Source organism: Chelonia mydas, chromosome 1 (assembly GCF_015237465.2).
Source record: "Chelonia mydas isolate rCheMyd1 chromosome 1, rCheMyd1.pri.v2, whole genome shotgun sequence".
Classification (NCBI taxonomy): domain Eukaryota; kingdom Metazoa; phylum Chordata; order Testudines; family Cheloniidae; genus Chelonia; species Chelonia mydas.
In genome coordinates this window covers 171,615,427-171,759,605 of record NC_057849.1, presented here as the reverse complement: position 1 = coordinate 171,759,605, position 144,179 = coordinate 171,615,427, and the positions used below count along the sequence as shown (strand labels likewise).

The 144,179-nt window shown below is 42.3% G+C and overlaps 1 protein-coding gene across 3 annotated transcripts; it reads left to right on the top strand.

Moving 5' to 3' along the window:
- Window positions 1-39,194: 39,194 nt before the first annotated feature.
- CXADR (CXADR Ig-like cell adhesion molecule) lies at window positions 39,195-94,535 on the top strand. 3 transcript variants are annotated; one of them, XM_037905753.2, is made up of 8 exons: window positions 39,195-39,368; window positions 68,699-68,868; window positions 69,539-69,743; window positions 70,484-70,639; window positions 71,094-71,216; window positions 71,601-71,739; window positions 72,158-72,344; window positions 93,850-94,535. In XM_037905753.2, exons 1-8 carry the CDS (start codon window positions 39,314-39,316, stop codon window positions 93,889-93,891), a joined length of 1,077 nt encoding a protein of 358 aa, XP_037761681.1. In that variant the 5' UTR covers window positions 39,195-39,313; the 3' UTR covers window positions 93,892-94,535. The 3 variants fall into 3 exon arrangements, with proteins under 3 accessions (XP_037761681.1, XP_037761675.1, XP_037761687.1); XM_037905759.2 differs by lacking the exon at window positions 93,850-94,535 and adding an exon at window positions 66,334-66,480 and having other exon boundaries at window positions 39,224-39,368; window positions 72,158-73,741; XM_037905747.2 differs by lacking the exon at window positions 93,850-94,535 and having other exon boundaries at window positions 72,158-73,741.
- The last annotated feature ends 49,644 nt before the right edge of the window (window positions 94,536-144,179 follow it).

Below are 144,179 nucleotides of genomic sequence, written 5' to 3'. Positions count from 1 at the left end.
ACACCATTTTGGACTACCTAAGCATAGGCACCAACTTCCTCTCTACCTGCGGGGGGTGCTTGACCCCCCTTCCTATGCCTCAGGCCCTGCCCCCACTCCACCCCTTCCCCGAAGGCCACACCTCCACCCCACCTCTTCCCTGCCTCTTCCCCACCTCCCCAAGCTTGCCCCATCCCCTCTCCTCCCGCTCCCCCCAGCACCTCCTGCATGGCGCAGAACAGCTGATCTACCGTGGGCAGGAGGCTCTGGGAGGGAGGGGGAGAAGTTGATCAATGGGACTGCCAGCAGGTGGGGAAGTGCTGTGGGGAGGAAGGGAGCTGGCTGGCAGTGGGTACTAAGCACTCGCTAATTTTTTTAGCGCTCACGGAGTTGGTGCCTATGTAACTAAGGAATGCTGGTGTTTCACAGCACATCAGAATTTAAATCTGTCACTGGTCCCTCTGTCGAGCAATGCTTTTTCCGCCCCCCTTAAGTTCAATACAAAAAATGCCAAGTTCTGGACTTCACACAAGTTTAACTTCCTGTCCCTGAAAGAATTCACCAAATTCTTCATTTCCTGAACCACTAAATCACTTTTGTCTAATAATTCTTATTTTGCCCAATCACATTTAAATTAATTATCACAGGAAACTATTGAGGCTAATCAATGAAGAGAGAGATTAGACCCTTCTTGTAGGAATACAGGGCTCACATGTGACCTGTGGTTTTAAACTGAGTTTGGCTTTTAGCACAAGCGTTAGGCTCAAAACATGTGACAAAATAATGAACTCATGAGAAAGAAAAGTTTGTTTGTGTTAAATTTCCAGTGACCTGGAAATACTAGTGTTATCTTATTTAAGGTTCCACAAAGCAATAGAAATAAAGAAAACATGGTTAATTGGGCATCTGGTCAGTAACTAATTGCTTAAAAATACTTAGCCCCGGAACTGGGGGTGGGGAGAGGTAATATGACAAAGTCAGAAGGGGAATAACTTTGAAAAGAGTAGTGTGCAGCCCTCAGCTGCATCAGCTAAGGTCCGATAACCAGCAGTGACATCATTTGTTTGTTATAGAGTAGGGATTCTTCATCAGAGCTTTTCCTTACCCTTCTGGAGTCACACCATGATAGGAAAGTATGTCCCGGGCCTGATCCAGTTGTGACTATTTTGGCCAATGTTTAAAACAGCATTGTTGCTTGGGTATAGAATATAAGGGTGCATATGCTTATATTGATATTTTGGATGTAACCAACAGCAAGTGGTCTTTGGACTAATAAATATATGCTTTTGTGGAAATTGAGACATAGTAAACCTTAAACTCATTAGGAAAATTATTTTCAACACTCCTGCTTTACCCTATTAATATGGCAAAGAAGCTAAATCAAAATTTATAATTAGAGCCCTGCAAATCTGAGGATATCCACTTTATATCCATGGACCACATTTGCGGATCAGATGCAGATACAAAAGGCTCTACTTATAACAGCTTAAAATTCTACACCATAAAATCCCCTTCACTCATGGGAACTTCAATGACACATTACTCTTGAATGACAAATGTTGTAAATATTAAATGACACGGTGTCCGAGAAGACACTGGACACTTCTTAAGGTCATATAGGAAGTTCAGATATTCTTGCCACGGGAACTGATATCACATTTTCATCCCTCTGTCGTGTGGTAGCAGATGTCCAGAGTCTTGCGTATGAGCTTTGCATCAGAGGAGAAATCAGTGTCACAGAATGTGATTGTATATTGTACAACTTTTTATTTACACACACATGCCAATCCTGGAACAGAAGTGGTCGTTAACAACATGCAGGCAACTCACTCTTTTAGAAATCTCCAAACCACAAACCACTACCCAGTTCCTCAGGAGTAATTGCTTTAAACACTGATACTAATAAAAGAGATTAAGGGACAGAGCTACCTCCCTTGCTATTCACCACAGCTCCCCCAAATAAATGGTGTTAGAAAACAAATACACAGAATTTTCTTGCAAGACAAATCCCATGCTAAGAAAAACAATTTATAAGACTATTAGAGAGACAAAATGGGTGACATAATTGTGACACTGCATCCCACATTCTTCACAGAGATATTATGATATGATTATGGCATAATTCTAATGTATTTTATGCAAGATAGGTCACGTGAGATCATTTGAAAGGTTATGATTTACTGAATATTACAATCCTACTTGTGTGCATGTATCATTTTTGTATCTGAAGTTAGGAATATTGACTATGTATCTGTACTACAAATGTGTTTACACCTGGGGAATGCTCACCAAGCAAAAGACTCTCAGTCTAGATGGATGGCTGGGAAGGGCCCATTCAGGTTAATGAGCCATTAGGAGAAAACAATAGGCCTCAGAAGGCGCTTATCTCCCACCAGGAGATAATGTTCTGAGAATGCTACAGACAGCCTCCGAGTTATGGCTGCTGTGACACTACAGGGTCATGTAACCTAGTCACCTGGTGCTGGACTCCATCTTGGAATATAAGTATTTTTCCACTGGCTGGCATGAGAACCAAGCTTTGAAACGAAGGGTTCCCACATTTTGCAAAACCTATTTAAGGCAGGGAGTGATATCATCGAGGTTCTTCACTGACTCCCCACCAAAAGGGACTCCTGGAAACACCTGAGGAACAAAGACTGAACTGGAGGGAAGTCCTGGACCCAGGCTAAAGGGATTTTTATGAATGAAACACCTGGGGATTCCAAGCTGGAAGTTAGTGCAGCTTGCCCCTTAAGAATCTGCAGCCTGCTTGGATCCTCACTTAAGGTGAGGATCTGCTATTCATATCCAATCTCTTTAGTATATTAAGCTTAGTTTGCGTGTTTTGTTTATTTGATAGGTAATCTGCTCTGATCTGTTTGCTATCCCTTATAATCATTTAAAGTCTATCTGTTGTAGTTAATACATTTGGTTTTGCTTTATCTAAAACCAATGTGTGTGGGAGTTGTAATTTGGGCAGAAAGCTGTCATATATTCTTCTCCACATTGAGGGAGGGGGCAAATTTCATGATCTTAGGCTGTACAGTTTTCTGTGCAGCGCAAGATGGTATAATTTTGGATTTACACTCCAGGTGCGGGGGTGGGGGGTGTGCCTGAGTAGGTGGGAAGTTCCTTTGCTGGAGCCTTTCCATCCAAAGCTGATCACAATGTCTGCATGTACCTGCAGTGGGGTGTGTCCCTACCTGTATGTGTGCTGGAGAGGGCTTGACAGCTTGTCACAGGAGTACCGTGTAAAGGGAGCCCAGGCTGGTGGGTCAGGTGGGCTCAGTGGTACCCCAGTTCCAGGTTCCACCCTGGAGGCAAAGGTGAAAGTAGGCCGGTACGGTACTGCATACCAGCAAGAGCTAGTATGCCGTGCTGGACTGGACCGGCTTCCCAAAGCTGGCGATTTAAAGGGCCCAGGGCTCCCCGCAGTGGCTGGAGCCCCTTGTCCTTTAAATCACCATTGGAGCCCTGCTGCTGCTACCCCAGGGGCTCCAGCAGCAGGGCTCGGGGGAGCTTTAAAGGGCCTGGGGCTCCCTGCAGCGGCCGGAGCCCCGGTCCCTTTAAAGCACCGCCCGAGCCCCGCTGCTAGAGCCCCTGGGGTAGTGGCGACAGGGCTCCAGAGGTGATTTAAAGGGCCCAGAGCTCTGCTGCTGTAGTGGCGGCCAGAGCCCAGGGCCCTTTAAATCACCCCTGAGCCCCGGGGCTCCCAGCCCCCTCTGCAGCTGGTAGCTCCGGCGGTGATTTAAAGGTCCCGGAGCTCCCAGCAGCAGCCAGAGCCCTGGGGCCTTTAAATCTTGATTTAAAGGGCCCGGGTATTTAAAGGCCCCACCTCTTCCAGTTGAAGCCCCGCCTCTTCCAGTTGAGGCCACACCCCCTGCTCAGGACTCCGGAGTACTGGTAAATCCTTTACGTTACTTTCACCCCTGCCTGGAGAGAACCCGTTACAGTAATATATTGTAAATTGGTGTTCTATTATTGTTTAACTGTACAATTAAAACTGCATTAATTTTTTTAATTGAGTTAATTTGTTTTGAGTTAATCGTTCGAGTTAACTGCAATTAATTGACAGCCCTCTTATTTTATTGGGGTGAAAGAGACATACTTTTGAGCTACACAGAGCTCTTCAGCTCTGGGAAAGGTACTCAGAATGTCACCGCTAAATTGGTTAGTCTCTAAGGTGCCACAAGTACTCCTTTTCTTTTTGCAAATACAGACTAACACGGCTGCTACTCTGAAACAGCTAAATAGAAGATTGAACAGATACTTTAGCAGAGGTAGTTAGCACATATTCTAAGGGACTATTCAAGGTAATGTGGCCCACTAACGCCTCTGCACGCATAGGACAGATTGTGGTAATAAGAAGACTATGGCCTGGTCTACACTAGGGTTGTCATTATAACTCTGTCACTCAGGGGACACAGTTAAACTGAGCTAATCCCCAGTGTAGACAGCACTAGGTCCGTAGGACAATTCTCCCATTGACCGAGCTACTGCTCTTGGGGAGGTGGAGTACCTCTGCAGATGGGAGACATAGGCAATGTCTTCACTGATGTGCTACAACAGCCCTGGTGGAACGGTGCAGCTGTGCTGCTGCAGCATTTTAAGTGTAGACAAGCCCTCCGCCACCTTGTGACTTCTACCTTAATATGGGCATTTCACTTTTTTTCAGTGTACTGCACCCATGCATCTCTTTAGACCATAAGCCCTTCGGGGAAGCATCTTTCTGTGTTAAGTTACAGGGAGAGAGAGAATGCAGAATCATCATGTGCTGGGTTTCTAAATTAAGGAAATTTGAGACTATGGGAATTTCCACCCCAGCCTGGAACTAGCTAACTATTATACCTTTATGCTAAACATTTCATGGAAAATCAGTGCTATGCATGCACAGATGTGCTGTGGAGGGAGGGTTCAGAGAGCACTACAGTATAATTAACTATAATGTGACTCCTTGTGCTCCCTGAATGCTGGGAGTGGGGTGAGAGTAGATGAGCAGTAATACTGCCTAGCCCAAAGGGGATGTGTCTGGGAGGCCTATGGATCTGATCAGTGCCTTATCCCCACGTGCAGCAACTAGCACCAGGAAGGCAGCATGGGGGGTGAGCACCCGCTGCACCTTTTTTGCATCTCTTGACAATGTCCCTGCTGAGCATGCTCTCCTTAGGGGTCCTTGAGATGTTATGTCTGAAACAAACATTACATTTGCCTCCCACCAGTGCTTGAGAACAGCTATTTGTTTTCTCCCCAAGCCATAATTTAGCCCTTAATGTCTAGACAACAGAAATCATAAAATCTTTCCTCACCTAAAGACCTGTGCTCCCAGTTGTTATAAATAATACCTTACAAAGGGGTTATATATCCCTTGATTAATAGAATAAGCTCAACCAAGTTTGTTTGTTATGCCTTCTCTTTAAATGGTGAAACCTGATGTTGACAGCGGATGTATAAGATTATCCCCAAAATCTCCTAGCTTCTTCTTGATCTGCTATTTTTCTCATTTTTGTTTTGTGTTGTGATTATTATTTTGGAATGTTAGTCCTTACATGAATGATTTGGTAGCATTCTACCTGGTTTTCTTATCCCCGGTTCATAACGTCAGAGTGATTCTATCAGAGAGTTTGTAAACATTAGAAATCACCAGCAAATATAAGTTATGAATTTCACAAACAAACAAAGTTCCTATTGTGTTAAGAATAATACTACAGAGTCCAGAGGTATAGTTAGGAAGAAAATTAGTGAGTAAAAGAGATTAATTCAAATTGCACAAGCAACAGGGTAGGAAACTTTATTAAGCGGAATAACCAGTTCTCAGAAAACTCCACCCCTACAACCCTCAGCAGACACAGTATACAATAGAATATGTCATCATCAGTCAATATGCATGTCTTGGGTGTGGCTTAACATACCCAAGATGTGTAACATTAACTTATGCACACCCAAGCTTGAATTTATTACTGCACTTGTAAGATGGTATCTTAACAAAAACAAATATCGGTAAATGTAGTTACATTTCTATGAAGTACAAATCCACCAAACAAAACAGTGGTACTCCAGTGCTTGTATCTGATACAACTACAGACTTGTTCTAGCTTCAGATCTCCTAATGCAACAGATGACAAAACAGTGGGGGACAAAGGTGTCTGTAGCATCCTGTATGTTAAAGCTATAGAGTCTGTAGTTGTATCAGATAAAACTACAAGAACATGTATGAGATGGGACTTTTTAATTCCCTAAAAAGAAAAGGAGGACTTGTGGCACCTTAGAGACTAACCAATTTATTTGAGCATAAGCTTTCGTGAGCTACAGCTCACTTCACATCCGATGAAGTGAGCTGTAGCTCACGAAAGCTCATACTCAAATAAATTGGTTAGTCTCTAAGGTGCCACAAGTACTCCTTTTCTTTTTGCAGCTACAGACTAACACGGCTGTTACTCTGAAACCTGTGCTTAATTTGTAATGAAAGAGGTGCCAGGGCTCAAGCAATTTTTTTACATTCATAACTGGATGCAGTAAGCCCAGAGATGCCAGGGCTATGAACGACCAAGCCAAGAGGTACCCGGGCTCAGCCCTGGCACAAATGAAGCACTGAAAAAGGGGATTATCTCAGTGTTAACACCAGTATAGGTGTTGTTAATAACAGGTTGAAAAATTGCTAGATAGACACACCTTTAGTGATTGGCACTAAATATGGCTAGCATGGTTAATGCACATTTAGTAATGCATAGCAGCTACCCGTGTGCTGCCCTTGACAGCAGACAGAGGCTGTGTTTGTTAAACGTCAAGGCAGGCTGAAAAGCTTGGACATCTGAGGCAGGGACAGACAAGGGCACAGAGTAATCAGATGTTGGGGTTACTGCTGAAGTTATTGTGGGTCAGTGCTATTGTGGCTTTGTATGGGCAGTTCTGCATGCCTTTGTGATGTGTGTGCTCTTCATTTTAGCAATTGTACCTTTTTAATTGCTATGAAAGCACTTACAGCCAAGGATAAGCATCTGAACCTCAATGAAAATACACAGGTAAATGCATAATTTTGATGTGGGGTGTGCGTGCATGCATGCACCATTGCTTCATCCAAAGGGGGGAGGGGCGGAATCCCCAGAAAGCTGGTCCTAAAAAGTAGGGCATTTTATCCTGCTACAAAGAAAGCAGCATTGTTATTACATGAGTTGCACCTTTTCAATGCCTGTATTGCAAGCCTGAGGCTGTTTCTGGGTGTGGCAACAGGGTGGAGGGGATGTCAGACAACCTTTCTCCAGTTTCAGGGTGTCAGTTGTTTTACTAGATGATAGTCCTTTGGCAGGTTGTTGTGGGTTTTGTCCGGTCAGTTTTATCTCACTTTACCATATATGGAGCAACCTCTGCTTGCCTCTGGGGGAATCCTTCTGATACTGGGACATAAAGACTGCGAACAGCCTGAGCAATTATTGAAGAATAACACACGATGCTCTGTTCAAGAGAGATCTCTTGAATATTTTTTCCCCTTTAGCTCTTTTCCCCCATGTTCTGCACTGGTCCCTCGGTTTTTTTTGTTTTTGTCTGTTTTCCCCTTCTCAGTCCCTGTGATCTATCATCTGAGTAGTTTGTAATGAGATGTGTCTCAAAGTTAATTTTCATAAACATTCAACATTTGACCAACATACACTGGAGGGAGCTGCAAATAGCTTGGCAGTGTCTGTTTTCACTACCGAATTGCTACATTCCTGACTGGATTGTATTTTTCCTTGTGTTTGATTTTGCCAGGTGAAATAAATGGGTTGTTTAGAAAGGCTGACCTGACTCAGAGAAAAACAAAGGAAAAAAATACATAGTTCAGTGGTTTTTTCTCTACTCAGTTGTTTTTTTTTTTTCTGTTTACTTTCATTTTCATTCTTTGTTGATCTCTTCTTTTCACTTAACTTTAATAAATTAAAAGTTGATTCTACTTTTTCTCTTCTGTCTTTGACAGCTGGGAAACCCTCTGCACCAATTCCCAGAGTTTTTAATTAAACACAAAAGTTAGTCCAAAAGACATCCTTTAGCCCTCTCCTTTCCCCTATTCATATCAGCAAATGCTAGCATATACTTATAGCTTTGAGTACAGTAACTTCAGAGTCTTAAGAGCAAACTGCAAAGGTGTCTGTGAGGTTTTTTTAAGGGGGGGGGTGCTTTTGTTTTGTTTTGTATTTTTGCTCCTTTGTGATGTATAAATAAAGTCCGAATATCTTTATTGTTTGGCTTATTTTCTACCTTAAACCTGATCTACTACTGGGAAGTTGTACCAGTAAACGATGTTCATTCGGGTTATGAGGGTGTATGTTTGTTTTTTGTTTTGGGGTTTTTTTTACCATGGTAGTTATGCCAGTAGAAGTCGTGGTGTGGATGCAGTTATAACAGTATGAAGCAGCATGGTTAAAGCAATATAACTTTCTGGGGTAGATAAGTCCTTAGCAATATCAGGAATGTCAAAATTGGTATTCCTTAGTCCTTTTTGGAAGACTACTAGGGGTAAAAGGGATGTTTACTGTGAACTTACACCACCTTAAATGAAGCGTTGAGGATGCTGTATCTTTAACAAAGGAGCTTCATTTATTCAAAATATTCATCTGTCATTGAAGTTACATAGATATTAAGGCTACCTGGGGCCCGATCTTTAGGTAGTGTAAATCATCATAGGTCCATTTAAATCATAAGGACTGTGCTAACTTAAGCCAGCTAAAGGTCAGACCCAATACGTCTGACTAAAAATCCCTTTCCCTACTAATAATTTATCTTTTACTCCCCTGGCTCATAGACTGTTTGTTACATTAGAAATTCAGGTTCTGTCTAGGTCAGAAGACTCTCTGAGGATTGGAGAACCAGTGAAATATTGACAATCAGATTTAAAAAAATAGTCCCAGGCCACTGTAATCATAAAAGAAGCAAAGATAACACAAGAATGTTGTCTTTGCTTTGTAAGTCACTTATAAAACCTGAATATAGTCAAACTTGGGGCCTAACATTTCAAAGAATTGTGGTGTCGTGGTTTGCAGGAAGAAGATAGGCAGGAGGGATAATTTGTGTGAGCTGTCCTGCTTCTTGGCAGTTTTTTTTTCTTCCCCAGCTTTCAAAGGCTGGCGTCTCCTACATTTTTTTTCTCCTGTGTCTTACCTACTTCTTAAATAGCTGCACTTACATTACAGTGAGGAAGTTGCAGGTCTTCTGGGAAAGGGATTCCTTAAATGAACTAATCTGCTATCTTTAAAAAGAGATTTTTGGTTTCTCAGTATCCCTCCTGGTCATTAAAGACTGGAGCTGGCATCTGCGCTGGCTTGAATTTAAATAGTCCCTGCAGGCTCTTTGAGTTAAAGAGTTGTTTATTTTATTCATTTGGTTGCTTCCTAGTTATTTCCGTAGGGGTAACTCCAAACTGAGCTCTTATGTTTGTTTACTTGCCTCATAAACTATTATGTCTTCGTCAGTGCTTGTGCATTAGTTAGTGAAAATGTTGAACTCCATCCATTTTGCTTTTATTGCAGTATTTTACCTGGAGTTTTTTCCTGCCATGGTCTCTTTACATATTATTAACAAACTATCTGAATATAAAAATGTTCCCCATTAGCTCAGAATAGCATAAGGTTCAGAGTCAAACATGATCTTGTTTTATTCAATACTGTTACAGTGTTGCCAACTATCATGATTTTGTCATGAGTTTCATGATGATTGTTTTCCTTAAAGCCCCAGCTCCTGTAGTCAAGTGGATATGTGATGATTTCAGCCTTCATTCTTAAAGAAAAAGTAAGTTTCTAGCCATTGGGGCTGCAGAGGAAGCTTCAAAATGTGACCCCAGCGCACCGTAAAGGCTCAACAAGCAGAAGGCAAATAAAAAGAACCCCAAATCTGTTACTTTTACATAATCTCCTCATTTTAAAGCCAATCTCATGATTTTTGGTGAGCCTGACTCATGAGTTTTTGAATATTTGGGGTTGGCAGTACTATTAATATACCATCCACACTTATTGTCTCCAATAAACATTTACAAACTTGAGGGGCTAAAAGCAGACACGAAATTCCATAGTTAGGCCCCTTAAAAAAAGGTGACCTGCTTTTTAGAAAGGCTGAGCATCTGCAATTTACTTCTCTCTCTTATGCCTCTCTATTCCAGTGCCCTTCACCACTGTCTGCTGAGACAGCAATAGAGTAGGTTTCCATAAGCGCATTTTTTTCCCACAGGACCAGGTCATTAGCCCACACCCAGCCCCATACCAGGAGGGCCAGTTGGCTGCCTTTAGGCTGGTTTCTATCCTTCAGCCTGTCTGGCATGACCCTACCAGGAGTAGCTCCAGCATAGCTCTCAGGGTCAAAGGAGCGCAAGCAGGCTTTCCCATCACATAAAGATGCAGTCCCCAGGGAAGGATTTTACAATTTACTTCACTGGTGCCTAAATATGGTTGCAGGTGGCTAACTCTACACACTCAGATTTGAAAATGTTGGTCATGAACAATAGCACAAATTGTGGTGATTTGGGGCAATTTGTGTTTCCATGATTGTGTCTATCTTATGTGAACATGACCAAATTATGTTATAAAGACTTGCTACCACCCAAAGTTCCTTATTATGTCTATAATATGGTTTTATTTTAATCTAAAATTGGATTCTTGTACCATATCCTCACTATGGAATCTCAGTACTTTCCAAAGATAAAAACACAGTGAATAAACAGAGTGAACTCAGTGACAAGCATCTGTTGCATGTATTTTCCTCTCTGTTGTTATTCTTATTCATTATACATATTATCATAGTACCTAGGAGTTCCAGTCATGGACCAGGACCCCATTGTGCTAGGCACTGTACAAACACAGAACGAAAAATCTCCCAAGGAGCTTACAGTCTAGGTATAAGACAACAAATGAATAGAGATAGATGGGGTAGTATAAGGAAATAGTGAGACAACATTTTGCCAGCATGATAGGCAGTCGGCTCAGCACAGCAGGAGCCTAACTGTTGTCAAGTTTTTTGTAGGCATCATGGCAAAGGAGAATTTTGAAGAGGGATTTGAAGGTGGACAATGAAGTAGGAGAAATTGTATATGGGATTTGAACTTTTTAAAAATTTTATTTCTTTTTAGTTAAATGTGTATCTAAGTTGTGTTCCATACGTTGATGTTTGGGAAGGCAGGGTTGAAGAAATTTGCTTTGCATTTGGATCATAAGGAGGTGAGGTTTGAAGGAGTTCTTGATAGAATGAGTTCCACAGTGTTGGATTAGCTCCTGGGAAAGCTCTCTTCTGCACAAATGAGTTCCACCCTGACAATCAGCAATTCCAACTGTGCCAGAGAGGAGGAGCTGTCAAGGCCAACGGAGGGCCAAACACAGGGGAGGACAAACTACGGCCCGCGGGCTGGATCTGGCCCATCAGGGCTTTCAATCCGGCCTGTGGGATTGCCAGCCCCGTGGCACAGAGAGGCTAAGGCAGGCTCCCTGCCTGCCCTGGCCCCGTGCCGCTCCCGGAACCCCCCAACCCCCCACAGTTCCAATTGGCAGGGACTGGGGAACCGCGGCCAATGGGAGCTTCGGGGCTGATGCCTTACAGGCGAGGGTAGCCACTTTCCACTTTCAGATGCAGTTTCAGTTTCAGAGTTGGGTCAGGCCTTAAGTGCAGAAGCAGCCCAAGGATCAGGGGGATGGGAAACAAACAGTTCCTTTGCCCTTCCCCTATCACTTTCATTCAGCTGCATAAAAGAGGTTCTGGTCTTTATTCCAAGTCAGTTTCAGATGCATTTTTAAAACTGCTACTCCTGCTGGATGAAATTGGACAACATCACAGAATAGTAAAAACCTTTAAAAGCGTGATTCAATAAGATGTTTATGAAAGGTAGTTAGGATTGTGTAATCTGTTTGCAAAACAATGAACAGGTTGGACAAGTTTCAATATATTCTTGACACTATGCTAACTCTGGCAAATGTGCTGACAGTGTAAACAATACCTTATTCTCACAGATAAGAACTTTTTTTAAAAAAAGACTTGTATAATCATTTACAGTGAAACCTGTTTTAAATGGTCACCTAAAGAATGAGCCTTTAACTAACTAAAAATATAACAATACTTTAATGTGGGTATTTATTGGAGGTTGTGTTGTACCAATAAAATAAAAACCAGCAGGATCTTATTAAAGGGAAAAAGGCAAAATACCACATTTATTGTGAATACAGAAAGTATCATAGTAAGCAGTTAGTTACAGCTGTAACATTCCATTCAATCTCATCTTTATTCACACATTCATTCATACACACACACAGGTTCTGCAAGGTTGTTATCATAGTAGCTATAACATTCCATTCAATCTCATATTTATTCACACATTCACTCATACACACACACACACACACACAGGTTCTGCAAAGTTGTTATCATAGTTACCAGCCTTAGAGTTGCTCATGCCAAGCCACTGGCCAGGTGGCCTGGACATGAGGAGGGAGCAGGGCCTTGTCAGATGCTCATCTGATGCTCCTGGAAGTTGGTTTGCAGAATCAGACCCCAAAGTTCTCACTTTTTAGAGTCTATTTTTATAGGAATTTCTTCCTATGCCAGTCTATGGGAATTGCTGCATCATGCTGTTGCTGAATCAATCAGCAGATGGCACATTCCTGACGGCTCCAAGATGTTATCTTGTTCTTTGGTTCTCCCATTCTTGAGGCTGTTGGGTGGATTCCAGTCTGCCCTCCGGGGGTCCTCTGGTTATTTCCACTTGACGCCTTCTTCAGCCGATGGACACTGGATTCTTAGGCTGGCACCTCCCTGATCATTCAGTTATTATCCACACCAAGCATCCATCCACATACATCCTCTATCTCTATTTTAATCACAATTGTTAATACAACAAAAGGGCGGGGAGTCTCTGGGTGCTGTTTCTGTTGTTAGAGTATTGCTTTGAGTCTCTGTGAATTGCTTTGAGAACAGACTCTGTCTTAGAATGTACTAACACAACTAGCAGCTTGCAAGTTTCACACACAGAGGGAGAGAAACAGTACCAAAAACCAAGAGACCTCTTAATTAGTAATACCCTGGAATTTAAACTATGGGGAATCAAACTCATTTGTGATTTTAATACAGAACTTCTTTAATATGATCCAACAGTTGCTATTATTTCAGATTTCACTGTATTTAAGGATATTTTGGTGTTATGTATAGGCTACTTTTGCAAGCAGTCATTAATAAGGAAACCACTTTTGAAAGCCAAATTTTGCACACTGAGAATCTCTTTATGGAACCCTGGAAAGAATTCTCCCCCAGGCCAGATTGGCAAGGACTTGGGGTTTTTTCCACCTTCCTCTGCAGCATCGGAAATGGTTCACCTGCTGGGATCATCTAGTCATATCTCACCTAACCAATACCCTGCCATTACAGGTGCCTCAGGCATTGGTGATATCTTGGGCCAAGGGTACACTACACACTTACTTCAGCATAACTACATCACTCAGGGTTGTGGACCATAACCCTCTGTGTAAACAGTGAATCATAGAATATCAGGGTTGGAAGGGACCTCAGGAGGTCATCTAGTCCAACCCCCTGCACAATGCAGGACCAATCCCCAATTTTTGCCCTAAATCCTAAATGGCCCCCTCAAGGATTGAACTCACAACCCTGGGTTTAGCCGGCTAATGCTCAAACCACTGAGCTATCCCTCCCCCCGTGCTTCTTCTGCTGACATAGCTACCACCTCTTGTGAAGTGGGAGGTTTTTAAGATGATGGGAGAGCTCTCTCTCATCAGCTTAGAGCATCTTCACCAGAAGTGGTACAGTGGCGCAGCTGTATTGGTGCAGCTGTGCCGATGCAAGTTTCTAGTGTAGACCTGACCTAAGTCTCTCCTGTTCTCTTCCTGTGGTACATAGTTTAGTCTCCTGAGGACTGAAATGCTTTTGTGTAAAGCTATTGTGTTTAATATAGGGCTATCCAGGTGAAAATTAATGGCTTGTGATATATAGGAGGTCAGAGATGATCTAATGGTCCCTTCTGGCCTTATACTCTATGAAACTATGAAAAGCATTTCTTCATTTTTCGGCATGCCTGAATTCACTCTTCCTGTTAGGCAGGTTTAAGTGGTGAGTGTCATCTTGAGTTATCTTTTAATCTTTCATCAATGACTGAAATGCTGCAGGATGACGACCAAAACACATTCAAGAGTTCAAAATTGTATGGAGTGATGTGTAGTGATTATAACAGGAGGCCAGAAATTAGGACAACTGGATTCTATTCTTGGGTTTGCCATTTACTCATTGAGCTTCACTGGGTAAATCATTTCATCTATCTAGTCCTCAGTTTTCCCATCTTAATACTGTGTGTAATAATATTTACTTACCTTGAAAAAACAAGTAATATTTGGTAAAATGCTTTAATATCCTCATATAAAAATGCTAAATAAATGCAAGGCATTGTTATAGGTAATATATTGGATCCCCCCCACCAACCTTGCTTTGCATTGCAACAAACTGAAAGTTCAGAAATCTAGCTGTATTACAGAATAGCAGAGTCTGAATAATAATCCCACATAGCTCTTATATAGCGCTTTTCATCAGTAGATGAGAAAGTGCTTTACTAAGGAGGTCAGTATCATTTATCCCCATTTTACAGATCAGGAAATGGAGGCACAGAGAGGTCGATGATTTGCCTAAAGTCACTCAACAGGCCAGTGGTAGAGGTGGAAATAGAACCCAGAGTCCCAGTTGCTGCAAGTAGGTTAAAACAGAAAGAAAGCTGGACTGTCAATAAGACAAAAAATTCAGTTATTCTTTTAGGGCCAAATCCAGATCATATTGATATCAGTGACAAAACTCCACTGAATTCAACTGGGACAAGGAAGAAGAGAAAAATGAGAAATCTTGACAGGGCTAAAGTTCACAGTGTTCACACCCGTACACCTTCCTGAAGGTGGTGAAGGAGAAGGCAAAGGAGATTTTGCATTGAAATCATTTAAAGAGCTCTTAGACTTGGGGTACATCTACACTTAAAATGCTTCAGTTCTAGGCACTGACTCTGTGGGTGCTCCGGCTCTGGAGCACCCAAGGGGAAAAAATGGTGAGTGCTGAGCACCCACCAGCAGCCCCCCAACCAGCTCCTCTCCCTTCCCCAGCACTTCCCGGCGGGCCCCACCAATCAGCACCTCCCGCTCCCTCCCCCATGCCTCCTGCCTGCCGCAGTCAGCTTTTTTGTGGCATGCAGGAGGCTGGGGGGGAGGGAGGAGCAAGGACAAGGTGCGCTTGGGGAAGAGGGCAGAATGGGGCAGGGGTGGGGCGGGAAGAGGCAGGGTGGGGGTTGGGACTTGGGAGTAGGTGTGGAGCGGGGGCAGGGCCTGGGGTCAGGTACCTCCCGGCACATTGCAAAGTCAGCGCTTGTGGCTACGATGGTGCAGCTGCACTGCTAGGGCTTCAGTGTAGACACTACCTACACAGAGGGGAAGGCTTCTTCCCTTGGCTTCTCGAGAGGTGGTAGCTAGGTCGACTTAGCACTGTCAACATTGAGAGTTAGTGCCTAATCTACAATAGAAAATTAAGCCAGTTTAGCTACATTGCTCTCGGGTATGGAAATTCCACACTCCTGAGCAGAGTAGTTAAGCCAACCTAACCCCCTTTGTAGATAGTGCCAAGTTAACAGAAGACTTAGACTTCCATTGACTTAGCTACCCTCTTTTGGAGAGGTGAATTAACTACACCAATGTGAGAATCCCTTCCATCAGCGTAGGTAGTGTCTGCACTGATGTGCTACTCTGGTGCAGCTGTAGCATTTTAAGTGTTGACATACCTGAAGTTGGGCATACCTATGTCACTCAGGAGTGGGTATTTTTCACATTCCTGATGGACATAGCGATATGGAGGTAAATTTCTCGTGTGCACAAGATCTTTGACTCTGACTCCATGTAGCTTTCCAGAGGCACACACAAAATAAATCAAAGGAGACTTTGCTTTTAAAGGCAATATCCAGGTTAGTGATTGATCAATCAAGAAGGCTTAATGAATAACTGAGTGAAATAGTTTCCTAATTGCCTAAGATAGAACAGAATCGATTCTGCATGTTTTATCATTAGCAGGAAAAGAAAAGATTATATCTACGATAAAGAGAAAGTGAGTATGCTGGGTCAAAATTTATGGAACTCTTAAATGTTATAGACCAATGAGTTGAATGTTGGGCCTGAATAAAGACCGCAGGTAAAAGCCTGGCCCCACTGAAGTTAATGGCCAAGCTCCCACTGAATTCACTGGGGTCAATATTTCACACTGCAAGTGTTAGCTCAATAAAAGTCATGTATATTATAAGAGAGACAAAGTGGGTGAGGAAATATCTTTTATTGGACCAACTTCTTTTGGTGAAAGACAAGCTTTCAAGCTACACAGAGCTCTTCTTCGAGGTCCTTCCCCAGATCTGAAGAAAAGCTCTGTATAGCTCGAAAGCTTGTGCCTTCCACCAACAGAAGTTGGTCCAGTAAAAGATTTAACCTCACCTACCTTGTCTCTCTCTCCTGTCCTGGGACTGACAACACCGCACAATATTATTCATTATTTGTACTACAGTAGTGTTTAAAGGCCCCAGTCAGGGATCAGGGCACTATTATGCTAAGCACTGTACATATGCATAAGGAAAAACTGCCTCTTCCCCAAAGGTTTCCATACTGTATTGCTTAGACTCAGAGTTAGAATGCCATTACCTTGAGGTACTTACCACATTTTAAAGGCTTGTGTGGACACTCTCCACACATTTGTACCAGGTTGTAAATGTTTGTTCTCTCAACTAGAATGATTCCTACAGTTTTTTAAGAACAACTGTCTGTTCCTAAATGCACAGTTAACTTGGGAGACTGGCACCCAGGTCTGAGCACCAGGATTAGCCTACCCTGGGTCTGAGCACCCCAACTGCAAAGCCTAACCACATTACTGCATCCCTTACTGGTTTTGCACCTGCTATATGTGTCTGGGAGCATGTCCCATGGTTCTTTATGCTGAGGTGCTTTAGCATTTTTTCCCAGTCAACTGTGTCAATAGGAGGAGAATGTGTGTGTCCTGTGGAAGGAACTGGGGGAAACAACACTGTAGGACTATCAGCATTCAAGTGATTGAGGGTATGTCTACACTGAAAATGCTACAGCATTGCAGTTGCACTGCTCCAGTGGCACCGCCATACCACTTCAGCTGTACCACTATAATCCATGTCCCTGAGAGACCGTAGCTAGGTCAACAGAAGAATTCTGTCAACCTAACGCTGTCTATGCCAGGGGTTACTTGGGTATAGCTATGTGTCTTGCGGGGTGGGGATTTTTCACACCCCGGAGAGACACAGCTATACCAATGTAAAATCTTAGTGTAGATCAGGCCTTAGTCTGTGTCCTCACTGCAAAGTGGGTGGGTTCCAGCCCAAGTGAAAGTGGAACCTAGGTACTAACCCACCACTTCAGCCAGATAAGCTAGCCTGAGTTTAACACCACTCTAAACCTAGGTCAGAGATTTTCCTGTGTGGATAACAGGGGGGAAGGGTTAAGACTAAAACCTGGGTAAGAGCTTGGGTTAACTGTGCAGTGTACACATACCCTGTAGCCCTGATCAAGCATATGGAGAGTGACCACACCAGCCTCCATTGATGTTTTAAGTACGACTTAATTGCTAATAGAGATAGAACAAAATACAGTGTAGATCTATAGTCTAATAAAAAGTCTAGTGAAGAAAAGCCCAAACAGCTTAAAGGCTCAGTATAAAATGGATAACAAGTGGATACAACAAACAGATGGGGGAGCATACAAGATAACAGTGAGATTATTATAGTAAGTGTAATAAGCTGTAGTAACAGCACACTGATTGCCTTGCCATTGTTGAGTTTTTTGAAGGCATCGTAGCAGAGATGAGTTTTAAGGGTAGATCCGAAGGAGGATAATGTAGTGGCATTGCAGATTTGTATGGGGAGCTCCTCTCATGCATAAGGTGTGGCAAAGGAGAAAGCACAGAGATGCTACTGGGAAAATATGACTAATGGGCATAAAGGGTGGCATTGCTGGCAAAGTGGAGGTGGGGGGAATAATGCATGGACAGCAGGACAAGAGATGATATCTAGGGAGGGGCTAGATCATGAAGGGTCTTAGAAGTGAAGATAAGTATTTTCTGTTTCAAGTAGTGGAAAAGAGGAGCTAATGGAGATAAGATGGTCAAACCAACAAGTTAGGAAGATGACCTTTGCAGCAGCATTTATAATGGATTTTAGGGGGCACGACTGCATTTGTCAAGGCCATAAAGGAGGTCACTGCAGTTGCTTATCTAGATTAATCCTGGATAATACAAGAAAGAAAAAACTGTCCAATTTGAGAACACCTTTCTGTGAAATTGCCCTAATATTAACTTATTACCCAGCTACATTTTGCTACTAATTCTAAGCTGACACTGATTTCAGCTTGGCAGAACTCAGGAAGATGGAGGAGAAAGGTGGCAGTAGAAATCTTGTGTTCTTCTGGATTTTGGAGGTGGCCAATGATCTCTCTGATCAGCAGCATGAATTACAGCAGCCTGGGGGTTCTGATGGTTTTGCTGTCCCTTTATGCCCGTGTAAAGTGCAAACAACGCACCTAAAATCACGCTCAAGCAATTCAATCTGCCTGTCACATACTTATGATAAGGTAGCCTTTGCAATTTTCAAGTACTGTATTTCCTTTTTCACCACACCTGTATTTGCCGAAAGAAGCTCAGGTATGAACTGGAGATGGGCTATTATGAATACAATACAATGTAACGTTACAATGCATTGTTTGGACAGCTATCTCACAGTGCTCAGCTGTTACAGCAATGAAAGTGTTATAAAAAGCTGCAGGTGAAATCATGAGGTAGACCAGGTGTTGAGCTGGAAGTAGCAAGCACCTGTGTTTAGAACTGGTTGATACCAGAGGGCCTGACTATACTCATTCCCTGTTTGGGGACAGCATGTTATGTCATGGTACATGTATTGTCTTGCCAGTGCAGACCTCCTTACTTGTTAGGCCAGGGGTGGGCAAACTTTATGGCCTGAGGGCCACATCTGAGTGGGGAAATTGTATGCAGGGCCATGAATGTAGGGCTGGGGCAGGGGGTTGGGGTGTGGGAGGGAGTGCGGAGTGCAGGAAGGGGCTCAGGGCAGGGGGTTGGGGTGCAAGAGGGGGCTACAGGCAGGAGGTTGGGGTGCAGCAGGGGGCTCAGGGCAGGGGGTTGGGGTGTAGGAGGGGGTGCGGAGTGTGGCAGGGGGCTCAAGGCAGGGGGTTGGGGTGTAGGAGGGGGCTACAGGCAGGAGGTTGGGGTGCAGCAGGGGGCTCAGGGCTGGGGGTTGGGATGGAGGAGGGGGTGCAGAATGTGGCAGGGGGCTCAGGGCAGGGGGTTAGAGGGCTCAGGGCATGGGGTTGGGGTGCGGGATGAAGGAGGGGTTCAGGGTATGGGCTCCAGCCTGGTGCCGCTTACCTCAAGCAACTCCAGGCTGGCAGCAGCATGCAGCATGTCCGGCAGTGGCTCCTGGGGGTGGGGAAACTGCATCTGAAACTGACTTGGAATAAAGACCAGAACCTCTTTTATGCAGCTGAATGAAAATGACAGGGGAAGGGCAAAGGAACTGTTTGTTTCCCATCCCCCTGATCCTTGGTCTGCTTCTGTACTTAAGGCCTGACACAACTCTCATTAAAATCTTCCACTGATTTGAATGGGAATTGGATCAGATCCCTACCTGATCTCCAGCACAGTTTAGAGTAGAGAACTGCTAGAAAAGGGCCTCATCCTCCCTGATTGACCTAACCTCGTTATCCCTAGCCTGATTCTTGCTTGCATATTTATACCTGCCTCTGGAAATTTCCACTACATGCATCTGAGGAAGTGGGTATTCACCCATGAAAGCTTATGCTCCAAAACGTCTGTTAGTCTATAAGGTGCCACGGGACTCTTTGCCGCTTATATAAACAACGTTACCTGACAATTACCACTTTCAGGGCCGTTTTTGCCATAGGGGATTGCTGTAGCACACGAATGGTCTGGCCATGCAGTCTTTTCTTCCAGAACATCTCCTCTACTCAGTGTCCAGTAGTTTAGAGACAACTAGAAAAAAGGTGTCTTAACAATTAACAAGGTGATAAAAATGCAGGAAGCCACAAAACCTTATCTACCTGTTTCTTTGGCAGGGTAATGTGATATATCTCAACTTTGCAAGGCTTCTTATACTGTGTCACATGACCTTCTCATAATCAAACTTGGGAAATATAGCCTAGACAAATCTACCATAAGGTGGGTGCACAACTGGTTGGAAAACCATACTCAGAGACTAGTTTTCAGTGGTTCACAGTTAAGCTGCAAGGGTATATTGAGTGGGTTCCCACAGGGATTTGTCCTAGGTCCAGTTCCATTCAATACCTTCATAAATAATTTGGATAATGGCATAGACCAGGGATCGGCAACCTTTGGCACGTGGCCCGCCAGGGTAAGCCCCCTGGCTAGCCGGGACAGTTTGTTTACTTGCCGTGTCTGCAGGTTTGGCCGATCGCGGCCCCCACTGGCTGTGGTTCGCCGCTCCAGGCCAATGGGGGCTGCGGAAAGCGGTGCGGGCTGAGGGATATGCTGGCCACCATTTACTGCAGCCTCCATTGGCCTGGAATGGCAAACTGCAGCCAGTGGGAGCTGCGATCAGCCGAACCTGCAGACACGGCAGGTAAACAAACCGGCCCGGCCCGCCAGGGGGCTTACCCTGGCGGGCCGCATGCCAAAGGTTGCTAATCCCTGGAATAGGCAGTACACTTATAAAATCTGTGGCCAATACCAAGCTGGGAGGGGTTGCAAGTACTTTGGAGGATGTGATTAGAATTCAGAATGATCTTGACAAACTGGAGAAATGGTATGAAACAAATAGGATGAAATTCAACTGGAGTACTGGGTCCAGTTCTAGGCACCACACTTTGGGAAGGATGTGGACAAATTGGAGAAAGTCCAGAGGAGACTAACAAAAATGTTTTAAGGTATAGAAAACATGACTTAAGAGGAAAGATTGAAAAAATTGGGTTTGTTTAATCTGGAGAAGAGAAGCCTGAGCGGTGACATAACAGTCTTCAAATATATGAATGTTTGTTATAAAGAGGAGGGTGATAGATAAATTGTTTTCCTTATGCATGGAGGACAGGACAAGAAGCAATGGGCTTAAATTGGAGCAAGGAAGATTTAGGTTAGACATTAAGAAAAACTCCCTAACTGTAAGGGTAGTTAAGCACTGGAACAAATTACCTAGGGAGGTTGTGGAGTCTCCCTCATTAGAGGTTTTTAAGAATAAGTAAGGTGAACATCTGTCAGGAACGGTCTCTACATAATAGTTAGTCCTGCCTCAGTGCAGGGAACTGGACAAGATGGCCTATCGAGGTCCCTTCCAGTCCTACATTTCTATGATGCTATGATTCAACATTAGCAAGCCCATCAGTGCAAGCCAGTTGTGGTTAGATTTGTTTGGTTTTTTTAAAGGCTAATATATTAATGCTGCACCAATTCATTTTCAGTGCACCTAACATCTTGCAGGACCATGGAGGATAATATTAACGTGAAAAGATCAGCCTGATGTTACTCAAGCAGAGAAATCACCATATAGTATTGCCAACCCAAAGGGTTATAAAAACATGTCAGGCCCCCATAAATCATGAGATTAGCTTAATTTTTTTTAAAATAAAAAGAACCCTAGGTTTATTATTTGCCTTCTACTTTTTGAGACTTTTCCAGGTTTTTTCCCCAACCATGGGGACTAGAATTTTTTTTAAATGAAAGCTGAGATTTTGCGTGACTCCAGGAGCTAGATGTTTAAGAAAAATGCCAAATATCACATGACTTAAGATAACATTGCAAGAGTTGGCAATCTATGATTATACTGAATATATGGATTTTTTAGTATTTTAGAGTTTGATCCTGGAAAGTCTTATTGCCAGATATAGGACCCAAGAGTGTAACTGAATTCATTCATGTGCAGGGATCAATTTCTTATTATTGGGCATTGACATATTTGCTTCAGTGGGACTACATACAATGGTAAGTGTTTGCTGGATCAGATTCTTAGAACTAACCTACATTACCACCACCAGTAAATTGTCACTGGTAGAAGTATATTGGTGATAAAAATGCCTAATTGTTGGCTGCAGTACAACAGCCACTGTTGCTACCACTGGTGATTTCACCTACACTGGCGGTTAGTGAAGATACATAAAAATACTTACCATGAATAAGGATGCTGTCATAAATATAAAGAGAAGGGTAAACACCTTTAAAATCCCTCCTGGCCAGAGGAAAAACCTTTTCATCTGTAAAGGGTTAAGAAGCTAGGATAACCTCGCTGGCACCTGACCAAAATGACCAATGAGGAGACAAGATACTTTCAAAGATTGCGGGGGGGGGGGGGGGGGACGACGACAAAGGTTCTCTCTGTCTTTGTGAGGTTTTTGCCAGGAACAGAAAAGGAATGGAGTCTTAGAACTTAGTAAGTAATTTAGCTAGATATGCGTTAGATTCTGTTTTGTTTACATGGCTGATAAAATAAGCTGTGCTGAATGGAATGTATATTCCTGTTTTTGTGTCTTTTTGTAACTTAAGGTTTTGCCAAGAGGGATTCTCTATGTTTTGAATCTGATTACCCTGTAAGGTATTTACCATCCTGATTTTACAGAGGTGATTCTTTTACTTTTTCTTCAATTAAAATTCTTCTTTTAAGAACCTGATTGGCTTTTCATTCTTCTTAAGATCCAAGGGTTTGGGTCTGTGTTCACCTGTGCAAATTGGTGAGGACTTTTATCAAGCCTTCCCCAGGAAAGGGGGTGTAGCGTTTGGGGAGGATTTTGTGGGGAAAGACGTTTCCAAGCGGGCTTTTTCCCTGTTATATATTTGTTAGATGCTTGGTGGTGGCAGCAATAAAGTCCAAGGGCAAAAGGTAAAATAGTTTGTACCTTGGGGAAGTTTTAACCTAAGCTGGTAAAAATAAGCTTAGGGGATTTTCATGCAGGTCCCCACATCTGTACCCTAGAGTTCAGAGTGTGGAAGGAACCTTGACAGATGCTTTCCCACATCAGGGTCTTAATGAGATGAAAATTCTTGGAGTTTGTTAAAATACAATACTATTATTAATTTTATAAATGTTATTCATGCATATTGCATGTTAATGTACCCCGTCATTGTTTACCCTGCAAATATGCAGAGAAATGTCTAACATGAATTACATTTGAAAAATACAAACCAATAAACAAAGTGAAAAAATATATAGTGCTAATATTTTTATAAGGAAGAACTACATTTTTCCCCCCTTTTCTAGATAAGCTTTCAAGTATTTTTTATAAAACCTTTTCTTTTCCTCTTTAGGGAATTTTCTTAATTTTGGGTCACATTTTAATAAACACCAGCAGAGTGTATAGGCCTTGATGTTACTTGCTTTTACCAGTTTCAGTGGTTTTAATGTTCTGTTTTTCTGAGCCACTGATTTTAAATAAACATTACATACAAAATTATTTTACTATTGCAAAGGCATCAGAGTGTAAAATGTTATCCTGTTAAAGCATTTTGCTGAAAACTGTCTCCAGACAAAGAACAGTGGTAGCAAAGTATGAACTATGACTCCCTAACAATTATCACCAGAGTGAGCTGTTAATTTTGAAAGCTATTCATACTATTTATATACTAACTTCAATCAATGGCAATATAAGAAAAACACTCAGCTGGAATTACTACACTTTTAAAAAAACAGTTGATTTTGGCCAATTTATCCTTTAAATTATTCCTTTTTAACTTCCATTCCCCTCAATAAGGCATTGATTTAAATAGAACAATGTAAATGATGCCATTATAGAAGAACAGCCAACAAAACACCATTTAAAAAAAGAAGTTCGGACCTATGCATTTTTTGGGTGGGGGTGGGGAGGGTAAAAGGATTGGGAGAGAACAGACCCTTTAGCCTTGTCTAATCTGTTCTGTTCTACGCATGTTCTTGTACTACCCTCAGTGCATAAAACTACTTGTCTAACATCTGTCACATATAGTTATGTTTTTTCTCTCATTCTCTCCCTAGGGGAAGAATTGTGTATGCAATGTAGACTTTTGCTTTTGGGGATTTTTTCTTTTCTTTTCCTTTTTTTACTAGTAAATATTTACCAAAGAATCCCAATGTTGCTAACACTCATCCAAACAAATGGGTGGTAGAAAAGTTGGGAAGCTCAGGCCCAGTCTATACTAAAAAGTTAGGACAACCCAGCTACATCATTCGGGGTGTGAAAAATCCAATTCCTGAGCAATATAGTTAAGTGACCTAGCCCCCTGTGTAGACAGTGCTAAGTCAATGGAAGAATTCATCTGTTGATATGACTACCGCCTTTCGGGAAGTTGGATTACCTCAGGAGAATCCCTCCCATCAGCATAGATAATGTTTATGCTGATGTGCTACATTGGTGCTACTGCAGTGTTTCATGGGTAGACAGGCTCTTGGTGGAGACAGTCCTCTGGTTCCAGCAGCCATTTTCAACAATGTGCCAGCTAGATTTGCTCTGAGTAGGTTTAATTGACATAATGCTAGAAATGGCTGCCAGAACCAGAGAGCCATTTACACTAGAGCTCCCAGTGTTACTAACACTAGTACAGTTGAACCACAATTAGTAATGGTGAGAATATTTTGCAAGAATTCTGTCATGTAGAACGATGGCTCCCAACCTTTCCAGAATACTAAACTCCTTTCCCTTTCAGGAGTCTGACTTGTCTTGCATACCCCCAAGTTTCACCCCACTTAAAAACGACTTGCTTATAAAATCAGACATAAAAGTACAAAACTGTCACAGCACACTATTACTGAAAAATTGCTTACTTTCTCATGTATACCATATAATTATAAAATAAATGAACTGGAATATAAATATTCTACTTACATTTCAGTGTATAGTATATAGAGGAGTATAAACAAGTCATTGCATAACATTTTAGTTTGTACTGACTTCACTAGTGCTTTTTATGTAGCCTATTGTAGAACTAGACAAATATCTAAATGAATTGATGTACCCTATGGAAGATATCTGCATACCCCCTGGGGTATGCGTACCACTGGTTGAGAGTCACTGGTGTAGACAAGGTTTTTTCCAGTTGCTCCTCTGAGAAGAGCTTTCCTATCATGCTACTACTATGGAATGAGACTGGAGTTTTCTTTATCCTATCATTATTTGTATCACTAATCTATTAAATACAGACAAGGTGTTTAATAAATAAAGTAAAATTCCATATTATAAAACAGGGATCAGCAACCTTTGGCCCCCGGCCCGCCAGGGTAAGCCCCATGGCAGGCCGGGCCGGTTTGTTTACTTGCCGTGGTCCACGGGTTTGGCCGATCGCAGCTCCCACTGGCCGCTATTCACCGCTCCAGGCCAATGGGGGCTGCGGGGAGCGGCCCGGGCTGAGGGATGTGCTGGCCACGGCTTCCCGTAGCGGCGAACCACGGCCCGTGGGAGCTGCAATTTGCCGAACCTGTGGATGCGGCAGGTAAATAAACCGGCCTGGCCCGCCAGGGGGCTTACCCTGGAGGGCCAGGGGCCAAAGGTTGCTGATCCCTGTTATAGAATATAAAGAAAGATGGTTCTGTAGGAAAGCATAGGACTAGGAGTCAGAGCTGCATTCTATTCCAGGCTCTGCCGCAGCCTTTCCTGTGTGATCTAGGGAAAGTCGCTTTGGTCCGAATTCACAAAAGGACTTCGACATTGCAATGCCTTTGAGCACACCTATCAGATCAGGTCCCATTCGAGCTCCATCACACCATTGTGGCTCTCCCTGTGTGGTGTGGGGGCAGGGTGAGAACAGCTTGGGGGTTGGGTTAGAAGCTGGTGGGGAGGTGCTGCAGTTTAGAACTACACAAATCCGCAAAGGTGATGCTTTCCTATTCCTTTGCACAAACCATTTGAACTATGCTTTCTTCCTATCCCACTTCTTCAGGTACTGCAGATGATTTGATAGGACAGAGCACAAATCAATCTCAAAGCGTGCAAATGGCCCAGTTCTGGTTGCCAGGTCTCCTGCATATGTCAGCCTGGTCTCTCATTTCAGAGTAACAGCCGTGTTAGTCTGTATTCGCAAAAAGAAAAGGAGTACTTGTGGCACCTTAGAGACTAGCCAATTTATTTGAGCATAAGCTTTCGTGAGCTACAGCTCACTTCAAAAAAAAAAAGCGGGGGGGGGGTGGGGGGAGAAACCCTGGATTTGTGCTGGAAATGGCCCAACTTGATTATCATACACATTGTAAGGAGAGTGATCACTTTAGATAAGCTATTACCAGCAGGAGAGTGGAGTGGGGGGAGAGAAAACCTTTTGTAGTGGTAAACACCCATTTTTTCATGGTTTGTGTGTATAAAAAGATCTTCTGTACTTTCCACAGTATGCATCCGATGAAGTGAGCTGTAGCTCACGAAAGCTTATGCTCAAATAAATTGGTTAGTCTCTAAGGTGCCACAAGCACTCCTTTTCTTTTTGCGAATACAGACTAACACGGCTGTTACTCTGAAACCTGTCATTATGCAAGGCACTGCATTTAGCCCTATGGAGTGGAAATCTATCAACTGCATGAAAAAACTTGTACAGATACAGACAGACATCATCTTCCTCTCCAAATGCAAACAGATGGACATCGTACCAAAAGGACTGAAGGTAAAAAATCCATTACAATCTACATACCACACAGACTATGCTGACAGCTTGTGCCACACGCTCTCAAAGAAACTGCGGAACCACCTGATCAACATCCTCTAGAGCAAACAGGGAAAGATAAAGAATGAGCTCTCAAAAATGGATACTCTCATAAAAAAACAACCTTCCACACAAACTTCCTCGTGGCTGGACTTTACTAAAACTAGACAAGCCATTTAGAACACACACTTTGCTTCTCTACAAAAGAAAAAGGACACTAAACTTTCTAAACTACTACATGCCACAAGGGGCCACAGCAATGGTTCCCTCAACCCACCCAGCAATATTGTTAACCTATCCAGCTATACTCTTAGCCCAGCAGAAGCAGCTGTCCTATCTCGGGGCCTCTCCTTCTGCCCCTCCACCCCCACAAACATGATACAGTTCTGTGGTGACCTAGAATCTTATTATTTAGGCAAAAATCTCTTACTCTTACCGTGATGGTAACAACGGTAACTACTGTATATAGAATCCTATTTTCGACGTCTCCGACTCAAGGAATATTTCCAACACACCTCTGAACAACATACTAGCCCACAGAGACCTTCCTACCAACACTACAAAAGGCAGGATTCTAGGTGGACTCCTCCTGAAGGTCGAGACAGCAGACTGGACTTTTACATAGAGTGCTTCCGCCGACGTGCACGGGCTGAAATTGTGGAAAAGCAGCATCACTTGCCCCACAACCTCAGCTGTGCAGAACACAATGCCATCCACAGCCTCAGAAACAACTCTGACATCATAATCAAAAAGGCTGACAAAGGAGGTGCTGTCGTCATCATGAATAGATTGGAATATGAACAAGAGGCTGCTTGGCAGCTCTCCAACACCACTTTCTACAAGCCATTACCCTCTGATCCCACTGAGAGTTACCAAAAGAAACTACAGCATTTGCTCAAGAAATTCCTGAAAAAGCACAAGATCAAATCCGCAAGGACACACCCCTGGAACTCCAACCTGGGATATTCTATCTACTACCCAAGATACATAAACCTGGAAATCCTGGACGCCCCATCATTTCAGGCATTGGCACCCTGACAGCAGGATTGTCTGGCTATGTAGACTCCCTCCTCAGGCCCTACGCTACCAGCACTCCCAGCTACCTTCGAGACACCACTGACTTCCTGGGGAAACTACAATCCATCGGTGATCTTCCTGATAACACCATCCTGGCCACTATGGATGTAGAAGCCCTCTACACCAACATTCCACACAAAGATGGACTACAAGCCGTCAAGAACACTATCCCCGATAATGTCACGGATAACCTGGTGGCTGAACTTTGTGACTTTGTCCTTACCCATAACTATTTCACATTTGGGGACAATGTATACCTTCAAATCCCGCATGGCCCCACAGTATGCCCCAGTACCCGCATGGCCCCACAGTATGCCAACATTTTTATGGCTGACTTAGAACAACGCTTCCTCAGCTCTCGTCCCCTAACGCCCCTACTCTACTTGCGCTATATTGATGACATCTTCATCATCTGGACCCATGGAAAAGAAGCACTTGAGGAATTCCACCATGATTTCAACAATTTCCATCCCACCATCAACCTCAGCCTGGTCCAGTCCACACAAGAGATCCACTTCCTGGACATTACAGTGCTAATAAACGATGGTCACATAAACACCAGCCTATACCGGAAACCTACTGACCGCTATTCCTACCTAAATGCCTCCAGCTTTCACCCTGACCACACCACACGATCCATTGTCTACAGCCAAGATCTGCGATACAACCGCATTTGCTCCAACCCCTCAGACAGAGGCAAACACCTACAAGATCTCTATCAAGCATTCTTACAACTACAATACCCACCTGCGGAAGTGAAGAAACAGATTGATAGAGCCAGAAGACTTCCCAGAAGTCACCTACTTCAGGACAGGCCTAACAAAGAAAATAACAGAACGCCACTAGCCGTCACCTTCAGCCCCCAACTAAAACCCCTCCAACGCATCATCAAGGATCTACAACCTATCCTGAAGGACAACCCATCACTCTCACAGATCTTGACAGACAGCCCCCCAACCTGAAGCAAATACTCACCAGCAACCACATACCACACAACAGAACCTATCCTTGCAACAAAACCCGTTGCCAACTGTGATGTTATTCATATCTATTCGGGGACACCATCACAGGGCCTAATAACATCAGCCACATTATCAGAGGCTCGTTCACCTGCACATCCACCAATGTGATATATGCCATCATGTGCCAGCAATGCCCCTCTGCCATGTACATGGTCAAACTGGACAGTCTCTACGTAAAAGAATAAATGGACACAAATCAGATGTCAAGAATTATAACATTCATAAACCAGTTGGAGAACACTTCAATCTCTCTGGTCACGCGATTACAGACATGAAAGTTGCGATATTACAACAGAAAAACTTCAAAACCAGACTCCAGCGAGAGACTGTTGAATTGGAATTCATTTGCAAATTGGATACTATTAACTTAGGCTTGAGTAGAGACTGGGAGTGGCTAAGTCATTATGCAAGGTAACCTATTTCCCCTTGTTTTTTCCTAACTCCCCCCCCCCCCCAAGACATTCTTGTTAAACCCTGGATTTGTGCTGGAAATGGCCCAACTTGATTATCATGCACATTGTAAGGAGAGTGATCACTTTAGATAAGCTATTACCAACAGGAGAGTGGGGTGGGGGGAGAGAAAACCTTTTGTAGTTGTAAACACCCATTTTTTCATGGTTTGTGTGTATAAAAAGATCTTCTGTACTTTCCACAGTATGCATCCGATGAAGTGAGCTGTAGCTCACAAAAGCTTATGCTCAAATAAATTGGTTAGTCTCTAAGGTGCCACAAGTACTCCTTTTCTTCTTGGTCTCTCATTAGCACTCATTCCGTCCCAGCTTACTGACTCCAGAGAATGGCAAGTTCTGTGGGACACTGCCCCCACATACTCTTCATAGAGATATTATTGATATGATTATGGCATAATTCTGATGTATTTTATGCAAGGTAGGTCATGTGAGATATCATTGAAAAGGTTATGATTTACTGAATATGATTATCCTATTTGTATGCATTTATCATTTTTTTTTATCTGAAGTTAGGAATATGACTATGTATCTGTGTTACAAATGTGATTACACATAGGGAATGCCCACTAGACAAAAGACTCTCAGTCTAGATGGCTGGCTGGGAAGGGCCATTCAAGTTAATGAACTAGTAGGAGAAAACAATAGGCCTCAGAAGGCGCTTATCTCCCACCAGGAGATAATGTTCTGAGAACGCTACAGACAGCCTCCGAGTTATGGCTGCTGTGATACTACAGGGACATGTGACCTAGTCACCTGGTGTTGGACTCCATTTTGGGATACCAGTGTTTTTCCACTGACTGGTGTGGGAACCAAACTTTGAAAGAAAGAGTTCCCACCATATGCAAAAGCTATATAAAGCAGGGGAGTGACATAATCGTGGTTCTTCACTGACTCCCCACCCAAGAAGACTCCTGGAAACACCTGAAAAAGAAAGACTGAACTGGAGGGAAGTCCTGGACCCAGGCTAAAGGGATTTTTAGCCTGTGAATGAAACACCTGGGGATTCCAAGCTGGAAGTTTGTGCAGCTTGCCCCTTAAAAATCTGCAGCCTGCTTGGATCATCACTTAAGGTGAGGATCTGCTATTCATATCCAATCTCTTTAGTATATTAAGCTTAGTTTGCGTGTTTTTGTTATTTGATAGGTAATCTGTTCTGATCTGTTTGCTATCCCTTATAATCATTTAAAGTCTATCTGTTCTAGTTAATAAATTTATTTTTGCTTTGTCTAAAACCAGTGTGTGGGGGAGTGATAACTCGGGGCAAAAAGCTGTTGTATATTTCCTCTCCAGATTAAGGGAGGGGGTGAATTTCATGAGCTTACACTGTACAGTTCTCTGTGCAGCACAGGATGGTATAATTTTGGTTTTAAACCCCAGGGGCGGGTGTGGTACCTGAGTAGCTGGGACATTCCTTAGCTGAAGCATCCCCATTCAGAGCTGATCACAGCATGCGTACGTAACTGCAGCTGGGTGTGTCCCTACCTGTATATGTGCCGGTAAAAGTGCAGGCTGGAGCCTGGAAGAGGTGTTGGCACATTGGTCACAGCAGTATAGTGTACAGGGAGCCCAGGATGATCGGTCAGGGGTGCTCAGTGGTACTCCAGTTCCAAGTGGCACCCCAGGGGGATGCCGTCACAGTCTGATATCCCAGCCCCAAAGTTCTTCACCTTACAGCTGGGTATTTGGATGGGTGTTGAACCTAGAACACTCCTGTTCCAAAACTCTACAAGCTGTTCTTACTAACAGCAGGAAGGACTCCAGCAGTGATATGTGGAAGCATTTCTCTACCTGGGCCCAGCAGTACCATATGTCTCCTGAGACAATAGATATTCCCGATAATTTGGATTACCACCTCCTCCTCAGAGTGATGGATCTTTCCTTTAGCTTGACCTGGGTTCACCTGGAGGCAATCAGCTCTTCAGCGGACAGTCTTTACTCACCCAATCACCTCCAGAATTCTTAAAGTCTTAATTAGAACATTTCCACCAGTTAGAAAACCAACCTCTCAATGGGACCTTAATTTTGTACTTTCAACACTTACCAAGCCTACTTTTTAACACCTGGCCACTTGTTTGATGTCTTACATGTCTATGAAGGCTGTCTTCCTTCTTGCCGTCATACCTTGGCCAGACACGTAGGTGAAGTGGGAGCCCCAATGGCAGACACCCATTACACAATATTTCATAAAGATAAGGTCTCACTAATTAACCACTAGTTTCAGAATTCCATATAAACAAGATTATTCACTTTCCTGTGTTCTTCCTGAAGCACCAGGTCTCCAGCATAGAAAAGAAACTTCATTCCCTTGACATGAGATGAACTTTGCCATTTTACCTACAGAGAACAAAACAGATCAGAAAGTTACCGATGCGCTGGTTGATGCCACAGCAGAACAAGCCCTAGGTCAAGCTGTTTCCTCCCAAAGGACCTCCAAGTTTATCTCTGTCTGTATCCTACTTTGTTATCAGCTGGCACACCTTCCTCTCCCACATGGGATATGGGCTCATTCTATGAGAGCCAGGCAGCCTCAGTAGCATCACTTCAAGAAGTATCTTGATATTTTTAAGGCAGCAACGTGGAGTTCCATTCACACATTCATAAGACATTATGCCTCGGTCCAAGCCTCTACTGATGCATCCTTTGGAAAAGTGCTTCTGTGAGCAGCAATACACTTACATCCTTTCACCTTCCTCCTCTCTGAGTTCTTGCTTGTCAAGTTGTCAGTCACTCACAGTGGAATATCCATAGTGATCAGCACTAGAAGTAAAAAAGGAAGTTACTTACCTTTTGTAACTGGAGTTCTTCCAGATGTGTGCTCTCTCTTTGTATTCCACTACCCACCCTCTTTCCCCATCTGCTTCAGATCCTCTCTGATTTCTGGTAGGAGGGAAAACTGGAGAGACATCAGCCTGCACCGCCCCTTAAACCTTCTGCACAGAGTATGAGGAGAGCAATCGTGCAGGCATGGACCAACTGACTCTACTTGCTAGAATTCTCTGGTCTCAGGCGCATGGAGCACATATGTACCCGCAGTTGAATACAGATAGGGACCACAGTTCTTGAACTCCAGTTATGAAGGGTAACTTCCCTTTCATACCTTACAGTGTTTTGTTTCAAGCTGTTTGTAAACTCAGGGAGACAGCACTGCACTGGTTCAAATTTTAAAGATTATCTTTGTAATCATGTGGGCTCGATACTTAATTATTTTTTAATAGAAGTTTAGGTGCTGGAGCACAAGCTGGCAGCCACAACAAAAAACAAACAAACAAAAACCTCATCTTGCTAAACTATTGTGAGCTGGTGAAATGCAACTCCTAGATTACAGTTCCTTGCTCCAATGTCTGCCTCTTCCCCACTAGTGACTTTTCTTCCCATCCTGGATGCTCTCCTTTGATTCAAAGATCAAAGCATTGACTTCAGAAGGAGTGTTTCTGTTCACTTCAGAGAGCTTTGAATAAGACCCTTTGTTCCTTCTTTGTCAGTAAAGTGCTTTTGGCCTCCTGTTTCAGCAGATCTTATCTCACTTTCAGCAGTATAGCCACCTACACCTTCTGCTTCCCCAGTTTGGTGAATCTCAGAATTTACAAGGTGTCACACCTGGGAATACATCTGGTAGATTTTTGTAAGTAATCACAGTTATGAGCTGTGACTTTTCTACATGGATTTTAGTGATTTATTGAGATCTATTCAATCAAGAATATTTCTTGAAAAATGTAGATTTCTGACACATCATCTCTTACACTTAAAAACTTTCTGGTTTAAGACCTAATTTTTAGGATTGTTGATATTAATTTAAATGGGAGTAGGATTGGCCCTATGGAGACTAGACAGAGTGTGGACTTCAGGTTTCCTAAATGCTATACAGTATTTCACTTAATTACTAGCTAGTGTTTATTCCACATAAGGGTGAGGCTCTCCAATCTAACAATCATTTTCTCTTTCGGTAATACTTCATCATACTTTTCATGGTATATAATGTCTGTGTTGACACAAGAGGTGTTTCAACAAAGACTTCACTCACCCAGCCTATGATACTAAAGTCCAGTTAACCTTTAAAGTACTAATCTGCAGTGCATACAAAACCAAACAACAAATCTGAGGGAAACAAAACAAACATATTTCAAGGCACTGTAAACACGCTTTATATGAAATCCACTGTATGCAAAGTTTTTCAGTTTGTCTCTAGTGTTTTAGATTAGTAAATATTTTATTGCCACTCCCTGAGAAACTACTTAACATATTCTTTTCCAATTTGCTTTGCCTTGGAGATCTCACTGAAGGTTTTATCTATACCTAACAGTTACACCAGTTTAAGTAAATAGATATAAAAATCAATTTAACCCCTACTGTACCCACACTTAAACCACTTTAACCATTGCTAAAGTTACAGATGCAAAATAAAGCAATTTAAGCAAGGGTTAAATTGGCTAAATATATCGACATTACATGTTTACGCTGATTTACCTCGACACATTTTAAATAATCTTGAATTCAACAGGTACAACTTTTTTGTATAGACAATACCTGAGACTGAAAAATTAAACCAAGTTTGAAAACTGTTAATTTCTGAAAAATATTAGAAATTCTGATTTCTATTGCATGAACTATTTTATTGACAGATAATTTAGTATGTTACAAAGAGAAACCATTATTTTAAGGTATAAACAAAAGGAACAAAATTGAGGGTTGAGCTTTCAACTTTAACTCTGAATTTTCTCGCTTTTAAGCTCTTAATTTCTTGATTTCTCTGCTTTAATATTGCATTAATGCTAGACATTTTTCTTCGTGGAATAGATAATAGTTTTGATCTGTATAATTAAATAAATTGCAGAAAAAAATCCTGATTTAAAAGGCAATGCTAATTATGCAAGATCATCTTGAAGGGGAATGTAAACAAATATTAGACCATGTGAATTGTCCTGTATTTATAGTGTAAATGTTAACCGTACTCTGTTGTACTCTTAGAGAAAATGACTTGCATCCACTTAACCCTCTCTAACCTTATAAAGAACACAGAGGCTCACCGTTGGCAGGTAGAAGCTGTAGCTTTATTTACAGTAACCAACCATTTCAAAATATGTCAGTGCACATTTATACAATAATTATCCCAGCAGAAATGGAGACTTCATGGATCACATCAGTGATCAAAGCTGCGGTCTACACTACAAATTTATGATGGCATAACTACACCGCTTAGGATTTTTCACACCCCTGAGGAACATAGTTATACACCAACCTAGCCATTGGTATAGACAGCACTGTGTTGATGGGAGTGTGACTGCTTCTTGCAGAGGTGGAGTACCTATGCCAATGGGTCCAATAAAAGATATTACCACGCCTGTCTTCACTAAGAACTACAGTGGCACAACTGCACTGGTGACTGAATAACATGCCCTGTTAGATAACAGGTAAGAGAAGACCCTTTGAATAGTGGCCCCTAAGATCTATTAATATATACACAGGGCAGAAGTGACCTTGGTTTTTAAGGTCTTATCTGAAAGATTCCCACGCAACAAATTGTATAATAATATGTTGAAGTATTTTATAAAGGTGAATAAATATCTTTAGCTGAACTCCTGCCAAAATTCAAACCTGTGGTTCCTGGATGTCTAAGGCCTAGTCTACACACAGATTTTATGCTAGCATAACTATTTCATTGAGGTGAGTGGGCTTTTTTCTCTCAGAAATAGTTATACTGCTACAGCCTCGAATGTGGATGAAGTTATACTAGTATAAAGGTGCTTCTACTGGTATAGTTTATTCTCCTTCCTGTTGGCTGTATGTGAATAAAGTACACCGGTAGAAGCATCTTTATACCAGAATAACTCTGTCCACACTAGGTATTTATGTTGCTTTAACTAAACTGATATAGTTAAATCAACAATAAATATTGATATGTATTAAAGCACAGTTATATATTAGATGCTTAGACCACTGGACTATGTGTGGGCCATACACTGCACCCCACTCTGTTTTGTACTATATATAGCTATGTAACGGCTATGGTCTTGTTGCCTGTGGAATAAAAATCTTATTTTCTAGGAGTCACTGTCCACTGATTGCAGCTGCCATTTTGTGTTCCGCACAGATTAAGTGTATTACGGAGGAAACACGCATTGTACTCTTTCACAGAAACTTTACTTTTGTTTGTTCCTATTTTCTAGTTTCCTTTAATAAAAAGTAAATCGTTCAGAGTGAAAATATAAGGTTGTCCTATATATGGAAAATACATACAATATATCTTTATGGGACTGGTGACGTCTGAAACTTAATGGGGAAATGCTGACTGTAAAGGTATATTTGTTGGTTAGTAATGGGTAACTTTACAGTACTGTATAATGATTGTCCTACATGACATCATCTATACTGGCAAAAATGGGACCCGCAATTCATTACCAGCGGTAAAAAGAGTTATATGACATGGATAAGTTTACCTGTGAGTGGTCTGCATGACAGCTTCCCCAGTTGCAACCAGAGGTGTTGATTACGGCTTCTGTTTTTATGGATGTAGACACAGTTTACCAGATCTCCCCTCAGCCAAGGCATTTAGGCAAAAACCTCTTACTCTTACCGTGATGGTAACAACGGTAACTACTGTATATAGAATCCTATTTTCGACGTCTCCGACTCAAGGAATATTTCCAACACACCTCTGAACAACATACTAGCCCACAGAGACCTTCCTACCAAGACTACAAAAAGAAGGATTCTGGGTGGACTCCTCCTGAAGGTTGAAACAACAGACTGGACTTCTACGTAGAGTGCTTCCACCGACGGGCACGGGCTGAATTGTGGAAAAGCAGCATCACTTGCCCCATAACCTCAGCCATGCAGAACACAATGCCATCCACAGCCTAAGAAACAACTCTGACATCATAATCAAAAAGGCTGACAAAGGAGGTGCTGTCGTCATCATGAATAGGTTGGAATATGAACAAGAGGCTGCTAGGCAGCTCTCCAACACCACTTTCTACAAGCTATTACCCTCTGATCCCACTGAGGGTTACCAAAAATACCTACACCATTTGCTCAAGAAACTCCCTGAAAAAAGCACAAGAACAAATCCGCACAGACACACCCCTGGAATCCCGACCTGGGGTATTCTATCTGCTATCCAAGATCCATAAATCTGGAAATCCTGGATGCCCCATCATCTCAGGTATTGGCACCCTTACAGCAGGATTGTCTGGCTATGTAGACTCCCTCCTCAGGCCCTCCGCTACCAGCACTCCCAGCTATGTTTAAGACACCACTGACTTCCTGAGGAAACTACAATCCATCAGTGATCTTCCTGAAAACACCATCCTGGCCACTATGGATGGAGAAGCCCTCTACACCAACATTCCACATAAAGATGGACTACAAGCCGTCAGGAACAGTATCCCCAATAATGTCATGGCAAACCAGGTGGCTGGACTTTGTCCTCACCCATAACAATTTCACATTTAGGGACAATGTATACCCTCAAATCAGCAGCACTGCTGCTATGGGTACCCGCATGGCCCCACAGTATGCCAACATTTTTATGGCTGACTTAGAAAAACGCTTCCTCAGCTCTCGTCCCCTAATGCCCCTACTCTACTTGCGCTACATTGATGACATCTCCATCATCTGGACCCATGGAAAAGAAGCCCTTGAGGAATTCCACCATGATTTCAACAATTTCCATCCCACCATCAACCTCAGCCTGGACCAGTCCACACAAGAGATCCACTTCCTGGACACTACGGTGCTAATAAGCGATGGTCACATAAACACCACCCTATACCGGAAACCTACTGACCGCTATTCCTACCTACATGCCTCCAGCTTTCATCCAGACCACACGATCCATTGTCTACAGCTAAGCTCTACGATACAACCGCATTTGCTCCAACCCCTCAGACAGAGGCAAACACCTACAAGATCTCTATCAAGCATTCTTACAACTACAGTACCCACCTGCTGAAGTGAAGAAACAGATTGACAGAGCCAGAAGAGTACCCAAAAGTAACCTACTACAGGACAGGTCCAACAAAGAAAATAACAGAACGCCACTAGCCATCACCTTCAGCCCCCAACTAAAACCTCTCCAACGCATCATCAAGGATCTACAACCTATCCTGAAGGACAACCCATCACTCTCACAGATCTTGGGAGACAGGCCAGTCCTTGCTTCCAGACAGCCCCCCAACCTGAAACAAATACTCACCAGCAACCACACACCACACAACAGAACCACTAACACAGGAACCTATCCTTGCAACAAAGCCCATTGCCAACTGTGTTCACATATCTATTCAGGGGACACCATCATAGGGCCTAATCACATCAGCCACACTATCAGAGGCTCATTCACCTGCACATCTACCAATGTGATATATTGCATCATGTGCCAGCAATGGCCCTCTGCCATGTACATTGGGCAAACTGGACAGTCTCTACGTAAAAGAATAAATGGACACAAATCAGATGTCAAGAATTATAACATTCAAAAACCAGTCGGAGAACACTTTAATCCCTCAGGTCACTCGATTAGAGACCTAAAAGTGACAATTCTTCAACAAAAAAATGTCAAAACCAGACTCCAACGAGAGACTGCTGAATTGGAATTAATTTGCAAACTGGATACAATTAACTTAGGCTTGAATAAAGACTGGGAGTGGATGGGTCATTACACAAAGTAAAACTATTTCCCCACGTTTATTCCCCCACCCTCACTCCCCACTGTTTCTCAGATGTTCTTGTCAACTGCTGGAAATGGCCCACCTTGATTATCACGACAAAAGGTCCCCTGCCCCCGCTGGTAATAGCTCACCTTAAGTGATCGCTCTCTTGTTACAGTGGGTATGGTAACACCCATTGTTTCATGTTCTCTGTGTATATAAATCTCCCCACTGTATTTTCCACTGAATGCACCTCATGAAGTGAGCTGTAGCTCACGAAAGCTTATGCTCAAATAAATTTGTTAGTCTTTAAGGTGCCACAAGTACTCCTTTTCTTTTTGCGAATACGACTAACACGGCTGCTACTCCGAATACTGTATATAGGGCTCCGTGTTTTAAGCACTGACCCTGTCACCTAACCCTGCTCAAACTCAAAGGACATTTTTAGATGTCACCGGGTGACCACAGCACTGCACTAGTGCTCCCATCGTGGAGCTGAACGGATGCCGCAAAATAATGGTGGAAACACTTAACAGGGAGGGAGGAGAAACGCTGGTGTTGACACAGCCCGAGAGTAATTTCAGTTGGAGTCACCCTTGTGCTGCAGCCAGGGCCAGAGGGATGAGTGGGTAGGTGACTGTGCAGGGGCTAGGTGAGGAAGTTAGCTTGACCCAGTCGTAGGGCGTAAACTAGAGCAGGAGCTGCGGGGATTAGCTGTAGGTGCCAGGCTGCACGGGAGGGGAAGCCTCTGTGCGCGGCTGTAGCTGTGCTGGGAGGAGGCGGGTGCCCCTCTCGGGGAGGGGGGCAGAAGAGGGTGTAGCTGCCGGGGCTGTTGCTGGGTGTCTCTGGGAAGCGTGCGAGGCCAGCAGCTGTGTGCAGGGGGCGGGATGGGTGTGTGGCTTGGCCTGGGGCTGTCCTGTAGCTACGGGTAATGGGTGTGTCCGGGTCAGCGACTCTTTGTCTCTAGTTTCAGAGGGGTAGCGGTGTTAGCCTGTATCAGCAAAAACAAGTGAGGAGTGCTTGGGGCACCTTCGAGACTAACACATTTAAATTAGGCATCCGCTTTCGTGGGCACCTGATGAAGTGGGTTCTAGCCCAGGAAAGCTCATGCCCAAATAAGTCGCTTAGTCTCTAAGGTGCCACCAGGACTCCTCCTTGTCTTTGTCGCTCGTCTCTGCTCAGGCGGTGGGGAGTGCCCGGGGGCAGCAGCAGCCGCCGCCGCCGCCTCTGTGTGTGTGGGTGTGTGTCCCGGGAGGGGGAGGGAAGAGGCGCCCGGGGCGGAGCGGGCAGTGCCTGGGCGGTGTGTGCGCGCGCGGCGGGGGGCGCCTTGGGCCGGGGGGGGGGGAGTTCTGTGGCCGGCCGGAAGTGACGGGCCGTCGTTCACCTGCTGGGAGTGTCCGTTGGGAGCCGCCGTGTTGTGAGGAGGACGGTGAGGCGCGACCGCCGCTGACCCGCCATGGAGCTGCCGCCGCGGGCCGCGCTGCTCGGGAGCCTCCTGCTGTGCTGCGCAGGTGAGAGCCCGGCCCGGTGCCGTCCCCCCGCCCCCCGTGTGCCCGGCGGGCGCAGCGCGCCCCTCACCCCCGCTCCCAGCCCCTGCCCCGCCGGTCGGGGCTGCCTAGGCGGCGCGGGGGGGGGCGGTGTCCCCGGCACCTCCCCGCTGTCGGGGTCTTCCCGAGCCCCCCACGGGGTGTGGTGTGTAGCACGGTGCTGCCCCCGTCCCCCGCCAGCGGCGGGCTCGCCGGGTCCGGTGTGTGCTGCGGGCGGGGCAGGGCGGGGGGCTGCTGCGGATGGTGGATTCTCGGTGCCCCTGCCCGGGGCGCTGTCCCCTCCGTGCGCCGCGTTCCCAGCCGGCCAAAGTGCCCCGCGATCCCGCAGCCGGGAAGTGGCTTTGCCAGCGGGGCAGGGTGCGAGCGGCGGGCGCCCGGTGCGGGAGCCCAGACCCACCGCGGCGCTCTCCCAGCCCTGACCCGCCTGAAAAAGAGATCGCGTGGCGCCTTGCCGCGCGTTTCGGGGCTTTGGTCTTTCTGTGGCTTTCAGCGTGATCCGTGTAAACATGTGGCTCCGTAACCTGCAATGTAGGAAACGTGGATTAAATGAAAAGCTCAGGGCAGAGCTAACTTTCACAACGAGTAGTACACGTTATGAATACATTCCTGGGGTAGAAGTCCAAGCAAAGACTATAAATTACTGTAGTTGGAAATACTTTGGTCTGTTCGCAGCGTCTGGAGCAAAAGCAAGATTTAATTAAGCAGAAGGAGGAGGCATGTTGCACTAAGTGTTCCTAAAACAGCTCCTTGTTTTGACACCCTTTTGGCTGATAAAAGGTGGATAAGCATAGTTTAATTCTTTTAATTTATTTGCAGTTATTTTACAAATTATAGAAATGTTAGGGAATGGCACTATTTAAACAACTGGTTCATTGTTTCCTCAGAAAAATGTGTTCACTATAGTTTGCCTCAAACACTTATTTGTTAATTCAACCTAATTTTAGGAAACTGCTACAGTTATCTGTTGAAACGCTTTCTGTTTTCAAAGCTTTCAGATATTTCTTACAATTTTGCATCAATTTTGATGTAATACAAAAGACCTATGAAACACCTGGGGAGGTTAAAAGTTAGAAAAAATGCTTTTCAGCAGTGTTAGGATGACTCTCTCTGTTTCCTGTTGAAATGTTAATGCTATTGTTGATGTCACAGCTGTGTTGGGGAATTACTCATGGGACCAACATTTGTTATAGTAGAATCTCCAAATCTAATCTCTTGTGTGACAGTGCATGAGCTGGAAACTTTCTTGTCAACTTCAAATAAAAATATATGGCTGGTTTGCTTTTTGCTATCTGCTTTACTGAATATATTACATTTGTTCAGGGATTAATTGAGATTCATTTTAAAATATTTTCCATGTACTTCGAATAGGCACTGTGTATAATCTGGATTGACTGGTGTTAATTTGTGCATTTAGAAACTTCTTTGCTTTCTTTGAGACTCTTGGACAGTTCTGCCCAGAGTGAAGTTTGAGCACAAAACACTTGATTCAAGTGAAAACTGTTCATAGGAAAAAATACTTACATTACTTTCTCTTTGTAAATCATTAAACTGTACCAGTGTATATAATTACTATCATTTGAAAACTGTTAGCACATTACGTTGATACCTTATCATAAAATGGAAGTAAATGACACAATGTGGTGTTGTTTAATTTGAAAGCGAGTAGCAGAAAATACAATTTATAGTTCCGATCTGTCTTTTTATTTAAAGGCGATTTGAACAGTTGCTTTCAAATTGAATTTGGAAAGAGCAGTAATCGATGTTCAGTACGCAGTCTCTATTTAGATAATTTCATAAAGAGGGTAAATTTTAGCTTTTTGTTTTGTATTTGCCTTCTTCCAATTAAGAATATTGTTTTAATAAAAATAATTTATGTTCCTTTGAATGAACAGTATATTTAAATGATTATTTTCAGTGTTTTGACCTACAGGTTTTCTCAGATAATCTTTTTCCAGTTGTGACAATGATTTAGTCTTCAAGTATTCAGGTATCAAGTTGAGGAGATGCTGTGGTTATGGATATAGTATTGGAAAATAGTTTTCAGATTCTGATCATCTTTAAGTGTGACTTGCAAATGTGTCTGTTACTTCAACCTTGAACTAAAATATAAGTATTATGTTAAAAATATTAAAGAATGTTAAGGTTGCAAAGTCAACGACTCAAAAAGTTAGGAGATGACAGAATTAGTGCTGCATAGTCCAACTTTAATTCAGCCCATTTGTTGTATGTGTTGCATGTGGTCATGTAATTAAAGACTGTCTTTTCAAAGGTCCCCTGCCTCATCCTGTGCACATAATGGGTTCTGTTAACTCCATGAGTAGCAGCTATTCAACGTTTTGATTTGTCTTCCCATGTCTAACTTATTGTACACCCTTCTTGCTCTGATTTGAATACAGAATTAATTTCCTCATGGGCTTTTCTTACTGAGCTCATCATTGTAATATCAATCTGCTTCATAAACTTTAATTAATTAATTTTCATAACACTTCAGTGAGGTAATGTGGTATTCTGTGGTCACTTTACAGATGAGGAACTGATGCACAAAGAGATTAAGGTAGAGAGAGCCTGCTAATTTTGGGATCCCAGTTTGAAGCACCCAGGGGACTGATTTTTTTCAGGGTATTTAACACATTATATGCCCAGACTGTAATGACTTCCACTGTAGTTGTGAATGGTCAGCTCTTCTGCAAATCAGGCCCCGAATATGTCAGATTGGGCACTTGAAAAATTAGGATTCGAAACAAATGGTTAGTGGCTGCCTGTGAATAAATTGATTTAAGTCAGGGTAGTCAATTATTTTTTGTCAAGGTCCAGACTTCAGAGAAACATTTTTCACACTGCAATAACGATAATGATAAGTAAGTAAAAAGACTTCATGGTCCATTCAAAAGTGTCTGGCAGTCTGGATTTGGCCCGCAGTCTGCATATTGACTACCCGTGGTTTAAGTGATTTGTCCAGCATCATCTAGAAACCCTGTGGGAGATGGGGAGATAGAAGTCAGTTCTCCAGGGTGGCATTCAACTGCTTTTTCCATGAGACTATCCTTTCTTTCTGTAGTCCCCTGCTTTATTCACTCATTCCAACTTCTCTGAAACAAATGATGCAGAAGTACTACACACAATAGCCTTGTTTTCTATGCAACTGTGGTTTGTTTCTAGGACACCGCCTATCCTGTGCACTGAATTAAGCAGAGATCATGTGGAGAAAAAAGTGTGTGATCATGTAATTAAAGACTATATCATAAGGCATACTCACCAGGGGTCTGAATTAAGGCTGCATGGGCAACTTTAATTCTGGCATTTCCCAGCTTTTGAGTACTTGACTTTGGAACCTTACATTCTCGTAAAGTAGCTTTTTTGGAAGTAATTTCCTAATTTTTTTTAAAGCAAACTGGGGGAAAAAACCCCAAATATCACAGATATGTAGGGCTGGAAGGGATCTTGAGAAGTCTGACCTTTTCTCCCCGTCCTCCCAATTCATTAGGGAAAATCCCATAGGTTTCATGCTGGTGGTACCATTTCCTAGTTCTTTCCATAAAATGGAGCCAAAGTTGAAGAGTTTGTTCTCCTTGTTTAACAAGAAGAGGTTTCTGCTGGAACTTCTGTGAAACTATTGAGGCTTCTGTGAGGTGGTGGAAGGAGGATGTTTTAGCACTGCCTGTAGACACCTGGGCTGAGGCAGGACCAAGTCAACCTCCAGTGATAGAGATTCCACAACCTCTCGTAGAATCCTATTCCAGAGCTTGACTACCTTTTAGAGTTAAAGTTTTCCCTAATATCTGACCAGAATCTCCCTTGTTGCAGATTAAGCCCATTACTACTTGTCATACCTTCAGTGGACATGGAGAACAATTGATTGCAGTTCCCTTAATAACAGTCCTTAATATCTTATCAGGTTCCCTTTGTCGTCTTTTCTCAAGACTAAACATACTCTGTTTTTAACCTTTCCTCATAGGTCACGTTTTCTAAACCTTTTATCGTTTTTGTTGCTATCCTCTGGACTCTCTCCAGTTTGTCCACATCTTTCCTGTGTTTAGGCATGGCTGGATTTGGTTTAAATCAACAAATGTTGGTAAACGTTGATTTTAGCTGATGCATTGAAATAAAAGAAAAAAATCCATCTGTAACAGTCAGCACAAATGCAGCTCCACGTCCCCCCCCCCCCCCCCCCCCCGCGCACACATTTTGCCTGCAGGGATTGGGTGATGACACCCAAACTGGTCATTATTAGGGTTGGAATCTTTGGAGTTTGGCTCTAAAGCACAGACTTCTGCCACTTGAGCTAAGGGACTAGTTGATAGCAATAGTCGGTTGTAATCCTCTATGGACCAGACTGGAAGGAGGTGACCCACACACTTTGCCAATGGGTTTCACATGTATTTGCTGATTGGCAGAAGATTGTTGAGACAGTGCAATCCTGGGTTCAATTCTGGATTGTGCTTTAATAGTCACAGACCCTTACATCCTGACCCCTTAATCATTTTCTTCTTTCACAGATCCTATCTCAATCTCTCTTCACCTTCCCTCTAGCTCATCATCCTTTTGCATTCCAATCAGGTTAGCTCCTTCTCCATGCAGCCTGAGCACCAGCAGCGGAGGATTCAGAGCTCCCTGTTCATAGTTCTGGTGCCTGGCACCATAGACTCCCAGCCACCGAGAGGAACAATTTCAGGGAGAGTTCTGCTTACTCTTGCAGCCTTGGAATAGATCATGCTTATTTATTCTGTGGGGATAGCACATGTGCAGTCTGGTTGATATATAGGAGCTGTGTGATGAGCTCGTCCCAGCCCTGCAGCGCAAGGACACGAGAATGAGAGCTGCCTTGCTGTTGGAGAAGTGTGTGGCGATTGCACTGTGGAAGCTGGCTACCCCAGACTGACCAGTTCGGAGTGGGAAAGGTGATATTAGACTCATGTTGACGGAAGTGTGCAGGGCCATTAATCGCATCCTGCTCCGAAAGACTATGACTCTGGGCAACATGCATGACATTGTGGATGGCTTTGTACAAATGGGCTTCCCTAACTGCAGTGGTGCGATAGATGGCATGTATATTCCAATTCTGGCACCAGAAGCCTGGCCACCAAATACATTAATCGGAAGGTGTGTTTCTCAATAGTTCTCCAGGCGCTTGTGGATCACCGTGGGTGTCTCACAGACATTAACACAAGCTGGTCCGGAAAAGTGCGTGATGCACGTATCTTTCGGAACACTGGCCTGTTTAGGAAGCTTCAAGCAGGGACTTTCTTCCCGGACCAGAAGATCACCATTGGGGAAGTCGAAATGCCCATTGTGATCCTGGGAGACCCTGCCTACCCCTTAATGCTGTGGCTTATGAAGCCATACACTGGGCACCTTGACAGCAGCAAGGAGCGGTTCAACCAACAGGCTGCACAAGTGCAGAATGACTGCTGAGTGTGGTTTTGGCCATTTAAAGGCCCGCTGGCACTGCTGATATAGGAGGCTGGACCCGGCCAATGACAATAATCCTATGTTTATAGCCGCATGCTGTACACTACATAATATTTGTGAAGGGAAGGGTGAAAGCTTCATTCAGGGCTGGGCCGCTGAGGCTAAGCGCCTGGAGGCTGAATTTGAACAGCCAGAGACCAGGGCTATTAAAGGGGAGCAGCACAGGGCCATAAGGATCAGGGATTCCTTGAGACAGCAATTTGAAGCTGAAAGCCACTAATATTTGTGGCTATGCTCAGGAGTGCAGTGCATGTAATGCTAGGAGATGATTGTGATTGGTGCAGATGATTCACTGTGAAGGTTTAAGAAAATTGCCTGTTGCTTTGCAGGGCTCTGTTTGTTTTCAGTTCATGGAATAAAGATTGCTTTCAACCAAAACAATTCTTTTATTAAAAAACAACAACTGGAGGAGAGAGACAAACAAACAAAAAAAAAACACATCAGCACTGAGGGGGATGGGAGAAGGAAGAGTTTCAGGAGGACGTGGGGTCCCGGGATGGTTAAAGATTTGTGTATGTCCAGGTATCATCCAACCTTCTCCCTGGGAGTACAGTGTAGCAGGTACTGTACTTCTGCGGGGCTAAATTGCAGAAGGATGGGTGTTGAGTGCAGTGGGTACTGGGAGTGCTCAGTGCTAGACTGTGGTGAGGGAAAAGTGGAACACAGCGGGTGCAGACTGGAGCCAGGAAGTTGATGGCAGTGTCTGGGAGGCTCATGGGAAAGAGTTTTGCAACAGCTGCTGTAGGGGAGGGTGGGCGTGGAGCTGCTCAGTTTGCAGTGCTAGTAGCACCTGGAGCGTGTCCATAACATTTAAGAGCTGCTCCGTGGCTTCGTTCTGGCGTGCCACATTCTCCTTTCGGTCCCTCTTCTTGCTGTCCCGCCACTCCTTCAATTCTTGTTTTTCAGCTGCAGAGTGCATCATGACATCACGCAGGAAGTCCTCTTTAGTTCTTTGTAGCCACTTTCTAATTCTGCACAGCTGTTCAGCTGGCGGTAACAAAGAGGGAGGCTGGGCTCCCAAGGTCATATATGTGAAGCCAAAATGCAACATTTTACAGAAACAGTATTGATTGCAACAAACAGACCACTGATTCAGTGATTTAAAACAACCACTATTCACATACCTGTCACTAACTGGCTGGCCCCAGGCAAGTACACATGAGCCACAAGACCCCCAAAATGGTGAGTAACCGCTGGGGCAGGGGAAATCAGTGTTCCAGGTCTGTACTGTACACTGGGCACATGGCTCTTGGGGAGAGCCAGCACTGTAGCGGGGGCCTTGTAATCATTACTGCCCCCATATTTTCCCCAGGCTGTGTTGATTATGGAAGATATTTCGTTGCTGAAGGTGAGCAGGGAATCAAGGAAGGGTCTTTTCCAAGACTGCGACTTCTGCCTTGGCCCTTATGCCGCTCCACTGTGTGCAGCAATGGTGTCTGTTCCCCATCTCCCTCTCCCCTCCCCCCCGTGATTGACAGAGTGCTGCGGGAAAGTTACCCTTAATGGGGCAAGAAACAAAGCAGCTCTGCCAAAGAACCTGCGGCAGCGGTTTGCCCAGTGTCTCCATGAGAGTTTCGTAGAGATCTCTGAGGCAGATTCCCGTGAAGTGAGGGAGTCAGTCAATACCCTGTTCTGCCACTCAGACTAGGCATGTGGTGGTAGGTGTATCATACAGACACAAGTCTGCTTTCTGCAACCCTCTTGCCCCCAACAGCTCGCTTCAGCGATTCCCAAAATCAAAGCCACTTACCAGGGGCCTCCTCTCCTGTTTGCACTTTGCCAAGCTCCGACAGGTGTGACTGGTTATCCTCCTCTGAGGTAGAGAAGAGCTTCTGGCTGCATGCATCTCTGACCTCCAAGTCGTCCTCTGCCTTTGGGTCCCCATTCCTCTCCACATCCTTGTCCGAGATTTCCTCCTCCTTGCTCCGTCCACTCTCGACTGGCACGTGAGCCAACGAAGTATCCACAGTGGCCTTCTCAGTGGAGGTTGGGTCGCCACCGAATATTGCATCCAGCTGCTTGTAGAATCGGCAGCTCGTGGGCACAGCACTGGAGCAGCAGTTTGCCTCCCGTGACTTGTGGTAGGCGTTCCGCAACTCCTTCACTTTTGACCCTGCACTGCAGTGTGTCCCGGTCATGGCCCCTTTCTGTCATGCATCATGACATCTTCCATAGGTATCATAATTCCTATGGCTGGAGTGCAGCTGGGACTGGACAGCCTCCTCTCCCCAAATACTGATGAGGTCCAGCAGCTTGGCATTGCTCCAAAGCGGGGATCGCCTGGTGCGTGGAGCAGGCATGGCCACCTGGAAAGATGCACTGAGACCGTTCCGTGTGTCACTGAGCAAACAGGAAGGGGACTTTTAAAATTCCCAAGGAATTTAAGGGGTGGGGCTCACGGTTGGCCACCTGAGAGCAGGGCAGTAAAGGTCAAACCGATGACCAGAGAGGTGAGAACAGGCATTGTGGGACACCTTCTGGAGGCCAATCGCAGTGCTGTAGTCAACCAGGGGTCTACACTGGTACCAAGGTGCTGTATCCCGTCGCAGAAAGCTGTATGCCTCTCATCGGGGTGTTGTTTTTTTTTTATAGCGCTGCAACTGTTTGGCAGTGTGTACGCCTCAGGAGTTATACCGCAGAAAGCTGCGTTACTGCACATCAACTTGTCAGTGTAGACAAGGCCTTAGTGACTGCTTTTGTTGCTTCACTTTCCCAAGCAGCTGCTAAGTGGTTCATATGGGATTTGGGTTACCTTCAGCTTTCTGTAAAGCAGCAGTGAAACTGACTAAGCTAGTAAATTTCACTTGCTGCTGCTTTCTGGATTCAAAGACAGGTAGTGCATTTGTTCACATATGGAAGCATATCTTTGCAGTCATAAAAGCTAGATATGTTAAAATGAAAGCCTACATTCTGCAGAAATTGGTGGCTTAGCTCCTTCTCCATGCAACCTACCTGGGAAAGCTTCCTACCTGCTACTGGTGAACGGGTGAATGCTTTTTTTTCAGTCACTGCATTATCTCTGGTTTATTCTCTGGTAGAGGATTTTGTCTTTTCCAACCCTTGCTTTTAGCTGATTTTTCAGGATTGTTTGCTGAGAGTGGGCTCTTCTCTCAATTGGGTGATTTTTTCCCCCTTAAAAACAAACTTCGCTGGCATGCGTATAATCATCTTAAGTAACTTAACAGGTTGAATTATTGTTTTTGAGAGAGATAAGAAATAATCTTATGAGTACCTATTTGGAACAAATCCATCAGATTCACTTTTCTTGTTTATGAAGGAAAAATATATCCCACTTCAGCAAAAATTTGGAGTTCCTGCTTCAAATCTTCAGTTATAATACATACAGTAATATCTTGGCTTAGTATTTACAGATAAATCTTCCCTTGACTTGGGGGAAATATAGAGAATTTTAGCTTCAGATGGTAAGGTTAAAACTGTTTAGTTTGTATCTATACTGACCTTTCTCTGACTACTTTTCTGCTTTTTCTCATTCCCTCCCCCACCTACCATCACTACAGGCAGTACCCTTGGACTCACTTTATCTCTCAGCAGTTCTAGAATAACCAAACCTTTTAACACCTCTATGTTGTCATTCCTTTCTAACCAGGTCTGCTTGAGGTCAGAATACCACATTTTACAGAGTCTATACTTGGTTATTTTTGTACACTAGCACATTCTAAGGTTAAAACGATCAAAAGTAGGTTTCTTAAAACAGTTCAGTCAGTTCACTTTTGCTAAATAAAATCAGTTTGTAAATTAGAGAGGGTAGTTGCTTCTGAAATTGTGAATCTTAAAGGCAATTTAGTCTGATTTGCTTTTGTTTGTTTGCCTATTGCTTTTTCTTCCTCTACTCTCTAGGGCAGTAGGCACCCATGTTAAAACCCTTAGTGTAGATGCAGTTATACTGGCAAAACTGCACTTTGCTGGTATAGTTTTATTTTGCTTGGAGTTGAGGGCTGAGAGAGTGCAGCTGGAATAAGCTATAGTGGCAAAAGCATGCTTTTGACAGTATAAACTGTGTGCATGCTAGGAGTGTGATGTTGGTATAGTATACTGGTATAGCTATAGTGGCAACATGTTCCTAGTATAGACCTGACCTAAAACCTATTTTGAGAAGAAGATACAGGCATAAGATGGTAAAGTGTGATGATAAGCCATATGTACTACTAGCTAATGGCTGACCCATAGAATCTATTGTGTCCATTAACACCCATTTGAAATGCTATTAATTCTAAAAAGAATTCACTGTATTCATTAGTTAGACATTCTGTAATATGAATAACTACAAAAACTAGCAACATTTACACTGTAAAAAGGAGACTAAAGTGTCTTTGTTCCTTGCTCTTGAAGACTAAGTTTAAGATTCAGTGTAAATGAGTTGAAAATTGGGTTGGTTTGCAGATGTCCAGGTGACTGGGGTACATGGGAGTAAATCAGAAGTGCTGCCATATCACTAAGATGAGAAACATTTCTAGATAAAGAACAGTGGTTTGAGGATTCTGTGTGGTGATCCTCTTGATGCTGTTACCATTATTGCCGTCTTGTAAAATCCCACTTGAGTGGCACTAGTAATATAAGTATTTTGTATATTCAACAAGGTAAAGGTGGGGAATGGATTTTAGGCAGGCAGAGTTAACTGTCTTGTACACCTGAATTATTGGGTTATTGGAGAGAATTTTGTTCTGATTTTTTGAGAGGGAATAGTGTGGGATAATCCATGACAAATGCAACATGTTATACCAGGTATAATAGAATTTAGATATGTCTGTGTGACATACAAATCAACCCAGAAATACATTTCCAGTATCTCTTGACTATGCAATTTGAAGCTACACTCATCGTATGTGTGGTTAAATTAAATTAAATGCCCTTGCCTACAATAGACAATGTAACCCTTTGTAATTGAACTGGTGGGATAGCACCAGTATAAATATTAGCAGTACAATGTCTACCCTAGCTATGGTTTTTCAGGTGCAGGTCAGCTGCAGTTCTGCCCTAAACTCTCATTAGTGCTGTACCATCTGATGACAATTTATCTGCCCTTGGAATACCTATCCCACAGATCCTGGCACAGCTGTCTGAAGCTGTGGGTTTCTGAGAGTTTCCAAAAGGCCATCTTGGAGCCAAGGGGAATGTTGAAGTCTGACCTCTTCTTCCTCGCTCCCCAATTTACTGGGGAGAATCCCATAGGTTCCCTACTTCTGGTACCATTTCCTAGTCCTTTCTATAAAATGGAGCCACAGGTGAAGACTTGGTTCTCCTTGTTTAACAAGAAGAGGTTTCTGCTGGAACTTCTGTGAAACTATTGAGGCTTCTATGAGGTGGTGGAGGGAGGATGTTTTAACACTTCCCGTAGACAGCTTGAGAAGGAAGATGAGTTCTTGGAATTTGTAATTCACCAGTCATGCATTCATCATGCTTGGAGTAGACAACATTGCACTGAACTTGCAGACAGTGGTGTCAGTCGGTAGAGCATCACTTTTGTGTTTGGATCATAACTACAGACGGAGTTCTTGAAGCCTATGATGAGCAGCAGTGTCTGCATAACTTCAGGATGTAATGGATTTTACAGTATCTCTTTGGGGAATTCCATACCTTATGGATAAGAGCTCCCCTTTGTGTGGAAAAGAGGGGCAGTTGCCCTGTGGAAGCTGGCTACCGTGGATGGTTGCTACTTATATGGCACCATTTTGGCAGTGGGAAGCCTATGATGAGTGAAGTTTGGACATTTGTAGGGCATATAATGTGTTGAAGAGGTGCACGGTTAAGGATTTAAATAGCTGGGACACCCAAACCGTATGAGCCATTGAATTTATGTACACATTTTATGGCAGCCTCAAACAAATCTAAATGCCTAATAATGGAAAGAGGTTCCAACTGTTCAGTGGTGATGCAAGCCTTAGTGGCTCACCATGGCAGGTTCATGGATGTGTACATTGGGTGACCACAGCAAGCATGGAGCCTGCTCAGATCACCGCAGCAGTTATGAGCATTGTAAACACCTTGCGCATCATCATGCAGAACCAGAACCGGCAAAAGCAGGCGAGGAGGCGATGGCAGCGTGGTGACAAGAGTGATGAGGACATGGACACAGACTTCTCTCAAAGCAAGGGCCCCGGCAATTTGGCCATTCTGGTGGCAATGGGGCAGGCTCATGCCATGGAACGCAGATTCTGGGCCCGTGAAACAAGCACAGACTGGTGGGACCGCATAGTGTTGCAGGTCTGGGATGATTCTCAGTGGCTGCGAAACTTTCGCATGCGTGAGGGCACTTTCATGGAACTTTGACTTGGTTTTCCCTGCCCGGAAGCTCAAGAATACCAAGATGAGAGCAGCCCTCACAGTTCACAAGCGAGTGGCGATAGCCCTGTGGAAGCTTGCAATGCCAGACGGCTACCGGTCAGTCAGGAATCAATTTGGAGTGGGCAAATCTACTGTGGGGGCTGCCGTGATCCAAGTAGCCAATGCTATCACTGAGCTGCTGCTATCAAGGGTAGTGACTCTGGGAAATGTGCAGGTTATAGTGGATGGCTTTGCTGCAATGGGATTCCCTAACTGTGTTGGGGAGATAGATGGAACGCAGATCCCTATCTTGGGACCACCAAGGCAGCCAGTACATAAACCGAAAGGGGTGCTTTTCAATGGTGCTGCAAGCATGGTGGATCACAAGGGAGGTTTCTCCGATATCAACATGGCCGGGAAAGGTATATGACGCTCGCATCTTCAGGAACTCTGGTCTGTATGAACAGCTGCAGCAAGAGACTTACTTCCCATACCAGAAAATAACTGTTGGGGATGTTGAAATGCCTATAGTTATCCTTGGGGACCCAGCCTACCCTTTAATGCCATGGCTCATGAAGCCGTACACAGGCAGCCTGGACAGTAGTCAGGAGCTGTTCAACTATAGGATGAGCAAGTGCAGAATGGTGGTAGAATGTGCATTTGGACGTTTAAAAGCACGCTGGCGCAGTTTACTGACTCGGTTAGACCTCGGCAAAACCAATATTCCCATTGTTATTACTGCTTGCTGTATGCTCCACAATATCTGTGAGATTAAGGAGGAGACATTTATGGCAGGGTGGGAAGTTGAGGCAAATCGCCTGGCTGCTGATTACGCACAGCCAGACACCAGGGCAGTTAGAACAGCACAGGAGGGCGCGGTACGCATCAGAGAAGCTTTGAAAACCAGTTTCATGGCTGACCAGGCTACGGTGTGACAGTTCTGTTTGTTTCTCCTTGATGAAAACCCGCCCCCTTGGTTCACTGTACTTCCCTGTAAGCCAACCGCCCTGCCCTCCCCCTTCGATCACCGCTTTCAGAGGCAATAAAGTCATTGTTGTTTGAAATTTATGCATTCTTTATTAATTCATCACACAAATGGGGGGATAAATTGCCAAGGTAGCCCGGGAGGGGTGGGGAAGGAGGGAAGCACTGGGTGGGGTGGGGGAGGAGGGAAGGACAAGGCCACACAGCAATTCAAAACTTATTGAATGTCAGCCTTGTGTTGCTTGGGCAGTCCTCTGGAACTTGGGGAGGAGGGCGGTTGATTACACAGGGGCTGCAGTGGCGGTCGGTGCCTTTCCTGCACCTCAACCATACGCCGGAGCATATCAGTTTGATCCTCCAGTAGTCTCATAATTGTATCCTCTCATCATGGTGCTGCCACTTTTCCTCTTGATCCTGCCACCTCTCCTGTTGCTCCCGCCACCTGTCCTCTCGCGCGTCCCTCCTGTCCTCGTGTTCATTTTGTGCTTTCCTGGACTCTGCCATTGTTTGCCTCCACGCATTCTGCTGGGCTTTTTCAGTTTGGGTGGACTGCGTGAGCTCAGAGAACATTTCATCGTGAGTGCATTTTTTTTCTACCTTCTTATCTGTGCTAGCCTCTGGGACGGAGATGCTAGTCGCAGGGTTGAAACATTTGCAGCTGTGGGAGGGAAAAAAAAGGGAGATTTAAATGGCCAATGTGTCTTTCAATTTTAAAGGAGGGGCTGATGTTTTCAGGTTAACGTACAGCACAAACCCAACTAACCCTCCCCCCACCACATGGCTAACAGCGGGGATGATTTCTTTTCAGCCACAGGCAAAACAGCCCAGCAGGAACGGCCAGCTCTGAATGTCCCCTGAATAAAATTCCCCTTTTTCAACCAGGTGACCATGAATGATATCACTCTCCTGAGGATAACAGAGAGAGAAAGAACGGATGTTGCTTGAATGCCAGCAAACACCGGGACCATACGTTGCCATGCTTTGTTATGCAATGATTCCAGACTATGTGCTACTTGCCTGCCGTGGTAAAGTGTCCTACCATGGAGGATGCAATACGGCTGCCCTCCCCAGAAACCTTTTGCAAAGGCATTGGGAGTACCTCCAGGACAGCTTCATTGATATGTCCCTGGAGGATTTCCGCCCTATCCCCAGATACCTTAACAGGCTTTTCCAGTAGCTGTTCTGTCCGCGAATGCATCCCAAGTCTTCATGGCAAAGTAATCATTAAACACACTTGCTTTTAAACCGTGTATTGTATTTACAAAGGTACACTCACCAGAGGTGCCTTCTCCGCCTTCAAGGTCTGGGAGCCCGGTTTGGGAGGGTATTGGATCCAGGGTGATAAACATTTCCTGGCTGTCAGGGAGAACGGTTTCTCCGCTTGCCTGGTGTGCGCTGTCTTCAACCTCCCCCTTCTCATCATCTTCCTCATCCCCAAATCCTCATCCCCGTTGTGTGAGACTTGCCCCCTTGCAGGAGTTCACATACAGAGGTGGGGCAGTGGTAGGGGCACCCCCTAGAATTGTATGCAGCTTATCATAGAAGCGACATGTCTGGAGCTCTGACCCCGAGCGGCTGTTTGCCTCTCTGGTTCTTTGGTAGGCTTGCCTAAGCTCCTTAAGTTTCATGTGGCACTGCTGCGGGTCCCTGTGATAGCCTCTGTCCTTCATGCCCTTGGAGATTTTTTCAAATATTTTGGCATTTAGTCTTTTGAAACGGAGCTCTGATAGTATGGATTCGTCTCCCCATACAGTGATCAGATCCAGTACCTCCTGTTCAGTCCATTCTGGAGCTCTTTTGCGATTCTGGGACTCCATGGTCTCCTCTGCTGATGAGATCTGCACGGTCACCTTGCCACACTGGCCAAACAGGAAATGAAATTCAAAAGTTCGCGAGGCTTTTCCTGTCTACCTGGCCAGTGCATCCGAGTTCAGAGTGCTGTCCAGAGCGTTCACAGTGGAGCACTGTGGGATAGCTCCCGGAGGCCAATACCGTCAAATTACGTCCACACTAACCCAAATTCGATCTGGCAAATGTTGATTTCAGCGCTAATCCCCCTGTCTGGTAGGAGTACAGAAATCGATTTTAAGAGCCCATTAAGTTGACAAAAATGGCTTCGTTATCTGGACGGGTGCAGGGTTAAATCGATCTAACACTGCTTAATTCGACCTAAACTCGTAGTGTAGAGCAGGGCTAAAGAAGTTTAGTATGTAAACCATTTTGTTACTTAACTGTGAGGCAGGCTCTAACAGACATCCTTTATAATGTAATGTTATACCTAAGACTGAAGGTTAGTCATTTGACCCTCTTGCTAATCTCTCATTTATGTATCTGAGAAACAATAATTATCAGTTGTAAATGCTGCTGCAAAGATCATTCTCTCAGCCTGTTGATTTTGATCCCTTGTCACAGATCAAGTCACGTGCTTGCTCTTTGCCACTCACTGGACTGCTGTAAGGGAATCCTGCTGCTGAATCCCAGGGTGTTTGAAGCCCCCAGAATGTGAATAGTCGAGGCACTGCTGTTTCCAGGCACACTCTTGAGATGCAGATTTTCTGTCTGCCAGACTTCATTGCCCACTTGTTAAATTTTCAAATGAGCCCCTTTATGTTTTCTCCCAGGCCTTCCCCTCATGCTTTTGAGGAGTTCCCCACAAACATCTGAAAAACTGCCTCATTATCCTTTTTCCAGTCTCTCCTGAGATGCTTACAAAAATTGACAATTGTTAGGCTGCTTGTGTGCTGATACACTGTCTCTCATGCTGACCAGTATTGTCTCATTGTTTCCCTTTACTCCCCAAACTGTCTGTATTCATCTGTTGTCTCTTTTCTTGTATGTAGATTGTACGCTCTTGGGGGGGGGGGTGCATGTTTGCGCATGTGGTGCATGTTTTTGTTCTGTGTGTTCAGCTCCTAGCACAGTGGGGTCCAAGACCAGGGCTACTAAGCGTTATGGTAATAGAAATAATAATTAATCAGGGAGGAAAGAAGCCTAATATAATTGCTCTCAAAACTCATAATTGTGACATCAGAACTATATTTATACTGAAATTCCAGTACTTATCCTACCGTTAGCTATCATCAGTGCAGCCCCATGGATGGTAACACTAGTGGAAATACTGGTATGGATTAGGACAGGTTTTGATCTTTATCTCAGCTAAACAGTGATGGTAACTTTACACTGCTTTTGGAAATTTTCCCATTCTCTCTCTCTCAGGGAATATCCCTTCTCCTTTCCACTTGCTTGAGCGTTTTTAATGGGTGAGGTACAGGAGCCATTCTCTTCCTGGTGCAGTGGAGCTCGATGGCAGAGTGAGAGCAGGGGGTTGCAGGCTTTCCTGGGTGTAGCCACAGCTGACCCTTGCTACCAGTGCTGCCACCAGCATAGTGACTCCTGAAAAAGCTCCTGCGTGGGATGGGGAGGGGCTTGGGTGCCTGTGCCCAGTCAGGTGCGTGAGCTCCCTCTTCAGCTCCTCCTGCTCCTATTCATTTGAACTGTGTAGGGTGGGGTGGGATGAGCTTCTGAGCTAGAGGGAAGGATCTTGAGGGCTGCTAGTTTGTCAGCCCTACTGTAAAACCTGTTGCAAGAGGACCTCTTCCCATCTAAAGAGTCAGTCCTCTGTTAGGAGAATTTAGAGGATATTCTTTCTTCAAAACTCTAAAATGTATAATTTCTGCAGAGTGAACCTATGTAGATAACATTCTCTGACAGGCTACTGAGGAAATTTTATCACTTCCTCTTATATTTTGTTCTTTTAATTAAAAGGTGGGTGTGATCACCAGTCAAACTGTTACTCTAGAATTTAATGAAATAAGTGGGAAAAAGACCTGTCATAAATATAAAGGGAAGGATAAAAACCTTTAAAAACCCTCCTGGCCAGAGGAACACACCTTTCACCTGTAAAGGGTTAAGAAGCTAGGATAACCTCGTTGGCACCTGACCAAAATGACCAATGAGGAGACAGGATACTTTCAAAGATGGGAGGGGGGGAGAAACAAAGGTTCTCTCTGTCTTTGTGAGGTTTTTGCCAGGAACAGAAAAGGAATGGAGTCTTAGAACTTAATGAGTAATCTAGCTAGATATGCTTTAGATTCTGTTTTGTTTAAATGGCTGATAAAATAAGCTGTGCTGAATGGAATGTATATTCCTGTTTTTGTGTCTTTTTGTAACTTAAGGTTTTACCAAGAGGGATTCTCTATGTTTTGAATCTGATTACCGTGTAAGGTATTTACCATCCTGATTTTACAGAGGTGATTCTTTTAGTTTTTCTTCAATTAAAATTCTTCTTTTAAGAACCTGATTGGTTTTTCATTGTCCTTAAGATCCAAGGGTTTGGGTCTGTGTTCACCTGTGCAAATTGGTGAGGATTTTTATCAAGCCTTCCCCAGGAAAGGGGGTGTAGCATTTGGGGAGGATTTTGTGGGGAAAGACGTTTCCAAGCTGGCTCTTTCCCTGTTATATATTTGATGGACGCTTGGTGGTGGCAGCAATAAAGTTCAAGGGCAAAAGGTAAAATAGTTTGTACCTTGGGGAAGTTTAACCTAAGCTGGTAAAAATAAGCTTAGGGGGGTTTCATGCAGGTCTCCACATCTGTACCCTAGGGTTCAGAGTGGGGAAGGAACCTTGACAAGACCCTTTAAAAATACAGGCATTTCCCTTTATGGCTGTATATGCAGCTTAATCCTCCATTCTTTCTGTTCACCTTGATGAATCATAAAGAATCACTTTTTTCTTTTTGCATGTCACCTCTAAAAATAGGTTGTATTACTGAATAAGTTTGCTTACAGTATTGACATATAGCTCACCACATGCTAAGAAAAATTCTATTGTCCAGTAGCTCTGGACTGCCAAAAACCTACTGTCCTCTGGATAAACTGCTACCTTACATTCAAAATCCTAGATGCTTTGATTGACAGATGTGTCTGACATGCCCAAAATGAAAACCGACTTGCTCACTTTCCTTGTAAATGTCAGCACTGACTTGCAAAATCCTATATATATATATATATATATATATATATATATTTAACATGACTCAATCTTAGTGGCACTAGAAACATGGAGATGAGAGGAGGATGAATCTGGTTGAATGAGAGCAAAAAGAAAAGCCCCCTAGAATGAACTAGAGGTAGAGACATATGCGGGGTGATGGGCATTATTTTGGTATAGTGTATAGCTGGTGCCACTATTCAGTACTTTTTGTTGACACTGATTTTCCAGCTAGGGGAAAGGGAGTTGGTGTTCTTCTGTTGATCAGATCCTGGTTTTGTTACTCTGCTTCACACTGTCTGCCTCCATTAAATTTTGTGTTGATTGCTCTACTGGAATTCCAGGTTTACTTACTTGCAGACTGACCCACACGACGTTGGATCATTTAAATGTGTCCAAATCAAACCAAGCTAAACTTATCAAATGTGCATCTTGAGTAGTTCTCCAGAATCTGAAGATTCTGGATATTGGAATAGATAAAGCTCTGTGCTTAAACTTGTTTTGTTGATAAAGCTTTTTATAACTCTGTTGGATAGTGGTTGTACAAAAGGAATTGTAATCTTTGCTTTCCTACAGTAATGAAAAGAATACAAGTGTTCTGTGCTTCTGAACTTGATAACTATGTCCCTGTGGAGCAAGGTCATCACCTACTGATGTTGCTAGGAAACCAGCTCAGAAACAAGAGCTTCAAAAATGTTCAGAACAGTTTGTGAATACAGGGACAGATACAAAAAGAATGGACTACTGGGTAAAGATTAAACTCATTTATTGTCCTTTCACTTTCAAATTTATTTTAATGATAGTCAAGCAAAGTATTTAGAAAAGTCCCTTTTTCACTTTGGAGTTACTTCCTAAGGCCCAGATTCTGCAAACGCCCATGTTAACTTTACTCACCTGAGCAGTGGAGACTGCTAACATGAGTAAAGCTAAGCACATGTTAGCTGTTTGCGGGGTTTGAGCCTAAGTTATCTATAAATCTGTTTTAACAGTTATTAATCTTTGCTTCACTCTGAGAAGAAATAACTTTTCTGACAATTGCTAAATGCAGACACACAAATTGTACTTGCTTAGCAAGTCTTTGCCACTGGAGTGTGCAACTTTTTAAATGGATTCCTGTCAGTAATCACGCTATTGACTGAAACTATTGCACCTTCTATTTATTATAGGTAGCACTCAAGATATAACGTTAGAGGAGAACATAGATCTTTTTTTTTTCCAGTTTCTTTAGTTTGTGCATAGACACACTTTGCCCCTTTCACTGTTTCTCCTGTATGCATCCATTTCTCCTGTTTGTTTGATCCTTTAATACAGCAACAAGGGAAAATATTTCTTTAAAATAGGAAAACATGATTACATTTACTTTGGATTTGTATACAAAAATAAAAAGGGCCCTAGGCCCCCCTGTCATAAATTGCAAAAAGACAAGTAAAACTAACAGCCAGCAGAACTCTCCATCCACACAGACTGAACTTCATGCTCTGTGGCAGCCCTTGCAAATAGATTTACCTTCCAGTGTGTCCTCAAAGTCAATGGACCTGGCCTATATTGGGGAGAGGGGAAGCTTGTTCCAGAACCGAGTCCACTCTCACATAGAACACTCTAGCTCCCTCTGTTAAATTAAAAGGGATTCAGCTTCAGCATCTCCACTGTTCACAAGTGTGACCGTAGAGTACAAGGAGAGAGGTAGCCTCTAAGGGCTGGTCTACACTACAGCTGTAAGTTGACATAATTTTGGTCCTGCGCTGTGTTAATGGGAGACGCTGTACCGCTGACTTACCTTACTCTTCTCAGGGAACTGGAGTACCAAAGTCAACAGGAGAGCACTGTGCCATTGATTTAGCAGGTCTTCACCAGACCCGCTAAATTAATACTGCTGCATCGATCGCAGCAGTGCTGATCTAATCGTAACTATAGACATGGCCTAAGTAAGGCCACAAACTCTATAGAGCTTTATAGGTCAAAACCACTTCAGTTCAGTCCAGAAAACCAATAGGCAGCCAACGTAGATCACAGAAGAAAAGTGTTATGTGCAGCCATTGAGAATCACCACTTATTATAAACAGGCCATTGTATTCTGCACCGATTTAAAATTCCAGGTTGAGGATATTGCAATAATCCAATATGTAACAAAACCCACAAAAATTGATAGAGGGACCTTGTGACAAACGAAGTAAAAAACTTTTTACCTCAACGTTTTACAAAATAATGAGATTGCAAATTGATGGTGCCTCCTTTTATGTGTATTGGAAAGCCTTGCTCATAGCTGAGTTTATACAGCGTTAGATGTTCTTTAGAAATAATTTGTGCTCGTAATTTTATTATGATGATCTCTGTGCAGTGATACTTTGCCATTTAGAGCTGCTACTTTTCTTTAGTTTGCAGGGTTGTTGTAGCAGTGTTGGATATTAGAGAGACAGGAAGGTGGGTGAAGTAATATTTTTTTTATTGGGCCAACCTCTGTTCATGAAAGAGAGACAGAATGATCTTACACAGAGTGCTGTTTACACTTACCAGCATACTCAATTATTGGATTACTGTGCAACCTCAAAATACTCTCTCACAAACAACATACATTTCCTGTGCATAGTGCTTTTTAGAAGTTGCCATAAGCCATATCTAATGTGTACTAGGCTCGTGGTGGTTCTGTTTTGTTTCATGCTGAGCAGGAATTCAGGAGTGCCACTGACTGGGAGAGGTTTTATAGTGTGATACTGACTTGCATTGTAATCCCTCGCAATCAGCAAAAAGAAAGTTTGTGGAAGTTGTTAACTTGTAAAGCTCAGTTTTTAGCATTCACGCTGACCTTTAAGACTTTCAAATAGATATAGATAATCTTCTTTGCACAACTCGGTAAAACATAGTAGGCAAAAAGGGTTTTTCAATATAAGATCTAAATTAAGGGATTGGTTTATATCCTACGTAGTTCTTAAAAAATGTATATATTTTCTGCTACTGTGGAATTCAGTGTTCAAAAATATCTGCCTTATTACCCACAGTAGCTGCATACCCGAAGTAAGCAGCAATATTATCCCATCTCTTCCTTTTTTGCCCAAGCACTCCAAACTTACCATATTTAAGACTTCTTGAACATTTTCCAAGGAAATGAAATTAAATATAGCTATATAAATAAAATGCTTAAATGCAGCCATAGCTGTGTTTCTTTTCCACTTGTTTTATTTTCACATTCTTTCCCTCAGTTTACTTTTCTCTTTTTCTTTTTGTGGATTCATCTTCCTTGCCCTCAAATTCTCACTATTATTAAGTTTGGGTTTCTTTAGTTCTAGCCAAAGCAGCCTTTTCCTATTTGTTTCTTCCCTACTGCATCTTTGCCAACTGTTTTCACTAATTCCCTAGTTGCTGCTTATTTGTTACTACTGCTTCTTTCTCCCTGGTGTATATTCTTTTTGCTTTCTTTGACCCTTCTAGAATAAATTAGGTTGTCTCGCTGGTAAGGTACTTTTCAATAATAGATGTCCTAAAAATTTACTAGGCTTTATGCACTTAACTAACATAAATTTCAAACCTTGTCCTTCAGCACTTGATATTTAGAGTATCTAAAGTAAAACAGAGATGATGATGAATTGGTCCATTGGAACTGAGTTTCTCTTTTAAAAACAAAACAAATAATTTGAATTAAAGGTTACCTACAGAAGGAGAAAAATAGCTTGTGTTCTTTATCCTGTTTCTTTAAAATGCATAAAGAAAGCTGGAACGGATTTATTTGAATTTTTTTATTCAGAATATCCGGTCCTAATTTCCCTGGTTTTGGAGGAAGACTACGCAAATAGTGGGATTACAATGTTACAAGAGTAGCTGATTACCAGTGTAGGTGAAAGAAGGAACTTTTGTAATTGTTCTGCTTAAATTTATTATTTTAATTAATTAATGCAAAGTCCTGTCAAACTCTTGGGAGGAGAAAAGATTCAACATCCAGTCAGCTATATATGATGTATTTGCTTGCACCAGTTTATTTTTAGGTGTGAATTTAAATAATTTTGTTAAGCACTTGGTTTAAAAAGCTGTGTGGATACTTATTTAGGTTTAAACTGCATTTATTTCTGTGGAGTTTAAGTTGATTGGGAACAGGTTTAAACTAAACAGAAATAAGATCAGTTTAACTAAATTGGTACAAGTTTGTGCTTAGGCAAGGCTTTAGTACTTTAAGGAGTCCTCCAGCAACAATAGGAAGGTAGGGCGGGAGAAGGAGGGAAGGTTTGGTAATCCTAATTGATTGAAGATCTAAAAGAAAGAAACAAACAAAAAACAGGAAATAAAATTTTAGTCTTCCATAAAGAAATGAAAAAATCATTTTTTCCCTTTTGAAGGTCACTTTTAAGCATATTGTCTTTTACAGATCATTGACATTTAGAGTATCTAATAATGCACCATCCTGCTCTGCTTGGAAAAGAACTCTTCATACATCCTACCCATGATCAAATACTCTAGTTATTAGTGAATTTTCTAAGTGAGATACTCCTCAACATACTCAGTGGCTACCCTCTGATGACAAAGGCTAGATTTGCAGTAAAAACTTTTGCCAGTATAGTAATGTTAGGGGTGTGAATTATTAGTATTATTTATGATTGGAACAACACTTCTATATGGGGGCTGGATGTGGGGGAGCCCTAGCGCAGATGCAGTTGCTCCAGCAAAATGGTACGTTATAGGTTATTTTGTTCAGTGAACTGGTATAAGCAATACCATTAAAAGCACTCGTGCCAGGATAAGCTGCATTATACTAGGAGGGTTTGCTACTATAGCTATGCCATCAAGCCTTTTCTTGCTTAGCTTAGGTCTAAGAGAGAATCCTTTTGCTTAGACCTCTAAGTTGGTATTAGTTCTATGACTACTTAAATGGGAATTTTATGGCTTCTCTCCTCCCTTCCCTCTCCCATCAAGATTTAAATCATAACTATATGTAAGTATCTGTTTTACTCACTTTAAAAAAAAAAAAAGCCAGTTTAAGGCATTGTGATTTTTCCAGAAAAAATATTTTTATGGATATATTTGAACTGATTGCATAAATTTGAGCAGAAATTACTGCATTAAAATTTTCGTAAGTCTTATTGTTTGCATCCTAAGTTCTAAACTGTCCCCTATACTAGAGAGTTTACAGTGGCACTGCACCACAGTAAGCTCTCTAGTGTTGCCCTTTAAGCCTATGGGCAGAGAACTCTCCTGTCAGCTTAATTACTCCAGAGCGACATAATTTATGTCGACATAAGCTGTCTTGTAGCCATAGACTAAGGGCTGGTCTACACTACGGCAGGGATCGATGCTCTGAGATTGATCCACCGGCAGTCGATTTAGCAGGTCTAGTAAAGACCCGCCTAATTGACTGCAGATTGCTCTCCAGTTGACCCCTATACTCTACCCCCAATGAGAAGAGTAAGGTAAGTCACGTCGACCCCCTGCAGTGTAGACTCTGTGGTAACTCGACCTAAGTTACGTTGACTCCAGCTACGTAACATAGGTCGACTTACTGCGGTAGTGTAGACATAGCCTAAGAAATGAAACTCTGAAAGGACGACCAGGAAATGAGTAATTTATATTAATAATGTGAACAGGACATGAATTTTAACGACAGTCCCTTTGAAGTAGCCTTGCCTCTTCCTGCCCTTCCTTCCCCATCATCAGCCTGTAGTGTTTCTTGAAAAATTATATTTGGTGTTATATTACTGGTTATTTTTACTTTAAAATGAAAACCAAAGACTCTGTATGCACTAACTTAAAAACACATTTTTAAAATCAAACCCCTGAAAACTATTTTTGCTTTATTTACCTGTCAGCACAAAGTTCTGTTTTTCTGTTACAGTTGATGTCAACAGCTTAGGCAGTGCAAGAAATGTAAGTCTGGTACATGTTAGGTCTGGTACACTTGCTGAGAACATGACTGCATGGAAATACCACCAGTGCTATGATTACTTCAGCTGCACTGGTGGTAGCTTGGGTGGGACAAGCGTAGGGAAGAGTGTAGCAGCTTCTAACATTTTTACCACTATCAACTTCCTACTCAGGCTTTCACTGATGCAACTGAATCCGTGGTAGCACCAATGGGAGATTCCTTAAAATTAGGTCTTGTGTATACAAGGGTAATTACGTTAAAGTGCTGAACACTTAATTCTAGTCTTGGTGGTTAAAAGCTTTTTGGTTTGTAAAAGGAAAATCTTCTTGAGTAAGACATTTTCAGTTAATTTTCTGTTTTCTCCCTTTACCTGTGTTGTTTTACTGTTCATATGGAGAGGCTAGGCATATTGCATCAGGAGAACATCTTCACATTCAGTTACTAGGAAGTGGGCCATTAACTCGCTGTATCAGTTGAATTCATTTTAGCATGAAGTCCGTATTAGAGCAATAACTCTGCTGTAGTTAAGGTTAAGAACATCTTTCTGTTTAAAACCCAAGTCCTCTAAGTGCTCTAAAATCTATACTGGTTACTTGGATTGCCTCATGGGAGTGTGGGGTTCAGTAAGGTGCTGTGCTCTTGTGTCCCCTACATTACTGATCTCTAGACTGTCTCTTTGCCCCTCTTATATTACCCAAAGTTTATTGTCTCTGTTTCAAGACCCAGGAACCTTCCTGGGGTGCAGACTCTCTCCCCTGGCATGATTGTTTAAGGGTCTTCTCCCCTGCTTGTCTAATGTAATGGCTTTATTTACTGTATATGCAAATGTATTTCTGTTGTTCTCTGCCTGTAATCAGGTCAGAAGGTAAATACACATTCCTTTGCCTAGGGCAGGCTGGGTTCTTGCTCTGCCTCCCAAACACATTTTAAGAACACATGAGTACACATCTATAACTTTTTATGTACAGTCTGTACATACATAACACTGATTTTTCAGGACCAGCATATCCCCAGTTTACATATGATACCTTACATGACACCTTTATAATGTATGTTGGGGCACTGTGTGTGACAGGCCTACTGTGAGTTACAGTATGGGGGCCCTCTGTCAGCTGGCATTGAGGGACTCTAGGGTCACAGACCCCCTAGGAGTCATATCTAAAAAATTAGTCATTGTGGAAGGATTGTTGTATGTTCAACAAAGTGCACAATGACTTTAAGTGCTATTCAAGCTGCAATTGAAATAATCCGATCTTTTGAATCTTGTATTGCTACGTAGAATAATTGTATTTGTAATAAGTCCTTTACTGCTATGTGATCTCTAATGGATGGGTTTGTGCTTATTTTCTCTTGGCTGTATTTATTGGCTGAGACTGGAGAAAATGTGGTAACAAGCAGCCAGAAACTGTATGGGGCTATAGAAATTCAGTCTGCATTTCTGTTATACTATCAGCTACTATCGAGTAGTTTTAAAATGCACTTAAAAAAACAGTATGGGAACTCTGATTCCTATATGCCTCTTCTTCATGCTTCCCATGGATGGTCATTCTAGGCTGTGTTGGTTGGAGTTGGATTTAGCTGGAAGGCAGACTTGAAGATGTCTCATTACCCTCTCTCACTGAGGTGATGGTAGGAGAAAGGGGGACGGGTGAAGGGAGAACGGGGACAGTTTTACTAGACTGATACTGAGTTGAAGGTCTTTGTTAATCTGCCTCACTGTGATGCCCTTAATACGAATTCACATAGCAACAGTAATCTATAACAGCTAGTGACTCTGCTAAATTCATTTTTAAAGTGTTGTCTCTGCATAGACTGTTTCTTTCCTTTGTATTTTTAAACAAATGTAAGGTTTATTAGGTAGCAATAAAATTCCCTCTAAAAGTCTCTTAACGCCAAATGTGCTTGTTACAATGGCTTTGGGTCTGTAGGGATCTTTTGTGACAGGTAGTATTCCACTCTTGATTGAATTGAGAGTTTTGGCTCAATCCACAGCGGAAAGCTATCGTAGTTCGGAAATAATGATTATATTTGCTTAAACATGATTCCAGAAAACCAGTTTCTAATACATTCTGCTAGTATAGATAGATTCAAACTGTGTTAAACCCGTATTTTTACAGAGATGCTCTGGACTTGGTAATGATATATACACACTGGCTGGTAATAATGTGTTGGTAATATTTTTCTAGAAACTTGTTTCAACTGATTCTGTGTATTCTATAACCTCATACTGAACTGTTTGGGGGGTTGTCTCACTTGTCACATAGGAAGGCAGACAGACCAAGAGTGATTTAAGAATCTGGTTACCCTCTGACCATATGACACTTTGACCAAGTTCCCACATCTCTTCTCTGCTACTCCAATAAATAGGATGAAATTCAGTAAGGACAAATGGAAAGTACTCCACTTAGGAAGGAACAATCAGTTGCACACATACAAAATTGGAAATGACTGCCTAGGAAGGAATACTGCGGAAAGTGGTCTGGGGGTCACAGTGGACCACAGGCTAAATATGAGTCAACTGTGCAAAACTATTGCAAAAAAAGCAAACATCATTCTGGGATGTATTAGCAGGAGTATTCTAAGCAAGGCATGAGAAGTAATTCTTCTGCTCTACTCCACGCTGATTAGGCCTCAACTGGAGTATTGTGCCCCATTCTGGGCACCATATTTCAGGAAGGTTATGGACAAATTGGAGAGAATCCAGAGAAGAGCGACAAAAATTATTAAAAGTCTAGAAAACATGACCTATGAGGGAAGACTGAAAAAATTGGGTTTGTTTAGTCTGGAAAAGAGAAGACTGAGGGGGTACTTAACAGTTTTCAAGTACGTAAAAGGTGGTTACAAGGAGGAGGGAGAAAAATTGTTTTTCTTAACCTCTGTGGATGGGACAAGAAGCAATTGGCTTAAATTGCAGCAAGGGATGTTTAGGCTGGACATTAGGGAAAAACTTTGTAACTCTCAGGGTGGTTAAGCAAAAACTTTGTAACTCTCAGGGTGGTTAAGCTCTGGAATAAATTGCCTAGAAAGGTTGTGGAATCGCCATCATTGGAGATTTTTAGGAGCAGGTTAGACAAACACTTGTCAGGAAAAGCCTAGATAATACTTAGTTCTGCCATGAATGCAGGGGACTGGACTAGATGACCTCTCAAGGTCCCTTGCAGTCTTATGATTCTATGAAATTGAAATGTCGTCCGTCCCCCGTCCCCCCCCCGAATTTATCACCTAATAATTGAATGTAGATGTTTAAGCAAAGTAGCATTATAAATAGAAGTGGGAAGGAGGACCAGATGCTTCTTGTAGTTCTGCATCTATGTAATCAAAACAGTGCTGAGGAATTTCTAACAGTCAGATTCTCCTCAGCAACCTGGGACTTGGTAGAATCTGATTATGAGAACTCCTCATCTGAGAAGACGTTCCTCTGGCTGTCATTTGAAGGTAGCTTTTGACTTCAGTTTTGCAGCAAGGCTGACAACTCATCTTGAAACAAATTTTACCTAAGACAGAATGGTGAGTCTCAGAGTTGTCCCTGTTAAGTTTTAGTACAGTAACTCCTCGCTTAACATTTGTAGTTATGTTCCTGAAAAATGCTACTTTAAGCGAAACGATGTTAAGCGAATCCAATTTCCTCATAAGAAATAATGTAAATGGGGGGGGGGGGGAGGTTCCAGGGAAATGTTTTTTGCCAGACAAAAGACTATTTTTATATATATAATATACACACACACACACACACACTATAAGTTGTAAAGAAACAATTTAATACTGTATACAGCAATGATGATTGTGAAGCTTGGTTGAGGTGGTGGAGTCAGAGGGTGCGATATTTCCCAGGGAATGCCTTACTGCTAAATGATGAACTAGCCCTTGGCTGAACCGTCAAGGGTTAACATATTGTTGTTAATATAGCCTCACACTCTACAAGGCAGCACAAATGGAGGGAGGAGACACAGCATGGCAGAGAGAGACAGGTAGGGGTGTGTGTGTGTGAGAGAGAGTGCTTGTCTACACTGGCACTTTACAGTTTTCTTGCTCAGGAGTGTGAAAAAACACACCCCTGAGCGCTGTAACGTGCCAGTATAGACAGTGTACCAGCACTGGGAGCTACGTCCCTCATAGAGGTGGGTTTTTTTAGAGCGCTGGGAGAGCTCTCTCCCCGCGCTTGCCACAACTACACAAGCCACGTTAAAGTGCTGTCATGGCAGCACTTTAACGTTGCCAGTGTAGACTAGCCCAGAGACACACATTGCCCCTTTAAGTACACTGACCCCAATCTAAGTAAACTGCCTTTTTAAGTAGATCAGCAAGTTGAGACATCAGCTGCTGCCAGCAAGCTCCCTCCGTTTTGAGCCCTGTCGTGTCCCTCTGCTCCTGCTCTGTGGAGATGCTTTATATTGGAGCATTGCACAACTTTAAATGAGCATGTTCTCTAATAGATCAGCAACAAAACAATATTAACCGGGACAACGTTAAGTGAGAAGTTACTGCACAGAATTTTAGTTTTACTACTTCAGATAAGAAATTACCATTTTAAACCACTTAACCTTCTAGTCTGTCACAAATGTTAACTTTCAGCAAGATGTTCACACCCAACAATAGATTCAAAACATCAAGTACTTTTCTGGTTCATCTCATAATTTACATAGTGAAATATTCCTCTTGGAACATTTCCTGATTGCTAAACAAATACTGTGTGATTCTGCTATAAAACACATGACAGATGAACACATGTAGATTTAAGATAGCTTCTGGCTGCTTATTTAAGTCTTTTTTTATGTAAATCCTGTTTCATCATTGTATAGTTTATCTTTCTTCTTTTGAAGCATTGGATTGAGCGGAATCTGTCGCTTGGAAACATATTGTTCTTTGAGCATACCATGCAAATGAGGATTATGCTGAGTTTTCCAGGGGATCAGGCAGAAAAGGCTAAGGCAAAAATTAAATCTAAAAAACTCAGTAGGATTTTTGGAAAAGATTAATCCACCCATTCCTTTAAAGCAAAATGATCCTTATGTTTCAAGAACAAGTAATTTAAGTTCAAGATTTCACAACTGTCCTGTCAGACTTAACTGACCTTAGCAGTATGCTATATGTCCTCATCTTGCCAGAGAGGTAGCGTTAGGATTGTGGTATGCTTTTACTGTTGACATGAAAAGGTCACTGTCAAAGGGTTTTAGTTATGACATGTATGCTTTCAATCGGACTTCTGTTGCATAAAACTAGAGTGTGTTTGTGTAGGAGATAGAAAATGAGGAAGGGTGTAGCTTTTCCTGATTCAAGTGACTATTTATAGGACTCCCAGGTTGACTGATTAACATTATATCCAGTTTGCTTCATTGTTCAGTAACACAGTATGGCACAGGATTTGTTGGGTAAGCTCTGCTAAAAATATGTCTGACTAGACCATTCTAGGTCTGTACACTGAACCATGTATTATGGCTAAGATTTTCAAAAGTGAGTGCCTGAAGTTAGGCATCTGTATAAGCAGGCTGACTTTCAAAGATGCTGAGCTCCAAGCAGTTTCTATTACAGTGAAGGGAGCTGTTGGGTGCTCAGAACTTTGGATAATTGGGCAACTTCCTTGGTATCCACTTTTGAAAATCTTGGCCTGTGCCTAATGGGAAGTTTATCATAAAAGCTGAATGTTTATCCATAAATTTGAGTTATTGTTTGTTGAATTAGTAGAGGTTTAACACTTGTTTATACCATCACTTTTTTCCCCCCCCAGGTCTAACAAAAGGCCTAAAGATAACTTCAACTGAGCAGCCTATGGTTGAAAAAGCTCAAGGGGAGAAAGTTACATTGCCATGTACATTCACTGTCTCACCAGAAGATCAAGGCCCACTAGATGTTGAATGGGTCTTAATACCAATAGATAATCAAAAGAAGGAACAAACAGTGAGTAGAGACAGCTTTTTAGAGATCGTTTAATTCCTAGCTGTTGTAAGAGCTCTGAAGGTTAAAGCTTTCTGCCCATAAACACCTTTTGTTCTCTGAATTTTGTCCCTTTCAGGTAAGGGCACTTGTGATCTTGCATGTCTGTGAAGCACCATGCACAGGAATAGTAAACAATGAATTCCAGTTATATAAACATAATTAAGATCTAGAAGGACAAGTGATTGCTCCTTATAAGTTAGTGAACTGTAAAGAGAAAATAACTCCAGGATAATTTTATTTTTCATTTTTTCAGTTACTGATAAAGACAATGCTGTGTTGAACCAAACAAGTCATCTTTTACGAAGAAAATACTTGAAAGAAATTCTTAGATCTTAAAATATATTAGTCCCATTCCATTCTTTAGAAGCAATACTAGTAAATTTAGATGAGCCCCTTCGTGCAGAGGTTTACAGTATTAGCATGTAGCAATTTTAAACAGCTATTAATAGAGTTTATTCATTTCCCATCAGATAAATTGCATTGTGTGGGTTTTCTATTATTCCAGTTAGAATTATTTTTACACATGAAGAGATGACTTTCAAAGAAATAGAACTGTGGTTCATTTGAAATATTCAAATTGCTATGCAGATTTTGTTTCAAGAAAGTACCTGTTTTTTTTCCTTTCCTTTAGATCATTATGTACTCTGTAGACAGGATTTATAATAATTACTATGAAGCTATGAATGGACGGGTACAGTTTACTAATCCTGATCCTAAATCTGGTGACGGCTCCATAGATATCCTGAATCTAAAGTCAACAGACACGGGCACATACCAGTGCAGAGTGAAGAAGGCTCCTGGAGTTGAAAGCCAAAAAATACAGTTGACTGTGCTTGGTAAGATAACTTGTACAGACGCTATATGCTGTATATGTTTTTGAGGGCAAATTGTTACATGCCATATTACATTTGACACTTAAAATGAGAGAGGTGCTTGTGTAAAATAAATTCATAATCTAATACTGAATTGTAAGTGGATAAATTGTTATTTAGTAGGGCTGTCAAGCGATTTAAAAACATTAATCGCGAGATTAAAAACATTAATCACAGTTGTAATTGCACTGTTAATAATAGAATACCATTTATTTAAATTTTTGTGGGTTTTCTATATTTTCAAATAGAGGGTCGGGTGGGGGCTCCGGGCTTCAGCCTTGCTCAGGGCTCCAGCCCCTCTTGGTGCATGGGGTTCCAGCCCCTACCTGCCGCTGATGCCTTCCACCCTCACACACGTATGTGATTAATGTGTTAAAACAAATTAATACGTTAAGTTTGCTTTCAGTGAATAGCCGGTGTTAACTGCGATTAATTGACAGCCCTATTATTTAGTGTTCAAAAATTAGAGGATTGATACCTCACCTCCCCAGTGGAATAGGGAGAAGGAGGACAAAAATGTAGAAATAATGAACATTTCTTGAAAATGGCTCTAAAATTGGTTTGCCCTTGTAGGAAACATAAGCGTTAAAAAACATAGGCTGATTTCAAGTTTTGTGCAGTGAAAAATGATTTACTTGCTAAGGCTTAATTAATGGACACCGTAAGTGACTTTTAATTAATTTAAATAATACTTGATTTATTAGTAAAGCCAGCAAGGACTAAATGCTACATTGAAGGATCACAGGAAACTGGAAGAGACCTTACCCTGAAATGTGTATCAGAAGAAGGCTCCCCACTCTTGTCCTACAACTGGAGAAAATTAACTGGCACAGAGGAACTTCCGGCAACATCATTATTGAGTAATGTTTATCCTTTATTATTTTAATATATTTAAGATGGATAATAGGCCTTGTCTTCATGTTTTTATTTCACGTTGAAATGCTAAGCTTTTTTTATGCCTGGGCTTAATGTCTTAAGACCTGGTACCTCGCAGATTACCTGTGTTAAACACTTCCCTTAAACTCTTGGCAAGGAAATATTCTCAGCAGATGAGTGGTATGGAGTACCAAGACTTAATACTGAAATTAAATACTATGGAATCAACTTCCAGTTATTCATAAAAGAATGATAGTATTATATATGACAGCTCTTTGCAGCTTGACAGATGTCTCATTTTTTTTTTCAAACTAATGTCAACATAACTAAGAAACTGACTTTTTAAATAAATTTGTTGTAATGGATTAACACCTTTGGAAATATTGAATAATAACCATTAATGGAAAATTTTAACCAAAGTTTCTTCAATATTTGTAGATAAAGATACAGGTGAATTGTCTCTGAAAAATGCCTCTGAGGAGTACTCTGGTACATACAATTGTGTGGCTGCAAACAGAGTTGGCACTGATGACTGTTTTGTTGTGCTAAATGTCACTCCTCGTAAGTACTTGCTGTATAGTAGTTGCCGCAGAATCAGAAATGTTGATGAATGAGTTAAAGAAATAGTCGTTTAATCCTTTTGTAATCTATAAAAGAAATATACTGTAGAACAGGTAGCTGACAGCATTTTTAATTTTGTCATATTTTTGAGTATTGAGCATTCTTTCAGCTCCTATAAATGTCAGCCTTTTGACTTGTCTTTCCATGTGAATTAAGATTTTTTTTGTTTATTTAAGCATGTGTATAAGTAGTGATGTATCAGTTCAGTAATATTTCTCAGTATAGGGAACATTTGTTTTTATTTTAAGGTGTAAGGAGAATTCTCTAGTTATGCAAATTAAGTTAAAGGCCAGTATTGTAGTAATTTGTGTTAATCTATTTTAGCTATAAATACAGCTGGCACAATTGCCGGAGCAGTTATTGGAACTCTTCTGGGTCTCTTTTTATTGGCCTTTCTCGTCTTCTGTTGCTGTAAGAAACGTAAAGAGAAAAAATATGAAAAAGAAGTGCATCATGATATTAGGTAATGACCTTTTGTCTTTACCCTTTGAACAGTAATATCTGAAACTAGAACATAACTTCCTCTTAATGTTTTTTTCGTAGGTAATATATTCATTATGGCTGATTAGAATTCTGCATTGACCTAAGCTAGTACATTAAGCCAGTGTGACAGCTAAGCCTATATAACCTTATACTTTTAATGTAGTATACATTAATATGCCTGTATCCTATTTTCTGATATGTTTCAATGTTTTGTTCAGTTAAAAAGGATTCTGAAAGTGGTAAATATTTGAAACACATTTTGTTTAAAGTAATGAACAGTATTAATGTTTTTGCTACTTTTATTTTTGGAATAGAAAAAAAGAGTAGACATTTTACAAATCCCTCAAAACACCAGTACATTCTTGGTTTAAACCATTTTTATTTTTAACTATTTTCAGAGAGGATGTTCCTCCTCCAAAGAGTCGTAGTTCAACAGCACACAGCTATATAGGCAGCAATCGTTCTTCCCTGGGTTCAATGTCTCCCTCCAATATGGAAGGCTATGCCAAGACACCATATAATCAAGTACCAAGTGAAGACTTTGAACGTCGTTCTGGTCAAAACCCAAACTTTCCACCATCAAAGGTAGCTGCACCTAATCTAAGTAGAATGGGAGCTGTCCCTGTGATGATTCCAGCACAAAGCAAGGATGGGTCCATAGTATAGAATGGTGCTAATTTATGCTTTTTTTTTAAATTATTCTTTACAAATATTAAAAACAAAACAAAAAAACCTTGTTCCAGCCTACATTTAAAAAGTGCACAAAATTGTCCTTGAAGAAAACGAACAGTTAGTTTGAACAGCCATCATTTTTGCTTATTAATTTTGAACTGTTATTAAAATATATTAATTAAAAGCTTCAGCAAAAGCATTTAAGTTCCTAATGAGATATGAAACAATGAAGGTATTTGAATTTTAGATGAAGAAACACCATATCAGCTAGATGTGGAATTCTGAATATGAAACACAACATTGTGTATTTTTGACAGTGAAAAGACATTGCAACTGTACTCCATGAAATTAGATTTCCAGAGACTTCACCCTCAAAATTTGGAATGACTTAAATACTTTGACTCCTTGGCCATTCTGTGATAATGGCCACAGTGGCTGAAGTACTTGAATGATCTAAATATTTTACTGAAAGTCTGTGGAAATCTTTACCTTTCGTAATGTGCTTTTTGGGGCATCTTCTGAATTGCTGAGAACTCGTATATCATGGGCTACCAGTTGCAGTTACTTGAACCCGATCAACTAATAAACTTGATTTTGGGATTAAATGCAACAAATGGAAATGCTACAGGAGACCTTGCAAGCTTTATGAAACCCCAATTTTAAGAGAAGCGCATTTTATTATAGTCATGCCAAGCAACCCAAAACTGTTCACTGGCATTAAAGGGGCATGATCAAGTTTATACCAACTTGTTACTCATGGAACCTAGTCTTCCAAAACTTCAGATCAACTGTTGTTTTCCCATGAAAAATGGATATGTGTTTGTGGACAAATAGTTAAATTATGCAGGATAGATATTTATCTGTCTTAAGATTTTCAGAACCTTGCTTTAGTTTTCTAAATCTCACTTTAGGTTTTTAAATCCATATTTTGATTCCAAAGAGGTAAGCGCACACAAACTCCATCTGGATTTAATGGGAAAAGATGAGTGCTCATCAGTTCGTAAAATCTGCCCACTTATTTTGGAAACTTATTTTTGACCCTAGTGTATATACACAGTACAACATTAGTCTGCTATTTTAGGACATTGTGTAAACAGTTTTTGTACAAAGAATTTGTAAAAGGGGTAAAAGAGCTTGGTCCTCGGTGTCCCCATTAAAAACAAACCAACCTCTAAATATTGGTACCAAACCCTTTAATTACATTTACTTTCTCATAACAAAAATAGAATTTCAAATAATTTCTCCTCTTCATGCACTGTGGTTATCCAAAATTGTAGATATAGAACTAAAATTCATTATTTTGTTTTGTTTTTTGTTTTTTAAAAAAAAAACCTTTCACAATTTACAAACTTTAAAAAAAAGGTTTCGAGTGTGGTTTCTGTACTAGTTTCAGACTTATTAAAGTACTGTTGATATCTTGTGATAGCTATTGGGTTGTTGTGGATAGTGTACTTGAATTTTGCATCATTCTGAGTCTTTGAAAGTAATGTTTTTCAGAACAAAGAATTTTGTAAATTTAAAATGTCAATAGTGGATACTAAACTGCCAAATATTTTTCAAACTGAAAAGGAAGATAGAGTGCAACACTGATCTTATTTAAGGTAAATGTCCAAACTGCCTGTGTGAAAGATACTAGATATATCTGTATTACAATGATGTGAGACACAAGGTTTTCTCAAGAGTTTAGGGAAGCTTTAGGTTACAGTGTCTGTTTTTTCTATAGCTGACTAGGTCTGTGAAATTATTCAGCTTGCTCTTAGATGTTTGTCCTAGTTATAGGTAGATACATAATTTTTTATCTGGATTATTATATAGAGTATATAAACCCTTTTCATTATGAATTTAGAGAATGAAGTAGATATTAAGTATTTTAGATATGTATAAAACTTTCCACATTTTGGGACATCTTTTTTTAGATTGTAATCAGATACTGTTAGAACTAAGATACTTTTATCTTTCATATGTGCCTTTCCAATAAACTTTTATGCCTGATTGTAACTTATGTTTTTTAAAGAAGTTTCTGGTGCCTAAATTGCTTTTTCTTGAAAGGTGCTTCTTAAACATGAAGGTACAGACTTCACAACACTGTGACCTGATTTCTTCTTACATACTTTTTATATTTGTACCTCTTTCTGCCAATATTTTGGATGTGGCTTAAGTAACTCTGCATAATGTTCTGTATTTCAAAGCGCTTCAGTTTTGCTTGAACTTCTCTTTACAAGCTAGTAAATGTTATGTTCCTGAAAACTGTTCACTTTCACTGTAGTACCAGATTGGATGATTAGAATTCTCACATGTGATACGTGCTACTTTGTAGTTATTTTCCAGACACATGAATACAAAAGTTTAATAATAATAAAAAAAGCTTAATTTTAAGGAATGTTTGAAAGTATAGGACAGCAGTTCTTAAACTGTGGGTGGGGACCCCAAAGTGGGTCGTGACCCCAGTGGGGTTCCCAGGGCTGTCTTAGACTTGCTGGGGGCCCTGGCCGAAGCCTGAGCCCCACCACCCGGGCCAAAGTCTAAGCCCAAGCCTCACCACCCAGGCCAAATCCGAAGCCAGAGGGCTTCAACCCTGGGCAGCGGGGCTCAGGTTACAGGCACCCTGCCTGGGGCTGCAGCTTTTGGGCTTTGGCTTGCTGCTGCCCCCACCTACCCCCCGCCAGCGGGGCTTGGGCAGACTCAGGCTTCGGTCTACCACTCCTGGGGTGGTGGTGTAACTTTTGTGGTCAGAAGGGTGTTGCAGTGGAATGAAGTTTGAGAATCCCTGGTGTGGGGAATGAAGACAGTCTCTTCCCGTATCCAGTTATAAACACTGAAGAGAGATTGTCACAGTTGAATGATATATTGATACACCAAATATTTTACCTACCCCGAAAGTAAGGTGTTTATTATTTTTAAAATGCTGTTATGTCAATCTTGAAAACTGATCTGCTGTGCAAAACAGGAGGTAAAGCAGAGATTAAAAGCCAGCAGTAGGGCTAGGCAACAAGCTAACCGTCTAAAGTGCTTGATTAATCCATCTGTGGACATGTTTGTGAGATGGGCTCTCATTGCATTGTCCAATACTCCATACTCCTGTCAAGTAAACAGGAAAGATACTGAAGAACATAAATGTATTACACTAAAGCAGGTGTAGCTGCATTTGTGCGTATTTAATCCCTGTCAGCTCACAAGAAAGGAATAAGTGATAAAGTGGAAGGACAGCATGATATGCCCTCAGAATGTAGCTTTTAGGCCTTGCAGCCTTGACAATGTCTGTTTATGAAATTGCATGGAAGATAAAGTAACAGAAACTGACACTGTCCTCTGAAATACATAGGACTACCTACTTGGGATAGACTTTGCCTCAAGTACCTAACATCCAGGCCTATTGAATGGACAAATCATTATCATGAAGGCCACATTATTACTACTATAAATTTGATTAATATCACAAAATAACTATTTTAGTAAATTGTTTTTTTTCTTTAAATTCACACATCTAATTTATTTAAAGCAGATACCAGATTAACAATGTATTGTCTATTTAGAAGGGGAATGGATGGGACCAAATAGCTTGTCCCAGTACTCCCCCCACCTCCCAATTAGAATGTTGTTAAAATAAGACTTCTAAGGAAAACTCTGATAGGTAGCAAGGACAGCTAGTTCATTGATTAGAACACACCATCCTCAATACCTCATTCATGCAGTTTTATAGTTGAAGATAAACTTTCTTTTGTAAATATTAAATCTAAATGAACTGAAGAAGTAATAACTAGTTAATTGGATGACTGAAAATTTACTTTTCCATTGTCAATGGGGCCTACTCTGATTTTAGTTTGGGATGAATAAAGTGTGATAGCCTTATGTAATTTGAAAAAACACTACATTAGATCAGATATCATAAACTTCCTTTTAATATACTTTCTGAAACAGATATTTAAAGGTATTTTTGTGAGGCATTATTTTACACTGACATTTCATGAGTAAATTTTTTAGCGTTTAGTGTGTTAAAAATGCCTTGTTCCAGTTGAGCAAAATAAACACCCATCATATTTTTGTAAATGCCATTAATTGTGGTATTTTGCGTATTCAGAAATGTACAAAAGTACACATTTAATCTAATGTTGTGTAGTTGTATTGTTACTAAACAAGAGGTATGAGGACATTTAATCTGACATGTAACAATATACTAAGTGTTAAAGATGTGTTTCAATCTGTCTTTAAATCAGGGCTTTTCTGCAATAAAGGAAGCCAACAGTATAGAAAATAGTTTTCATGGCAGACTTTTGTTCTTTGTACTCTTGCCATGTAGGAGGAAAGACCACATTAGGTTCATTGTATCGCTTAACCCTACTGAAACACTGCATTAAGCGTTTGTTTATAGGGCCTTTGGGCTTTTCAGTGATGAGTACATTTCAACTTAATTATAGAATCATAGAATATCAGGGTTGGAAGGGACCTCAGGAGGTCATCTAGTCCAGCCCCTGCTCAAAGCAGGACCAATCCCCAACTAAATCATGCCAGCCAGGGCTTTGTCAAGCCTGACCTTAGAAACTTCTAAGGAAGGGGATTCCACCACCTCCCTAGGTAACACAGTCCAGTGTTTCACCACCCTCCTAGTGAAAGTTTTTCCTAATATCCAACCTAAACCTCCCCCACTGCAACTTGAGACCATTACTCCTTGTTCTGTCATCTGCTACCACTGAGAACAGTCTAGATCCATCCTCTTTGGAACCCCCTTTCAGGTAGTTGAAAGCAGCTATCAAATCCCCCCTCATTCGTCTCGTCTGCAGACTAAACAATCCCAGTACCCTCAGCCTCTCCTCATAAGTCGTGTTCCAGGCCCCTAATCATTTTTGTTGCCCTCCGCTGGACACATCCACATCCTTCTTGTAGTGTGGGGCCCAAAACTGGACACAGTACTCCAGATGAGGCCTCACCAATGTTGAATAGAGGGGAATGATCACGTCCCTTGATCTGCTGGCAATGCCCCTACTTATACATCCCAAAATGCCATTGGCCTTCTTGTCAACAAGGGCACACTCTTTACTCATATCCAGCTTCTTGTCCACTGTAACCCCTAGGTCCTTTTCTGCAGAACTGCTGCCTAGCCATTTGGTCCCTAGTCTGTAGGAGTGCATGGGATTCTTCCGTCCTAAGTACCGGACTCTGCACTTGTCCTTGTTGAATCTCATCAGATTTCTTTTGGCCCAATCCTCTAATTTGTCTAGGTCTCTCTGTATCCTATCCCTACCCTCCAGCGTATCTACCTCTCCTCCCAGTTTAGTGTCATCTGCAAACTTGCTGAGGGTGCAATCCACGCCATTCCCCCGATCATTTATGAAGATATTGAACAAAACCGGCCCGAGGATAGACCCTTGGGGCACTCCACTTGATACTGGCTGCCAACTAGACATGGAGCCATCGATCACTACCCGTTGAGCCCGACAATCTAACCAACTTTCTATCCACCTTATAGTCCATTCATCCAGCCCATATACTAAAGCAGTACTGCATAATGGAGTAAATGTCTGCAACTGGAAAAAGGTATTCAAGACTTCACGTGCACAAAGCATAGTATTTGATATTGGTATGAATTTCGGCATGAGGTTCTATATTTAATTTTTATGAATTTAAAGTAGAAGCATTGAAATTTGTAGGAAGTCCATTTGTTAAAAAAAAAAATACAAGAATGCTGTAGTTTCATGGCAGACGTGTACTTTTTGAAATAAATCTGTTAGAGAAAACAGTAGTCTGTCTTTATTCTAAAGCAGAGCTTGTTTGTGTCTTTAGTTTTCTCTTCCTCTTGTACTCTTTTAAGCTTACTAATAAACGTGACTTTCCCTACCACACTTGTGCTCATCTTGTTCTTTCTTATTCCTCCTTTTGTTACCGCTTTCAAATTGAATGAAAAATAGCAGTTAAAACTGACTGGATATTTTAAACTTTTCTGTGGCTATAGGCATGCACCTTCAGATTCTGTAACTTGATTACTCATTACAATATAGATTATAGCTTAGATTGATTTTTAAATTGGGTTGATTATCCATTTTCCATTGCAGGAATAAAATATTTGAATATAAAGTTGTTCCCCCAGGAACTTAACCATTATTATTGTAGATGTCCAAGTGAATGCTGTTCCTAACATTTTCCCTTTAACCAGTCAAACACATTCTGTTACAATAAGATATCTTATGAGTCGAAGTAACCCCCTCAAGTTGCTCATTTTAAGTGTTGTTTAAAGTATTTTACTAATATGTTAAATTTGGTCTGAAGCCTGTAAATGTGGCAAATTCTTAGTGTATGTGTATAGATTTCTAGTGGTGTTCAGTTCCTCAAATTTTGAATTTAAAATTTTGTTGATTTCTATACATTTATATTTAAGTTAAATTTGTGTAATTAAAAATTGTTCTATGCATATGAGCACTGGATCTGTATTTATAATAGGCGTGAATACCACTAAGGGCTTAAGGAAGTAACGTACATGACTTTTTTACAATCTGAAAATACTCTGAAAAAGATACATGTCTACATATGTTAATGCATGCTTAATTAAATCTGTACAGTGCCAAGCACATTTTGAACTTGGCTTCAATATATATAATTAATGATTGATCAATGGAGCTTAAGAAGTGAGCACACTAATGAAAAACCTGTAATGACAATGACTGTTTTCCCCATATATAGCTGTTCTTTTCTGTCCTTCGAGTACAGAGGAGTTTTGTTTTAATATAGCCCAGAAATTAAAATAAGCAGAAAACTTAAGGCAGAATGCAAGGAAACTAAGAGATCAATGTTCTAAATCTAACAAGTTTCAATTGAGGAAAAACTGATCTGATTTTAAAATGTTCATAAACAGGCTACACAGTATGTCCCTTACCAAGTGTCATGAGCCATCTCCAAAGCGACACAGTTTCTTCAGTTGGGGATGAGGAATACCTCTGGTAAAAGTAATGCCTGAAAGGAGGACCAATCAGAAAAAAGGTCAAGTGAGATTAACAATTATAGAATACATATCCTGCAATAGAAATGAAAGACTGCTGACACTCATTTAACAATCTGGATCAAATGGTTTCCCTCAATGGCTGAACGTAGAAGGAAGAGGGAGCAATCACCGCTTACTAGATTTTTTTTTTTCCTGACCAGCTGCACTTCCTTCACTCTGGATGCTGTGTTATTGTCAGTTAATCTTCTGCCTAAGCTCCGGGCAAACACCTTCTAGTTCTTTATAAAGCAAGCAGTGACGTGGACAGGCAGAAGATGCACAGGTACAGCAGTGCCCAAATTTCTTCAGTGGCAATTGTGATATCCATTTTTGCTCTTCCTTGAGACAGAGTACAGCAGGCCCAAACTTAGTCTGCTTCCCCTCTGAACATAAAGACCTTTTCCATGTCAGTGGAAGCAGCCTTGAAATTTCTGGGTATCCTTGCTTCTCTGTTTTGGTGACTAATGCATTCCCCTCCGCCTGAGTCCTCACTGGGCAGCCAATGTTAGAAGCTGAAACTTGCATTCCTATTCCCCTTTCAGGGCAGGCAGTCTTTCATAAGATCACCTGAGCTATGCTATGTTTTACTTTCCCCCTGGGCGGCATCCCACCTCACCCTCCCCCTGGTCCAGTTTTCATCACTCCCTTCCCAGTGACATAGCCACGTGGAGAAACCAGGGGGAGTGGAGATTTAAAAAAAAAAAAAAAAAAAAGTGCCACCCGCTAATACTCACCCGGTGACGCTCCAGGTCTTCAGCAGCACTTCGGCGTCGGGTCCGTCAGTCGCACTGCCCGCTGCCCTGCTCCCCCTTAACTATGCTACTGCCCTTCCCCACTTCAGGACTTCAAGGAGAGAGGGTGGAGTCCAGACCCACTACAGCTAGATGGCTAAAAGTCCTGTGTTGCCACATAAACTGCGTAGTCTTCTTCCCCTGAGCCATTTATAGCCCACTGTACTAGAACTATGACCTATCCCGTGAGCTGAAAGGAAAAGGGCTTCAGCAAGGGACTTGTGTAAAGCTGCCAAATGATGATCCTTAGGTACCTATATGCCACTATAGATTTGTTGTGTCAGCTTTGGCAGATACTGTCCTTAGAAGGAGCATCTTGACCAGCTATTTTTCCACCAGAACTAGGGAGTCAGTGTGCACTCTTTATATCTGATTGATCCAGATTGTCAAATAAGTAGGAACAGAAAGAAATTCTGTACTGGTAAATTGGGTTTTTGTGAAGAAGCATTTGACTGTTTGGGATTCTTCCAGACCTTAATTACATTAGTGCTGATAATTAATTAGTTGTTAGACTTGCTATTTTAGAAAACATTTTAGTCACTTTAGGTTTGCCCGTATCTAATTGTTTCCATAAGCATCTTTAAAGGCTAGGGAATAATCCACCTAAAGAAAGTGTACAAAAGCAGCCTGTAGATAGTGTCGCTGAGTAAGGAGGATAAGCTGTTGGAAGTTGATTGATCACTAGCAAGTTCAAAGAGGAAAGCCCAATGGTCTAGAGACTGCCAGCTACCTTGTGGCAGAAACTTGAATTACAGGAAGGGAAAATCCTCACTTTCTAGGAAAAGCAGGAGTTCAATAAAGGAAAAAATAGAAATTTATACATGCCAGAAGCTCTGATTTTTCCAAAATTTTATTTATTTTTAATTTATATAACATACTTAGAACTCTAAGTTAAATCAAAATTGGCACAGGCTCTGCTAAAACAAACTGCAAACTTACTAGCAAAGAATACCACCACCACACTCCCATTCTTATAAACTAATTCTTTGTGCAAAAGTCTGTCTAAATAGACAAGGTTTTCTGGATACCTCAATTAGGATCCATCAACCAGTGAGTGAAATAAATTCCGTGACAAAATCCCTGCTTCCAGCTTTGTATGCACAAATCTAGTAAGTGCCACCTCTACTTATATCAGTTGTGTTGGGATGGAAGACTAGGAGAAATATATTCAGGGCTAAAATGTATAATATTTTATGAATCTCCAGCCAACAATATTAAAGCACAACATTACTGGAGTTCAGTGACAGCAACCACTAGCTGGACCTGAGTGTTGTGTGGAACAGATTAATAAACTAAATCTCAAGGTTGGATACATTCGAACAAAGTAAGAACCTTTTATGCAAACTGTCTTAAGAAATTGGTGGAACAGTTTCAGAACATTAGTGTATCTACTAAATTTGAATGATGTCAAGACCACTAAGGCCATGTCTACACTACCCGCCGGATAGGCAGGTAGTGATCAATGTATCAGGGATCGATTTATCGTGTCTACTGTAGACACGATAAATCGATCCCTGATTGCTCTGCTGTCGACTCCAGAACTCCACCAGGGCGAGAGGCGGAAGCGGAGTCGACAGGGGAGCGGCAGCCGTAGATCCCGCGCCACGAGGACGCGAAGTAAGTGATTCTAAGTCGATCTAAGATACGTCGACTTCAGCTACGCTATTCTCGTAGCTGAAGTTGCGTATCTTAGATCGATCCCCCCCTAGTGTAGACCAGGCCTAAGATGATGTTTCTATCAGCATAGTAACATCACCTTCCCAAATGACATTGTCTATGGCAACAGAAGCACTGTTCTTTGAGCATAGCTATGTCTACAGTGGGGATTTTGCTGGGATAGGTTTGTCAGTCAGAAGTGTGGTTTGTTTTTTTCACACCCAGGACCAATATCGCTATGCTGACAAAACATTGTAGAGTAGAACTGGCCTGACGCTTATCCCAGATCTTCATCTCCACTATACAAACTGCTAGTGCCTTAGAAAACAGAACTGGGCCAGTGTCACTAGTTTCATAGTCAAACCTGATGGTAGATAAATACCAGGACCCATTCCAAAGTGTGCACTTGTCAAGATATAATTTTATTTATCTGCTCTCTAATTACTATGGTTTCAATTTACCACCAGTCTAGCTCAGGTGGGAATTGAGAGACTTAACGCAGAAATTGTACGAGATGCGGCTAATAACTAAACTGAATTTTGACTTAAACAAGATGACATCTTTGGGACACAGCTGGTGGTTTGCGGAGCGCTGTCAAGAGCTTATGTTGTGGCTGCCAGCACTATACATTTTATGTGAGTAAATAGGATGCCCTTTCCCATCACTTGTAATCCCATAACTGCTGAAAGCAGAAATATTTCTTCCAGAATATAAAATAACCTAGTAATATGATGCAAAAGCTTGGTTTTAAAATATATTGATGTGTATGCCCTTTATCGATGCACTATGGTTTTCCTTCAATAAAAATAGAAAGGCGGCAGTCTGAGATGAACCACTGTGAATGTAAAACAGCAAGGATGAAATCACCCATTTTAAATTAAAAAAAAAAAAAAGGGGGGGGGGGGAGTACTAATGAGCCAAAGCCAAAGAGGGTACTAATGGCCACTTCTGAACTGGTACCCCTGTTGATCTACTGACTATCGCAAAGTGTTGCTTTGTCCATCCTCAGTTAAAGATTGGGATGGTGGAAACAGTATGTATTAATACACCAGGATTTCTCAAAGCTAGGAAACTGTGATCTTGAATGTATGTTAGTAATGTTTAAAGGTAATCTGCAAAGAGGGAGGGTCATGGAAATTGGACTTGTTTGAGAAGATGGGTAATATAGAAGGCTATTGGATGCTCAGGCAACAGAGGAAAGATATTGAACAGGTATCCTCCAGACAAGCATTCCCAACCATTCATAACATCCTCTGCAGATGTACCTATAATCTGTAATACATACTGCTCATGTCTCTAAAGCTCTATAACTTCTATTAATCATTTACAAACAGAACCTTAATATAAAGTATGACCAATTTTTTTATAATGTGGGTTGTTTTTATTTTTGTTTGTATTTTGTTCCTTTGAGATTTTAAAAAGCTCTTTTCAGAGAAAAAATTAACTAGTGCTGAACTTCATGCTGGTGGCCTCCTGCACCTATCAAGAGTCCCACTGACTCCACTGGGACTCCACTCAGGCACTAGTGTCTGTCTGCCTGCCTGCAAAACAAGTTATGGGATTGTAGCCTACCTATACATGGAGTGCTCTGAGATCCCTTTAGCGAATTGAATAAATAGATTTTTCCCTCCACGGACTTATTTCAGTTATGCCAGTTGTGTTACCTTAACTATAGTATGTATGCTGTGTAGTTGCAGCTGTGTCGGTCCCCGGAGATTAGAGAGACCAGTTGGGTTTGGTAGTATCTTTTATTGGACCAACTTCTGTTGGTGAGAGAGACACACTTTCCAGCCACACATAGCTGCTCTTTAGGTCTGGTGTAATGTGTTTGTCGGGCCAAAAGTGAGAGTTGTAACCCTTTGTCAAGGGGGTCTCTGTATCAGAGCCTGACCCCTATAGAACAGGGGGGGAGACAACTCTGCCCAGATGTGAAGAAGAGCTGTGTGTGTGGCTCGAAAGTTTGTCTCTCACCAACGGAAGTTGGTCCAATAAAAGATCTTCCCACACCTCCCTTGTATCTATAGTATGTATGACATTTTCAGCCAGAACCATGTTTTTTCAAGCCCAGTGTCCCTTTAAATAAAGTATAAGTAATATAAATTAGAATGGTCATTAAATACCATGTGAAATGAGTATTTTATAGTATCGGAACATTTTAAATAGTTCGTAAATAGGTTGCAACATTTTTGCTTCCAACTGAGTTACCTACAGATGTATTCACAGGCAGGTAGAGGAAGTGTTCTGGAGATTATAAACTAGCCTTCTTTATTCTAGTGGCATTGGATCACAATGCTCTGTCTGTTGACTAGACTGATTTAGCACGATATAACAATTTTCTTGATTTTTAAATAATTGTATTAAGCTGGACAGTGTTTGACAATAAAACAATTTATTTCTGTGTAGTCATTCATAGTATAGTATGACATAAAAAAAACCCTCTTAAAATGATTATACTGATTATTTTAAAAATGAATGGTTATCATGTGAATGTCTAAATTATTCATTATTTCTGCACATTCACCAAAACATTAGTGTGTGTGCCTATAAACAATAAGACAAAAGTGATTGATTAAGCAGAACTTTCAGGACCTGATCTGAAGTCTATGGAAAGAATCCCTTCTGCCTTCAGTGGGCTTTGGATCAGGCCCTTTACTTGGTACCTTAATAACTTTTATAATTCACAATTCCCTATTTACAGTTTAAAAAAAAAAAAGTAAAATAAAAAAATGAGAACATTAGTCAAAACCAGGTAAAAAGAAGACATCCTGAAAAATGCTACAATCCAAAATAATCCCTCCCCTCCCCCCCCCCCCCCCCCCCCCAATATGTTAAAACATCACAGTGCTTGAAATTGAAACATGCTAATATGAAATATGGTTTGGTAAGAGAATATTGGATGCCCTCTTGTGGCCAACGATTTCTGATTGTCTTAATTTTTTTTTTAACAGTGCTTCACCCATACCCCAGTGACTGAAACATACCACACATTTGCTTATGACTTGCTGTGATTTGTTAATTAATAGTAAATCATTTTAAATATTATGTGCTCTATAGTAAAGCAAAAAAGAATTTAGCTTAACTTCTCGGATTCCAGAAAATTAGATATCCTACTGAAAATTACAATCCTGAAAAACAAAAATGAAAAAATAAAGTAAAAATTCTATTGTAATTCATGTCAATTGCAAGAGCAATAAGTTGACCCTTCTGCATAAACTCTGGAAGGAAAGCTGAATTATATGAAGGTAATGTAAAGAAAATGTACAGCTTGGTGTATAAACTTTCTCTTTTGGTCAGGTTTAACTGTTTTAAGAACTATTTACAGACTTTTTAAACTTAGGAAGCCTTTAGGCAGGTGTGCACCATACCATTACATAAAATATTTGGAAGTATAAATTAAGGAGTTACAATGAAAAAATAGTTCTGAAAAGCACATAAGTTGACTGTGTGGGTGTAAATATAATAAGGATCTTATTAAAGTTAAACCTGAATTTAACTGAAAACTGATTAACTCCAAGAGAGCGGCTCTATGCTTTTATATTGAAGAAATGTACTACACTAAGACATTGAAATATCAGCTGTCCTCAATGCAGCTGAAGCCATCTAAGGTCCCTGGAAATGTTTCCTGGTTCACTGCTCTTCCAGGGGAGATGTAAATTCCTAAGACAGGTCTTAATGTATCTGATGAAATGGCTGTACTTAGGAAAATGAAAGTACATTTTTCTTGTATTGCGACAGTAGTGTCTGATCATGCCAGATCTCTCTCTCTGTTTACAGAGACATCAAGGCTGCACATTTTCAACAACATTTTTTTTTAAAGATGAGAGGGTGAAGCTGTCTAGTTAGCTGAGAAACTGACAATAGATTCCAATTAGTTAATTTGTAAATCTTAAAGATAGGTATCACTTGGAGTAAATTCATTTCCTTGTATTTCTTGTATGCTTATCCCTTGTGTTGATCAGGACTGAATACGTATGTAATAAATCATACATCAAAGGATTTTTTTAGCACATTTAAGCTGTGTGTCTTATGAAATATATGTATCTGTAAAAGGCATGGAAATGCTCTTTTTTTTTAAACTGGCATTTGTCATAAAATCCCCTAGAATTTTTTGCTGCTAAGGTCAAGAATTGGAAAAAAACTCATGCCTTTCCCCCACTTACTGGCTGGCTGAATTTCCATTATTCCCCTGTGTTTGGTTATATCTGGTTAGTGTAGGAGTTTAGTCAGCACTCGGAACAGGCATAAGGGGTAACTTACTGACAATGAAAATGGAATTCAGCGTGCACATGAATTTTGGTCAGACAGCATCCTATATCTTTGTTAAGCGACTTTAATACCTACCTTGCGTTTCAGTCCTGCAATTCGGTAGGCAAATGGGAGACTGTTGTAACTGCATGGAGCCCCACTGAAATCAATGAAGCTCTGCGTAGGGACAGCAGAGTGCTTGTGCGCAATGGATTCCATATTCTGAAATCCCACCTCATACTCAATATCTGATCAATATGCTCTTGAGAGACATAACGATACCACATAAGGTCTGGGTTTTTTCAATTGTTTTTAGTCCCACAAAGCTTCCAGAATGCTTTGATTTAAGCTAGCTGTAAATTTGTTATATAAATATTCATCACTATGAATGCTAGTTCAGATTTGTAGAGTTATTAAGGTTAGAAGGGACTGTTTAGCCTGACCTGTATGTCACAGGGCATTACTTTTTACAGAGTTACCTCCGTATTTAGCTCAATAACTCGCGTTTGACAAAAGCATAAATTGTGTTTGGCTGAACATATCTTGCAGATATATTCCAGAACACTGATGAAAATGTTGAATAGTATCAGGCTCAGTGCCAAGTCCTGCAAAAACCCCATTAGAAACATCCCCACTTGATGATGATTCCCCATTGATTACTACATTTTGAGATCTGTCATTTCTTAGTCCATTTAACATGTACTTTATTGATATTGTATAGTGCCAATTTTTAAATCAATGTCATGCAGTATACTAAGTCAAAGTATTATAGCCTACACAGTTATCTTTGTCAACCAAACGGATAATCTCACCAAAGAAGGTGAAATCATGATTGTTTGACTAACTTTTTTCACAAAACCATGTTGATCAGCATTAATTATACTCCTGTTCTTTAGTTCTTTATCAATTGAATCGTGTATCAGTTTTTCCATCGTTTTGCCCAGGACTGACGTCAGGCTAACTGGCCTATATATCAGTACAATATTAGCATACTTCTAGTCTTCTGAAATTTCCCTGATATTCCAAGATTTATTAAAAATTAATACCAGCGGACCAGAGATCTCCTCAGCCAACTCATTTAGGATTCTTTATGCAAGTTATCCAGGTCTGTTTATTCAAAAATGTTTATCCCCACTACACATTGCATAACATCGTCCTTAGTTACTAATGGACTGGAAAGTATTTCTTTATCATATGCAATACCAGTACATCGTCCTTCTTTCCAAATACAAAACTGAAATATTAATTGAACCACTTCTGCCTTTTCTGCCTCACTATTTAACAGTTTTGCCATTCCATTTAGTAATGGTCCTACCCCGTTACTGTGATTTCTTTTGTTCCTAATATACTGTACAAATAAACTCCTTCTTTGAGTGCCATTCCCTATGTGTATTCCACTGAGGATACAAATGTGCCTGAGACCAGAAGATTCTTGCTACTGGAGTCTATTGGTCCATACCTGCACTCTTTCTGACTGACCGTCTCCCCAGTCCCTTCTTACTGCCACGTGGTCTGGGATGGAGCACTCCAGTGTTCACAACTGATCCTTGACTCTGTTTTTGTAAGTATTATATAATAATTATATAAAAATCTATAAATATTGGAGAACTGTCTACAAAATTTGATAAAACTTCCTTAGTAAATTAATGCCCCTCGCCCCACCTCTGCTCCTTCCCTGCTTTCCCAGTCAGAGATGAGCACCAGAGGTGCCTGTACTGTCTTGGAGAAGCTCATATCTCCACTCAGTGCAGTATCAGCCACTCCTTTTTGTCTCAAACCTGTCAAGCCGGGGAGTTCAGGCTTTGGAAACACTACATGGAGGAGGCTATGAGTCCCCAGTCAGATCCAGGCTAGGCAGACGCTTGTGCAATGGTCTGAGGAGTCAAGGAGCACACTGGCCAGCACTGTTTCCCCAAGGAAATAAAGTTCCCTGTGGAAGATTTGCCCTTCGAGGGAAACAACTTATCAATCTTTTGACTGAACAAGGCATTGCACTCATTAAAATACTAAAGGGCAACCCTCGGTTCCTTGGGGATATACACCTCAGCTGCCAAGAGGAAGTACATGAGGCAACCTTTCTTTCACCAGAGAGCTTATTGAACTGCTGCAAAAGTGTCAGAAGATGCAACAAAATAAACATAATGCTCCTTTTACCTCTTCTTTCCAGGGGCAACACCTGCCAAGAAGTCTTTTTGATAGGATCTGTGAGAATCATTAACCTACCCAGTCTTTTTGATAGGATCTGTGAGAATCACTAACCTATCCAGGTGCCAGGTCCTCCCAAGATCTGATTTGGTGGCTGCTTAGCCCAGTTTTCTCATATATGATGGATGATTACGGACAAATAGATTCCTGATACTATTCACTTTGTTGTACCATAGAGTTCCCCTCTTCCCTTCCAAAACCCCCTTTCTCATTCCTTTCCAAGGATTGCTCTCATGAAAGGATTCTCTTACAGGAGATAGACTCCCTACTTCTACAGGGACCCAAAGAACCTGTACCCTAATGCTGAGGTGGAAAAGGATTTTATTCCAAATATTTTTCGATTCCCTAAGAAGAAAGGAGGATGGAGATGACACTTCAATGTCTGTATCCTAAAATTACGATTCAGGATGGTCACCCTGGTATTGATAATCCCATCCCTAAACAGACAGAAATGGTAAATGGATCTTGACCTGAAGGATGATTCCAGCTGTACTCTCTACAAGCTTGGCTTTGATCAGTATATGTATCAGGCACAATATAGAAAAAATAGTTCTGTTCGCTCCTACAGTGTGAGACTCTAGCTTAGGGGACAGGACAGGGAACGTGTGTGTAAAGTCCCCATTTGCTGCACCTCCTTAGAAGATGTTAATTACAGATGTCTCCCTTGTAGGCTAGGGCATTCGTCTGTCCAAACACAGCTTTACACTTTTCTGGTTTTTTTTCCGAATAAATTTCATTCATAATTTTTCTCATCTTCAGGAAATTAGCCTTTCTGAAGTGCCAAGTATATATATATATAATATAAACTGATTGGGACTGTCCCTTGTTTGTCCATATTGAATGTAATCGGGTCATTATTGCTTGTCACTGGGCAACCAATAACTTAGAGGTCAGTGATTAATTCATCTTTATCTATCGTGATGAGGTCCAGAATAGCATTACCTTCTGTTGGTTGCAGAACTGTTTGTGTTAGAAAATTATTTATAATTTTTAGAAACTCTGATGATTTACTACTGGCTGCATGAGACCACCTGTTTTTCCTGAATTGAAGTCCCATGTTAGTTGTTGATTTTGTTGCCTTGGGATGAAGAGACATTTCTTTTATTATCCTTTGTTTGCTAAAGAGATTTACCAGCAGAGGAAGGATAAACTGAGGAAAATAAAACCTGAGTTCAGGATTGACAGTACTTTGGACAGATTAATATGAACTGGAAAAATTGCAATGTACCCCGTGAAAACCCAGATTTGAATAACAGATCATTGCTCCTCCAAATGTCTGAGAAGATATGTGATTGTTTTGTTTTATTTTATTGTTTGGATGTCAGATAAATACATCTTCTGGTGAAAGCTGCCCTTTTGGGGCAAGTATCATCTGCATGGGAAGCATGGGTGGGAACAAAGGGCCTAATTTAGGCTGGTAAAAATAGGTGTCATTCTTCTTCAGTCAATGGAGTTTGCACTTGTTGACATCAGAGCTGAATTTAGTTCAGTACTTTTTCCAGCCCAGCCTTTTCATCATGAATATTCTGACAATTACAGTGCGCTACCTCCAAAATTGGGGGAATATCTTGTTAACTTGCCCTATATTTGCTCATATAAGGAGTGGGGACAGAGCATTCCTGACAGAGGCCCTCAGCTCTGGAATCTACGTCCCTACCCTGTTGTTTGACAGAAGCGAAGTTTGACCTTGTGGCAGTCGTTGTCTTTGTGGCACAGGAGAAGGAAGATTATTTTTTGTTGGGAAGTGTTCTTTCATTATCTTATTATTTTATTACTTATTTGAACTATGGTAGCACCTAGAGGCCTCAAGTAGGAGCAGAGTCTCATTGTGCTAGGTGTTGTATAAAAAAAGGAAAAAGACGGTCCCTGCCCCAAAAAGTTTACAATCTATTTAAAAGAAAATGAAAAAAAAATGGGTGTAACAATCATGTTTTTGCATTTATTTTTGTATTGTTTTTGTTCCTGTGGTCACAGGTATGGGGATGCACATGCTACATGGAGTAATACATAGATCAATATGTTTGAGCAGGGACAGTCTTTTTGTTCTCTGTACAGTGGCAAGTACAGTGGGGATTCAAATAAATACTACTACTACAATGAAAGAAGCCCATATGATGCTAATCTTCCAAAATGATGGGGGGAGGGGAAAGGGATGAAACAAATGATCCTGACTATTACTGCTTTATGGTGCCGCTAACTTTCATAGAATCATAGAATATCAGGGTTGGAAGGGACCCCAGAAGGTCATCTAGTCCAACCCCCTGCTCGAAGCAGGACCAATTCCCAGTTAAATCATCCCAGCCAGGGCTTTGTCAAGCCTGACCTTAAAAACCTCTAAGGAAGGAGATTCTACCACCTCCCTAGGTAACGCATTCCAGTGTTTCACCACCCTCTTAGTGAAAAAGTTTTTCCTAATATCCAATCTAAACCTCCCCCATTGCAACTTGAGACCATTACTCCTCGTTCTGTCATCTGCTACCACTGAGAACAGTCTAGAGCCATCCTCTTTGGAACCCCCTTTCAGGTAGTTGAAAGCAGCTATCAAATCCCCCCTCATTCTTCACTTCTGCAGACTAAACAATCCCAGCTCCCTCAGCCTCTCCTCATAAGTCATGTGCTCTAGACCCCTAATCATTTTTGTTGCCCTTCTCTGGACTCTCTCCAATTTATCCACATCCTTCTTGTAGTGTGGGGCCCAAAACTGGACACAGTACTCCAGATGAGGCCTCACCAGTGTCGAATAGAGGGGAACGATCACGTCCCTCGATCTGCTCGCTATGCCCCTACTTATACATCCCAAAATGCCATTGGCCTTCTTGGCAACAAGGGCACACTGCTGACTCATATCCAGCTTCTCGTCCACTGTCACCCTTAGGTCCTTTTCCGCAGAACTGCTGCCTAGCCATTCGGTCCCTAGTCTGTAGCGGTGCATTGGATTCTTCCATCCTAAGTGCAGGACCCTGCACTTATCCTTATTGAACCTCATCAGATTTCTTTTGGCCCAATCCTCCAATTTGTCTAGGTCCTTCTGTATCCTATCCCTCCCCTCCAGCGTATCTACCACTCCTCCCAGTTTAGTATCATCCGCAAATTTGCTGAGAGTGCAATCCACACCATCCTCCAGATCATTTATGAAGATATTGAACAAAACCGGCCCCAGGACCGACCCCTGGGGCACTCCACTTGACACCGGCTGCCAACTAGACATGGAGCCATTGATCACTACCCGTTGAGCCCGACAATCTAGCCAGCTTTCTACCCACCTTATAGTGCATTCATCCAGCCCATACTTCCTTAACTTGCTGACAAGAATACTGTGGGAGACAGTGTCAAAAGCTTTGCTAAAGTCAAGAAACAATACATCCACTGCTTTCCCTTCATCCACAGAACCAGTAATCTCATCATAAAAGGCGATTAGATTAGTCAGGCATGACCTTCCCTTGGTGAATCCATGCTGACTGTTCCTGATCACTTTCCTCTCATGTAAGTGCTTCAGGATTGATTCTTTGAGGACCTGCTCCATGATTTTTCCAGGGACTGAGGTGAGGCTGACTGGCCTGTAGTTCCCAGGATCCTCTTTCTTCCCTTTTTTAAAGATTGGCACTACATTAGCCTTTTTCCAGTCATCCGGGACTTCCCCCGTTCGCCACGAGTTTTCAAAGATAATGGCCAAGGGCTCTGCAATCACAGCCGCCAATTCCTTCAGCACTCTCGGATGCAACTCGTCTGGCCCCATGGACTTGTGCACGTCCAGCTTTTCTAAATAGTCCCTAACCACCTCTATCTCCACAGAGGGCTGGCCATCTCTTCCCCATTTTGTGATGCCCAGCGCAGCAGTCTGGGAGCTGACCTTGTTAGTGAAAACAGAGGCAAAAAAAGCATTGAGTACATTAGCTTTTTCCACATCCTCCAATTTTAACCCGTACTAAATTAAAGGGATAAATAATAGACAAAAATCTAGATGGACAAGCGTTAACCTGAAAGGGTTTATGAAGAATGACAGATCAAGCTAGATTTTTTGCAGCTAGATTTACAAAACTAGTAGGCAGATGGTCTAAAGTAAATGCGGTTATCAATAATCACTTTTACAGGGATTGAGTAGCTGGAGTATTTTACACAGAGGCTAATGCTAATCAGCAGTGTGTCAAGTTATAAGGAAGTGTCTATAGGAAGTGACAGCATGCAGTGTTACAAGAGTTCCAGTCTGAGTCAACATCTTAATTAATGATCTGGAAGAGAAAATAAATAGTGTGCTAATTACATTCATAAATACTGTCTAATTGAGGCATGGTATGAACAGTAGTGAAGAATGAGAAATAATACAAAGGCACATAATAAGTTTGGAAATAGGGTTAGACAATAACAAAATGAAATGCTTCCTGGACAGTTGCAAGCTTCCATGATATACTAATTAGGAAAAGAGATTTTCTGTATATTATTGGAAATGAGTTGTGCTGAAATACAGCAAGGGGTGATAGCAGACAGTATGTAAAATGTATATGATCTTTCAGCTCAGTGAGGTGGCCAAAAAAAGGAAATGTAGTTTTGAGTTGTGACCTTGAACAGCAATTTGTGTATCATGTCACAAAGAAGGGAGGTTATAGTTCCTCTTTATACATCGTTAGGGAGATGAGTACTGGAATATTCTATTTAGTTTTGAGTACCTCAGTACCAGGAAGATAAGGTACTCAGAAGGCGGGGGTGGTGGGGTGATGGAAGGTCAATCGACTGGAAGGGCTGATTTACACAGAAACATTAAGAATGCAAAATAAATACGACTAAATAGCTGGTTGCATTGGGAAGGGATTTGATAACTAAGTACTTAAAAGTTGTAAACACAAAAGAGGAAAAATAATTGTAGGGTGAAACAACTGGTAACTAGGTGTGATGGGATGAAATTAGGGAAAGCACATGTTAAGTTGAATTTCACAAAAAATATCTTCATAATAGTGATGGTGGGAGACGCCTTGCTTGCGATTTTAAACTAGACCAGATAAATACTTGAAAATATGCTGTAGATAACTTTACACTAGCTGATGGATGAACTAAGGAGTCTGATCTTATAGGCATAGGAAGCACTGGCAAAATTCTGTTGACTTCAGTGGGAGCAGGTTCTAGATCAGGGGTGCACAAACTACGGCCTGCGGGCCGGATTCAGCCCGCCAGCTGTTTTAATCCAGCCCTCGAGCTCTCGCTGGGGGGTGAGGTCTGGGGCTTGCTCCGCTCCGGCCCTCCAGCTGGGGAGCATGGCCCCTCTCTGTGTCCTATGCGTAGGGGCAGCCAGGGGCCTCTGCTCTGCACACTGCCCCCAACCCAAGCACTGCCCCTGCAGCTCCCATTGGCTGGGAGTGCCTGCGACAGCTCATTTCTATTCTAACATATTAATATTGGGACTTACTCGCCACTTCATTACCCTATTTTAATGTAGGAGTAACTCCATTGATTTCAGTCCTAATAATCTGCATGAACCTAGTGGTGTTTATCTTATTTACTTAAGTGATGATCAAATATCAGCACCTCATATAGATTAATGGTATTCTCTTTTTTATAGTATGACCTCGCATACAAGATTCATGATATAACAGTGGTATAAACATGAAGAAACAGGCTGTATTTCCCCATGAATTTCAACTATGGAGAAACTGAAGTATATTATGAAATGAAGTACTGTTTGTTTCATCTTTACCTATTTTCACTTTAGAGTCAAGATTACAAACTAGACTCTGTTCAGTTTTACGGGTAGCATTTTCTTTTAATCTCACCTACCTATCTATGTTGCAAAGTTTACAATGTGACTGTTAAAGGATTTTTCTCCACTAGTTCTAGGTTTTAAAGAATTAAAAAATAAAAAAACCCTTTGATAATATGAAGATAGTCATGCCTCTGGGTACATGTAAAACCTCATGATGAAGTTGACAGAAATCAGCTCAGGTGGCAAAAAAATGTAGCATGTTAAGCAATTTGGTGTTGAAATTATTTCAGTCCAATCACAAAGAAATTAATGTGATTTTAAGTTTTGAGTTAGACTGAATTTTGTTTACAACTAGTTAATTGCCTTATTTCTTTGATAGGAAGGTGCCTTGCATACTGTATATTTAAATGTTGTGATAATATTGTATTTTAATACTGTTATAAAAATGATTTCTATAAACATTTCTTTAAAAACACTTTGCTATATTGTATTCCTAGACTGTAAATCTTGTAACATATATTTAATAAAACATTACATTATAATGTGTATAGTGCATATATCAAAATCTGGTAAAATATATGCTGCAATAAGTGATGTCAGTTTGACCCTATCTTTGCTTTTCATCATTTTAACATAGAAAAGAGGGGCAAAGAATATGTAAATAGTAATGGAATTGTTTAAACAAAGAAATGTACGTACATTATCTTAGATTCTCCTGTGTGTTAAGATGGCTTTGTACAGTTCTGACAGTGCAAAGTGGCCATAAATCTGGCGCAGATGGCTATGGGATAATCACCCCAGCACAGGCAGATCTTCTGGTGGCAGATAGCAAATCAACCCACTATGTAGCTGGCATCAAGACTGTGGCCTGGAGAAAGAAGGCATGGTGGGATGGAGGGTTCCAGTGCCCCAGTAATCCCCAAACATTGGAGTGGCTCCTTGTTACCATACATAATCTGCATAAATTAAAGCAGCCTGAAGGACGAGACCAGGCATCGACAACATTTGGCATGCAGCCTGCCAGGGTAAGCCCCCTGGCGGGCCGGGCCGGTTTGTTTACCTGCCGCTTCCGCAGGTTAGGCCAATTGCGGCTCTCAGTGGCTGTGGTTCGTCACTCCAGGCCAATGGGGGCTGCGGAAAGCGGCGTGGGCCAAGGGATATTCTGGCTGCCACTTCCCGCAGCCCCCATTGGCCTGCAGCAGTGAACTGCCGCCCGTGGGAGCCACGATCGGCGAAACCTGCGGATGCAGCAGGTAGACAAACCGGCCCGCCCCGCCAGGGGGCTTACCCTGGTGGGCCGTGTGCCAAATGTTGCTGATCCCTGGGCTAGACTGACATGCAGTGGCCAACTGTTAAGGGAGCACAGTTGTCTTAAAGCCGTTTTGTGCACACACAGAGAGACTCCTGAGGTACGCTGTGTGCTCATCAGTGACTGCTGAAGATCTCATTTGATTGCTGGGTTAATGAATCAGTGTGAGGTAATGTGTTTGTATTATTTAAGGCTTAATGCAGTGATTTCTACCATGCTCTCTCTCTCTGAAGGTACCCATGTAATTTGATGATACAGGCTGTTATTCCTTCCCTGATGATGGTAACCACTGAAAGTCAAGAGTGCTAGTTGATAGATTTGTGCTATTCTGATTTTTTTTTTTTTTGCTAGGATTACACACCAAAGTAGACCAAAATATAAAATCTGACACTTGAGAGAGATGTATATATGTGCTTTAATTAATGAGCATGAAAAACTAACCAATATTCCATAATCAGCTTTTTAAAGTAAACATACACACACACAATCCAGTGGTATAGCCCCTGTACTCACAGCAAATGGTAACTGGCTGCTAACAGAGAAAGGCAAGATTCTCTCTCTCTGGGCAGAGCACTGATAGTCTCCTGAACTGTCAATCCACTATGTCCGATGAAGCCATTGACTCACTCCCACTGTGTTCTGTCCTGGAGGAGCTGTTGTTGTACCCTTCTTTAGGCGAGATTACTAAGACCAACAAACAGCTATCCCGGGGCAAGCCTCCGGACTCCCAGAGCATGCCATTTGAAGTATACAACTGTGGAGGTGCCCACCTGGTCAGGAAACTCACCAGCCTTTTCAAGACTATATGGGAACAGGGTACCATGCCCCAGGAGTATAAGGCTGCTTTCATAGTCCATCTGTACAAAAGGAAGAGAAGCATACTGAGCTGTGACAACCATCGCAGAATCTTACTGCTGTCCATAACTGGGAAAATCCTTGCCCGGGTTGTCCTCAACAGGCTCATCTCTCTTAGTGGACCTGATGTATCCAGAGTCACTGAGTGGCTTTCATGCTGGTTGCGGCACTATGGACATGATTTTTGCAGCCTGACAAATACAAGAGATGACTCCAGAATAAGGACCTGTATGCGGTGTTTGTTACCCTGACCAAGGCTTTTGACACGGTGAATTGCGAACGCCTGTGGAAACTCTTTCATAAATTTGTGTTCCCAGAGAAGAGGATTGTTGTCATCCACTCATTTCATGATGGCCAGGGTGATGGAGTGTGGTGACTCATCAGAAGCCTTCCCTATCACCAGCAGCACCAAACAAGCATGTGTAATGGCTCCAGCCCTCTTTGCCACTGTCTTTTTCAGCCATGCTCTTGTTCACATTCCAGGACTTTTGGCATAGAGGTACACATGTGGTTTAGATTGGATGGTGGTCCATTATCTACAGCGACTCAGGGCCTTCCCCAAGGTAATCAAATAGCTTTTAAGAGAGCTCCTGTTAGTGACTGTGCCATCATTGCACACATACCTGATGACATTCAGTTGTCATGTATCGCTCTGCCTAGGCCTTAAAATGCTTTGGTTTCACAGTTAGCCTGAACAAGACAGAGGTCATGTACCAGACAGCACCACATCATGAGCATCACAAGTACCATGAGTCCATTATCACAACTGACAACTCACCCCTCAACTCTATCAAAAATTCTGCTATGCTGAGTAGCACACTTTTTCCAGTAACGCCATGTTGGAAGATGAGATTATTCAGCATCTGGCAAAGGCCAGCATGGCATTTGGCAGGCTCATCTTCAGGCTCTGGCTGGAGCGTGGAGTTTGCCTCGAACCAAGATAAAAATCTACCATCCTGTTTTTCTCACCTCACTCCTCTATGGCTGTGAGACATGGATGCTATACCGACAGCACTTCAAACACTTGGAGAGCTTCCACTTTCACTGCCTAAGATCCATCTGCAACTTCAAGTAGTAGAACAGGATCCCCAACACTGAAGTCCTTGAGAGGTGCCAAATCCTTGGAATCGAGAGCATGCTCAGGTCTCAACTTTGCTGGGTCAGACGCATGGTCCCTACTGAGGTTTTCTGTATACTGAAAGTGGTGCTCTACAGCCAACTGTGCACAGGAATCCACTGTAAGGGTCAACCCATCCTCAGATATAAAGACATTTTGAAGGCCAACATCAAATCATTCAAGATAGGCATTAAAACCTGGGAACTTATTGCTCTGGACAGATTTAGATAGAGAGGCCTGTACCATGAGGCGGTGTCTACTTTTGAGGTGTGGTGTGTCAGTTCGCAGCAGGTGAAGAGATCATGTCAGAAGGCCAAGGCCTCAAACCCTCCCCCCAACAATGACTATTCTTGCTAGACATGCAATCGCATTTGCAAATCCACAATTGGATTCGCTTCCCATGTGAGAAGCCATAAAAACAAATACACCGAGAACTCCAGTTAACACCAGCTGAACACTGATCTGCAGTGTGTGTGTGTGTGTGTGTGTAAGTGTAAGAGAGAGCAAGTGAAAGTTTGGATATTCAAATGAGCCTAAGATAATTAAGCACTCAAATCTCATTCATTTGCAATATTTCTATCACAGGAAAATCATTTATTTGCCTCATCAAAGCCTTTGAGAAACAATACCATATTTTATACCAAAATGTTCAGATTCTGCATTCTTTCCCTTTCCTATAGTTAAAACCTATAGGGAAGAGTGGGATTGGATTCAAGCTGTTAACCCGAGTTAAAAGCAGAGTTACTGTGTCTTCACTGCTTTTTTAACCTGAGTAGCTACCTTGCATTAGCTAAACCAAGTTAAGAACTTTTTTTTTCTTTATTTTGGTAGTGAAGACATACCCATAAGGGCTTGTCTTGATTGCAAAGTTCTCAGGCTCTTACTCGGGTGTTGCCCCAACACAGCACTTGTCCACACACACAAACCTCATACCCAAATGTAGTGGTGCTTCAGACCCAAGCTAGCTGGCCCATCCTGGGTATAGACTCAAACCTCAGTGCTGCTTACACTCAGGCTAGTAACTTTTATACTTTTCAGTGAGGATGCAGGGTGAACGTCAGATAGTTTTCCAGTGCCTTCCCACAATTCTCCCCATGTGCTCACAAGGACCGATGTGGTCTCTGACAATTCACTGGGATAGGTTTCAGAGTAACAGCTGTGTTAGTCTGTATTCGCAAAAAGAAAAGGAGTACTTGTGGCACCTTAGAGACTAACCAATTTATTTGAGCATAAGCTTTCGTGAGCTACAGCTCACTTCATCGGATGCATATTGTGGAAACTGCAGAAGACATTATGTACACACAGAGACCATGAAACAATACCTCCTCCCACCCCACTCTCCTGCTGGTAATAGCTTATCTAAAGTGATCATCAAGTTGGGCCACTTTAGATAAGCTATTACCAGCAGGAGAGTGGGGTGGGAGGAGGTATTGTTTCATGGTCTCTGTGTGTATATAATGTCTTCTGCAGTTTCCACAGTATGCATCCGATGAAGTGAGCTGTAGCTCACGAAAGCTCATGCTCAAATAAATTGGTTAGTCTCTAAGGTGCCACAAGTACTCCTTTTCTTTTCACTGGGATAGAATCATAAAGCAGCTCAGTCACTGAGCATTCAGAACCATGGGATATGGCCCCCAAAAGTCCTAGCTTCTCACTGAGTACAGCACCAGTGGGGACCCAGTAACTTGAGTGTGGCTGTTCTCACCTGGACTAGGCTAAACTGGGTGCTCAGACCTGGGTGCTGAACTTGACAATTAACTCTCTAGGGAAGACGTAACTAAAGTAAGTTTAGGAAACTCTTTAGTCCTAAGAGTTTTTGAGATGGGAATGTGATAATTTTTACAATGGAAAGAGTTCTTATTTCTAGTTGGAGGAGGAAATGGTCTGACCAGAACGGATGATTTAGGTGTTGGTTATATTGATATCCTGCCTGAGGATCTAGGCAGCTGTGTGTGTTGATCCAGAGAGTATGAGAAGAAAGTTCAGGGGTACCATGTCAGAAGCACCGTCTGTGTAGATGTTGAAGTCTCCCAAGATGAGGTTTGCAAATGTAAAAGGCTTTGTTGAGCAGAAACTTTTATAGATTAGCAAAATGCCCAGGAAAAATGTACTGATGAGTTACACCAGGAGCTGAGTGCTAAATAAAGACACGCAAATCATGTGTGGCCTGACTGCTTTTACACCAGTGTAAATCAGGCATAATTCTATGTAAGGTATTTATATGGCTCCTATTACTATAATATCTGAGTACCTCGCAATCCTTTACATTTTTAACCTCCTAACACCCTTATGTGGTACAGAAGTTGTCATTATTCCATTGTACAGCTGAGACACAGACGAAGTAATTTGCGGTCCTGTTTTTCAGCATCATTGTGATCCACTAAAACCTGCTCGGCTGCCGCCTAACCCTGTGGGCACCTAAAGTCACTCTGCTCCTAAGTTTTCCTATATATTTTCTTAAGTGCCTATATTTCTGCCACTGTGCACGTGCACTGCTGCCTCACTCTTGGCACCCGGGTGCCCATCTCCTGCCTAAGCCCTAGTCCTATTCATAAACCAGGGAAATACAAGTGTTCAGCTTCCTAAGTTGCATGCGGGGTCTGTTCTGACTGGCATGCTCAGAGGCCACCTAACCACAAAACACAGGGGTGGGGAATGGGTGGAAAGGAGGAGGACCTCCCTTACCCCCTTTAGCCTCGTGGTTAGGGTACTCACCCAGGCTGTGGGAAACCCCTTGTTCAAGTCCCTTCTCATCAGGCGGGGGTGGGGGGGATTTGATCAGGAATGTGCCACCACTTGGGTGAGTGCCCTAACCAGTAGGCCTTGGGATATTTCAATGTCAGTCTCCCTCAATCTCTCTTACTGAGGTTGTTCCATTTTAATTAAATATTAATTGGGCCATAAAGTGTTAGAATTACTCTAGCCAAGGGGTTAGGGCACTGACCTGAGAGGGGCAGATCCCTGTTCAAATCCCTTCTTGTCAGGCAGACGGGAGATTTGAGCCAGAGGTCTCCCCCATGCTAGGTGAGTACCCTAACCAGTAGGCTAAAGGGATAGCCTCTGCGACCCCCCCCCCTGCAACCCCCAGTGTTTTGTGGAGTTAGGCAGACCTCTGAGCATGCTTACTGGATTGGGCCCCATACACAATTTAGGCAGCCAAACTCCTATCTTCCCACCGCTTTGTAAATCACAAACAGATAAGCACCTCTCTGCAGCCTGGCCTTAGGCACCATATGCAGAGCGTGGCACAGGGCTTAGGATATACTGTTCCGGTCAGCATCTCCATTGGCTATCTTAGGCTGCTCCCTCCTTAGTGTGTAAACTTTATGTATTGCATTGTAAGGTGCCTATCTCTCCCCAGTTGTGGTCTAGGAGCCTAGGCTCCTAACTCAAACGTGTGTGTTGCAGTGTTGTACCTGTAATTTTTCTAGCTGCCATGATGCTAAGTATCACATCTCCTAAGTCTCTCTTGAGGATCCCACCCTTGGGCACTGGGCATTGAAATGAAGGGAATTGAATGTGGGCCTCCTATGTCCTCACATCCTAAACACTGAACCATCTTTTTTTAAAGTCTGTGTCTGCACACAAAAGTCATATCGCTGTACCAGTATATGTGGCACAACTTCCCTCATGTGGACGCAATTCTACCATAATAAAGATACTTATACCAGGATAGCTTATTCCCATACAGGAAGGGAAATAAGCTATCCTGCTTTAAGATGTCTTTATACTGATATAACAGCATCCATACTAGGCATTGAACAGGTGTAACTAAATGGATAAAAAAATCACACCCCTAATCTCCATAGTTATACTGGTAAAAAGACTATGTGAACTGGACCTATTTGCTCATTCCACGGAAGTCACTGGAGCTGGTGAAAATCAAGAATCAAGTCATCATCTTGCCGCCATAGTTCAGTATGAAATTCCTAAACCACAACATATCTTCCATTGTTGTTTGCCATGTTATTGTAGCCGTGTTAGTCCCAGGATATGAGAGAGAAAAGGTAGGTGAGGTAATATTTTTACATAAGAACTACCTGTGGCAAATTGCCGGCACTACTTTGATGGGTCTCATGCTTTCTCTTCTTGGGGAGGGTTCAGGGCACCGTTTCTCGCCCCTGAACTGGGGTATTAACCGCCCCACTCATGTCCTAGAGGAGGGGAGTGGAGAGGGAGGGACTCAGGCCCGCCCTCTACTCCGGGTCCCAGCCCAGGGGCCCTTGGGATAGCGGTAAACCGCTTGAACTAGTGGTTCTTTCCCCTGGACTTCTTCCCTCTCCTGCCCTTCAGCTTGTGGGGCTTCCTGCCCTCCCTCTGCACAAACCAGGTGTCCCTTTACCTAGGGTCTTGGTCTTCTTAGCCCACTGCAGACTTCTCTAAACTCTCCTCTGCTTCCCTCCAAACTGCTTTCTGCTCCAACACCAATCTACTCTGTTTCAATTCCTCCAAACTGCTCTCTGCTCCAACACCAATCTACTCTGTTTCAACTCCTTCCCTTGTCTGATTGAAGCAGGGGGCATTTTATCAGGTGATTGGCTTCACGCGCTTTAATTAATCTATAGCAAACTTTCTTCCCTCTACAGGAAATAAGGCTCCCTTCTAACACTCTCCTGCTGCCCTCTGAACATGCTGTATCACATACCATACTGGATCAGACCAATGGTCCATCTAGCCCAGTATCATGTCTTCTGACGGGCTAGTTCTTTAAAGGGAATGAACAGAACAGGGAAAATTTATGAAGTGATCCATCCCTTGTCTGGTCCCGCTTCTGGTAGTCAGAGGGTTAGGGATCCCCAGAACATGGGATTGTAGCCCTGACCATCTTGGCTAAAGTCAATTAACTTATCTAATTCTTTTTTTGACCCAGTTATGCTTTTGGCCTTCACAACATCCCCTGGCAACAAGTTCCACAGATTGACTATACGTTGTGTGAAGAAGTACTTGCTTATCTTTGTTTTAAACCTGCTGCCTATTAATTTCGTGGGTGACCTTTGGTTCTTGTGTTATGTGAAGGGGTAAATAAAATGTCATTCTTTGCTTTCTCCACACAATTCATGATTTTATAGACCTCTATCATATCTCCACTTAGTCATCTCTTTTCTAAGATGAACAGTTCTAGTGATTTTAATCTCTCCTCATATGGAAGCTGTTCCATTCCCCATATCATTTCTCTATCCTTTCTCTATACTTTCTCCAATGCTAATATATCTTTTTTTGAGATGGGCTGGCCAGAACTGAATGCAGTATTCAAAGTGTATGCATGCCAGAGATATAGATATATATATAGTGGCATTATGATATTTTATGTCTTATTATCTATCCCTTTCTTAATGGTTCCTAATGTTCTGTTAGCTTTTTTGACTGCCACTGCACATTGAGCAGGTGTTTTCAGAGAACTATCCGCAATGATGCCAAGGTCTCTTTCTTGAGTGGTAATGGCTAATTTAGAATCCATCATTTTATATGTATATTTGGGATTATATTTTCCCATGTGCATTACTTTGCAACGTTGAATTTCATTTCCGATTTGTTGCCCAGTCACCCAGTTTTGTGACATCCCTTTGTAACACTTCACAGTCAGCTTTTGACTTAACTATCTCGAGTAACTTTATATCGCCTGCAAACTTTACAGCTCACTGTTTCCCCTTTTTTCCAGATAAGTTAGGAATATGTTGTACAGCACTGGTCCCAGTACAGTTCCTTGGGTTCCCCGCTATTTATCTCTCTTCACTGTGAAAACTGACCATTTGTTCCTACCCTTTATTTCCTGCCTTTTAACCAGTTACTGATCCATGAGAGTACCTTTCCTCTTATCCCATGACAGCCTACTTTGCTTAAGAGCCTTTGGTGTGGGACCTTGTCAACAGCTTTCTGAAAGTCCAAGTACACTATATCCACCGGATCACCCTTATCTGCATGCTTGTTGACTTCCTCAAATAATTCTAATAGATGGGTGAGGAATGATTTTCCTTTACAAAAGCTGTGTAAACTCTTCCCCAACATATTGTGTTCATCTGAGTCTGATAATTCTGTTCTTTATTATAGTTTCAAACAGTCTGCCTAGTACTGAAGTTAGGCTTACTGGCCTGTAATTGCTCGGAGTGCCTCTGGAGCCTTTTTTAAAAATCTGCATTACATTAGCTATCTTCCAGTCATCTGGTACAGAGGCTGATGTAAGTGACAGGTTACATACCTCAGTTAGTAGTTCTGCAATTTCATATTTGAGTTCCTTCAGAACTGTTGGGTGAATACCATCCGGTTCTGGTGACTTATTACTGTTTAATTAATTTATTACAAAACCTCATCAACTGATAATTTGTCATTGAAAAAGAATGGCTCAGGCAGGAATCTTCTTCACATCCTCTGTAGTGAAGACTGATACAAAGAATTCATTTAGCTTCTTTGCAATGGCCTTGTTTTCCTTCAGTCCAGTGGCCCCACTGATTCTTTGGCAGGCTTCCTGCTTCTGATCAGCTTTACATTAGCTATCCGCCAGTCACCTCGTACCTACTGAAGAAGAGCTCTGAGTGGTTCAAAAGCTTGTCTCTTCCACCAACAGAAGTCGTTCCAATGAAAGATACTACCTCACCCACTTTATGTCCCAGCCATGACATTCACTGTAAAAACAGCACTGTGAGCTCCAAGCAGAAGTCAAATGTAGCTGGTTTTAAGAAGAAAAGACATTATAAAATACTAGATATCAAGGCTATTATCCCACAAATATCAATAGGCTTTGGCTTAGCTTCCATCATATTCTTGTTTTTACAAGATGGTGCTCATTTAGTCCTGTGCAGAGTAATGAGTGGCTCACAGTAAAACTTTGATGCTTCAATTACTATGCAGCTTTACCTGTCTGAAAGCCCATTTAAGACAAAGACTCTGTTATGCTAATGCAAAGAAATCGATCAGTCTGAGATTGAGCCATTGTGTTTCTTTCCTTGTCAGCACCACCCTCTCCTGCTGTTAAGTGTCTCTGTAATGTGACTCCAGTCTGTCTAGTAATTCAGACAAGAGATTCCTTTGTGACACTAATTTTAACACTACCTAAGCAGTCAATTGGTACAGATGATTGTTTGATATTGGATGCTAAAGTAGCCTATTATCTCCTAAGGGGAACTGAGCTAAAGTATCAGCTTTGGCCTGTAATGTCCATTTCTAAACCTCCAGATTGCTTCTCATAGCAGTGAAAGAGCACTGAATTTATTTTTTTTTAAGAACATAGGGACCAGCAACATCTTTTATTGTTGTTGATTATTTATTTGTATTACCTTAGCATCCAGGTGCCCTAGTCATGGATCAAGACACCATTGTGCTGGGCTCTGTATAAACACAAAACAAAAGAAATAGATACAGGCTAGCCCTAGTTCTTGAGCTTATTTTCATGATCTAGTTCTAACAGTGTGGCACTGTGCCATTTCATCTAAATAACCACATCATCACAAGGGCACATTTGTTTTCCTTTCTGATTCTCCCACTGGAGCCACCTGCTGGAGTAACTAGAAATTAAACATAATGACTACTATTTATAGTACCACCTTGGGGCCAAACAAGAACGGGGCCCCACTGAACTAGCATTGTGCAAATTTAGAATAAGAGACATAAGGCAATATCTTCACTAGAAACGCTGCAGCTGCACTACTGTAGTGTTTCATTATAGGTACTCACTTCAGGGACTGGAAGAAGAGTTCTGTCACTGTAGTTAATCCACCTAGAGGTGCTAGCTAGGTCAACAGAAGAATTCTTCCCTCAACCCAGCACTGTCTACGCCAGTGGTTAGATTGGCTTAACTATGTTGTTCAGGGGTGTCAAGATTCCTCCCCCACTATGAACTCTAGGGTACAGATGTGGGGACCTGCATGAAAAACCTCCTAAGCTTATCTTTACCAGCTTAGGTCAAAACTTCCCCAAGGTACAAAATATTCCACCCTTTGTCCTTGGATTGGCCGCTACCACCACCAAACAAATACTGGTTACTGGGGAAGAGCTGTTTGGACACGTCTTTCCCCCCAAAATACTTCCCAAAACCTTGCACCCCACTTCCTGGACAAGGTTTGGTAAAAAAGCCTCACCAATTTGCCTAGGTGACTACAGACCCAGACCCTTGGATCTTAAAAACAATGAACAATCCTCCCAACACTTGCACCCCCCCCTTTCCAGGGAAATGTTGGATAAAAAGCCTCACCAATTTGCACAGGTGACCACAGACCCAAACCCTTGGATCTGAGAACAATGAAAAAGCATTCAGTTTCTTACAAGAAGACTTTTAATAGAAATAGAAGTAATTAGAAATAAGAAATCCCCCCTGTAAAATCAGGATGGTAGATACCTTACAGGGTAATTAGATTCAAAACATAGAGAACCCCTCTAGGCAAAACCTTAAGTTACAAAAAAGATACACAGACAGAAATAGTTATTCTATTCAGCACAATTCTTTTCTCAGCCATTTAAAGAAATCATAATCTAACACGTACCTAGCTAGATTACTTACTAAAAGTTCTAAGGCTTCATTCTTGGTCTATCCCTGGCAAAGACAAAATATAGACAGACACACATACCCTTTGTTTCTCTCCCTCCTCCCAGCTTTTGAAAGTAACTTGTCTCCTCATTGGTCATTTTGGTCAGGTGCCAGCGAGGTTACCTTTAGCTTCTTAACCCTTTACAGGTGAGAGGAGATTTCCTCTGGCCAGGAGGGATTTTAAAGGGGTTTACCCTTCCCTTTCTATTTATGACAAGGGGTGTAGATTTTTCGCACCCACGAAGGACATACCTGGGTCAACCTAGCCTTTTCATGTAGACGTGACCTAAGTAAGCAAGACAGATGCAGGGTGGGGGAAAGAGATTCAACACTCCAGTAGAGCGAACAGTATGACAGTTTGTAGTAATCCTCATGTTAGTGCCATGATTTTTGGAAGAGAGAGTGGGTGATGTTTGTTCTTTTAATTCTTTGGGTGGGGTTTTCTTAGCAGGGGCTCAGTTAAAGAGAAAAACAAAGGAAGGAAGAGGGCAGGCAGGGGGAGCATAGAAGGCAGGTGGAGTGAGGCTGAGGTGAAGAGACTGTGAGGGAGAAGGGGCTGAGAAGATCTTTGAGCAAAAGGCCAATCAGCAGAGTGAAAACTGTAGAAAGCAGTTTGATGACATTATCAGTGTGCCAACAGTGTCTGCCTGCTGAGGTGCTTCTGTTGGTTTGAATTTCTGTATCCCTTGGGACTGGCTGTTCCCTGAAATTTCTTTCTTCCCCATGCCCACATGAAGGGGCGAGGAGGTCTGTGCGTTTTAGTGCCCTCAAACAGAGGAGGTGGGTCATACTCACACTGTCCTGGATTTGGGAGGTGCTGGGCAGAGGCAACCTTTGCTATGGGGCTGGGAGGCAGTTGCCCCTCCTCCTAGACCTTGGTTTTCCCCTGCATACTCTTTATATCTACTGATCACCTGCACATCTCCTGCCCTGCATGATCTTTCCATCCCTTGCATTGTAGAATAACTTCTGTTGGCCCCTTCTTGGCCCTCTGATGTTATATTATCATGGTTCTGCACAGCTGAATTGGGGCTGCTTACTACAAGTCTCCAGTGTTGGCCCTCACATAGGCCCCAAACCTGCACACATGTGTATGTCTAGCTTTATGCATGTGAGTAGCCCATTGAACTCAGTGAGGAGACTCTTCTGCATTAAGTCAAGCATAAGTATAAGTTTGTGCATAATCAGGGCCATAGTTTCAATGAGAGCTTTTTATGAAAAACACTGTTGGAATGGGCCGTTTGCTAACAGGCAAAGATCTCCCCATCAATGTTTCTGGTGAGACAGGAGCTGCAACTTAGGGACCTAAGGAGGGGAATAAGAAGAACTGAATTTGGTATTTTAAAACAGTTAACACATGTTAAATAACTATAAAAAAAAGTAAAATGATTTTAATTGTGCTCCGAAGAGACTTTTTTTCAGAAGGAGCTATTCTATGGTGTAGTGCAGTGATCTTTCAGAGTAACAGCCGTGTTAGTCTGTATTCGTAAAAAGAAAAGGAGTACCTGTGGCACCTTAGAGACTAACCAGTTTATTTGAGCATGAGCTTTCGTGAGCTACAGCTCACTTCATCGGATGCATAGCATATCGTGGAAACTGCAGAAGACATTATATACACACAGAGACCATGAAACAAAACTTCCTCCCACCCCACTCCCCCGCTGGCAACAGCTTATCTAAAGTGATCATCAAGTAGAGCCATTTCCAGCACAAATCCAGGTTTTCTCACCCTTCCCCCCACACACACACACATACAAACTCACTCTCCTGCTGGCAACAGCCCATCCCCCTTTTGAAACCCCTCTTTATAATGCGCATGATAATCAAGGTGGGTCACCTCCAGCACTAATCCAGGTTTTCCCACCCCCCCCACACCCCCCCCTCCAAAAACCACACACACAAACTCATTCTCCTGCTGGCAACAGCTCATCTTACAATGTGCACAGCAATAATCCAAGTTTAACCAGAACGTCTTAACGTGTGTGTGGTTTTTGGAGGGGGGTGTGTGGGGGGGGTGGGAAAACCTGGATTAGTGCTGGAGGTGACCCACCTTGATTATCATGCGCATTATAAAGAGGGGTTTCAAAAGGGGGATGGGCTGTTGCCAGCAGGAGAGTGAGTTTGTATGTGTGTGTGGGGGGGGGGAAGGGTGAGAAAACCTGGATTTGTGCTGGAAATGGCTCTACTTGATGATCACTTTAGATAAGCTGTTGCCAGCGGGGGAGTGGGGTGGGAGGAAGTTTTGTTTCATGGTCTCTGTGTGTATATAATGTCTTCTGCAGTTTCCACGATATGCTATGCATCCGATGAAGTGAGCTGTAGCTCACGAAAGCTCATGCTCAAATAAACTGGTTAGTCTCTAAGGTGCCACAAGTACTCCTTTTCTTTTTGCAGTGATCTTGTTAGCAAAAGGTTTCAGAGGCCTGTTTGTTTGTTCAAAGAAGTTACATGAGTCCAGAATCCTCTTCCTCCAATAAGTGGGCAAACTTTCATCCCAGCCATCATGTAATGGTAGAGTGGAGATGACTTTCAATAAAAGCAAAGTGGAAAACCAGTTCTGTTCACAGCCACCCCTCTAGCTGCCTTCAGCCTAGACAGTGGGTCAGATCTTGCATTCCTTGCACACCCCTAGGCACCACTGAAGTGCATGCACAGTGTGTGCTCAGGGTCTGAGTTTGGTGCCTGTTTAGATACCAGTTGTGCCTGTTTTGGAGGTTTAGTACCTACAGCCTTGGGGGATTAAGAATTCCTAGATTTATATGCTTGGGGACTGGAAGCAGGTTGTCTTTGTGAATGGACCTTGACTTTGGAACTTACTCATCCCACTGTTCTGATAGAACCCAAGTTAGCTGAAAGAAGGCCTATCTACTTTCTCAGGCTTTTCATTAAGTAAGAGAAGATTGAGGATTGTGTTGAGGTGTTTAAATTGGGCTTTGGCCTTTACCTGTGCTTTCTTGGGGACATCCCATTGCATAGTCCTAACCAGGACTTGGGAACAACCAGCAAACAGACTGACTCCAGGAATCCTGCCCAGGTTTTACCCTCAGCCAAGTGCATGCTGGGAAAGGATTTTGTAAGATTAGTGAATATTATGTGACCACTCAGTCTGAGCTTTATTGATCGCATCCAACTATGTGTGTATCTATCAAATCTTAGTATTTTGATTTTAAAGAGATCCTCCTGATAACCTGGGGTGCCATTCAAATTGTGACAATTCATGTGGTGTTTTGTCATTTAATCAAGAGATTTAACTTTATTCATGGCCTCAGAAATTTGACAAGGACATTTATAAATCTAAAGAACTAAATGAAATGCAGAATCAGATCAGTTACTTTATTTTTTAAAAACCATATCAAATCCCCCAATCTCATTTCCATTTCCATAGGGCTGAGCTGCATGTCAGTTACACACATTTTTTAACATTTTAAAGATGAAAATATTTTTATACTGTGTATTTTGGGTGAAATCCTGACCCTGCTGAAATCAGTGGGAGTTTTGCCATTGACTTAAATAGGGTCAGAATATCACCGGTTATTTTTAAAGCATTCTGCTCCCTAATGAGGCAAGTGGGACACTGTACAAAATAAAAACAATATAACTCACAGTAAACATTTTAATAAAATCCATCCTCCTTAAGTTCCCATATTTTAAAAAAAAGAGGTAAAAGGGGCGGGGGGTGGGGAGGAAGAAATAGAGAGAGGAAATGACTATTGGGACAACAATTATCAGGCTATAAAATCTTTGGAAGAGAGAGAGGGAGAGTATTTAGGCCTCGATCCTGCAAAGACTTATGCACTTGTCTGACTGCTCCAGGCATGGTCTTATTGGCTTAAAGTTAAGCCCATGTGTAATTCTTTGCAGGTTTGGTGCCTTTGTGCTTGCGCCGATTCCCATTAAAGTTATAGGATATTTGTCCTGTGACTTCAGCGGGACATGATTGGGATCTGTAGGTTTTTCTTGAGAGATGAACTGAGATAGGCATCAAGGGACCTTGTTTTTCTTTACCTGCTTTACATTTTCTCACTGTAGGTCCCATCATAGCAAAGGCGCCATCATCTGCCAGCCTAAGGCTCTGGTCCTGCCCATCTCTTTTGCACAGAGCATGATTGACCTCACTCTGGGACTCAGTGTGGAGTTAAGGGTTGGCCTGCTGTATAGATCAAGTGCAGGATCGGGGCCAACAATACTGTGGAGGGATCCCTAAGTAGTCTGTCATGGTGTCTGAAGGGGTGTCTACACTTCAGTCGGAAGCGTGACTGCAGCATACCCAAGCTAGCTGTGATCTAGCTAGCTCGGATAACAATAGCAATGAAACTGGCAGCAGCACGGGCTAGCTGCTCCAATAGGTACCCAGAGTCTTGCTGCAGCGTCCCTGCTATTGTTTTGGAGCTAGCTAGATCAAAGCTAGTTCGGGCCTGTCTACACATGCTGCAGTCACACCTCTGATTGCTGTGTAGAGGTATTCAGGAGGAGGCACAAGAACCTGAAAATGTTTTTGCATATCCATCTGTTTTTCCCCTCTTCCCTAGGGCTCTGATCATGGAAAAAGAACTGGGTTGGCAGATCCCCAATGACTGCAGTGAGGCTCCGTGTGGGACCCTGACTTTGCAGTTCTCTTCTCAGGAACAGGGCCTAAATTATTAATAGTTACAACATGTGCATGAATCAAATAAAAATGATTCACTAAAAAGGAAACCAAGGGAGCACTGCAGAATTAATTTGAAATTGGATACCTGAAAGGGAAAAAGTGAAATCAGAGTCTTTCAATACACAGGTTTCAGAGTAGCAGCTGGGTTAGTCTGTATTCCTAAAAAGAAAAGGAGTACTTGTGGCACCTTAGAGACTAACCAATTTATTTGAGCATAAGCTTTCGTGAGCTACAGCTCACTTCATCAGATGCATTCAGTGTAGCCACAAGTACTCCTTTTCTTTTTTCAATACACAAGGGCACAAGCGCCAGATTAATGTGATTCAAAGAAGCCAAACTGCACTGGCAGCGGGAATTTAACTCGCCTGACTTTTAACATAAATATCTGAGATTTTGATGTGTGCTTCACCCACGTGGTCTGCACTGCTCCATGTGATAGTGTAAGGATTTTATCTCTCTCAGGCCAATCTGATCAGAAGATCTCGAGGAGCCTTACAGTTTACCTCCCGCTGAGTCCCCCTGTTAAGCCCATCTATCAGAGCTGGATATAACAACACACACATACAAATGTAAAAATGAACACCACCACTTTATTTACTAAGGGAAGAGGAAGGGAGGAGAGGGGAATGGATTAAAAATTTGGAGATTTGGAATGCCTTTTGATTTACAGAACTTTATCTTAACTTTATACATGTATATACTTTAATAATTTGGCAGAATTAAACAAGGCTTAAACTGAAATTAACAACAGCTGTTAAGTAGAGAAATCGAACGTGTTAAGAACCTTGTCATTTGGTCAGGATTGGTGCTTATATTGTACAATGCCAATGTGCTGATGTTATAAATCACTCTACAGGTACTCAAAGTATGCTGCATGTGTTAAAATAATTTCAGTGGTAAACACTGAAAGCATTTCTAGGCAAAGGAAGGGAAGGGAATAGTTCTGCTTCCTGCAGCAACGTGATATTCTACTGTCACCTCTTTTGAGAGTGCTGCTTGCCAATGTTATTTCCCTTTGTCCCTGTTTCAACTATTTGCCAACCATAAAGGCACTTGATCTCCATGCAGAAATATCACTCTATCCTCACCATTTCCTTCACATCCTTCTTACACTCTCCTTTCTGTGCAGCCCTCTACACTTGGAACCCCCTCCCTGATATTTAAAACACAGCTCTCCAAAAGCCATATTACTGCACTGCTTAGGGGTAACAAAGCAGTAGTAAATCTGATAAAACCTCAAACGAAAACCATGAAACTAGCAATTCAGTCCCCCCAAAACTTGGTCAACACGGAGGTAAGGGTGACTGGCAGTGCCTTGTATTCTTCCATAATGGCAAATGCACCTCTGTGTAAACCTCTGAAAACCAGGAACTACTGAGTTAAGGTATACTCCACCCTCTTCCCATAACCTTCTTCAGTGTGGTACTCTGTCCCCTCTGGTGACCGCTTGGCCACATATAAAGGTTATGAGCTTACTACAGCCTTGGCTAACAGAGGTGGAGCTTTCTGCTCAGGTAGTAGAGGCTTAGGTTTTCAGATCCACACTTTGGTTCCCAATGCTGATGACCCACCAGGGGCATGGTGTTACAAGTAGTGGATACACTGCACCACCTAATTCAGGGGTGGGAAAACTTTGTGGCCTGAGGGTCACATCGGGGTGGGGAAAATTGCATGCAGGGCCATGAATATAGGGCTGGGGCAGGGGCTGGGGGTGCAGTGTGCAGGAAGGGGCTCAGGGCAAGGGGTTTGGGCACAGGAGGGGTGCAGGGTGTGCGAGGGGGCTCAGGGAAGGGGATTGGGGTGCAGGAGGGGGTGCACAGTGCAGGAGGGGGCTCAGGGAAGTGGTGCAGGGAGTGCGGGAGGGGCTCAGGGCAGGGAGTTAGAGTGCAGCAGGGGTGCGGGGTGCAGCAGGGGGCTCAGGGCAGGGAGTTGGGGTGCAGGAAGGGTGTGGGGTGCAGGCTCCGGCCCAGCACCACTTACCTGGAGTGGCTTCGGAGTGGCAGCAGCATGCAGCGGGGCCAGGGCAAGCTCCCTGCCTGCCCTGGCCCCTGCCCCGCACCGCTCCGGGAAGCTGCCAGCACCATGTTCCTGCGGCCCCTTGGGGACGGGGACAGAGGTCTCAGCACACCTGTCGGTACCTCCCCCAAAGCTCCCATTGGCCATGGTTCCCCGTTCTCGGCCAATGGGAGCTTCGGGAAAGGTACCCACAGGCAAGAGCAGCCCGCAGAGCCCTCTGCCACCCCTTCCACCTGGGGCTGCAGGGACATGGTGCTGGCCGCTTTCTGGAGCAGCGCGGGGCCCACGGTGCCACAGGGTGGCAAATCCGCGGGCCGGATCCAAAGCCCTGAGGGGCTGGATCCGGCCTGCATCCATAGTTTGCCCACCCCTGACCTCATTGCTTGACGACTTCTTGTGTCTCAAGTTGCTTTCTGCAGGTGGACTCTTGTGCCTATATGTAGCTCCTTTGACTTAAATGGGACTGACTCCATGGTGGTGCAGGCATCTGCTTCTTCTAAAGTACTTGCAGGACCAGGGCCTTACAATGTAAACTTTCTCGTGCAAGGACCGTTTTTTTTTGTTTTTTTTTTAACAAAACGCTTGTGTGGAAGGTTTGCTATCGTTAAGTAAGAATGTGGCAGGTGGCTGGAGAATTCAAATGGACACCCTTCCCATAGTTGCAGGGCTCAGTGACTGCTGAGCAAAATGGAGAGCTTCAGGCTAGTTCTGCATTGGTATAGGGATGAACTGTTAAAATAAAACAACATATTTGCTGAACACAAGCTCTCCTTGCATTTGTGTGAAGAGCAATGCAACACATAGCATGCAATTGGCACAATATAAATCAGTAAATGATAATTATTCACTCTTACATTTTAGAGTTCTTAGGATGTGTAAAAAGAGAGACTCCTCAATTATTGAAGAAAGGATTTTTATCAGTTTGGGAGAACTATACACTCACTAGGCTCAGATCCTGAAAGGTATTTGGGTATCTGGGAGTTGGGCACCCAAATACTTTTGAGGCTTTGAATCATAGGCACTTCTGAAAATTGTATCTGGTGTCTGATATTTATTGTTGGAATTGTGGTTTGCAGCATGTTTTATATGTTTGAAGCAGTTATTTTTATATTGTTTCTATGTCACAGAATGAAAGCCATGCCAAATAATAAGAATGACCTCTTGTTTCAGTTCACACAAACTTCGATTTTTTTCCTTTAACCCTGTTATTTACTCAGTCTTGCAAACAGTACCAACATATAATACTTTATATTGGTCAGTATAGAGTTGCACTTTATTACTGTGATAAACTCTATTAGACTGGGATTAGTTGGAAGTTGTGTGTAATTTGTTTTAGTAAAAGATGCTATGATGCATGCACCACTTTCGTGTTTCATCTTACGAGATGATAAATGTACACTTAAATCAGTATTAAACCCAACCATTTACCAATAAACCAAAAGATACACAGACTTCAGGAAGCTTAGGCTAAACAACTGTGCCAAAAGAGGTAGTGGAAGGGTAAGCTAACCTGTCCAAATAAAGCTCTGTTTCAGAATGGGCTATATATGTGTCAAATTGCGACCTCCATTTTGGATTAGGTGTCCTTTTTGAGTTATATGCTGAATTCATATCTAAAGTTGCCCATGGCAAGTTAATGTTGTACTCCCATCAGCTACCTTTCACAAGAAATGTGCTTGATCCCTTTTTGAAGGGTGATCTCTGAGAAGCCATCAAGACAACAACTTAGGGCCATTGACTCTGATTATCTCTTAACTACTGGCCCATCCCAATGGACTCTACACAGGAATCCCAAGGGGGAAAGGGACAAGCATGTCAGTAGAGCACATGTCAAAAAGAGGCAACACAGACTGCTTTTAAGAAAAAGGCTTCTGTCCATTGCCGCAGGCATGATCACTGGCCAGGAGAAAATGAGGAGGCAGGAGGGACCCTGTGTAGCTTGAAGCACTGACCGACTTATCCAGGCAGGACTCACAGAAGGGGTGAGATCAGACTAGAGGCAGGGAGCATCACAGGACTTTTGTTACTTTGCAAAGGTCTGTAATTCTCATGTTTTTTAAGAGTAAAATTTCTGTGGTTAAGAAATTCCTTTACTAAGCCTGTATCCCTTACCAATGCCATCCTGGCACATTATCCCTGCAGGGTTTAAATTAGTATCCCAGGAGGCCCAGAGCCTAAGTGGATTTGTGGAAGAGCAAGAGCCACTGAGGGGCTCGGGAGCTCTGGGGTGGCTGGACTGCAGAACCCTATGCCCCATGAATGGCTCAGACAAGAAGGCTGAGCCTGGAAGTGCATGCTAGAAATCCAGAGGTAGAAGAATGACTAGACGCTGACCAGACCCAGGTGGCTTAGAAGCATGTGTTTGGGTTGTCTTCCAACAGACTGGTGACCGTCCAGAGGGACACTGGGCCAGGTTGTAACAAGCTGTATTCATGGATCCATAGATTTTTTTTTTTTTTAAGCTAGAAGATATTGTTAGGTTATATAGTCTGACCTCCTTAGAATATAGATCGTAAAATTTCATCCAGTAGTTACTTTTGTATTGAGCTTAAGAACTTATGTTTGACCACAGCATACCTTCCAGAAAGGCATCCACTCTTCATCTGAAGATATCAAGAGACGGACAATCCATCACTTCTCTTGGCAGTTTGTGCCAACAGTTAATCACCCTCACTGTTAAAATATTATGCCTTGTTTCTAATTTTGAATTTTTTCTGCCATATGGATAAATTCCTCTGTTAAGTTCATCTGCAGTTGCTGCCTATAAAAGCAAAACTGCATGAAACCCATATTAAAAGTCAAGGAAGCAGAAGAGACACTGGTTTCCAGAAATTTGACCTGGGTTATTTCCTCCCACAAAACAACACTCATATTAACCACACTCCCTCCACTGGTTATTAATGCAGTACAGAACACAACTAAAACATGTATGCTTTTGGGGGAGTACTATGGAAATATATGTACATATATCCCTTGCCACAGGAGAAGATTCAGTGGAAGGAAATCTGTGATGAGTCCCTCATGGGTCCCTATCATCCCATCCAGGGATGCTCTCCCCACTGCAGAAAAGGCCTCTGGTGGAGCTGTTCTAAACCCTGGTAAATCTGAAGGATGCAGGGTCATCTGTGTGGAGACACTGTCTCTGTAGTGGTTCTGGCCCCTAACAGATTACCTGGCTCCCTGGCAGTACACTTCCATCAGAGCTGTGCTGCTAAGGGCTCTCCCAGATGACAGCTGCCCTTTGTTCTCCTGTGGCAAGGCTTTGTGGAAAAGATACATCTTGGGGCTCAATTGTCTTCTTCGGGACATCTCTGTGGGGTGGAGAGGGAGATGATGTACAGTCCCTGGCTCTTCTTTTAGCCTGGCCAGTCTTCCCTGCCTCCCACTTTGGTGACCCTAAATCCTGCAGAAATTGTGTAGCACTGGCAGATGTGTGCAGAGGGTTCCCTCTGGACACATGTGTATGTATTGGGTGGGGAGGAAACAGACTGGGACTGTAGTGATTTGAATGCATTCTCGTGGTAAGTTTTAGTGTAAGAAATGCCTGTTTGACTACACTAACCAGACTCCTTGTCTGGCAGCTGGAGAAAGAGATAAATTGCAAGTAGCTAATCTCATGGGCATTAGTTTTGCTAATAGAAAAGCTACTACCAATATGCTATATTAGCAGATTTAACCTTTAAAAGTACACACTGTGAGGGACTGATTTCTACTCACTTTACTCACACAAGTAGTCTCATTAATTTCAAGGCCCTCCTTGGGAGAGTAAGACAAGTGGGATTTGACCCAAGATGATATTGACTATCCTTTGTAAAGTGCTTTGAAATCTATGGATGAAAAACACTATATAGAGCTAATACTTGTACTGTCATATTGTGATAAAATGTCTGGGCTAGACAGCCTTTTGGGGTGTCAGCAGATCTTTCCAGATTTCCACACCCCACAAGTACACTGGGAAATGTAGGCATAGTAATACAATATTTTGTAGCAAGATTGTGCAGATTGACCATGGTCGCTCATCCTTTGCGTGTTCCAGATGTATTTGTTTTGCATTGCTCTTTCATGTAGAAGAGGATCATTTATGAATAAGAGTTAGGCTTTTCCCTGTGTGAGATGATTCATGTGCATTTTCAGGAAGGTTTATGTTTCAAGAATAAATCACTGAATAAACGCCCGCAGGAAAAATGCTGTAATGCTCAGAAATCTGAAGCACCAAAGCAATGTGATTAATTAAAGCCAATTAAGATAGGTCCCACTCACTGGGTTGAATATTGCAGCAATTGTGATGGACCGTCTGACCATCTGTGTTAAAATTACTCCTCATAATATCCTTTAAATATAAAAATAAAACTCTTATAAAGGCATATATAGTACAGAAAGTATTAAAATGCCGACACATTTTATATTTGATTTCTTTATGTATAATATTCAAATATCTACTCCCTGAAGCATTGTACAATGTAAAAGCCTGTAATGATTGTGTATTAGTAGTGACAGATTGGAGAGTCCTGACTATATTGGTGTCAAACCATTACTTGTTAAACTGGAAGTATCTAATGGAATGTCTAATACTGGACAAAATTGAAGTCTTTTCCCATTTTGATCATTTTAATATTTTTCCAAGGATGCTGATGTAACTTGATAATTAGTACAAATTCAGTCAAACAATGGCATTTGCGACTGTTGTATCTTATTTGGGTCCAGTGAAAATTTATAGTATGGAACAAGATTTGCATTTGTGTACATATGATTTTTCTAATATATCTATTTACTGTGAAGGGAAGAGAGGAAATCATGATAAATATGGTTTAAAATATTTCTCTTTTATGAATCAGAAGTAATATATTCCATATTTTAACAAACTCTTCTAGGGTATGAGACACTCAGTACAGAACTCCTCACAAAGTACTTGGGACTAATCTGAAAGATTATTCAATTGGTTGAACATTACTAATTTTGCAAACAGGATGCCCTGTAAGTAAATAATAAATGGAAATGTTCAGCGAGTTTAGCTCCATCATATAAGTTTAATTTTTCCCCAGAACTACTTATCCGCATAAATATATTCCTGGGAATCTTTATTCAATGGAAACAGTTATTCCGCTGGGATTTCAGCTTTCACCTGAATTGTTTGCAAGCTACACATTTGCAATGTTCTAGTGCATGAGTCCCTAAAAATAAAATTTACAAAAATGTCTGTAAGCAAGTAAGAACTGGGGGACCAGACAGCTCAGAGGATTGGTAATTTACTAGTCTTTAGTCCATCAATTGTCAGTTTGAATTCCGCCCAAATTAATGACGACCATATGTTATTACTGACAGATGGCTGCTTTGGGGCTTATGTGAAATGAGTTGAGTGTTCTCGTTTCATTTCCTAGTGGCCAAGTATCTTCGTCACAAGGATACCACAGTCTCCTAGCACAGCAGATCTTTCAATTTTGTCCTCCCTTTGTAATTATATCTCCCTGAGAGTCCCAAGCATGGAGAGTGCTGCAGAGTGGGAGGCTGTAAAACTTTTGGTCATGGAACATCAAGAGTCAGGGACTGATGGAAGTGGGGAAGGGGAAGGCTTCTAGAGCAGGTCATTTTATGTGCCGGATAGGCCTATGTGCTTGCTGGGGTTTTCACAACGCTTCAAGTTGTGAAAATGTGGTAGTGGAATGCCTTACATTCTTGTGTAATTAACCTTGCCAAAACAAAAGGAGTTTTCCAGCTGAAGAGTGGAACAGGAATGTGGTGGTCAATAAGCATATAGTAGCTAGGATACCTGCCCATCTCAAAGGTCTGAGATGCCGACCAAGGAATGTGGCTCTGCTCTTGTATAGCTTCACTTTTGAAATGTTGTTTCTGTGAAAGGAGGGTCATATGGCTAATGACTCAGGACTTGTGCAGGGATACCTGATGATTGCCTGGTTAGGAGTGCTCCTTAGCCAATTACATGATGGAATAATGCTACGACTAAGAACAGCCAGAAGCCAGTCAAAAAGGAGAATTGGCTCATGCCAATTTGTTATTTTCCTCATTTATTTCCTCGCTATCTATCATAATAAGTATTGGAAACAGAAACCCTTCTTAAATTAGGACAAATACTTACTGCAATAGGAAATCTCATTTAGAATCACAGTTAATTTGTTTTTAATGTCTGCACAGATACAGTTCTTAGGCAAAAATAGATTCTGAATTAAAGGGAGCAAAGACATGAACTCAACAGAGTATTGGTTTTGTGGAGGGGTCTCATTTAATCAAGTAGAACTGAACAACAAAGCAATCCAAATCTAAAGAATTCATCTCAGATATCAGGATGTAGTTGAGAATGAAAATTGTTGCTTCATTATGAGTGCTGGGGCCCCCTATGGGGATCAATATTTTTCGGATTCTGAAGCTGTCCTCAGGAGCACTATGAAAAATGTCCACTTCTGTAGACTGAGAAATCCATCACGCTCCAGGAGGGTCTCTAGGAGGCTGTTTATGAAAGTCAAGGATTTATAGCCGGGGGGGGGGGAAAGAAAATGTTAATGGACTTCTTAAAAATGCCTATTATTGTTATTTATTATGGCACCACCTAGGCATCCCTGTCATGGATCATCTTCCCGCTGTGCAAAAGTGCTGTACACCCACCCATTCATATTTACCTATCCATGACTTAAAACTTCCTCTGAAACCTGAAAATATTTCTCCCCTCACCAGTCTTGTCCTCAATTTGTAATTCTGACTCGTATCGTTTCTTTAAATGTAAGTGGTATTTGTGATTTGGTTTTATATTAGTTTTGTATGCTTTTTTAAACACTTCTGAGGTTTGGAAGTTACTGCATTGAATGGCCATTACAGTTTACATTGTCTTGTATCAGATGGTGTAAAGAAAATCAGAGTCACTCGTATGTCTCTGGCCAGTATACAGTTACATTGGAGCTCTCGCTGTGAGTTATCTATGTTTTATCTGTATTTGAAGAGGAGTTTTGTTACCGTAATACTGGCAGTGCAGATTGCTAAATAAATCTTTTTCTACTTGGAAAGCATATGGCAGTGTTAGTGTGGTCGGGGGTTAGAAACACTATATATCCATATATGAAAGGTATGTTAGTTTTACCTGTCTAACACCTTTCATATCATACCTAGGGCCCTACCAAATTCAGGGTCCATTTTGATCAATTTCACAGCCAGAGGGTTTTTTAATTGGTCAGTTTCACATTTTCAGATATTTACATCTGAAATTTCATAGTGTTGTAACTGTGGGGTCCCAACCCAAAAGATACCTGGAGGTGAGTCTGATTCCCCACCCCCGGAGCAGCCATGCATGGGAAGGGCCAGTCCTGTCCCTCCCCAGCCTGGTGGGGACTCACAGATGGAGCCCCTGGCTGGGGCTCTCCCAGCAGCAGAGGGAGATTGGACCCACCTCCACAAACCTCCTCGGACTGCAGGAATCTCCAAGGTTGCTGTCAGCACTGTAGCTTCCTGCAGCAGGGGTAGGCACTCGGAGGTGGGTCTGATGGAAAGAATAGTAAATATGGCAGGTGACCAGATGAAGCCAAAACTCCACACATTCTCCACCTCTTTAGGGAGTGTGCAGGTGAGTACTAGTGCCACTTAGTGCTAAGCACCCAGAGCTAAGGTCCAGGTGGCTTGTGTAACAAGGAATTAAAGATCTCGCAAGTGTGGCAATTTGTGGTCATTGTTGGTACTGGAATCAATTAAAGCTTTGGGGTGGAAGGAAGGCAGGCTCCAGTGGAAGTTTTAACTTTTGCAGCCAGTGGGTTGGAAGCTGAATTTGGGCAGCAATGATGAAACTTGGAGATGGACAAGAATTAAACCCCTGGAACCAAACATCCTTAAACGTAGTGAAGTCCAGATCTAAACTTCTCTGCTGGCCTCCCTCTAAAATGGGTTGACTCAAAATGCTGGGTACAGGCATCCCCACATTGTTGGCAAGCTTGAATACAGACCTGTTCCCTTTAAAATTAATGATACTTGCCACTGAGTGCAACTGGAACATGAATGAACTTGTTTGAAGCTTAGTCCCAAGTTCAGTTAAAATGCAGTTGATTGTAGATGAAAATAATTATCCTTTGATTCAGTCCCATCCAAAGATTCTATGTCCCATCCAAATCTCTCTTTCTGATATCCCCAGCTAGGACCTATTATCTGGGCTCTGCAGGAGGTTAATATTATATAAGAGGAAGAAAAGTACATAGTCAAGTTTAAGGCTATTATTGAAATAGGCAAAAAAATGTTTCTCCATGTGTGCTGTCCTAGGTGAGACACTCTTTCCAGCAATGAATACGGTAATATGAAAAGTGACAGGGAGATTTAGACCTCCAAATTGCTTAGATGGAATGAGGTCAAGTTTAGCAAAATGCATTAAAATCAGCCAGAGAGGTCATTTAAAAAATAATTGATTATAACGTGCCACATGGTAGGTACTACATCACTCCTTTTTTGCAACCTTTACCAGTGCCCTAACACTAATTTGTGTCTCTGATGCAATGTTGAGATGTGTTTTCATGGTACACGATATAAATATCTATTTTCACTCTCTCTCTATAACATAAATGCTGTGTGGTGTTGATGTCCGCCAGTTTGCTTCTGCAGGGAGGGTTGGGGGAATCGGTAATATATTTGTCAAGAATGTAAAACAGAACCATAATATGAACACCAGATTTTGTCTCTTTTGGACACAGAAGGAGCTGTGTCTAAAAGACACAGACACCAGAAAATGTGTTGGCAGGTCCTGATAAAAGGACTATGGGACCTCAAGGCCACAGATATTTAGGGAGCCCCGAAGTCCCAGGACACCATTACTACATATTAAAGGTGAATTCCAGAGCTAGAATAAAAACTGTGTTATTCACAGATTTGGTTTCCAAATGAGCCAGCCAGCCATGTGCTTTGTGTGCACGTGACAGGTGGGAAGATATACATACTCACACCTGAACTTTCATAAAACAAATGTTCTTTTCTTGAAATCCCCTAGCACTTCATGATTTGCTAAAGACATCCTAAAACTGGCATGTGCAAGTGTGTGTTTGTAGATCGCTTGTAATAAATAATATAATGAATAGCTTTCCTTATAAAGTCTTTTAGTCCCCACTGCTCCATTCCAAGGTATTTCAGTCCAGGCCCAGACCCAGGAAAGCACCTATGCACATATTTAGCTTATGCATATGAGCAGTTTCAGTCAAGTCAGGTGCTTAAAGTTAAGCATGTGATTTGCTAGATCAGGCCTTGGTGCACTATATAGACAAGTAAATGTAAAATCTGCATGCAGCAGTGCACAAACAGAATGAAGAGAAATATAGTCTATTTTCTGTGATAACCTATTGGGGATCTTCCAAATCTCTGACATGGATTCAGTGTGTACAGAATTCCAGCCTCTCTGAGGCTGTTTGAATTAGGTGTATCCTGACATGTCAAAATGTACAATAGGATCATTTACATTAGCACATGATTCTGCTCACAACTGCACTCCCTTACATCATGGTTCGCTACAGCGAAAAGACAGGAGGGCAAAGTGAAAACTGGCCAACAGAACGCCTAATAGGGAGATGGTCACAGTATACATAACATGTCTCCTGAGAGAGGTCAGATGTAATTGTATAGTAGTCAACAAAAATGCATTTACATACACGTGAGGGGACAATACTGGTGTTCCATGGCTTGGGTTGTGGGTTAGGGAAAAGGGGCTGATCCACAAAAGGACTTGGGCTGAGTGTTGCAATGCCTAAAGTTTAGGCTCCATGCTGCTTAGTGGAATTCACAGCCATGAGATAAGTGTCCAGGTTCCCTATACAATATATGGGGAAAGATAAGTGCCTAAGAAAAGGATCATAGAAGCCTGCATGCTGGGCAGGGAGCTGCCTAAGCTAGTCAACAGGAAATGCTGAGGAGAGAAGTGTGGCTTGGGCCCTGCTCATCTCAGAGAGTTAGGTGCCTATCTTTACTTAGGATTCACAGCCATGAACCCTCTCCTGGAGTTAGGTGTCTAAGCCAGGTCAGCCCTTTCTCGTGGAAAAATTGAGGCAGAAATGGTGATGATGGTGTGCTCCCTCATAACCCCCAAGTGGTTAGACTGCTAACCTGGAGTGTGGGAGACCAAGTAAGGTTCAGATCCCCACTCTGGCTGATTTGGAGCAGGGACTGGAACCTGGGTCTCCCAGAGAGTGTGCTAACCACTCGGCTATTGTCATTTTCTCTTTGGACCAATGAGTATTTTATATGCAATGGAACATATTCAACAAGAGAGACCCACCCCAGAATACCCCATAGCCTAGGATGCTCACCTGGGAGATGGGAGCCCTGGATTCAAATCCTTGTTCCTCTTGGGCAGAATGGGGGTTTGAGCCTGGGTCTCCCATATCCTGGGTATTCTAACACTGGATTATTGGGGATAAGGGAACTGCCACCTGCAAGCTAGGCTTGGGAACACCTAGTTTGAAGATTCTGCTGAGGCTTAGGCATGAGCTAGGTACCAGGCTGCTCTGTGGCACCAAGACTTAGGTCTCTTTGCACATGGCCACTGGCAGAAACTTAGCTGCTTTCGGGGTTAGGCAGCAGCTGAGTAGGAGCTTTGAGGGTCTAAATTTTGGATTTAAGTGCCTAAAGTGGTAAGTAGGCACCTAAATCCTTTTGTGGATCTAGCCCAACGGGTTTTTTTTAGCATCATGCATTTGTGACCTTCCCAAACCTTTTCAGGTAGGTAAAGCAGATGGTAAGAAAGTAAATATTTATAATACATTGAAGGAAGGGAAGATATATTTTCTTGCACATGATTACTAACTTCCATGTTACTATTATACACTACCAGTGTAAACTGCCATGGATCCATTGAAATCAACGGAATGATGATAATTTACTCCAGCTGAGGATCAGCCTCCAGATCTTTACCTGTATTTGCTAGCTATGTGGCTATGGCAACCAGGTCTATGGATGAATCAGCAAACTCAGTTGGAAGGGCCTAATTTAGTAGCTGCTCTGAACTCTATATTTTGTGAAGAAAATCCAAGTACTCTTTAGTCTTTAGCACTTTTTTGCTCCAAGCATCATCCCATAGAAGAAAATAGGGAAGAATGATATATTATTGTATTAAGGAACAATGCATGTGGCATTACTGTGGAAATCCTATTTCTTTAAAGGTGTGCGAGAGTTTCTGAAAGCCATGCTCCAACATATCTTAGTGCTTAATATCTGTTATGAACCAGTCAATAATAATAACTTATGGTGATCTTTTATAAAATATTTTTAGTTGGTTACAGCATGAATTTACAACTCTACTGCTTAAAACCAAAAATCCCGTAAACTAAAATAAAATTGTAGTTACTGAAGTCTACCACCAGAGAGGGCTTTTGCTCTATTAAATATTAATGGCTAAATGGCAAATATATCAAAGGGAAATGTACAAAGAGCAGCGCTTATCTTCTTCTCGTGTAAATGTCAAATTGGCAGTTTGTGCAGTAGTTATAATTGGATTTGGTCTTTATTATATTTATTCTAATTGTGAGTATTGAATTGTCCTCCTTCAGATACCAAGAGGAAAATAATGTATTGAAACGTCAACCGTTCATAACAGTGGAAAAAATATAAGATTTAATCAAATCCTTTTAATTGTATATAGTGTTGCTTCAAGGATAATTGTCAAGATAGTTTAGAAAATGGGTACAATGGAGATAAATTGGGGATAAACTATTTTACTGGAGAAAGAATAAAGAAGCTAATAAGGGCCATATTCTGATACCTTTTCATTGAATAGCACCTGACTTCACAGGTGGTTGGTTCCACAGGAGTCAAAGCTGTACCCTTGGTGTGAGGTGCTACCCAGCATTGGCTGGGCTGTCGGAATGTGGCGCTATGGACCAGTGCACTTCTCACTGATTTTGATGGTGTATAAAGATCAGGAGTTCTATGGGGATTGCTAAGCCCAATTGATATTTCTTCTACTCTCCACCAAATGGCATGTGGCACACTAACCAAATGTTGCTTAAATACACAGAAGTAGCCATCCTTTTTAGACTTCAGATGCTCCATTTAAACAGCCAGGTCTCTGAAGGGTTTCTTAAACTAGAAGAATTCATATCCATACCTCAAGGCTTAGTTTTAAATTGACATAATATTTATATTTGCTGAACATGGAAGTATGCAGACTTCTTGTTTTGTTTTTCTTTGCCTAAAAAGAGTTTGGGGAGAGTCTGTGAATGTGATATTTTTATATTTGATGGCTTATGTCCTTTAAGCCATGTATTGGCTCTGCAGGTTTCCGGTAGATAAGGAGGCCTGGTACAGCAAATGCACAGGAGTGTAACTTTATTCATTTCTGCAGTCCCTTTGACTTCAGCGAAGAATTCTCAGTGCAGGCCCTCATCCTACCCCCACTCTTTCTTCTCAGAGGAATGTTTGGAAATGTGAAATCAAATTGTATGCTAGATCTCTTCTAATAAAAATATAGGGATGAGTAGAAGAAGCGAGCCTGGGCGGTTATTATTTTAACCTATTTACTATGGCATAAATACATTATATTGTACAAACTGCAAGCTTTCCAGTCCTCTAGAACTATTGGTCCTCATCCTGCATTCCTTGCACAGTCAAAACTTCTGTGACTTCAGCAGAGTTTTGAACACACAAGAAATATAGATTCAGATCCGTAATGAAATCCTGCTCTAAATGTGGAGGTGCACTAGTTAAACCCGCTCTCTAAATCATCTGTCCTCTCGTCTAGATTTCCCAGTGTGTCCTGTCCTGTTTGTCTGTCCTTTAGATTGTTCCCAGGGCACAGACTGTCTTTAATATTGTGTATTGCACACTCCACAGCACATCGCTGGCACTAAACAAATCATTAACAGAATAACCACCTGGAGGGTAATGTTTATTCTTGAAAATTAAGGCTTTGATCTTGCCTTGGGAGCCACACACATCAGACTTGTGCCTTCAGCAGAATTTTGCATGAGTGCAGGTATCTATGCAAGAGGCTCCCGGTGCATGATCAGGCCATAAATGTTTGTTACTGAAAACTGCAATCTTGGAAACATATCCCTTCAAATGTGTTTTAACAAAACCTAAATTTGGGACCTAAGTTGACTTGAGTGTGATCCCTTCCTCTGTTGGCATTCAGGAGCATTACATTAGTTGTTGGGAGAGGGATTATCGGGTCCTGTTATGACAGAAAGTAGGGACCGACTTATTCACAATTGTGTGTGATCAGATATATATTTGGTGCTGAGCACCCACAACTCCCATTGACTTCACTGGAGGTTGTAGATGCTTTGTGTATCTCAAGATTGTGCCTCTAGAGAGGTCCCAGAGAGGAGTAAAACTGCTGTGTGAAATAAAACTGGGCCCAACTCTGTGAGAAGCTAAACACCTCTGGCAAAGGGCTGAGGGTTCCTGTCTCTCATTCACTTCACACAGGATCAAGGGCTTTATTCTTAAAGAACATTAAATAAGTCTTCCCCCTCTCTACGATATTCACAGCCAGCGCTTTATACTTTCCATGGTCTTTCCTCCCCATTCTGATAATTGCAGGAATGTGTCGGACGGATGGTGCAGAAGGCGTTCTTTGCTTCTGTCATGCACTGATCCGGAGTCATTAAGGCTCCAGGTCAAGAAAGCACATAAACATGTGCATCGGTTCATCCTTAATCAGGAAAGCACATCAGGATGTACTTATAATTTTAAGCATACGCTTAAGCTCTACTGACTTCAATGGGACTTGAGCACACACTTAAAATTACACGTGCTTACGTGCCTGAGGGCTGAGTTACTGCAGGTTCTGTTTAGAGCAGTGGTTCCCAAACTTGTTCCGCCGCTTGTGCAGGGAAAGCCCCTGGCAGGCCGGGCCGGTTTGTTTACCTGCCGCATCCGCAGGTTGGGCTGATCGTGGCTCCCAGTGGCTGCAGTTTGCTGCTCCAGGCCAATGGGGCTGAGGGAAGTGGCGGCCAGTACGTCCCTCGGCCCGCGCCGCTTCCGGCAGCCCCCATTAGACTGGATGGGGGGAAAAATGTGGCCACCAGGAGCCGCGATCGGCCAAACCTGAGGACGCAGCAGGTAAACAAACCGGCCCGGCTCGCCAGGGGCTTTCCCTGCACAAACGGCGGAACAAGTTTGGGAACCGCTGGTTTACAGGATGAGTCAGTGCAGTTGAGTGAGCAGCCCTGGTCTGGCTGCAGGTTTGCTCACACTAGGCAGGCTTTCCTGAAGCTTAAATTAGTAAAGTAACACATTTAAAAGGTTCAGAAGCCTAGTTATCCACCTGCTTATACTGTGAATATCAGGAGTTTCTTCACTTTTGTAAAACTCGGGTAAACCAGAGGAGAATCAGGTCCCAAATGCACATGAAGGCTCCAAATCTAAGGATGTCTTTTCAATTACACTTTCATTTCCTGACACTTGAGATCTGCCTTCATCTCTCTCCCTGGCACAGCACTAAGCCATTGTTTCACTATGATGTCAGCAAGGGACAGGGAATAAAATGATGCAATAAAGCAGCTATGGGGCCCTCCTCCTGCACATCCCAATGACAGCTTTGGGGGATTAAACTGGAAATTGAAGGTTTACAGTAATTGTAAAAATGTTACAAAAAATGTTGGTTTTATTTGTCTTTTACTAACATTTTAAGACAGTGTTGTTAGTCCCCAGTCTCCCATAGGATAAAAAGGGAGTTTGGATTCAAAGAAAGGCAGCTCAGGGTAGGAGTGATGTGAAGTTTGTTGTTTGCAAAATGTTTAGTTGGAATCTAATTCTGGGGGAAAGATGTGTCTGAGTTAAGTCTTTACAGTGTCTGGAGCTTGAGAAAAGGGGAAAGAGACTTCAAACCACAGATCAGCAGAAGTGGACGTGTCTTTTCTTAAAGCTGTGAACATTCATCCTGTTATGTGTGACGTGTCACAGAACTTGCTCTCCATTGTAGACTAAAGAGATTGTTTTGAACTGTGGACGCTGGACAAGATTGCCATTGGATTCCAGCTATTTCAGAATGTATGGGGGTAAACTGCAGGGAGCTGCTTATGTTCAAGTACCTATCATTATACTCCAATGTTTCTCATTTCATAATCAGGAAACGAGAAAATTCATGCTGAAGGCCTTTGCAGTGACCACATTTTTGGGTTAATCCTTTTCAGGGATAAAAGATGATGATGATACTATTTTATACTTCCATAGCGCCCACCCTTGGAGGATCTCAAAGCACTTCAAAAACGTTAATGGATTAAGCGTGACAATAAAACTCATTATTTCTAATTTTCAGATGAGGAAACAAGCACAGAGAGGGCGCTGGGAAGTGACTTGCATGAGGTCATGCTGGAAATCAGTAACAGATCTGGGAACAGAACCCAAACATCAGGTCAGGTTCTCAGCCCTATTCTGACCACTTTATTGCTAAAGCCAGTGAAACCAGTCAGCTGTGGATATGGTACAAAAGGAACAGGAATCTCCCACATGATCCAATCTGGGGCTTCCCATAGTGGGAGGGTGTCCCAGGGAGGGTATAGTCACTGCCATTTCTGCCCTTGCTGCCTTCTGCTTAGAGGTATTGTTGGGTAGGAAGAGGTGCATTGGGGTCATAGCCTGAGCTCAGTGCATTACAGAAATGACCAGGTTGTTGTGTGGTCCCATGGGCTAGGTAAGAGCGGCCCCTAGGCTGTTGCAGGTTGGCCCAGAGAATCAGGGAGCCATGACAACTCCACGATGCCCCCCACCATTGTACCCACAGCTTAGGCAGAGATGCCAGAGTGGGAGCATCAGGTAATGGAGGCAGATGATGAATCTGGCCAGTTCTATCAGCATTCCCTTAGCAGAGATAAGAGTAGGATGAATTAGGAGAAATATGTTCTTTTTTTCTGTTTAAGTGCAAAATGTTAAAGATGCCCTGTCTATGAGACATAATGTACTGCACACAAAAAAGCTATATTAAGGTTGTAAAGTCAAGTCCTCAAAAGTTAGGAAATGCCTGAATTAAGGTTGCCTTCACCAAAATTCAGCTCCCTTGTGCGTATGCTTTAAGACACAGTCTGTAATTACATGATCACCTGTTTTTTCCATAGGATCCCTGCTTCATGAAGAGCACAGGAATAAAGGGGGCTTGCATAATGAGTAGCTATTCAGTATTTTTCTCTTCATTGTTCAATGTGCACCCCTAGAACTTATTTACTGCACTCTATTCAAACCCTTCTCTGAAGACAGAATTATTAATTTCTTCATGGGCTCCTCCACTTTAGTAGCTGAGTGTTGCACAAATATTCATAGGTTTCAGAGGGGGTAGCGGTGTTAGTCTGTATCAGCCAAAACAATTAGTATTCCTTGTGGCACCTTAGAGACTAACAAATTTATTTGGGCCTAAGCTTTTGTGGGCTAAACCCCACTTTATCAGGTGCATGGAGTGGAAAATACAGGAGCAGGTATAAATACATGAAAGGATGGAAGTGGGAGGTCAGTCTAACGAGACAAATCAATTAACAGCAGGATACCAAGGGAGGAAAAATCACTTTTGAAATGGTAATGAGAGTGGCCCATTTCAGACAGTTGACAAGAAGGTGTGAGTAACAGTAGGGAGAAATTAGTATTGGGGAAATTAGGTTTAGGTTTTGTAATGACCCAACCACTCCCAGTCTTTATTCAGGCCTAATCTTACAGTGTCCAGTTTGAAAATTCCAGTTATGCAGTTTCACATCGGAGTCTGTTTTTGAAATTTTTTGGTTGAAGAATTGCCACTTTTAGGTCTGTTATTGAGTGACCAGAGAGATGGAAGTGTTCTCCTACTGGTTTTTAAATGTTATGATTCCTGATGTCAGATTTGTGTCCATTTATTCTTTTGCATAGAGAATGTCTGGTTTGGCCAATGTACATGGCAGAGTGGCATTACCAATGTGATATATGCCAGCAATGCCCCTCTGCCGTGTATGTGTGTGTGTGTAATTTACTTGGTTTTAAAAAAAAGCCTAGGAATTCCATCATGTGGCATCATATTTCTTATGTTCACGACATACATAAAAAGAAGTTAGATTAAAAACATGAGTATTCTTGCTGGAAGGTCACAGCATGCTCTACTTTATTTCTTGGAATTCAGATCAATAATACCCAAGGAATCCAAAACAAAAAGAGACAAAGCAGGTTGCTCCCTAAAACAGCAGCACAACTCACCCCACCTGATTGTTAATCCCAGGTGCTTCACTACAGAGCCACCTACCTTGCAAGCAGGACTAGGAACAACACTGATCCCCCCTTCTCCCTTAAAGTGATAGCTTGCAATTCCAACACAGTCCTCAGTACACCAAAATACTGATACCCACGTGGGTCATCAGCAGGGCTGGAACCATAAGCCCATAGACTTCTTCCACTTGAGCTAACAGAGTAACTGATAGCAGTAGTAGGTTGTCATTCTCTATGTGGCCCAACACTCGAAGGGGATTGGACACTGGCCAGAGGGTTTCACAGATATATGCTGACAGCAGAGGAATGGTGAGACTCTGGTTCCATTCTGGAGGGGAGTATGCTCTAGTTGGCACAGAATTTTCTTTATTCACCTCAAGCTTGATGCCTTTATTCCCATCCCCTCAAACCTGTCTTTGTCCCAGTCGTGTCTCTTCTCCACTCCACTTCTTCATCCCAGTCCCATTCTCCTCACCTAGCCAGTCCTAGTCTGCACTCCTCAGGCTTCTCATTCCAGTCCCAGTCTCCTTGCCTAGCCAGTCTCAGTTTCCCCTTCTGGCTTCTCTTCTGATTTGTCTCTTTCTACCCCACCCTGGCCTCCAGTTCCCTCCTGTCCACTCCCATTTTCATACACATTAGCTCCTAGCCTCCATATCCCTCCCTGAACTTCTCATCCAATCTGTGTCCCCAACCCTCATGGCCTCTTGTTTCAGTCTCTTTGCCCAGCCATTCCTAGTTGTCCCACTTGCACACCTGCTCCACATTATATCCGTCACCCCTCACCTCTTTCTCCCACCCTGCTGGTTCTTAGTCCCAATCTCCTTACCCAGCCAGTCCCAATCTCTACCTCTAGCTCCTTATCCAGTCTCAGTCCCTACTGTTTCCCTTCCCAACTCCCAGTCACTTTGCCCAGCCAGTCCCCATCCCCCCGACCCTCAGGATCCAGTCCCAATTTTCTCCCCATTTGGCTTCTTTGGGCTAGATCCACAAATGGATTTAGGTGCCTATGTCCAACATGAAGGTGTTTTGAAAACCTCAAAGCCCCTGCTCATCTCCCACCTAACCCTGGAGGTGCCTCAGATTCCAGTGGTAAAGTCCCAAAGGTCAGTGCTTATCTTGCAATGAAAGAGGTGCCGAGGCTCAAGGAATCTTCTTTACATTGATAACTGATGCAGCAAGACCAGAGGTGCTGGGGCTATGAACTACCAAGCCTAGAAGTGCTGGGGCTCAGCCCTGGCACAAATTAAGTGCTGCCAAAGGTACCTAAATTTCTCTTGGTGGGCACGCACACAGTGACTGCAGTCCTGATGCTGCTTGGCACCTAGTTCAGGCCTAAGTACTGGCAAAATGTTCAAACTAGGTATTTCTCCATTCTTTGGTACCTAGCTCTCGCCATGCGTTGTACAGGGGGCCTGGGCACCTAACTCAGCATTCCATAAAGTCGCAATGAGCTTAAGCCCCCTTGTGGATCTAGCCTAGTGGGTTCTCAGCCTATTTAGTGTTGTTGGCCACATATGCAGCTCTCAATGTATATACTATTTGTATGGCCCTGAGGATGTCACATGGGCCGCAGCTGTGTGCTGACTGGGCCATGACTGAGAACCACTGCTCTATTATAATACCCTGTTTTCAGGTACTTGTAATTTTGCCATCTTTAACCATTTGGGCTGAAAATGTCGAGTGTCTGCTTTAGGCTGATCATTTATTTATTATTGGAAAATTTCAGCCAAAGCAGTTCAGCTGTTTCCAAGAACAAAATTCATTGTTTTGTCCATGTTAAAAAATTCAAGTGAAGAAATCTAGCTGAAGATTTGGCCTGCACTGAGCATGTTCCAGCCCAGGACTGACCAGGACTTTACCTATAATTCCAGCTCTGGGCTGCTGCAGGCTGTCTCACTTGTGCTCTCAGTGGCCCACTTGCTGGGCCCAGGTAGCATGGAGGAGGAAACTGTCCCCTCTGTTTTCAAATCAGACAAGAGCTGGATTTTCACATAAAACAGGACTACAATCTCTGTTTTACAATTTAACTGTGGAGTCAGTAAGATTTGCTTCCATAATAACAATTAAAAGAATACTAAATTTGAGCAGATAAAAACAAGAACTGACCTTCAGTATGAAGGCACAATGAAACACTCCCACATTCCTTAACAGGGCCTGATAATGTCTTGTTAAAGATGAGCATGAACTGTGAATTCCTCGTTGTTACCAGCCCATTCCATGACTGAAACATTTTTGAAAAGTAACTTTGGCTAGTGAATACAATTAATGTATGGTTGATGTCCGTACACAGAAAACTTTATTTGCATCCAAATATTAACTATTAGTGAGTTTAAAATATTTTTTCCTTAATGAGATAAGCAGAAGTTTTATATCTCCTGTGTCTTACGTATGTTATGGCAGCAAGAGAAAAATGATATAATATAAAGCGTGAAGAGTTGTGAGTTCTGTTTTGGAGAGAATTACTGTATAGATTATAAGAACAAAGGAAACAGGAATTAGGTTACATTATGATGTACCAGTAGGCATGCATTGTTTTATACCAAGAAGCACAAATTGTAGGTAAAATTTTGAAACCTGAGTAACTAAAGTTAGGCAGCTAAATATTATATATGTGTTTTACAAAGGCACAACCGATTTTAGGGTAGAACCAGAACCCAAGATTTCTGGTTACCACTCTTATGGTGCCCATAACTATTTTACATTTGGGGACAATGTATACCTTCAGATCAGCGGCACTGCTATGGGTACCCGCATGGCCCCACAGTATGCCAACATTTTTATGGCTGATTTAGAACAACGCTTCCTCAGCTCTCGTCCCCTAACGCCCCTACTCTACTTGTGCTATATTGATGACATCTTCATCATCTGGACCCATGGAAAAGAAGCCCTTGAGGAATTCCACCAGGATTTCAACAATTTCCATCCCACCATCAACCTCAGCCTGGTCCAGTCCACACAAGAGATCCACTTCCTGGACACTACAGTGCTAATAAACAATGGTCACATAAACACCACCCTATACTGGAAACCTACTGACCGCTATTCCTACCTACATGCCTCCAGCTTTCACCCTGACCACACCACACGATCCATTGTCTACAGCCAAGATCTGCGATACAACCGCATTTGCTCCAACCCCTCAGACAGAGACAAACACCTACAAGATCTCTATCAAGCATTCTTACAACTACAATACCCACCTGCGGAAGTGAAGAAACAGATTGATAGAGCCAGAAGAGTTCCCAGAAGTCACCTACTACAGGACAGGCCTAACAAAGAAAATAACAGAACGCCACTATCTGTCACCTTCAGCCCCCAACTAAAACCCCTCCAACGCATTATTAAGGATCTACAACCTATCCTGAAGGATGACCCAACACTCACAAATCTTGGGAGACAGACCAGTCCTTGCCTACAGACAGCCCCCCAACCTGAAGCGAATACTCACCAACAACCACATACCACACAACAGAACCACTAACCTAGGAACCTATCCTTGCAACAGAGCCCGTTGCCAACTGTGCCCACATATCTATTCAGGGGACACCATCACAGGGCCTAATAACATCAGCCATACTATCAGAGGCTCGTTCACCTGCACATCCACCAATGTGATATATGCCATCATGTGCCAGCAATGCCCCTCTGCCATGTACATTGGTCAAACTGGACAGTCTCTACGTAAAAGAGTAAATGGACACAAATCAGATGTCAAGAATTATAACATTCATAAACCAGTCGGAGAACACTTCAATCTCTCTGGTCACGCAATTACAGACATGAAGGTCGCTATCTTACAACAAAAAAACTTCAAATCCAGACTCCAGCGAGAAACTGCTGAATTGGAATTCATTTGCAATTTGGATACTATTAATTTAGGCTTAAGTAGAGACTGGGAGTGGCTAAGTCATTATGCAAGGTAGCCTATTTCCCCTTTTTTTTTTCCTACCCCCCCCCCCTCCCCCGCCCAGACGTTCTGGTTAAACTTGGATTTATGCTGGAAATGGCCCACCTTGATTATCATACACATTGCAAGGAGTGTGGTCAGTTTGGATGAGCTATTACCAGCAGGAGAGTGAGTTTGTGTGTGTGTGTTGCGGGGGGGGGGGTGAGAAAACCTGGATTTGTGCTGGAAATGGCCCACCTTGATTGTAGGGAGAATGGTCACTTTGGATGAGCTATTACCAGCAGGAGAGTGAGTTTGTGTGTGTATGGGGGTGGGAGGGTGAGAAAACCTGGATTTGTGCTGGAAATGGCCGACCTTGATTATCATGCACATTGTAGGGAGAGTGGTCACTGTGGATAAGCTATTACCAGCAGGAGAGTGAGTTTGTGTGTGTGTGTTTTGGGGGGGGGGGGGGTGAGAAAACCTGGATTTGTGCTGGAAATGGCCCAACTTGATTATCATACACATTGTAAGGAGAGTGATCACTTTAGATAAGCTATTACCAGCAGGAGAGTGGGGTGGGGGAGGTATTGTTTCATGGTCTCTGTGTATATAATGTCTTCTGCAGTTTCCACAGTATGCATCCGATGAAGTGAGCTGTAGCTCACGAAAGCTTATGCTCAAATAAATTAGTTAGTCTCTAAGGTGCCACAAGTACTCCTTTTCTTATCACAGTACTGGTACTGATGATGGATGGTATTTTCACAAGCATCTAAGTAACTAACATGCATATGACTTTCATAGAATATCAGGTTTGGAAGGGACCTCAGGAGGTCATCTAGTCCAACCCCTGCTCAAAGCAGGACCAATCCCCAACTAAATCATCCCAGCCAGGGCTTTGTCAAGCCTGACTTTAAAAACCTCAAAGGAAAGAGATTCCACCACCTTCCTAGGTAACCCATTCCTGTGCTTCACCACCCTCCTAGTGAAAAAGTTTTTCCTAATATCCAACCTAAACCTCCCCCATTGCAACTTGAGACCATTACTCCTTGTTCTGTCATCTGCTACCACTGAGAACAGTCTAGATCCATCCTCTTTGGAACCCCCTTTCAGGTAGTTGAAAGCAGCTATCAAATCCCCCCTCTTTCTTCTCGTCTGCAAACTAAACAATCCCAGTTCCCTCAGCCTCTCCTCATAAGTCATGTGTTCCAGTCCCCTAATCATTTTTGTTGCCCTCCGCTGGACACGTCCACATCCTTCTTGTAGTGTGGGGCCCAAAACTGGACACAGTACTCCAGATGAGGCCTCACCAATATCGAATAGAGGGGAATGATCACGTCCCTCGATCTGCTGTTATGCCCCTGCTTATACAGCCCAAAATGCCGTTAGCCTTCTTGGCAGCAAGGGCACACTGTTGACTCATATCCAGCTTCTCGTCCACTGTAACCCCTAGGTCCTTTTCTGCAGAACTGCTGCCTAGCCATTCGGTCCCTAGTCTGTAGCAATGCATGGGACTCTGCACTTGTCCTTGTTGAACCTCATCAGATTTCTTTTGGCCCAATCCTCTAATTTGTCTAGGTCCCTCTATATCCTATCCCTACCTTCCAGCATATCTACCACTCCTCCCAGTTTAGTGTCACCTGCAAACTTGCTGAGGGTGCAATCCATGCCATCCTCCAGATCACTAATGAAGATATTGAACAAAACCGGCCCCAGGACAGACCCTTGGGGCACTCTGCTTGATACTGGCTGCCAACTAGACATGGAGCCATTGATCACTACCCTTTCAGTGGGAGCTGTGAGCCTAAGTTACTTTGGCACTTTTGAAAATCCCACCCACTGTTTTGATCTAACACAATTCCAGTTACCTACATTGATGTAGCTGAATGTCCTTCTATTCAACAAGAAAGTAGAAATTCTTCTACAAGATTCTTTTCTTGATGGCAATTTACCAGTGATCTGAATTTGATATTCTTTTCCTTTTGAGTGAGTTCCTTTGCTTAAACCGTAGTCCAAAACTCAACATCTTTTTAACTTTGATTTGTTCATTATTTTTAAAAGTACAAAAATATCTTCCCAGATCTCACACAAAAGCCAAATTGCTTTGAGTATTTGTCATAATGAAGGCAAAAAGAGAATTGGCCATGAACAACAGGAACAATAGTACAGATTTGTGCAGAGTCTCCATGGAAAATCTGAAGTGATTCAGCTGTTTCTTTTGAACTGCTCAATTGTTGCATATTTGAGAGCTCAAATTCTGAGAGTTATTGTGTGACTCTCATTTCACAGAAACACATCCTTGTACATTGTGATCCACGTCTCCAGCCTTCCCCATGAGTAAGTCCTTCAAAATACAGCTAATGTTATTAGAGACGATACTTAAAGGTGATGAAATTCTCTGTGTACATGGCTGTCACCTGGAAGGAAATGTATGTCTTTGTGTTTAATTTTGAAACAGTTGTTGTCTGGTATTGAGCAAGTTCTCTTTTTGTGCCGAGTTATTTCAACTTAAGGCTATGTCTTCACTGCACAGCTGTATCAATGTAAAAACACAACTTGTTATCTCTATTTAAAATCCTAGTGGAGACAAGGGACAGTAATTCTTTCCTCGATGTGTAGCTAGGAGAGGTCAGCCCTAATCTCCCCACTTTAGGTTGACTGTGACAAGCTACCTCAAGTTAAAACCTCTAAAGTGCCTTGTCTCCATTATCATTTCACATCAAAATAGCTATCTTGGGGTAAAAACACACTGTTTTTTCATTGAAGAGAAAGCCTAACTGTTAAAAGCAGAGAGAGCTCTACTGGACTGTAGCTGAAGCTTTTCTTTCTTTTCTTTCCTTCCAGCTGTTACTACGGCATGTGGCAGCTCAGTGCCTGCAGAATTGTAGTTGCCCTTTCTCTCTGGTTTTGGTTACGCAATGGGAATCAGGATTATGCACTGGGAGACAGGATTTCTCATGATCCTGCACTCAGGCTAGAGGTGGTCAAAAAAACAGGAACATTTTACACAAAAAAATTCACACACACCTTTTTTAATTTTTTTAATTTCTTGATCAGCTCCACTCTGACTCCCCAGTAACACAGGTGCAATAGAAATGTAAAAGCATCTTTTGGTGTCATTTATAAAAATAAGTGGCCCCAGTATCATTTGGGCTGAGCTCGAAGTGCTGGTTGATCACATGTTGTTGTCACATGCTCTTGTGCAGCTTTGATTCTGCAGTATGACTGCTCAGCTATTTTAAAGCCTTTGCTTTTCAAATAGCTACGGGCATGTGACTTTGAAAGAGCTTGTCCATTACTCTTAGGGCTGACATTGTCAGCAGCCTAGAACAGTGGAAACTGACAAGCCAGGAATATTCTTGGCTGTTGGGAATCAGGATAGAATCTCTGCTCCAGCAGGCCAAACTATAGGGAATGTTGTTGATGGCTGCAGCAGCTACTGAGAAGGCTCAGCGACATCCATCTCTTGTTAGATGACGTGGTTATCATTAAACAGATGAAATGTTCAGTCACTGCTTATATTAGGGCATTTCCCAGATGCCATTGTGTGGATTCCGACCTGCAGATCCAACAACATTGGTAAGGCTATTGTTCTTTACCAAAGTCCTCTAACCCTGGGGATTTTGCATGTTCCAAGATTAAGTACTAATTCAAACAATTACACTGCTTTCCCCCATTGAAAAAGACTTGGAAATTACCACCATCATTCCTAAGGCCCAGCAGTAAAGCGCTTAACCACATGCAGAACTTTACGCAATGGGACTGCTCATGTGCTTAAAGTTACACACAGGCTTGACTGTTTTGCCAGATTGAAGCCTAAGGAAAGATGTGTTCAGTATTAGTCTCTGAAACCATCCTGGCTAGGAAGCTTTGTGTTTTTTATTGCAGAGTCACTGCACAGCTATAAACACAGTAAATTGCACTCCATGCTATTTTCATTTCAAAGTGTGAGCACTTTGGAATTTGAATTCTAATTAAAATAGCTACTGGAGTCCTGTAAACTGCTAGGAAAGAAATGCTAACACTGACTTTTAGTGAAAATCTGATGGTCTGTGCTAGACTTCTTTTTTTAGCTTGAACAGGTTAGCATAAAAGGTGGAAAAATTGACTCTATTTCCCAAACATTTCTTCTTTCCTTAGAAGGAGGATTAAGAAATAGTCTTATTTTATAAGCTGATATTTGCCTTTCAGTTTACTCATTTTTGTGCTGCATCAGAAAGCTGGGGAAACGTTTTAAAGTGAAATCATTATAGGGAGTGCTATTCTGCACAGGAATTTGTACCAAGCAAGAGTTACTAAAAGTAGAAGTTTGGCAAATTGCATCAACTCAGTTGTGGTCTCCTCATCTCAAAAAAGATAGACTGGCATTGGAAAAGGTTCAGAGAAGGGCAACTAAAATGATTAGGGGTTTGGAACAGATCCCATATGAGGAGAGATTAAAGAGGCTAGGACTTTTCAGCTTGGAAAAGAGGATACTAAGGGGGGATATGATAGAGGTATAGAAAATCATGAGTGGTGTGGAGAAAGTGAATAAGGAAAAGTGATTTACTTGTTCCCAGAATATAAGAACTAGGGGCCACCAAATGAAATTAATGGGCAGCACGTTTAAAACAAATAAAAGGAAGTTCTTCTTCACTCAGCGCACAGTCAGCCTGTGGAACTCTTTGCCTGAGGAGGTTGTGAAGGCTAGGACTAGAACAGGGTTTAAAAGAGAACTGGATAAATTAATGGAGGTTAAGTCCATTAATAGCTATTAGCCAGGATGGGTAAGGAATGGTGTCCCTAGCCTCTGTTTGTCAGAGGGTGGAGATGGATGGCAGGAGAGAGGTCACTTGATCATTACCTGTTAGGTTCACTCCCTCTGGGGCACCTGACATTGGCCACTGTTGGTAGACAGGATACTGGGCTGGATGGACCTTTGGTTTGACCCAGTATGGCCATTCTTATGTTCTTAACTCCTGGTCTGTTGAAATTCCAGTTTAGTCACCTTTATTGCCAATATAATATAATATTTAATGCTTTGTAACATGAATTTGCTTTGACTACATATCCTTTTAGGTGACAATCATATATTAGCTCCAGGAAAGACAGCAATACCAAGAATCATTAGAAATACCGGCTTGCATATGCTCTTATTAGGACAACCCCCCCAGGCCCTTTAAGGCATCAAAAACATTGAACTGTGTGTTAGTCTTGTGTCTAAGGTTCTCCCTCCCTCCTTCAAACATTTGGCCAAAAAAGGGAGGGAGGGGAGTGGCAACTATTTAAATATTTTCCAGTAGAGTACTTCATTTAATAAAGAGGGATTAGAAAGAGATCTTCCCCAAATTGCTTATTTTCAAGCATTCCTGCACATATATCTCACACTGTTAATATATAGGCACACACATCTCCACTCACACAAATGTGCTGGTAAGAACCATGTGTTAAATTACAGAACCCGTAACCAATGCAAATTTAGCAGATGGCTCCAAAACTTATCATGTACCTTTATAGCACCACCTGTCTCTGCTCACTAATCTGTGTCCATGGGGCCTTCTTCCTGCATTCCACCCCACCTTTTAAAAATAACAGCAACAACAAAACATCGCAAAGGAATGATTCCTCTCCTCTCCCCATTCCACCTCCTAAATACGCAGACCTGAGGCCAAGGATGGGTAATATTAATTCTTACAGTAGTGTGTCCTTGTGACCATGCAGGGCTTTGAACAAAAGCTGTCATAACTGATGCAGGGTCTTGTGGGCTCTCCATTGCAGATCTGGCTTGTTACACCCCACTAAGGATGTAAAGACATGGGAGAAGCTCTCTGTTCAGAGCCACTTTGATCAGGAGTAGGGAGGACCTAAGGTGAACAGTCTTAAGGTCACGCGTACGAGTAGTCAAGCCTGGGGAGAAGTTTTTACTCTGCCGCAGTGCATGGAATGTGTTTTAAAGGAGACTCTAACCCTGACAAGGCCTCCTTCAGGTTTTGGACTTGACCAGAAACAATGATCATGTGGGAAGGGTCAGATCTAAGGACTCAAAGTGGTTCGTATTAGTGGTGCCCAGTGTGTAGCCCATGTCTGGGATCAGTATCTTTTCCTGTGTGTTATAATGACAATGTTAAGAAAAAGAGAAGTTTTCAGCAATACTTACCAGGAATATGTTTGAAGTTCTCTAGCCTTACTTATATTAGCTCAGCTACAAGCAACCTCGTATAGCAGTGATGCTGCTACTTTAGTAAGATTTCAAGCTTTAAAGTCAGCCTGAATTGAAACAAGCACTAGTGCATGTAAAGTATATCTGTGATGGACTGAAGATCTGTAGGCCGTTGCATTCTAGCGGATGTCGTCATGGGGTTGTCAAGGTAACCCAGTAGGGTGCAGTTGCGTTGGGGTTTCAGCTGACAGGCAGAAATCAGTTGGAAACCAGGGATGTGGTGGGATTGTGTTTGGGGATATAAAACTTGGAGCCTCTTGGGAGGATAAATGGAATTCTAGCATTCCTCAGTCCTACAGGGTGTTCTGTCAAGTGTGAGACCAGAAAGTAGAGTCGGGAGAAAAAGAAAAACATGTTTTTAGGAGACAGCCACATTTTGTTCAGTGTTAATGTTAATCTTCCCCTCTAGATATATTGTCCTGGAGTTGAACAGGCCTAGTAGTTCATATAAAGTCTTTTTTTTTTTTTCCTCAAATTAGCCTCGTGACCTGTTGCACTTAACTGAAAGGCAATAAGTAGCAAGCTTGGATGTGCCCTTGAAATCCTGCTCTGATTAAAGTTCCCCAGAAAAATCAGAGCCTTGAATAAAACAACTATAAACCTAAGAGCCTGGATGGGGGAACCATGAACTATTATTCCTTTTAAACCTTCTTTTATTCCAAAAATGGTACAGGAGCTTTAAGGCTGCACAGTTAAACACTCAAAAGTTAGCAAATGTAAAAGTTATGCTCATACACTACACTCACTCTTCCCCCTTGTGTCAATGAACTGAGGACATTGCCTTTAATTATATGATCACATGCTATTGCAAGTGAAGTGTCGTCGTTTTTCTACAACCCGAGATGCATGAGTAACATGTTGTAATTTTTATTCTTGTATATTTACACAGTTTTCATTATAATAGTCCAGTGTATCCCTGCTGATAGATTTTTAAAGTAATTTCACATTAGGATACTTTCAACTATGAACTAATATACCTTCTCTCACCAATCAGCAGCACTGCCTTCCCTTTTTAGTTAACAGTCTCACTGCAAATTTTGTGGCCTGAAGCCCCTTAGACAGCAGGGAGCTTACTATTGACAACTGGTGGTGAACAGGGAGAAGCGTGGCCCACAGCTGCTTGAGAGCTCCAGATGGACAGACTACATAGGTGAAGGGGCTCTCTGCTGACATCTGTTGGTGAGCAAGGGGAAATAATTGAATGGGCCAGGCCTCATTTGCATTTCTGTTATGTGACAATTTGGGGCATTTTGGTCAAAATTCCGTTAACTTTTTAAGTTTGGGGGAATAGAACATTATGATCCCTGTTGTGTAATGAAAGGGCATGAGACCTGCATCAACTGTGCAGGGGGAGAGGGGTCACCTTGACCAAAACTACAATCTGGTATGATTGGGTAGTAGTGAGTTTGTTCCTGCCTTGTGATAGGAGTGTATTCCTAGTGGTAAAGACTTGATCCTATATGCCACTGCTCTCTGCCTGAGGAGTGCACAGAGGTGTTTTCATGAACATGAGGTGGGTAATGGTGAAGAGGTAGCTTTTGCTGAATCTGCAGAGGGTATTAGCTGAGCTGTGGTGTGGGTCTCATACCCAGCAATCAAAGCTGTAATCACTTCAGCTGGGCTAGGACCAGGCAGCACTTCTGTTTGGGGGTCTGCCTGAAGTCTGGAGTCTCCTAACGCTGGAAAACAGTGAGTGGCATTGCAACAGGGGAGGGAAGTGGCTATTTCAGAAACATATTGCCTTATTGGACACGGACAGTGTGAGAGGACGACTACGTTTAAAACTGTTGTCTAGACACCATGGGAGAAGGGTGAAAGGTCTCACTGGTTCCCCCAAGCTTATTCTGTGCCCTTTTGTTCATACAATGGCCTCAGTGCTTGTATGGGGAAGTGTTCCTTTCAAGGGCATCCAGGTGGTATATAGTTTCCCAGGCTTATGGACAGAGGCCTTGAGCCAGTGACATTACAGATCATACAGATGTACAAGGGGACAGGGTTAAATGTTGCACGTGGAACCTCAATGGCAGCATTTACTAACTTCTGAGTAACTAACTATGCAAATATTATCAGGTCTTTTAAATATGGAATTTCCTACATTTTTCCCCCTCCAGCTAAGGGTGCAAGTAAACAGCGAGTACCAGATTTATTAAACCCTTAGTATGTTTAGGAATAAACATTTTTTTTAAAAAAAGTTCAACACCTGGAAAATTAAAAATATAGTTTGGAAATGTTTGTCACATTTCAGGGTGCAATCCAGATCAGTGAGGGGCTGTGCCACTGCTGCCCTGCAACTTTGGGTGCCTCACAATGCTTTGCTGTTGTAGCTCCCAAGCTGGGCTGTTCGCAAACAGCCTAACAGCACGCAGGTCACACCCTGAGTGTCTGGGTATAGCTGCAGCCCTGATCCAATAGTTCTGACACAGCAGCCTGTCAGCAAACACCAGCCACTCTCTGGCTTCCTGCAGCCTTGGTTATTACTTGCACGGTGACCCAAGCACACTCCCAGGCCAAACATTCCCCAAAACATGTGTTCTGCACTGTTCATCCCCCTCCTGGGTAGTTCAGGTATTAAAGGTCCATTGTCCCCTGTGAAGGGTCAATATTCGACAGTTTTCTACTTCAACTAGAGTAACCAAACAGCTTAGTTTAAATCCAACACTGGGTTAGTTTAGATTAAAAATAAAACAAGTTTATTTAACTACAAAGAGAGATTTTAAGTGAGTATAAGGTATTCAAGTCAGAAATATCCACAAGAAAAATAAAGATACAACACTTCCTAGTAGCTAAAATTTAACAAGTTAGACTTGGTTCAAGGTAACATTCTTACCACATATTTCCAGCAACATGGCCAGCCAGATTCTCAGGTCAGGCTCTCCCCTCACCAAAATCAAAGGGCTGGTTTCTTTGGTTTTTGTAGCCGAAAAAGAGAGGTTGGGGGTATTTTTGCTCCTCATTTTTATAGTCTTTGAAATGCATTTTCTTGAGGGTTACCCCAGATAAAGTTCATCCCAGCAGTGAGGACAGAGACATGGAGTCTGGTGGTGAAAGAGGTTCCATGTTGTTGTTTGCTAAGAAATCATTACTTAGTGCAACTGTGGTTCTTTGAGATGTGATCCAGACGTGTATTCCTCTTAGGTCTGTGTGCACCGGAGCCGTTGGCATAGTTGAACCACCTCCAGGAGAGGCAGTAGCTATGTCGGTGGGAGCAGCTCTCCTGCTGACATAGCACTGTCTACACAGGGCATTAGGTCGGCATAACTACGTTGCTCCGGGATGTGGATTTTTCACACACGAGTAGATGCAGCTGTGTATTACATTTAGGCATGTGTGTGCCCAGTGCACTGGAGCCAGAGAATTTTGCCTTGCAGGAACCATAGAGGGGCAGCGCTCACGTCTCATGGTCAAAGCCCCTCACCTGGCTATATGAGGTGGTGGCACTGCCGCTCCAACCACTCTGTTCTTTCACACCAAATGTCCAAAGATGAGACTCCGATTCAGAGGGATGGAGGGTGAATTGTGGAATACACATCTGGATCACAGTAAGTAACCGTTTCTTCTTCTTCAAGCAGATGCAGCCATGTATTCCACTTAGGTAACTCACCAGCAGTACCCACCCCCAAAAGCTGGGGCTCAGAGTCTACCTAAGCAAGAATTGGAGGACTACCCTTCTGAAGGCTGCATCCACCTGGAAGATGTGGTAATGGCATAATGGGTCAAAAATGTATGTATGGAAGATCACGTAGCAGCCTGCAATCCAATATGAAAACATCACTGAATGCTATTGATGTTGCTTGTGCTCTCGTTAAGTGAGCTCACTCGCTCTGAGGGGGTATAGTGGAAGCTATTTCATATGCAATCTTGATACAGGATGTTACCCACCATGGGAGTGTCTGTGAAGAGACCACTTGGCCCTTCGTACAATCTGAATATGACACACACGGGCGAGGCGAAGCACTAAATTGTTTAGTCCTGTCCAGATAGAAGGCTAGACATCACCTGATGTCTAATGTATGGAGACGCTGCTCCTCCGGAGATGAATGTGGCCCAGGAAAGAATACAAGTAAATATATCACCGATTTCAGATAAAATGGAGAAACCACTTTAGACAAAAATTTTGGATATGGTTGTAAAGTCACCTTGTCTTTGGAGTATTGTGTATAAGGAAGCCCTGCGATTAGACCATGCAACACGCACACTCTCCTTGTGGACGTTATCACCAGGAAAGCAGTTTTCTGACCTGAGCAGAAAGGGACAAGGTGCTGGGGGCATCCGATCAGTGCTGGTAGGACCATGTTAAGATCCCACAGAGGAACCTACTCTTGGACTGGAGGCTGTAAATGAAGAAGCCTTTTTAAGAATCTTACCACTACGGATTGAAGAAGACTGACCTTCCCTGAAGAGGATGAAATGCTAGTATCACTGCCAGATGCCTGCTGAACAGCTGCCGAATACTGCTCTTCCTCCTCATTCAGCCATGCAGCAGCCATGCCACGAGATGCAGGGAACTGAGCTCA

Bases quoted from the DNA above. Each gene is read 5' to 3' on its own strand.
- CXADR (XM_037905747.2), top strand. From the start codon at position 39,314: ATGGAGCTGCCGCCGCGGGCCGCGCTGCTCGGGAGCCTCCTGCTGTGC. The intron at 68,869-69,538 runs GTGAGTAGAGAC...CCTTTCCTTTAG, and splicing joins ATCAAAAGAAGGAACAAACA to ATCATTATGTACTCTGTAGA. The intron at 71,217-71,600 runs GTAAGTACTTGC...AATCTATTTTAG, and splicing joins TGTGCTAAATGTCACTCCTC to CTATAAATACAGCTGGCACA.